Genomic DNA, 111891 nt, shown 5'->3' with positions numbered 1-111891 from the left:
AATGTTCTCCAGCAGGTTTAGGGGATGACTACCAAAAAAGTAATGTTATAATCTTATTGTAACCAAGGTTGGTTACAACAAGATTTTCCTTTTATAGGTATTATCTATTAACAAACACAATGATAGAGACTGAGAGAAAGAGACTTACAAATCGAGAAGAAGAATTGGAGAAAATAGAGACTATCTTTATGAACATAATGACACCAAGAGAAATTTTGAGATCATTGCACACAATCAGTGTAGGTTTTGATTCTTGAATTTGTGAGGGGTAATGTAGTAAAAGAATATAGTAAACTTAGGCAGTGTTTGGTATGCATTCTTGGAGTTTATTCTATTTCGATTTTGCATTATTTGATGATAAAGGAAGTTGTTTTTATTCCCCAAGAATGCGAAAATCAAACTAGAATACATACCAAAGACAGCCTTTATTGTGCAAAAGTTTTATAAATACCAACATGTCAACATATCATCCAAGTTTTCCTTGTGACCCAATGTCAACTTTCCATTACTTATTGCACACCCACTCTTCCTAATAATTGTACACAAAAGTATGAAACTCACCAAATACATAATAATTGCATTGCATTATTGTTTGGCAAAAGTTTTCGTGCACAGTCGTATATGGTGCATGACTGTGCCTTCAACTGTCGGATGGGGATGATGAACCGTGCACTGTACATGATTATGTTCATCAAACGGTTGAAAGCACGACCATGCACATGCACGGCCGTGTATGAAAACTCTCTCCTTATTGTTTTATAGATTTTTTTTTTAAAAATAAGTGTATCAGTCTATCATTTAGTATATTACTTGCACCACTTGAGAGTTCATTGGCCCCATAGAGTACTCTTGTTCGATCACCAACATATGATAATGATGATGCAAATTTGCATATGAAGTAGTGCCTCCAAGTCACCACAAAATATCGCATAAATGATTAATTCCAAAAAATGAATGTAAATATATAATAAGTAACAATTAAAAAGGTTAAGCTTCAAAATTGGTTTATGATTAAGCTTCTCTTTGTTTGGATAAGAGGAACCTTGTGGCTTGCTACACTTTTGTCAAGTCATTCATTTGCACGGTCTTCACGTTCCTGCTCTTTATCATTGTCTTCATCCTTCACTGATGGTAGATGTTCTTCATTCCAAAATGGTTATATAGTGAATGTAAAATTTGAAAAAGACCAATACTAGATGCTTAAATATTTAAAAAATAGAATAAATATTTTTCCTCAGGCATTTTGTTAACACAAACACCAAGAAACAAAAAACAGATTGAAACAAGGATGGCATAGATATTTAACGTGGTTCATACACCAATTTAGTGTGCTACAACCATGGGTGAAGCTGAAGATAATTCATTATGTAATAGAAGAAAAAATATACTAGAGTTTTTTTGAGAACACCAAAAGTCGCAGCAACAACTCTCCTCAAAAAAATGTAACACAAAAGTGCCAAAATCACACTTCTCTATTGCTTACCCAACAAGATAGTAAAACAAGGTAATATTCCTCCTAGTTGGGTTGATCCATTAGGTTGGGTCATACTGTACTACAGCGAGCGAATCGGCCCAAGCCCTATGGTACCATCATAGACCTCACAAAATTTTTCCTTCAGGTTACCACCAAAATATGTATAAATGAGGCAAAGTTTAAAACAGGTACAAGAATTCAAGACACACATAATACATTTGTAGCAAAATGGTATGAAAATTGCATTCAAGAGGAGCTTCTATTATAGGAAGCAAGAGGGGAAAGTGTCATTTTTTTTCACATACTTTTACAAGAATCCCATTGCAAGAGCAGCCCCAATTAGAAACATTAAAAAAATTATCTGAATCTAGAGCACATAGCCCACAAGATGGTGTGGGTTTCAAGCCTTACATGAGAAATTTTGATATTTTTCCAAGTAATTCATTTAGGTTCTAGTTGTTTTGAAATAAAATTTTATCTGACGTAGTAAATTTATATTGTAAAATTTTACGCTGAAACAAACGGAGCCTTAACTTAAAAAGAGAGTGTTTTACTTGGACTTGTATCCATAGCTTCCCCTCTTTTATAACCCTTTTCGAACTAATGACAATTGTAGGAGAATAGGTTGGGATGATGAATAATTCTTACTCCATATGCTTCTCCCAACCGCTTGTTGTAGTCCCACAACTTCTCCCGGCAACTGCTCCTTCGAATCAAGTCGACAACCTAAAGTAGATAAACTATATCTTAGGTGACCATTGAAACCAAAAAATACAACAAATCAAAAGGGTTTCGTAAACCTTATATGCATTGATCATCGAGAGACTACTCCTCATGTTTTTCAAAAGTTTAGCAATTTTAACTTGCATCCCTTAAATCCATCATGACCTAACATATAAACCTGTAGTGTTTCTTGATGATAGTCAAGCCGAGGACTACAAAGTAACTCATACCGATGATAATTTACAAAAACTAACGATGATACAATTTATTAAATTTACAAGCCATCTTATATACCACAAGCATAGTAAAAAAGAAATATAAATCTCTAATGATAATATGTAAAAAAACAACATAAAAATAAAGGAAAATGACTGCTAACCGGTGTTGTGCTTGACCGTATACCTGTGCCCATTCACAACCCAATGTGAAAAGATCGACGTACCCCTTGGAAAGGTGAAAAAATTTAGGGGTGCGCTAGTCTTTTTGCCACCCTATCTTCTCTTCCCATGACCCACAGAGGTTTTTTAACGGATAAGTTGATGTGAAATTGTAGAATTTTTATCCTATCTAGTAACTGTACGGTATTATACTGTATCGTGCGGCGGCTGTAGAGGCAAACCTGCAACTGACTGACGACAACGCGAAAGTTGACTGTTTCCGTTCTGTCCAATAAACTAATGGCAACTGTGCTTTAATAATGTCATCGCTGTGGATTCTCTTCTAATTTGATTAGAAGTTACCGGGAGCTACAGAGCTACAGAAACTATGGAGCGAAGGAGACATCAAGGTCTACTGATCTCATTCTTCCTGGCCTTGGGTGTCGATATGAGATTTTGTAGATACAAAACTTCAGTCGATTGATCGATCGATGGCAGCATCTCTACAACCCCGGCTGCTCTCTGCGGATGATTCTATGTCCAGTGTGTCTGCAACCTGGTTCAGGAATCACAGTCTCTTCAATCTCGCTCTGAGGTAAAACATCTTTTTTTTTTTCGATCATAATTTATTGTATGAACACGGTCTTGTGAATTGACACAACTATTCAACGAAATCTTTGATTTTCATCTTAAAGAAAAAGTGGAAACCAAACTAATTTATTAAAAACTCGGTCCACTATCTGAATCTAGATGTTATAGTAGATTCAAAAGTACTGGTCTAATGTATTAGATGATCACTTGTATCCCGAAGCTGGACTTTTCCAAGTATTTAGCGAGATGTTTTTTTTGAAGTTCCCATTTTGCCCCAAATGCTAAAATTAAAGAGAAGAACTTTAGTTAGTTTTGTCACGTAGAAGCATCGTTAGTGAGGATTGATGGAAACACGCAACCCGTTGAGAGACTCCTCAGTCCACACGCTTCGCCTCTGTGTATAGGAAGAGACGAGAAGATGAAGAAGAAGATAGGTTTTGTCAATCTTTTATGGTCAGTTAAACAATCCCTTTTGTTTCTTCTTCTTCCTTTTACTGTCGTTTGCAACATAATATTGATAAAATTGTTTCAGAAAGTTAAAGAGTTTTGGGAGTTCACAAGTATCATCCACCTTTCTCTCCCATCCTTCACTTCTAATATTCATGAAATTAATTCAATTAAGTAACGGATAGACCCGGGGCTGCTTGAAAGAATAAGGAGGAGGAGAAGAAGAAAGGGTGGTAGTGGTGGAGGATGAGTTGCATTTTTCTTTTAGCTTTGACTAATTATTTTTAATATTTTGGCTATTTCTGTATTGGCACATCAGTACTAAGAAAAAAAAATAAAATTCATTTATCATCTTTTTTTGTGATTGTTGAGTGGTTTCGTTGCAACTAGAGATGATAACTATTAAAAGGTCTTATGTTGCTTTTCCCTGATTTGGCCTTCTTGGTCTTGCTAGTTATAGAAAAATATATGAAATGGTTTAGAGTTCTGCACGCGGTTTTTTTTTAACCTGTTGGATGTTTGCATGCACTTTACAATGGATGGTTCCTCCCTAGATGAATTAAAACCATATGATATTGACTTAATTGGGAGGTTTCTGATAATTCAATCTGTTCAATATTAAGGGAAATAAGGTGCCTAGTAGATCTAGGTTGTGACGATGCTTATTATTTTTTATATTAATAAAATTATAGAGGGTTTCTCAAGGTGCTGAGTTTTTTAAGTTAAAAAAAGATAAATTGCATTATCAGTGGCTCGGTGCAATGCTGGGAATGAAGGGTCTGAGTGGTTTCTTAATTAGGTGCCAAGAGGCAACCAATGCAGGGGTGGGTTACTGGGTGAGAGCATACTATTTCTGTTGGAAGGGAACCCACAGTTTATCCCTTTGTTCTCCACCCCTATCTAATGCCTAACAGAGAAAATGCAATAGATGATTTGATTCTAACGGCTGTCTGTCCTGGGGTTGGCTGACTATTCACACCTAAAAGTAGATGGTCACCCATTAAGACTCTAACTTTTACATAATAAACACAGATCAATAGAAGAGAAAAGGAAAACCCCAGAATATTCAGTCACGATAATTATTTGAACATTCATTTCAATGGAAATTGTTAGTTTTCTCATAATTTCCCTACTTATATGAATGTGACAGGCAAAGAAACTGAGACTGGTCTTGGATGCCTTGGATGAGATAGTGCATGTACTCAGAATATTTCTTCCAGTAGGTTACATTTTTTGTGTCAAGTAACTACCATTTCTTCTTTTGCACATCAAATGGAGCATGCTGACTCTGCTCCCAGTCTTTCAAGTAGAGGAGGTTCTGGTATGTAAATTTTGTTAACTTAAAGTTCTGTGCCTTTTGGTTAGTTTCATTTGTATTCTCTAATGATAATCATATTGGATGCAGTGATTAAAAAAATACAATTCAGATTCTCAGTTTTATGCTAGTAGACGGGGGGGGGGGGGACTTGAAAAGTTGAACTGTAATGCTGTTTTGAGTATTTGATATTTTCGACAAATAATTATCCTACTGGGTCAAAGAAAAAGTACAAATTGAAAACTAAAATTAATTTGATTTATTTTTAAGTTATTTCTTTAAAAATATCATAATAGAATTTAAATGTAAAGCACAAAAGAGAAATACTAGCTTACCTCAAAGAAAATATAGAAATAAATGAATAATCACTTATTTAAAAAAGTTTTTAGGAACTATTAGGTTCCAGAAAAAAAAATTTCTTTTCCAGACACAAACTGTCAAATTAATTTCATCACAAAAAATCTCAACTCAACTGTGTGCCTCATTTCCAAGACATGGAACAGGCTAAACTCTAAAGGAAATTTTGTTGTGCCATTTCCCTCTGTTTAGGGCTACAAGTGCTGTTGTTTCTCTAGCAGTCCTCTCACCACTTCATCCCAAAGCATTTTTGGTCACCTTCATTTTCAACCAAATCTGTGTTAAAAAAAAAAGGGAAGAAAGGTGGGTGGGAGGAGATGGGTGTTCCAGGAAACATAAATAAAGAATAAATTTATGGCACATGGAAAATATTAAAAATAACTAGTTTATTTACTTATTTAGTCCATTGGCAATGGCTGGAATGAAATGTACAAAGATGCATTGAGAACTTACGAGGATGAGGATAAAGGGGCACGTACAAACATGGGACAGATTGGTCTTAAACTTCAAATACTGAGTCCATGTGGAAATAAGAGTTCATAATCCAGGACCCTTAATAGTGGTCATAATCCGTGACCCTTAATAAGATTTATAATTTTAATTAATAAGTAAAAATTCAAGGGGAAAGGATGTTTTGGTGGGGAGGGATACTTTTACCATTTTTTTATGGGGAGGGGGGTATTGAGAGATTAGGTATATGGAGAAGAAGGCAATTGTTGCAACAATCAGGGGTGCAAACTGCAAACCAAAGACATTTGCTCAAGCTTGCAACAACCATGGTTTGCAGTCACATTTTTTAATTGGAACAGACATGGCAAGAAGATTTGAGAGATATTAGTAATGCGCTGTTATTTCATGAAGAATTGATCATGTGAGGGGATCCCTATTTAAAAACTGGGTTTAGACCCTGCCAGCATGCCCCACTAGTGATGGCGGTGCGGTTTCTCCAACATCAAACCTGGTTTCTATTGAGTATTGCTTAATCCTTGCTCAACAGCCCCAACCTGATTGATTAATTAGGGAAGGCTTATCAATTTTATAATTTTGAGTAGCCCTCCATGAATTATGATCCTTCATAAATTTATCCATATCTTTTAGGAAAGAGGGAGGAGAAAGATATCCACTATTATGTGTATTGTAAATTTAGGAATTTATCTAAAGAAATCTTTCTGAAGTTCAGAAATGATATTACCCAGAAGGAGCCACACTCTCAGTGGTTGAGATCAATAACATGTATTGTGACATATTATATCCTTTCTGTTGAAAACCCTAAACAGTGAGATGATTGTTTGGAGAATATCTGTGAAAACTTGGTCTTTTCATGACCTGTATGCTGATACCTTGGTCTTTGCAGATTTCCTCATTAGTCATGGTACAAGGTTTCAACAATAGTTCGCGAAACCAACGGAAATATTTCAGTTTCGTGGGCTGTCGAAACAAAATAGCCTGCGATGCTGAAGGATTGCAATGTTTCGACCGGAATTTCGGTCTTTTGTTTTGTTTTAACAAATTTCGGTTGAAACTATTCTAAGCCTTTAGTATAAATTCCAAACTTCGAGCGAAATGGATCAAAATTTCGACCCATTTCGCTCATCTCATCTGGTTTCGGCAGTGAAGGTTGAAAAACCCAATTTTGTGCTTTCTTGGCCAAATAACTGTTGTACAAGGTTGGAACAAGTACTTGGACAGTAGAGTAACACAGTGGAAGCGACGATTTGCTGCGTTGCCGGGAGATTTGAAATGGACAGCTTTTGTGATACTATAACATGGCCAGTTTTTTTATTTTTTGTGATACAGTCGGAGGGTAACTTGTTCCACAGCAGCAACAACATTCTAATGGTTTTGATCCCGACCAGAACTCGTTTTGGTACTAGGAGTCTAGGACTCTAGGATAGACATAGGGGTGACTTGTTGCTTGTATTGTTGACAGTGCTATATTTGATCCTCTGTAACAAACCATGTATGATCCATGATTTATGATATGGTTTATAATTTGACGTCTATTAATTTTTTTTTTTGGTAAAGAGATGTTTTACTGATTACTAGAATGTGTACAAGCAGTGGCATCATTTACACAGAGGTCATGAAGCCAATGAGTGGAATGCAGCCAATAAGTCTCACACACAAGAGACAAAGCCTTCCTAGCCAGGGCATCTGCTACTAGATTCATAGCCCGTGGTATAAACACAAAATCAATGGAGTCAAAGGAGGTTGTGATTCTCTGAATATCAGCAACTAAATCCGCAATATCAGTTGGTGGGAGTCTACTGTGGTTAAGAACATACCCCACCGCATCTTTGCTGTCCGTTTCAATTAGGACCCTTGAGAAGCCATCAGACCTTGCCATTGATAACGCTGTACGTATCGCAAGAACTTCCCCTTGAAGAACCGAGCTAAGGCGCATAGGGATCGAAACCGCTTTGAGAAGAGAACCCGTATGATCCCTAAGTGCCACTCCAACACCACCCGTTGAACAATCACTGGACAATGCTGCATCGCAGCTCATCTTCATGAATCCTACTGGTGGAGGCTTCCAAGTGGGGATGTAAGATTCCACTGATGAAGCCGAGCTTCCCATACTACCTGCAGCACCCGTAGTAGCAACAAATTCTAAAAACGCCTTCTCAGCAAGGCTAATAACATCACCTGGAGACCACCATTTCCCGGTGAAAGAGAGCTCATTTCGCGCTCTCCACAGGTACCAGCAAATAAAAGAGGCCCTCGACAAAGTCTCCTTTGCTCTCTTCTTGTCATCTCAAACCAAAGAATCCCAACTGCGCAGCCAGTCGACCAAATTTGGGGTTGGGTTCGATGGAGGAATATACTGCAAAGGAGAGCCGAACCAAACACTTCTTGCGAACGGGCAATCAAATAGAACGTGATCACTCGTCTCCAAAGATTTGCCGCATCGCACGCAAGCTGGATCAATCTGTACTTGACGAGAGATTAATCCCTCCCCTGTAGCTATGGCATTATTGCAAGTCCTCCACAAGAAGCTTTTTATCTTTGGAAGTGTCTGAATCGCCCAAATCCTGTTCCAAACTCTCTCTGGAATTTGGTCCCACATATGGGTTCTTGATGAGGATGCACTCGCTCTTCTGGTCTCATCCTCCTGCTTCACTAGAAGTCGATAGGCTGACTTTACTGAGAACTGCCCATTTGGTGAAGCACCCCAAAATTGCACATCCTCTCTTTCAAAGAGGCTAAGTTTTATTTCCAAAATCGCATTGACTTCTGCAGGCTGGAAAAAACTATGTAGGAGATTAGTATTCCACATGCGACTAACCGGGTCTATCAACTCCGAAACAAATTGTAAGGTGCACCCCTCGGGTTTGACAGATTGTATGCTAAACCCCGGCAGTGAGGGAATCCAACGATCCTCCCAAATCTTCGCTCTATTACCAACTCCAACCTTCCATACCAAGCCTTTTTCAAGGACATCTCTGCCAAGAAGTATACTCCTCCATCCCCAAGAGGGTTGATTGCCCAGCTTTGCCTTCATAAAGTCTGTATTTGGAAAGTAAATGGACTTTAAAAAACGTGCCCAGAAGGAGTTTGGTGAGGACCACATTCTCCACGCTGCCTTAGCAAGAAGGGCAAAATTTTGCAGCCTAGAGTCCTTGAAGCCAATTCCTCCTTGAGATTTTGGTCGACATAATCTCTGCCATGACATCCAATGGATCTTTCTCTGATCAGCCGTGTCACCCCAATAGAAATTTGATGAAGCCTTTCGAATCGACTCATGGAAGGATGTAGGTAATTTAAAGTGGGACCCTGCAAAGTTCGACATTGGAGCCACCGCTGCTTTCACAAGAACCTCCTTCCCTGCATGCGATAACAACTTTTCCTTCCACCCTTGTAGCTTGCTTAAAGTTTTTTTTTTAACCTCCTCAAATATTAATTTCTTGGAGACGCCAAAGTCTGTCGGCAAGCCCAAATAATTTGAAGGACCATCGCCATATTTAATCTTCAAAACTCTTGAAAACCATCTCTTGAACCTGTCATGGGTGTTGGGGCTGAAGGTGTGGCTTGATTTCTAACAATTGATGGATTGACCTGTAGCATTACAATATAGGTCCAAGGCCTCCTTAAGTGAGTTTATCTCCTGCAGATCAACTTTTGCAAACAATAAACAGTCATCTGCAAATAAGAGGTGGGTTATAGGGTCCCCTCTTTGTCTCACTCTAATCCCATGAAGATTACCTTCCAATTCTGCCTATCGAATAATAGAAGTGAGTGCTTGGGAACATAAAATGAAAATCGCAGGAGAGATTGGATCCCCCTGTCTTATTTCCCTAGTTGGAGAGATGCCCCCTTTAATACACCCATTGATAAGCAGATTATAAGATACTGAAGTAATGCATGCCATACCCTGATCAACCCACATGCTATTAAAACCCAGTTTGAGGAGCATACCTTCAATGAAATTCCATTCCAGCCTATCGTATGCCTTCCGCATATCCAATTTTAAGGCTAGGAATTTTCCTCTACCTTTCTTATTTTTCTTTATGTAATGGAATAATTCATGTGCCACCATAATATTGTCTGAGATCAAACGGCCTTTAATAAAAGCCAATGCATATTTAAGTTGTTTTACTTGAATTATATGTGTTCTAGTACTAAATATTGCTGTGTGGAATAAACTATATTAGAGAATGTATACAACGAACACTACTAACCTAGGGTCTGAATTCAATCTACCATTTTGGGTTTGATTTTTAAAATCTAAGGGTTCCACTATGTTTAGAGGACCTAAAATAGGGTGTCCTAGAAGTTTAAGGACCTAATTTTGCCACTTGGCCCTCGAAACCAACCATCGAAAGTTGCAGAAAAAATATACAGTTCGGTTGAAACATTTCGGTTTTGACCGACACCTGGTACTATGTCATTAATAAGACCTTGCCATAATTGGATAACTGATAATACTTCACTTTGGTGCAGAAATAGAAAGCAATTATCTGGAGACGGGTCTCTATATCACATCTTTTGCTGCTACAATTTCTGTTGCTGCACTTTTCGCAGTTGGGCTTTTATTCATTACATTGCTGATAGCATTAGCTTTCATGTTGCAATCCTGTCAAAGTAGGAGTTCTGGAGTTATTCAGCTTCTGGAAACAAGTAATGACTATGGTTATTGCAAGGTTTTTGCTCTACATGCAGAGCTTAATGCATTGGAAACTGATGAATTTCCGAAAGTTTGCAAGACACTTGCCATTCAATATGTCAAAGAAGGTCAATATCTAAGAGATTTGAAGTTGACCATGTCGGTGGCGGAGAGCTACTTGAGCAGTTTAGCACCACAAAATGATGGTTTGGATGTTGTATTGATCGATTTGGATGATATTTTTCTGTCAAATCCCTGTACTCGTCAACTGCACAACCGGTAATTTTCTAGTGAACTGGTGACTTGCTATTGTAGTACTGTTGGACTTCTCCCCCTACATTCCAAGATTATTGTTGTGCTTGTAATTAATAATAGCCAACTTCAGTTGGCTAAGTCAGAATATCTTAACATTTGGCTGCTCTTTAATTGCTGTACAATAGTTCAGATTCATTAAAGTAAGGCCTGCTGATGATTTCAACTCATGTTAATTTGAAGTTCAAAATATTTACTTTTCTTTCCTGCCTGTTTCTTGTTTGTATTCTGTATATCTTTGTATTCCTGTGCAATATTTCTTCTGCCGTCTGCATGATTCAAATCAGTGCCATCTGTGTAACTCTGTATTATGTCCTTGAGTACCTTTGTCCTGTTACAGTGTGATGATTGACCTGAGAATTGAGTGCTGCTAACCTTTTCATTATCTTCTTTGGTAAAGACTTGGTCAGCATGACATGAATGAATGGGCTGAAGAGGCGAAGCATCTAAAACGCATGCTTGTTCTGGGATTGTACAAGAAGCTTCAAGCTAGAGGCTGGTCCTTGATTCTTATCACCAGGAAGCCTGAGGAACAGAGGAATGCTGTCCAAGAGAACCTCGTTGATGCAGGATATGGGGGTTGGTCTTCCTTGATTATGAGGTAATGTCCTCATTCCTCGAGTCCTCTGGTAAATGAAAACTGGAGATGGATTATTTTTTGTATTGGACTTTGCCTAACAAACTCATTGCTAGTGTCCCTATGGTAAATGATAATAGGGTGAACTAGATCCAGAACCGATTGTCCTTGGTATCGTGTATGTTCAAATGGTTCATTGACCACATGAATTGGTCATTTACCATAGATACAATCAAATAACTTTTTGATTTACACTTGTAGTAGTTTGAGTCAGTGTCTTAGAGTTTCCTTCACATTTTCAAGTAACAATGGATGTTGAAAGCTCCATCTATGCCTCTGTGCATTGCATGTCTTGTTTGTTGTATCCTGGTAAGTTTTGAACCCCTTTGGCATGGTCTAATGGTATGTTCATGAGGGGGTATAGCCAACTAAGTTGGATTGATGCATTTAACATGTTATAAATGAGAATCTATCAGAGAAAAAAAAAACCAATTGAGTGGATCCCTTGAAACTTTTAATCGAACTTTCTCGAGCTTTTGGGGTAAGCGGTTGTAACATGATATCAGAGCCGGGAGGTCGGGTGTTCGATCCCTGGTAAATGTGAGGGGTTTGTGTTATGTGTTGTTGTGCTCTATGCTTTGTGTCTCTTGAAGCCACGTTATGGTATCACGTGCAGAGCCATATGTGTGTGTGTGTGTGGGTCTGCACGTGCAGGGGGGGTGTTGATGTGTGTTGATATACATTGTTGTAGCCCTTAGTTAACAGCTCGAGCTTTTGGGATAAGTTGTTGTAACAGCTTTATTTTGATCTATGACATCTATTTGCAAGATCCATTGGATGCTGTCTGAACCCCTTTTGTTTGACCTAAGAGTCTCCTTGTGTGGGGATATTTAGCTGACAGAGGTGATGCATTTAATGCACAGCCAATCAAGAGGGTGCGCTATTCACAGTAATTCAACTTTCTGTAGGCCCTTCAACTAGATTGATGATGGTTACAATAAAGACTGATCTATTTGTAGGGCCCACTGAGTGCAGGGTCAGCCTCCCTTCTACTCTAATAGTCTGTCTATTTTTTGTAGGCATTCATGATTGATTATTGTTGTAATTTAAAATGCATGAGTCTGTTAATGTATGCAAAAACATAAATTTAAGGGTAAATTACATATGCCTCCCCTGTACTTTGTCCTAATTACACATTCCTCCCCTTGATTTTCCCACCTTACATACGATTCCCCTATAGTTTTCAAAAAATTACTAATTCCTCCCCTGTCGTTAGCATCCGTCTGTTAAGTGCTGACATGGCATAATTAGATTTTTTATAATGCCCAAACTAACCCTTGGTCATTGTGAGATGACCCATTTACCCTTTTGATAAAAACCAAAATAAGAAGGAAAAATTTGCCCTTTCTCCTCTCCCAACTTCATCTTCAACCTCTGAACCTTGTAATCGCCGGCAACGATACCCCTACCAGTGCCTGAGTATTTATGCTCACAGTGACCATTGCTGTCATTCAGATTGTTTCTGGGTTCTAAAACAGATTCCTTCCCAAACCGGTTTCTTTTTCTTTCTTTTACAATTATTAGAAGCCCTTCTCCATTCTTGTATTATAGGATTCAGTTTCTAGTTTTAAGTTTCAGGGCAGCCAGCCCCCATTCTTGTATTTGTGGCTTGTTAACGCAGGAGAGAGAGAGAGAGAGAGAGAGAGGAGTTACTTCTTCTTCTGCTATCGAAACCCATTCCCACCTTCAGGCCTCAATTTCACCAACTTCTCTTCATTCCATACGGTTCTCTGCTACAAGGTATGCTCTCTTTGTGTGTGATTTCTGTACACCTTGAAAAAGCCTGGATTTATGAATTACCAGCAGTAAAGGAAACAAAAATTCCATTGAAAAGAGTGATAAAAAAAACTACCAATTATGTTGGTGGAAGTGAATCTTTGGTGCTATTTTGGATGAGAAGGGAATCAAACAGCGAAAATGCCTGTTAGAATTCAAGAAGGAAAGACATAAAAGCACTGCCGAAATAAGAAGCAGAAAGAAAATAATCAGATCTTTCATCTTATCTCATCTATTGACAGATAAAAATTCAAAAGCTGATAAACAAATAAAACAAAAAGAAAATTTAAATACAGAATCTCTGCAACTGCATTGAATTCCGTCTTCTCCTTCAATCTCTCTCTTTCTCTCTAGTCTCTCCTTCCCGAAATTGATTGCCCTCTGGTCAGGAGAAACCAAAGGGCTCCTTCTGCCTCTCTGTTTCTTCTTCTTTCTTATTTTTCTCTGGCAATTATGGAGAAGATGATTTAGATGAAAGACATAAATATAAAACGTGGGCAGAACCAGAGGTTCACAGGTGTTTTTTCTTATGTGCGCAGGACAGAGGTTGCAGCGCTGGTTCGGTTTCTAATGTTTTAGTCCTACCTGCAGCAACCTTCGGTGATCTTTTACCAATCGGTATCCCTTCTTTCTCCTCTAATCTCTTCTTATTTGTTTGTGGTGGAGGCGGCGGCGGCTGCAGTGGTGGCGGTGATGGAGGCAGCGGCAGCGGCAGTGGTGGCGGTGGTGGTGGTGCTGGCAATGGAGTAGGAAAGATATGAGTGTTTTAGGTTGAAGATGATGAGAAAGGTAGAATTGAAAATGCAGTTTTAATTTGTTATTCTGTGATTCCTACGTGATAGAACAAGAGATGCTCCAGCGTGTTCAAGCAGAGCACTGGAAGATTGAAATCAACACCTTCTGCTGTGCTTTTCACGCGGTAATGGAAGCTATGATGATGAACCCATCTGCTGTTCAGTCTTTGCAGTGCGTGAATTTAAAGTTTTAGGGAATAAGAGTCCGAGGAGGAGGAGGCGGCAGCGACAGTGGTGGCGGTGGAGAAGGAGGCAGCGGCTGTGGTGGTGGTGGTGGCGGCGGTGGAGGAGGAAAGAAATGAGTGTTTTAAGGTTGAAGATGATGAAAAGGGTGTCATTGTAATTCAACTTGTGTTGTTTTAGAACAAGGGTAATATTGTCTTTTCAAATCATTAACTTACAGCAAACTAACACCGTCAGCCATAAGGGATCAAAATGTAAGGTGGAAAAACCAAGGGGAGAAACGTGTAATTAGGGCAAAGTACAGGGGAGGCATATGTAATTTACCCTAAATTTAAAGATTCACTTGATTATTTGCTATTGTTTTGATACTGAGCTGAATAAAGCCCTAGCACTCATGGTTACTTCATTGCAGATTCTGTCATTGAGCATCGCACATTAGCTAAATCTACAATCTTTTCTTATGTGGTGTTCTGTTATTTTTATAAACTCTTGAATGTACTTAAAGGACAGTTTCTTTGCAGATCAGATGCTGAAATGCAAATGGCGAGCTGGGAATACTTATCCGGGAAAAGAGCACATCTGCAAAACCAGAGCTTTCGTATCACAAGCGTGATTAGCAGTCAGCTAGATGCTTTAACTGGACCGTGCATAGGAAAACGTAATTTCAAGCTTGCAAACCCTATTTATTACAGGTTAAAGGATCAGAATAACAGTATCCAACTGCTACGATAGAATATGTCCATATTTACATTGTCCATGTGCATTCCCCTGTAAATACTAAAGATTCTTTTTGGCTACTAAATAGAACCTTTTGAGAAGAATCCCAGTGAGTACCCCCCCCCCTATTCCATTTCAAACACTTCTGAATTCAGCCATTTTATGGCCAATAATGTTGCCTTTATGTTGGAAATGTACATATCCTTGAACATGAGAGCTAAGCAAAGAAGATTCATGGAAAATTTGATTGAAGTTTTATTGTTTTCATTTGGCACCTAGTCCTGAAGTTTTATTGTTTTCTTTTTCTTTCTCAAAAAGCGCTAGTGGAAATCTGGGAAGATAAACTTAAAAATGGACTTGCTTCGAAGGCTTATCTGAAATTCAAACCAAAACTAACAAGAATACAGCATGATCAATGAGAATGAACATTTCTTATAATTATTTCACAGGAATAGAACAATTCACAGCCAATTTTGGGATCCAGTTTTGATAGCAGACCCATTTAGATGGATAGTACTCTATGTTTGGCATCTAATTGAAAGGGCAGGATGCTTTGTTTTCATTGACTGGACACTACCAGACCAAACATCAAGGGACTGCTCCTATTGTAAACCTGTGCCCATGACTGGAGGTGTTGGTTTAAGCTTGGTACTTGTGCTTCTGCTGGAATTTACATGGTGATCCACCTTTTATTGATCCAGGAGTTTTGACACTGACGTGGCTTGAAACCTGAAGGTAGAAATTGGTTGTGTTTCCATGCCAAAGGCTAGCCGTTGGTTGTTCTAATGTTCTATTTTCAACAGGTTAATGAACCTTATTTTCATGGTAATAGTGGTTCTTTTGAAGAGGGTTCGTTTGCTCCGTTTCGAGTCTGGAAACACCCTCTCTGCGAAAGCAAGGATAAAACTGCGTATATTGTGACCTTGGGTATGCCCTTTTTTTAGTGACTCTTTTGGAGGACCCAACTCCTGCAACATGTGGATATCCAAACTGTAGTACGGCTACAGAAACAGAAGAGTTAATGCTCTCTCACATTTTATATCATTTTGAAACTCCTTTAATAATAGCTTGTTTTCAGTTTCATCCCTAATCCTTTTATTTTAAGAATCCTGTGGGTGATTCCTTATTTAGCTTGCAGATGACAAGAAAGATGGTCCATGTCATGGCCACAACCACAACTTAGCCTTATCCCAACTAAATGGGATCGGCTACATGGATACTTGCCCTTCAATAAATTTTATTCGAATTCATACTTGATACAAGGCCTATGCTATGCATGTCTTTCCTCACCATTTCTCTTAGGTTATTTTAGGATTTCTCTGGACTCTTTTAGTTATTTCAATCTGCATTAAATAGCATCGAGCTCCTCTCCAAGGAGTGCCCAATGGGTCATCCAACGGTTGGGTTGTGCTACATACATCCCGACGCATGCCAGTTAGTCGTCAAGATGTGTGCGGCATAGCCCAGCCATTGGATCCCCCCTAGGCACTGGGTTCCTTGGAGAGGAATTGGATCCAATTAAATCACTCCTTTATGCTGGAGCATCCTAAAGCCTCCGTTGAACATGACCATGCCATCTCAAGTAACTTTCTCATAGCTTATCATGTATTAGATCTACTCCCAAATCAATTCTAATATGATTGTTTCTCATTCCATCCTTCCTATTTTTGCCACATCCATTTCAACAGTCTCATTTCCGCTACACCTAGTTTATTTATATGAACCACTTTCTTACCTCAAGTACTTGCAAGGGCTATTTCTGGAAGCACGAACCCAAGATGGATTCCTGCTTCACCTTCACATAAGCTCAACAGTCAGCAGAGACATGTCCCAACCACTGCCATGCCATTATGAGTGCACAGAAGGGCATTTCTAGAAGCAAGAAGGACAAATGTCTCCCTTTGAACTATTGTAGTTGCGGTCCCTTCACCCTCACATGTAATCCTCCCTCAAGTAGAGATTTATACAGATCAAATTCAAATAAGAATATAACACTATATATCCGCATTCGATTAGCTTTCGGACGAAAGCAGATAGTTTTTGGAAATCAATTTTTTGAGTACAGATTCCTGTAAAATGAACATGAATACAGATTTTGACTATCTATTTACATTCCTGTGGAAATTGAGAGTAGCCATGAATTTTGAAAAACGGCGGTATGGCCTCATTGTTTGAGTTGAGTGGTACAAAATTGGAGAAGACGAGCAACAGAGAAGTTGAAGAGCTGAATCCACCACCCCACTATGGTTGATGTTGAAATACCATATCTAAAATTACATAAGTATCTTCATGAAGCTTTCTTTCCCATTTAATTTCTTTTTAATAATTTGTATCATAGCGTGAATTGATAATGGTATATAAATTTAAGCCAAATGTTCTCTATGAAGCAACGAAGGCTGCGTCTAGACACATGAGGGTGGGTGAAATGACCACCCTACCCCCCTAAATGGGCAGCCCATGTGTCTGGGCACAGTCTACGCTGCTGCATAGAAAACTTCCGCCCATTTATAGTATCCAGATCAGTTACATCCCAAAAGAAAAAAAGTTTATTCGCATATGCCGGTAAAAAATCCAACAAGACAAGATGATGGTTTCAGGCATAAGCTTGTCCAATACTCCTTAAGCTTACCATGTACAGAGTTTAGGCACACTTCACTAACTCTGTACTACATTCTACCACTAAATGCAAAACCTAAACCCTAAAACACATAACAATGCTAACCATTAGAAGGTTCCTTTGAATTCCAATACGAAATGAGCTGAGAAAACACTCTGGATTTTACTGAAATTAAATCATAGTCATAATTGTCCTCAGCAAAGTGAAGGTTTCTTCATATATCGCTCCTGGTAGGCTTATCCAACCTCTGAGTTACCTGCATCACAAGTTACTAAAATAAATGCAATTCCAGTTCCCCACTCTCACATATCTCTCCAAATCAAAAAGATTAAACTGAATTCAATGACTGCTTGCAATTTGATATCTTTGGATTACCCTGTCACCAGTAGCAGGGATCCAATCGTTGGTTGCTGGATTTCCCGTGCAAGAAGAGTGGCAAGCAGAGCAGTTAGTGTCTGGTGCTATCTTAAAGCAACTTCCATTGTTGTTCTCTGTTCCAATGAATCCCGTCCCAGTCTGCCAAATCAAACCATAAAAACGATAGAAATGTAACTCTCAAGTTCATGGTTCCGAGGAAGATGAGTAATTAGAGTACCGTGTGGTGTTGCTTGTCCACGCAGTTAAGGTCTTTGTAGTATTCCGTCTCTACGTATTCCTCTGTCGCATCTTTCCCCTTATAAACCAGTTTCTTTGATAAAAATACAGGCAAAAGAACCAAAATCAGATAAAAGGAATACAATCCAACAACATGAAAATTTAGGATTTATATAAAGGGATAGTAAAAGCAAAACCTCGGGATCGTTCTCGAGCTGTTGAAATTTGACGAATTCGGGAATGATTTCAGAGGAGCTACCAAGCGTGTCAGTGTATTGCGAAGAGTAATCGCTGCGCTGGGGTTTTGTATGGCGTTTGGGAGCTAAACCATCGAAGTAGCCCCTCGTTTCTTCCTCGATCCTCGTCTCTTCCTTCTCTGACAGATGAACATCGCTCCTATTCGGCCTCTTATCCGCCATTCTTCTGCTGCTTAAGACCGCCTAAGCCTTAGATCTTGATTTCGGACGATTGGAATGGAATGATCAACGATGAGATAGATTCAAAATTCAAGAATCGAAACCTGAAGTGTGTAATTTATTTAGAGAAAGACTGTGGTTGAGATATTTTCCGCAGTTGGAGCAGTTTTGGTGTTGGAAGGATTAACATCAACCGACAGCCCACGTCGTGTTGTGAGAAAAAAAAACTGAGAGGTCGATCTCAGAGTTTGAGAAGGGGACCCGGTGGATGAATACTGTGGAATGTGAATTGCATTTCACTGGAACTGTAAAAGTTTTGGTACGGGATGGAAAAGAAGTTGAACAGATCAAGTGCTTAGGTGGGCAATGACGGCGAAACCACGAAATCGGAAGCACTGCAAAAACAATTTGGATCCTCTATTGTCGAGCTGCTCGAAAAAGACCGTGCTGTCAAAACGATGAATGACTGTCTTATCTTTGCTTAGGTAAAGCATTCGAGCAGGGTAAGGGGGTCATTCTCTGTCTTGCTGTGTCTCAGCAGTACCATCCTATCGGACAGCTCAACAGTAAAAGATCTGGATACCTCCAAAAAGCCCCACTTGACTTGATCCCATCCTTCCTAAGTCCTTGTTTCGATTGATGGGTAATATTGTAATAATGCAACCTTTTCTGGACTCGATTGCATCCTTCCCGGCTAATTGTATTTGTCCCAATTATTAGCTTTGATCCACTTGCTGTCTCAAGGTGGTGGTCCTGACTATTTTGGGCCAGAGCAATCATAGCATTTGAATTATCAACTAACTTTTCGAAGGTGCAATTAGTTGTCACCAAATTCCAAGTTATTTTCTTGGAGAAAAGTTTATGTGAGGGAGGGAGTGTAAAAGTTTATGTGAAGGAGGGAGTGTATCGCCCACGCCTTGACACAGAGGAAACAAAATGATTGCCCACGTACACGTAGGGGCTACGCTCCCCATAGAGAATGTCCATGCTATTTTTGTTTGGGAAAAAATAATGCTGCCAAGGTACAGGTACGTATCGTATGTTAATGTTTTCTTGTGTATATCTCTCTCATTTCTCCCATGAATGATATATTTACCTTCTATTATGAGATGAGAGAAAAATTGAAAAGCACTAGCATACATTATATGTTATGCACTTAAACAAGGAACTCAATCTCTCTCTTTTTAATGTCCCTTGTTTTATTTCTAAAAGTAATTTAATATAGAGGTAAAAAGGTTTTGAAAAAATTTAAAGTTATTTAACATAATATTTATGTGAAAATGATATGATTTACCCATAGGCTTTGTTTGTCTCGGTGTAAAATTTTACCTGGAAAAAAGTATTTGAAAATTTTCGCTTCAAAAAATTTTAGAAGTAAAAATTTAAAAGTATTCCAATGCTTTTTTTTTATTTTTATGGAAATAAACTTTAGAAAAATTTTCACCATATAAAATTTTACATCAAAACAAACGGAGCCATATTGAAAAACAAAATATGTTATCTTAAAAGGTTTAAAAAAAAAAAAAAGAAGGTTATCTAATATGTACATGACCCATGTATGAAAACCAAGTCCTTTTTTTTGGGTTAATAAATCCTCATAATCCAATTTAAAAAAATAGAATGAGTTAGATGCAAATCCTATGGCCCCGTTTATTTAGAGGGGAAGGTGGGGTGGGATTGTCGGGAAGATGAGACCCACATGCTGGTGGGGTTTTGTTGGGAGTAGATTTGTTGAGGTAAATGGTACTTTTCCCATGAACAACAACCAAAGTCCTACTAATTTGGTGGGACTTTGAATAGGATACGAGTGGAATTTTGAAGTGTCATATATATATTTTTTTGGTAAATTGAAGTGTCATATTCAAAGCATTTAATGATGTTTCCTCAACTTTTGTAAGTTCACCATTTTAAGAGACCAAGATAACCAAACAAGATTGGGGTGAGATTTTGAAGTGTCACATCAGCATTTTCCCACCCCACCCCCACGTATGTCGTCTCTAAACAAAAGCGGCCTAATTGATTTATAACCTGGCTTTGGCTCTATTATATTCAGTGAAATTTGAAAATTGCTTAGCCTAAGGTCTTGTTTGATATAGGTAAAGATAGTGGTGGTGAAAGTTTGATTCAGTGAGCCCAAGCCCGCCCGAAGCCCACTCAAAGCTCGACAGAGCCTTTTCAGCCCATTGGGCGGGCCAGGGTTGAGATTCCTAAGCCTGAGTTACAGCCAAGGCCTTGGGTTGACCTCAGACCGCCCTAGCCCAACTCGGCCCTATATATGTATATTTTAGACATGTTTTATATATACAAATAAAAAATAATTATGTAAGTAGCGTGGGATGTCTAACTTTATTTATAAACATCACATTCTCTATTCTTTCTTTAGTTTTATAAAAAAAATTTTAAACTTTTTGCTTCAAAAACAAGAATACACTAATATTTAGTCTTACATTGAAGATTTAAAAAGGAGAATGAGAGTCTATAAATAAAAAGGAGAGATGGTTGAGATTTTTAAAGTTTGTTATCAAACCCAAGGAGATAACTTAGTTGGCAACGACCAACACTTCACAATTAAGAAGTCATGAGTTAAACCTCTCTTTAGAATTATCTATCAAAAAAAGTTGGTTTTTATATTATTAGACAAACAAAACAATCAAATGATAAAACAGAACCAAACCCAGCCCAAACTGAACCCCGCAAAGCCAGGCCTGGGCTAAATATCTCATCCCGACCTCAGGATGGGCCGATACTGGGCCAGGCTTAGGCTAAACCTTGGAGATCCGAGGCTGGGCCTGGGTTTTCAAAAACCCGGCCTATATATCATGGGCCTGCACAGCACAGTCTTCTCTTGTAGGTTGTAGCCGCAACAAAAGCTAGGGTAAAGGAAAGGCTGTTTCGAAATTCGGAAGAACCTCACCCTATCAGTCAGTCTGTAACCACTAACCAGTACCTTCTCTCTCTTGATTCGGCGATTCTTCTTACCAGTAGCCTAGTTCAGTGGCGCTTATCCATGGCGGGCAATCCTTCAAATGGTAATCTTTAAAAACTGAAACCCACAGTTTCTGTCAGAACTTTATATCTAAGCCGTTACCAGCTACATTAATTGGTTTCGGTACTCATACACTTGTCGCAGAGATTCTTCTGGAGCAGTTGAAGGATGGAAATGCAGATTTCGAACTCGTTTCTTCTCCTGTCACTCCGATTTCGAGTGCAAAATTGGTTACGTGTTCTTCAGCGTTCCTCGGAAGTGGCAGTCATCGGTTCTTTGCTAGAATAGGATCATCTCTGTAAGTTTTTCTTTGGTGGAATTTGAGTTATTCAAATGATTTTCATGGAGTGTGAATACAATGTAAGCATAAACATCTCCTTAGTTTTAATTGCATAATTTTGTCCGAAGTGGTGGAGCTTCTCCGGCATTGAGAAAGGTGGAGCGTTACTCGGTTCAGAAAGTTACTGGAGATGGACGTTGTATGTTTCGCGCACTGGTAACGTTTCTCAATTCTTTGTGAAACTAATATCGGTGGAAATATTAGCCAGATTGTTGAACTACATTAGATTTGTTTATTTCAAATTTTAACTGGAACTAGTAGTTACAGTGAGCATGCTTATATGTTTAAATTCAACGGGATCTGGTAGATCAAGCGAGCAAGCTTATAAGATTGAATTCTCACCGAAACCAGAACTGACTGAAGCAACATAATCAGAGATTTTTGACGAAATCGAGCTGAAAAAACCTGTTCTTATTCGGAAATAAGGAAGGAAAGATTTGAAAAGAACTAAATGCTGCATAATGATTCTGAAAATAATGGCACTTTGTGTATTTGTTTGGGGTTATTCATTGAGGAGCCGGGACTCTAGGAGCTTTATTTTCTTCACATTTATCATAGGGGGACCACACCATGTGTTTCTTAATCGCATTGATATAACTTCCACTTTCTCTCTTTGTTACAGTATGTCATTGATTGTTGATATAACAGACTGGCTTCAGTGTCAAAGTTGTTATAACTCAAAATGGAAAAATAGGAACTCAAGTTCGACATTAATAACGTCATGCAAAGATCACTGAATTATAAATAAATCATAACTGGAAAAATAACTTATAGCTTTGGTCTGAACAGGTTATTGATATTTCATCCCAGATTTATGCATTCATCTCACTGTTAATTTTAGCAGCAATACTGAGGAAATCACACAATGCTTTAACGCTTGCTCGTATGTGGTGTTTTCTTGAATGGTTTCCATTTTCAGTGGTCTTCCTTTGCTGCCAATAGATAGTCAGTTCAGATTAATGAAATCCAACTGGAACCGTTAGGTAAAAGGAATGGCTTTCAACAAGGGGATCGCTCTAAGCCCAAGGGAAGAAAGAGATAATGCAGGTAACTTGAAACTATTTGCATGTGTGTTCTTATGTTATGTGTCTATGGATGAATGAGAAAACTTATTTTTTTTAATGCATTATGTGTACATTATGTTGTGAATGGGCATCATTAAAGGTGGAGGGCCTGTGAGGACTTGCTTATTCCATTGCTCATATCTTAGATAATTTCTGAGATCTGGTTCTAGTATTTTGCTTTTCCCAGCACCTTTGGAAACTCCGCCTTTCCAATCACTATATAATAGTGGCATGATATTTTCATCCTTATACATGGCGAATTTTTTACCCACATTTGCATTTCAAGTTTTCAACTTTTATTTACTAGTAAATTTCCAATTATCAGCTGAACAAGATCTGTGGTATGTTAATAAATTTAAGGGAATTTTACTTGCTATTTATCCCTGTAAAAATAGGAAGGACTTACATCAATTTCAAGATTATCCTAGATATATCTTGGTTTAAAAATTTTAAGAACTCTAGGAATCAGGTGCATATGAAGGAATTGGATCCTTCTGTATTCAATGTGTTTCATTGGAATTATATTGGTAATAAACTTCCAATGGGAAAATTTATCATATTTTCAGAGCTAATGCAGATGAATTGCGGATGGCTGTAAAAGAAGTTATATGTGAGGATGATAAAGAACGGCGTCAATATGAAGAAGCACTGGTTGCAATTACAGTTGAGGAGTCTTTGAAGCGGTATGTGCCTCTATTTTGTAAAAAATATTTAGTCGTTAGTCTTTCTCTTTTAGCTCATTATTCATGGTGGAGATATAGTTTTTATTATCATTTATCCCCCAGCAAATAGTTTTAGTAAAATTTTAAATGGCTTGCTGTAGATACTGCCAACGCATTGAAAAATCTGATTTCTGGGGTGGCGAGTCAGAGTTACTGGTGAGTAATTCTAGGTCCCAATCATCTGACCCGGATTTTTCTGTCCTTGCGTTTTTGGATATTGTTTCCATTTTTTTAGAGTTCCACAATGTAATGATCACTGTGAGCTTCATTGGGCTATAGTAATCAGCTTATTGTGCTAAGAAACATCTGCGACCATAGTATTAAATCTTGTTTTGAAAGGCCATTACGACCAGACCGAAATTTCGCCAAAATATGGTATTTTTTCTGAGTTTTGTTTGGCCATTTCTCAGTGTAAAATGCTGAAATGACCAAAATAACCGAAATTTCGACGAAACGGTGCATTTTTTAGACCGAAAATACCGAAATTTCCTAAATGAGATGACCAAAATTCCGAAATATTGCATTTTTTTTTCATTTTGCCATAGCATCTTGTTTTGGCCTGGAGATTTTGAACTATGTCTGCGACCTGTTCAAGTTTTCTGCATCGTGTCCCATTTCCAGCCCTATTTTTTCTGCATTACGAACTATAATTACTTTCAGAAGTGTCCTGATGCGATTATCTCTATGTTCAGCAACAATTGTGTTATTGTCTTGTTTTTATTGCCTTGAAGAATGGTGATGGCTATTGGGTTGTTTTAGTTATGATAGTTAAATGGTTGATGCATTTTTAAATAACATCATTCATCAACATTGATGACGCCAGCTTGCTCAGTTTCAGCTTCTCTTAGGTTCCATTTTGGGATAGACCTACATTAGACTTGGATATAATACTCTGATGAGATCTTCCCTTGAAAGTAGACAAGGAAAAGGGAATGGGACGATATACCAAACCTGTAAACCATCATCTAGAAGGGAAAGAAGAGGAGGAGGTGGAAGAAGAAGAAGAGAAAGAGAAGAGAATACGATGGAGAAGGGAGAGAGTGAGCTAGAACCACGATAGGATTCAGAATATCTCCTATCGTGGTCTAGCCCCACCAATTATACTATATCAAGTAATCTACTCTTAGTGGGAAACCTACTAAGAGTCTTAAGTCTAATTACTATAAAATTAAATAAAAAACTAAAAGCAATTAAAAACAAACTACAACTCAACATCACCCACAACTCAACGGCTGGGACACTCCCCATCAAGCTGTAGTATATACATCTCGCATACCCAGCTTGGAATAGCCACTAAGAAATGCAAGCCTAAACAACACCTTTGTGAACATATCGCCAAGTTGATCGCCTAAGTTGTCAAACGGAATAGAGACGGTCTATGCATAATAACATTACTCATAAAATGACAGGCGACCTCAATATGCTTAGTCCTCTCATGGAAAACCAGGTTACTGACAATATAAATTGCAGCTTGATTATCTCAATACATCTCCATAGGTTTAGTAACTGAGAATCCCAACTCCTAAATGAGAGATTTCAGCTGCCATATTTGCCATAGCTTTGTATTCAACCTTTGCACTTGACCGAGCCACTGTAATCTGTTTCTTCCTCCTCCGAGTGACAAAATTTTCACCAACACATGTACAATATCCAGTAGTAGACATATGATCACCATCAACACCAGACCAATCAGCATTATAGTTACCCATACTATCAGTATGACAATGACATCAATAAATAGGGCCTTTCCCAAGAGCACCTTTAAAATATTTCAAAATGTAACAAGCAACATCCCAGTGAGCCTGCTTGAGATTTTTCATGAACTGACTAATAGCACCCACAATAAATGAAATATCAAGTCGAGTAATAGTTAGGTAGATAAGTTTCCAACAAGTAGCCTGAACTGATGTTTATCCGCAAATTCTTTGTCATCACACGATCTAAGATTCAGATGAGGAGTATCCACAAGCTTAGAACCCAACATCCCTGTCTCAGATAGAGATCAAGCACATACTTCCTTTGAGATAGATTGACTCCCTTTGTACTACAAATGACTTCAATACCCAAAAAATATCTAAGAATTCCCAAATCTTTCATTTGAAAATATCGATGCAAATGCCCCTTGCATTCTCAATCCCAAAAATTCATTACCAAAAATAATGATATCATCCACATACACCAGCAGTGACCTTATTGAATTTGTCAAACCAAGCATTTGGGACTCTTTCAACCCATAAATAGTCTTGTGATTTGTGAAGACAACAAACGGCAAACCTTTGATGCATTATTCCCTTGAGCAACATACCAAGGGGTTGCTTCATGTACAACTCCTCCTCAAGATTACCATGAAGAAAGCATTTTTTATATCAAGTTGAAACAGTGGCTAGTCAAGATTAATAACCAAGGATATCAGAATACGAGCAGAGTTAAGATGAGCCGCTGGAGAGAAGGTCTCAAAATAGTCAATGGATATCCTTTGGCAACCAAGCGAGCTTTCAATAGCTCAACGGAACCATTTGGTAGATACTTGACAGTGTACAACCAATGACACTGCATGAGTTCCTTCCTTGGGGGTAAGTCAGTAAGAGACCATGTCTAACAATCTAACAAGCCATCCATTTCTACATCCATAGTGTTCTTCCAACCACGATGCAACAATGCTTCTTAGTAAATTATGAAGTAAAGGTGGAAGCTGAGAAACTGTAACAAATTTAGAAATATGATAAGCAATATTAATTTTTTGAGTACAAGTTCAAATACCTTAACGAAGAGCGACTAGCATGTTAGTGGAAGTAGGATCCCCAAGCAAAGGTTCTGATAAAGTAGAGGGCAGTATTGGAGAATCAACCGGAACTGTTGAAGTTAACTTGGAATGGTGCTTTTATACCTACAATTGGTTATCAGAACACGTAACAGGACCATAACACTGATAACCTTTGTGAGTGTGAGCATACCCTAGGAACACACACTTGGTAGTACACATATATAATTTGTCAAGACCAGGTCGAAGGTTGTGAAGAAACATGTACAACCAAACAACCATAGTGGTAAACCAAACAGAGAATGTGTAGTTGAGCATTCACTATTCGTGTGAATCAAGATAGGCTTGAGTACCCAAATTGGCATCCCACCCATGGGTTGATTGTGAAAGTGAAGCACTCAACATCCCATGGCAAAGGCAATCGGTGTCTTAGCAATATAGGATATTTTCTTTTCTGATGCAAATCAATAATCTTATAGTTTTTCCCTTTATCCTAGTGATGTCTTTGATACTAAACCTTGTTCTCGACCTTGGAAACAGGAGGTTTTAAGATTAGTAGATCAAAGACGGAGTATATGATGTGTAACTTTAATCACACTATGATTGATGATGACATGGTGAAAATATAGGAGAGAGAGATACCGCCAAGTGACTATTTCAGATATCTGGGGTCTATCATACACAAAGAAGGTGATAAAGATGATTTTTCACAAAGAATTAATGTGGGATGGATGAAGATGAGAGGTGCAACTGGAGTATTGTGTGACCGACACATCCCTTCAAAGCTTGAGGGAAAGTTCTACTGGACTGTTGTCCGACCTGCTATGATGTATGGGGCGGAATGTTGTGTGATTAAGAAATCCAATAGCGAAGTTATGTGTTGCAGAGATGAGGATGTTAAGATGGATGTGCGGCAAAACTAGGAAGGATAAAGTGAGGAAAGAACGTATTAGAGCTGATGTCGGAGTTGCCCCGATCAGCGACAAGCTCCGAGAATGTCGACTGAGGTGGTTTGGCCATGTGTAACGGAGGTCCTGGGGATGCCCCAGTATGGAGGAGTGATCTGGTTCCGATTGAAGGAGCTAAAAGAGCTTGGGGCAGGCCTAAAATGACCATAGGTGAGGTTATTAGCAATTTCGTGACTTTCACAAATGACAGACTAGTGGATGGCTGCAGGTGTAATTTTTGCCACATTTTTTGGTGTGGGTGTGATTTTCTGGAAGCATGAGGGATTTTTAGTGTAATTTACCCTTTTCTGAATGATTAGCCTCTAAATATTCTTAAACTACTATGTCCCGTGTAATATGCCATGATGCTCTTCTCCTGTAATTAAAATTCTGCGTTTTAACATTATACTAGAGATGAAAATTAAGTAGGAACTACCCTCCATATACCCTTTCTATTAGAGTAGACGTGCCCATACTGTAAAGCTAAAAGGATAGTGCATCATAAAGTCTGGAACAGATTCTGTGGCCCTGAGGCAGAATATGCGAGAAATGATCCTCAGATTAAAAGGTTGACCTAAAAATTGAACGGATAAACTAGTAACCACAATGGAATGAGTCTATCTCTCCCTGCTTGTGGGGTGCTTTTACCTGGTATGTGTTACTTTAACTTCACAATCACTAATTATGACATGGATTACTTAATTGATTCTTGGATGGCATGGAACTAAGGCATGAAATCACCTAGTTTTGAATATTACTTTGTATATTAATTAATGATTTATTTACATACTTTGCATGATGTCCTCAGGAAAATGTATATTTTACACAAATTTTATTTAGCACGAGCAGTGAGTTCAGAGTTTTAACTATCACAAATAATTGGCATATTGTAGTATTTGCAATTTCCAAATTATGCATGCATAGCTTCTTTGGTCCAAAATCTGTAATGATCGTTAATTCTGTCTGCAGGTGTTGTCGAGGTTGTGCTGTCAGCCAATTATTGTGTACATACCTGAGCATGAGGTCTCTCTCTCTCTCCCTTGAGAAAAAACTATTATAATTAATTGGTTTATGCCTGTATTTATTTTGGATTCTGTGGAAGAAATACTTCTACATACATATTCTTAGTTCATAGGATTAATAATTCATTCAATTTAGTACCATTTTGCTTATTCTGAGTTTCTAAATGAAGTTTTCCGTCACTGCTATTGCAATTAGTCGCACAAGTACAGAGTTCACAAACGTTGAGCGTACAAAGTTATGTTATTACTAATTGCACCTTGATATAGAACAACAAAGTTGTAGGAACCTTTATCAGATAGGCTGGGACAGTTATGCTGGTATTTGACTCAGAAGCCATGTTATATACATGGTCGAAATTTCGGCTGAAATGATCGTATTTTGCAAAATATCTCAGTTTTAAGAAGACTCCAAATGAAACAAGGATTGACTTTGCAGGCATACCAGATTTCGACTAAAATTTCAGTATTTCAACTCATTTCGGCAAATTTCGAGATTTTGGCCCCCTTTGGCCTGAAGGTTCCAGAACTACAAGAAAACCTCAATTTTTGTTTGGCAAAGTCCTTTGTTTTGCTACAGAATCAAGACTTGGTAGTCAACCGTGGAGCATCCACTCAAACATTTGGGTGGATTTGACGCATTCATTTAGCCAAACTTCCTCAAATTTCAAAATTTCCACATATAGGGTTGTTGTGATGGACTTTGAGAGATTCTTCGGACAGAGGATAACATGGCCGCCATATGTCATAGGTCCAAAGCTAACCTACCACATTGGGTGTTCTTTTTTCCAATCTTGTGCTTCAAACATATGTAAACATGCTTAAATAGGTAATCCCTATTAATTATCTATAATGACACATTTTTACATTGGTGTACTTAAATGATTATTTCCCTTTTTTAGTTCACTTGCTTTTATTGAATGATGTGCTTTCTAGTTCTAGACTATGTGTAGAATTGGTTATATAAGAGAAAGGGTACCAAAACATAGAATATACAGTACCAACCTAGGGTCCGAAGCCAAATTACTATATAATTTTTTAAATCCGAAATATTTTGACCCAGTCAAAATCGAAATCTCGAATTATGATTATACATTGTAATGTACCACAAAATATAGAAACCTGTATAATACTGGATACAGACAGGTTTTGTTGATTTCAGACACCAAAATGGAATGCTCAACATGACAACATACTGGCTAATCAACATATCAAGACATTCTTACAGTTTCAGGTGTTATAGGTGAAGAAATATGAAAAGATCACATAAGTTCACATGACTGTGATCTAGGTCTATTCTGTTCCCGACAATTGATACAAGAGAATGTTCTTTCTCATCCGAGATATAAACTTTTGATTGTAGAAAAATAACAGACACATTAGATAAGTATAGTTTTTGTATGTTTGTATGATTTTCTGTGAACATTAGACCTATATGTAGAAAAGTTTATGCTTTTTTAGTTTTCTGTTATGTTTTTGTCATACATACCCTAAATCATATTGGCATCCCAGGTTTGCTTACTAACCTTGAAATTGCCTGGATGTGACCTGAAGTTTATGGGTTTTGAACCCTTGAACTAGTGTATGGAAAAACTTTGGGGAGTTTTAAATCTCTACCTAGAAAAAGCACTTGTTATTCCCTATCATATTGGAGGTTGAAGCTGTCATTCATTTATCTTTCCTTGCATAACCTAGATGAGAAGGTTACTTCAATAATTTGCATTGTTAAAATTTTCCTTGTGGCAGCATGAATTCAAAGTTCAAACTTAACGATGCTTAAAATTTTTGATGCACTTCACATAGATTCAAGGCTGTACTTTGAATGATCTTCATGAAAGAGCAAAGTACATAACAAAATTTTTGCTCTAAAATGTAATCATTCATCAATCATATTCGACTGCTTAAGAAAATATTTTATATTGTCCTTCGTCTACTTTTGATATTCAGCTTTCTGTAACTTGCAGCACGCAATGGGGAGGGGCAATGGCTTTATTCCCATTGCAGAATATGGAGCTGAGTTCAGTAAGACATCAAAGAAAGGAAAAACAAGGAAGGCAGTGAGGCTTCTCTATAGTGGTAAGAACCATTATGATCTGCTTGCCTGATGGATTCTTGAATTAGCAACGATGTAGTTTGGAAGTGGTGGAAATTTCATTTCAAGATCTTATTGAGCTGAGCCATATATATTTTACTGCCAGAAGATCATTGAGAATGTCATGATTACAACAGTTGAGTCTTTACCAAAAAAAAAAATAAAAATTACAACAGTTGAGTTTGTTATATAGTTATCGATGGTGTGAAGTGTACTGTCATTTTTGGATCATTATGATGTTTTATATAATTTTAGTAATATTTATCTATTGATGGGATCTAATATGCAAGATGTCAGGTTATAATAATGAAGTATTTGAAAGTAAGATGATTATGGAAAAAGCTGGCCATGACGTAATGGTCATAGTCGAGGTCCAGCAGTGTTACCCTCATAACTTGGGCAGCCTTGTCCCCACTTCGTAGAGAGGCTGTTTCCCGACTCGAACCTGTGACTCCTAGGTCACAATGGAGCAACCTTACCCGTGCACCGCGGTCCGCCCTCTAAGATGTATAAAGCATAAGCACAAAAATTTAGCTTCCATGTGTTTGGTTGTTATGCATTTCTTTGTGAGCCCATTTGTTTTTCTTTATTGTCTACTATTTTACTTGAAAGGATTGTTTCTAATTTTTCAATGAAATTTCACTGAAACTGTTTTCTTCCGAGCGAAGAGCCAAAATTGTTTATCTCAAAAAGGCCGCATTGCCGCATTTCATCCACTCGACTTCCATCCATACACTTTTATAATTTTTTTTTGCCCCATCTAATTTCAATTCATTCACCATTCAGTGAGAATTCTATTTTTCACTTCACTTCTGTTACAGTGGGACCCACCTTGAATGTTACAAAACGATGATAGGATTTTTTAGATACATCAAAAGATAAAAGATAAGATATGAAAGGGGGAGGAGAGGAGTCCAAATAACAAAATTATGTTAGTGATTACAACCGAAGGAGGCTAAAGCATCAGCTATAAAATTGTCTTCTCGAGATATATATGCCAAAATATAACTAACTAAAAGTGATCAAGAAGATTAAAACAATCAGAAACTATATGAGAAATCCGCCAAAGAGGATTCAGAAAAGCCCGATAGAGATGAAATTTGACAAGATGGGTACGGTGCGGTCTTCTTCCACGGATCCCATTGTTTGTGCTTTTATGCAGTTTGTCTCAATGAAGTTTCCATGAAAATCTATTTACTTGGTGTCCACTGCCCAATGTTGTCAATCTTAAATTGAACACAATCCAAGGGAAAAAAAATCTAATCCGAAAGTAATGTTTCTTTTTATTTAATGGAAAAGAAAAACTTTAAAGAAAAGGTGCAAATATTGTTTATGCTCTCTATCTTGCTACCAGAGAGCTTAGAAGACTTAGCTCAAGTGGCAAAATTGTGGGTTAGTGTGTTAGACGTACATGTAATCTACAAATTTTCTTAAGGGGAAAAGATCCCTGCTGGGTCGTGTGGTGCCTGCGACCAAATACAGAGGGAGGCAAAATGATGGCCCCGCTCCCATGTGAAATACAAAAAAAATCACACTTGTTTATGCCCACGCTTATTCTCTTATTGGCCTCAATGCTAGTGTCTGTGCCATGCAACTTGGCAATGATCCCCCATCTTTTTCTTAATAATTATAGATTGAAAATATTTGAAATTTTTTTTGTTATTTTTTGGGATGGGGTGGGGAACCTAGACTAGATGAGGAACAACAGGTCTCAAATTCGAAACCTCCTAAGGGATAGGCTCTATTGCACTAACAACTATCTTTGAGTTGAAGAGTATGTGAATATTTGATAGTAAGGCAAAATTTGATCAAACTGTAACCACAATAACATTTGAGTAAAATCCGTTCAGATTTTTATATACTTTAAGGCCTTTTCTTGTTGCAACTTTGATTCCTGTTTAGTTGTTTTCTCATCAGCTTCAGCTATTGAACCTAGCAAGTCATAATCAGATTAGATATATTTTGTTATTTCCTAAAAAAATAGAGAAGATGCCCATCCTGCTCCCTTGGTTTTTGTAAGAAGCTACCATTAGTGATGATAAGTTTACGACCATCTGTTGGCAATTGCACTGGATCAGCTTGACATGGATGAGTGATGTCATCACTAATGGAGAAAGTGACATGATGTCCATTATAAAATTAGATGTTGGTTTTTTATTTTATTTTAAAGTCATTTAGAAAATAGGACAATTTTGTCATATGGACATTTAGGATTGAAGTTTTTTAGAAGACAGGGCAATTTAGTCATATGGACATTTATCTGACGTTTTTGGATCCCTAGGGTATCAAGGGTTACAATTGTAATTTTTGAAAATATAAGGGGAAAAATGCAAGTTAGGATTTCATCAGGGGAAGTCCGCAGAATTTATCCTTTTTTTTTTCCCCCTGCATCACTCTTTGGCCGTTGCTTCGTTTATGCGGAACGGACCATGTGGAAGTGGAAATAAATCCTCTCTCCAATGCTCTCCTCCGCCAACAGGAGCTTCAGACATCAAATACATCTCTTCTGTTTCGTGCTTGGGCTGATAATGATGTACATCCAAGAGGGATCTTCAATATCGACTCATCCTTGAAATTTTGGAGTCCACAGAGAACCCAAAAGGAGTAATCTCTTTCGAATTTCAGTTGTTTCCATTTTCTGGGTTAATTCTAACCCAAAAAAGGAAAAGAAATGATGGGAAACGAGAGATGAGGCAAGAGATTAAAAAATAAAAGGAAATTTACACATACCACCCATGAGATATGACGAAAGGATATTTTCACCCTTACTTTTGGAAAATTCTGCGTACTCCCTGAGGTTTGCAAACGGTAACAAATAAGCACATTCCGTCAGTTCAGGATTTAAAAATTAGACTTGAATCGATGGAATTGCCCTTCTAAAAAAAACCCCAAAAAATAAAAACAAAACAAAACCTGCAATTCATCTTCCCCAAAATCGATTGGGAAGATCAGTGGCAACCATCCCAAAACGTTCTGGCAGCGACTCAGCTTTACTGGGTTTGCTCGACTTGGGCTTCTTCAGTTCCGGTGTTTGTGGTTGTTGATGCTGCTATAGATTTCTTTGTTCTCCGATGAAGCTGGATTTGGGATTCCTCTTGGATCGTCTTCTAGATGGGTTCTTAGATGATTCTGTTTCACTTTCTCTGTCCTGCACAACCGACCAAGCATCGACGGCAAAAGAAAACTCAGGATCTACCAAACGAAAGCTTTTCTTCAGAAGAGGCCTTGGTAAAGCCAAAAAGGAAGACAGAAGAGAAACAATATATTGCACATACGCTAATCAGGATGCTAAAACTATAGGTTAACCTCGAAATTCACGACCAAGGGGAAAAAAAAAAAAATCCATTCTAAATTTCTAATAACCAACGGATGCACAAAATGGATTAACAGATCCACAAGAACCAGAAAACAATAACAAAAAGGTTCCTTCTACTGACTCGGATCTCACAATATCATTATCCAACACAGATAATGAAGGAAAGTTGAAGAAAACAGAAGCCAAAAGGAAACGATGGAAAAAAAAGCAGATATTTTTCACAAGCGGAGTCCACCAAAACCTTGAAAACTGAAGAAAGTAACATCTCGGAGCAGATCTTAGAGAAAAAGAGCATGCTTTTTTATCAAGGAAGTGAAAATGAAATAGAATCCAAGCTCAGAAGAAGCAAATCAGATAAACTAATTGCGCGCTAAGCTTCAAAAGCATATGAGACTATGAGAGAGATAGATCTGAAATCATACCTAGAACTGCTACAAAACTCATAAAGCTTTCCTCGGTTAGAAAAGATGATAAGAGCGACCTCAACATCGCAGAGAACTAAAAGATGAGAGAGCAAAAGATCTCACACAACAAACTCCAGGTTTCAGTCCCATAGAAGAAAGGGTTTTGAAACCTGCAACTCATCTTCCCCAATCGATTTGGGGAAGATGAGTTGCAGGTTTTTTTATTTTTTATTTGCAAGGATACGAAAATGAACTGGTTCTTCAATGCTTTCCCAAATTTCATAATGAATTCAATACACGTCCCAAGAATCATTACATATAATCCATTGTTGAATAACAGAGTATGAATTTAAAAGGGTCTATTAGCAATTAAAACGATCCATTAGTTGTGCTTTTGATGGCACATCTCACTCTGTCACAGATGGGCAAAATGTGTATTCTAATGCTTTTGATGGCAATTCCGACACATTAGTTGCTGTTCTTAACAGTATTGGACATGGTCAGATGCCCATTTCCAGGAGTGATGGTGAACAAATCAGAGTTTCGGGTTAGGGTTTGAGGGTCAAGCAGAGAGTGATGGTGAAGATGGTGATGATTCGGTTCAGGCAAAGAGGTTGAAGAGGAGTGATTGAGTGGCAAACGTTTTGGGATGGTTGCATCTCATCTTCCCCAATCGATTTTGGGGAAGATGAGTTGCAGGTTTTGCTTTGTTTTGTTTTTTTTTTTTTTTTGGGTTCTTCTTAGAAGGGCAATTCCGTCAGTTTAAGTCTAATTTTTAACAGTGTTAGTCATGAACTGACGGTATGAGCTTATTTGTTACGGTTTGCAAACCTTAGGGGGGTACGCAAAATTTTCCAAAACTGGAAGGTGAAAATATCCTTTTGTCAAACCTCAGGGGTGGTATGTGTAAATTTTTCAAAAATAAAAAATAAAATATGAAAAATAGATAAAACAATATGAAAGATAGTAAGAGGAAAGAGATATAACCCAACATGTCAGAAGAATCTCAGTTAAATGGGGCCTATGACATGGATCCTTGTTCTCCAATAAACTCTGTCCGAGATCATACTTGGCACAAGCCCTAGACTTTGCATGTCCTTCCTCACCACTTCTCCTATGGTCATTTTAGGTCTGTTTCTAGCTCTTTTAGCTCCTTCAATCGGAATCAAATCATTCCTCTTTACTGGGGCGTCCCTAGCCCTCCGTTGAATATGATCATACTACCTTAAACAACTCTCTTGGAGATTGTTGGATCCTCTACTGCCGAGCTGCCCAGCAGGACCGTGCTACCCAGACACGGTGCTGCGCACAATGTCCGCCTTACCCCCACTCGGGCAAGGCGTTTGGGCAGGGATAAGGCAGACATTGCGTGCAACACCATGTCTGGGCAGTACGGTCCTGTCGAGTAGCTCGGTAGTAGAGGATCCAGATCCAAATTGTCATTGATCGGGGCAACTCCCAAGTTCGATAAATGTTCATTTCATATTTTATCTTCCTTGTTATTCCACACATCCATCTTAACATCCTCATATCTGTTATACAAAACTTATCAATATGATATTTTCTTAATTGCCTAACATTATGCCATATACATCATGGTAGGTCGAACAACAGTCTTATAGAACTTTCCTTTAAGTTTTAAAAGAATATTCACAAAAAAAAAAAAATTTTAAAAAATATATCGATCACACAACACTCCTAACGCACCTCTCCCCTTTATCCATCCCACTTTAATTCTTTGTGAAACAGCATTCTCTATGTCAGCTTATTTATTTATGATAGACCTCAGATATCTAAAATATTCACTTTACGGTGTCTCTCTTTCCTCAATTCACACCATATCAGTATTAATTATAGTATGACTAAAATTACACATCAAATACTCCGTATTCGTTCTACTAATCTTAAAGCATCTTGTTTCCAATGTTGACCTCCAAAGCTCTAACTTAGAGTTAATCAATCATTTCTTTTGTCTCCTTCACCAAAACGATATCATCGACAAAAAGCATACAACATGAGACCTCATCTTGGATGTTCTTTGTTATATCATTCATGATAAGTGCAAAAAGATAAGAACTTAAGATTGAACCCTAATGTAATCCACTTGTAATAAAAATCATTAAAAGTTCTTACCGTTAGCAACTAACAGCCAGGGTTTAAGTGTTATTTTGGTTTGAAAACAGGGTTATGGTTGTAATTTTTGTAAACACTGGGAAATGTGTAATTTAAGATGAGGGCGCTGGACAGCATTTATTTCCACTTCCACATGGCTCGTTCCGAATAAACAAGTAACGCCAACAGTGATTCAGAAAAATTAAAAAATAAAAAGAGAAAAAAGAAATCGAACATTAAAACCCTCTCTCTCAGCCAGTCCGCCCAAAGAAAACCTGAAACAAGAGTATCGTCGTCTCACCGTGAAAGATATCAGATAAATTACATACACTATTCGCGCATATTTTGCAGTGTTTTTTAACTTATTTTCTGAAGCACAGGGCGCGATGGAAGGTCCGAGCAATGGCGGATTGTTGTACCATGAAGTGCAGGAGTCGAAGCTCTGCGCCGTACATTGCGTCAACACAGTGATGCAGGGTCCCTTCTTTTCGGAGTTCGATTTGGCTGCCCTCGCCTCTGATCTCGATCGCAAGGAGCGTCAGATGATGCTCGAAGGCGGTGCCGTCTCCGATGATTTCCTCCGTTTCGATTCTGAGGGGTCTCATAATGTCTCCATGGACGGCGACTTTAGCATCCAGGTTAGGTTTTCTCGCTATCCTCTATATCTCTCTTCTATAAGTGGAATTTTAAGGATTTTTTGTTTATTTTTATTGCCCCAATCCGTGCTACCCCCTGTTCTGAGGGTGGATTGGGGGAAGGAATGTTTGTGTGTCTTCTCTCTAGATGCTCTTCTGACATTATTGATTGCCATTGATTTTAATTATGGTGTTTGTTTTTTTATTATCGATTGATATTGAATTGTTTTGGGGGAACTTGCATAGTTATGGAATCGTGTTGGTCTTCGAACAGAAGAAAGGTTGAGAAATTTTAATTTTTTAGAATATAAACGACGATGATTTTAGTGAACCGTGCAGAGGAAATTTTGTTACGACGGTTGTGTTGGATATTGAGAATATCCAAATGGGTTTGGGTCTGGGGATTCATAATTTGTTTATTCTCCAAAAGACGTAGAAACTTTTATTTTTTTTGCCAGCCAAAGGAGGACTGTTTTCCATACATTGGGTGTTCACTCATCCATCTAGTAAAACCTCTTCAAACAAACACGTTTCTATTATCCATTTACAAACATATTATATGCACTGAAGGATTTCATATTTTTATAACATTCTGGCACTCTTGCTATTCATTATTTAAACAGTCGGACCAACCAAAATTAATGTTTTGGAAACGACAGAGATTATACTCACTTTAAAATATTAATGAAAATAAATGTTGCTGCTTTAAAGGGGTATTGGTAAAGATATTTACATTGCTTGAACCTGACTTTCGTGGATATTTGTGGTATTAGTTCACCTGACAGGTTATACCAGTTTATGCTTTCAGTAGAAAACTTTTAAATTCACAATGTAACATATCCTCATCTAATTGTTTTAGGTGTGTGATTAACATACCCAAGATTTAGAAGGGGAGATAGGGAATTTATGGGGCATTACTATTTTCAGATTCCTCCATAATACTGAAAGTTTGCTATTCATTAAACAACTCAACTCAACTCAGCTGTATCCCAACTAAATGGGGTCAGCTACATGGATCTTTTTCTTCAATCTGCTCTATTCCAAACAATACTTGTTACTAGTCCTAAGCTATCCATGTCTTTCTTCACCACTTCTCCTTGAGTCATTTTAGTCCTAGCCTGGGCTCTTTTAGTTCCTTTAATCTGAATCAAATCACTCATCTTTACTAGAACATTCAAAGGCATCTATTGCACATGTCCATGCCACCTCAAATGACTTTCGCACTACTTATCATGTATCGGAGCTACTCCTAAATTAGCTCTAACTTGATATTCATTAACATGGAAAAAAACTTAAAAAGGAGAAAAATTTATATGTGAATGGTTTAGAAAGAATGTCTCCAATGGTATCAAATTTTCAACCACCAGACTAGAATTTCCATAACTTCTGTAAGTAATAGTCTTAATTCTCATTTACATTAATGCCCGGAGGATTCTTACCTGGGTCAGGAAGATAACCATTGTAGCATCTACCCTTGCCCGTTCTGAATTATAATACTCCATTTTTGGAGCTGGAGCGTCTGTCATGTAAACGTATTGAATAGGTTAATGTTATCATCATCCAATGAATTGGCCCTTTGGATTCTGGGGTGTTTCTTGATTACGATTTTCCTGCTCAGTATTTTTAACTCTGTAGAAATTTTTATTGTGGTTCTGATGCACATAAGTCCTCTAGAGGGCTTATTTCCAAGAAAATAAGCCTTGGATTGGGTTATGTAGGTGTTGGACCTTTGATCCCGTGGGTTTACTTCGTAATTGACCAATTTAATGAGCCTAAAATATGGGTAGAAAGTAGGAAAACGGGATTTACTTCATTAGTTTAGCTAGAGTCATGTTTTGAGTCTGTTTTCTTTATTATTTCATTTTCCTAGTCAATTTAAGTTACCTTATTAGTTAAGGATTGGGTTAGGTCTTTCCTTCCAAGTGTTTGAGTTTGTTTTTGAATTTTCTATATAAGTTTATGAGGAGCTACAGCCTTGTACACGAAGTTGATTAATGAGACTGAGAAAAAAAAAAAAAAAACATAGCCTTGTGCTTTGCTCTGCGAGAGAGTATGGTGGGATGCCATTGGTGAGAGGCCGTGGGTGAGAGACCTGCGAGAGAGTGGGATACTTGATCCAATCCCATCCTTCTTTTCTATTTCTATTTTCTTCTCAATCAATTTCATTGTGTGATCTGCTACAATTTCTTCAGTTGTTGCCTAGTATTTTGAAGATCAAATCAGCATTAAACTTTGTTTAAGAAGATCCTGTTTGGGGCTAGGTCCTTTGTGAATTCAGCCTTACATTATTAGGCATCATAGCCATGGAAGGATGGCAGACAGAGACTTTCCACTGAAGTCAGATTTGACATCTCTACCAAACTCGAGAACGAGTTTTTTTCAAGATGGGGAGAACTGATGTAGATCAAAGTTCCATGTGTAGCCGCAGGAACAAGGCCCCAAAACCAGCCTAGTATTGTTGTGGGATTCAACTGCTGTGGGAGGCAGCCTGGTCTAATGATGTGGTAGGTTTTTGTTGGTTTGATGGAGCATCTCTACCAAACTCGTGGAGTTTTTTTTTTCAAGCTTGGGAGAATTGATGCAGATAAGTCATCTAAAGAAAATAAGCCTTGGGTTGGGTTATGTAGGTGTTGGGCTTTTGATCCCATGGTTTTACTTTGTAATTGGCCAATTTAATGAGCCTAAAATATTGGTAGAAAGTAGGAAAACGGGATTTACTTCATTAGTTTAGATAGAGTCATGTTTTGAGTTTATTTTTTTTATTATTTCGCTTTTCTAGTCAATTTAAGTTACCTTATTAGTTAAGGATTGAGTTAGGCCTTTCCTTCTAAGTGTTTGAGTCTATTTTTGAATCTTCTATATAAGCTATAAGCATAGTACAAAATCTCGTGAGATCTCACGAAATCTCGAGCAGGACCTCGGTTTTCCAAGGGGTCGAGACGAGATGTGTTACGAGTTATAAAAGTGCATTTTCTCTGTCAACTCGAGATCTCGGGTGGACCCAGATTTTGACCCATTTTATCCTTTCAAACTACCATAACTCGACAGAACGAGATATTTCGATCGAGTTCTACCGAGACCCTCATTTCTTCCCCTGTGAGCTGCTGCTGCCTCATTTTGCCTCCAGAATTCAACGTACAACCCGTCGGAGAGTTGATTCAGCTACAAAATTGAAGGATTTGCATAATATTTGTGATTCTTCATCTCAAATTTAAAGAATTTTTGAAAGGTAAACAATTTTTCCCCAAATCTATTTTTTTTTTTCAAAAAATTTGTTTAAACCTTGGTGGATTCATGTCAATTTAAGATATGTTGCGGAACTTTGGACGACCTATTACTTGATGGAGTCCGATTTTTTTTCCTGTTATTATTTTTTTAATTATATTTTTTGCAAAAAAAAATGATTATTTTTAAAAAGGAAATTGAAAAAAATAGGATAAATAGTGATTGTTTGGAAGTGATTTAGGAGTGCACCAGTTCCGAATATAGTGGCTATGGTCAATTTGGGCAGCCATCACTTGAGTTCGACAATCAAAGCACTGGGTCAGGTTTTGTGGACATATTCCCAATCCCAAACCAGCCACACTCATACATGCCTCAGTATGACAGTAGTAGTGGATCTCACACCTCATGGCAACCGGCTGGTCCGGCTCTTCTATGCCCTAAGATAGGGGACTTGGCATATGTTGGTGACAACACATATATGAGTGCTGTGGTCTGTGGCAAACTGTGTATAATACTACAACAACATGATGAGCTGAGAACAATATGTGGACTGACTCGTTCTGAACAAGTGAATGCATCACATTTTATGGGATGAGGGAGGGAAGATGTAATATGTGAAACATATTGATGTATTGTACACTTTAACATTTCTAATGCTTATTTAAGTTGTTTTACATTAATTGAATACTTTGATTGCTTTCTATTACTAAATTATATGTTGAGTAGGGTATTTTAATATGTCGTCGCTTACCAACCTAGGGTCTGAAGTGAAATGTCTATTTGTACTTTGTTTTTGCAAAATCTAATAGTGTCATTGTGTTTAAATGGCCTAAAATAGGTTGCGTACCAAGTTTCAGACCTAAACTAGGTCTAAAACTCACCGAAACCAGGTTTCGAGTTGAAAAAAAAATACACCAACTAGACCGAGATCTCTAGATATCTCGAGACAGCTCGGTTTTTCCCAGGGTTGAAACCTGGTTGAGTTCCGAGTTTTAGTACTACGGTTATAAGTAGCTACAGTCTTGTACACGGATTTGATTAATGAGATTGAGAAACAAAAACATATCCTTGTGCTTTGTCTGTGAGAGAGTATGGTGAGAGACCAAAATACGATGAGAGGCCGTGGGTGAGAGATCCGGGAGAGAGTGGGATAATCGATCCAATCCTATACTTCTTTTCTATTTTCTATTTCAATCAATTTCATTGTGTGATTTGCCACAAGTTCTTCAATTGTTGCCTAGTATTTTGAAGATTAGATCAACATTAAACTTTGTTCAAGAAGATCCTGGTGTTCTTCGTGATCCAGCCCATAGTTAGCAAAAACGGGAATGGCAAAAAATAACAAACGGATGGTCAAATAAAACGGAAATGGATGGTACGTGTTTCGGGTAGATTTCAAAAAAACGGCAGTATATTCTTGTAAACCGAGGGAATATTACTTAAATACTAAAATCTAATGTTCAAAACAACTAAAACCCAACATTAATGACATATATTTCACACCTATTATAAGTTCCAAAGTCCAAACTTCTAATATATATCATCTAATATCATCCAACATCAATTCCAGATTCAATCACCATAGCAAAAAAAACATGTCCAAACTCCAAACTCCAAACTCCAAACACCTTATATATTGTCCAAGATGTCAAAAGAACTAAGATTATAACACATTTGACAGCATATATGGGCCATATGGCAACCGATTGATAAATTTGCAAAAAACGAGGCATAAATTTACAAATATGCAATATAAGATAAATACTCAGCCATTCCATAGGAATTAGAGGAAATAAAATGACAGCATATATGGCAACAGATTCATAAATTTACAAATATAAAATATCAGATAAAATGCTCAACCATTCCATAGGAATTAGAAGAAATAAAATGACAAATCAAAGAAATTAGGAAATAAATACTCAACCATTCCATAGGGATGTCCAGAAAGATGTTCCCATCTCAAGAACCATAATAAAAATGGAAAATATGCAAACCATATGCAGAGTGGGGTTATTTTGGGGTGAATCAATGGCGAGTCACACGACAAACTCAACAAAAGGAATTAAGAAGAACCAGTGAACTGCCATGCTCCAATATATCCATATCTGGTTCTACTTTTTGAGTTCTAGAAAGAAAAATCTGTTTAGAACTCGAGTTCGGTGACAAGGAGTAAGGAGTTCTCATCCCAAAGAAGATAAAGAAGAGAAAAGATGCAATCAGAGAGCCTGAAGGTTTACCTGGGTCCTGGGGTACTATGGTCGTGTGTTCCGAGCGAGAGAGTTGGGAACATGGAACTGTCTTTGGTTCTCAGGTTCGATGACCTCGATGAAAACCCCAGCATATTTCTCTGATTGCAGCTCAAGTGCTCAACTCCGGTGTTGATTACAAAGGTATCCTATGCTCCTAGCTCCAAGTTCAGACTTTAGAGTTCAGAATCTTCATTATCTACTTTGGTTGCATCTTCGATTTGAGGATGGTTTGCAGGAAACGGCGCAGATTGGGGAGGCCGAAGGAAAAGAGAAGGGTTTTGTGTGAATCGTGAAATCAATTTTGTTTTTTTTTTTAAAAAGTTCCATCTTTACCCTTTAAAAAACAGATACGCGTTTAAAACTTGTTTAAAATGAAGAGGTTTGTCGTTTGTCCTTTTTTCCTGTATACTCGCAAGCAAACGACAAACGGCGTTTAAAACGGTAAAATACGGGAACGGCATGTTTAAAACGCATTTTTGCTAACAAAGATCTGGCCTTACATTAGGTTCCCCTGTCCCCACATTGAAAAGGTATTATGTAATTATTGTTCGTACCTTTCCTCACAAAAGAAAATCCAACATTTGTGTCTTTAATGTTTCACACCATGTATGACCTGCACTAGATCTCTTTTAATAACATAGTTGTTTCTAGTGCGGGTTCTTAACAACCGTAAATTTTCATCAACTGTTCTTAACAACAGTAAATTGCCATTAACTTCATACAGGTGTTTTGTTATGTTATTTAGGCACTCAAAATTTTTTTTTAGTGATTCTTTACCATATTGGATCAGTCGAACCAGCAGTCATGAGTGGTTTAGTTTGTCCTTTTAGTTGGTTAATAAGTGGGACTTACATGTGTGGATGTGTAAATGCCCGACCCAGGATTGCTATGTGTGCACATTCATGTGTATACTGCTGTCATCAGAATCAACTTTGATTGCATTACATGTGGATGAGCAACTTGATGTTTCTTTTTTATTAGCAGTACTCACATGTGGCTAAAGTGCCAAAGTATGCACTCATGATTTCTTCATGAGTGAGGTACATGATCCAATCTTGATTGCTGAACTCATGCACTCTCCGGTTCATAAACACCTGTTCTGGATCAGGTATTAACACTATAAAGGTAGGTACAGTGATGTAGATTCTGTGGTCTAGATGGATAGACATGATCACATGACCCACTTTGGAGGGCCAAATCAAGAACCGGTCCTAAACCAGTTTTTTGGTCTGGCAAGGCTGGTAGCTACATAAGATGTAATCTTTAGTTTATTTCATTATATTTTGGTGGGTAGTTTTTGTAGGATTTCTTTTAGTAATTTCTATATTTTTGAGTTATTTCCTAGTTTGTTAGTTTCTTATTTTAGTTGGGTTTCTATTTCTATAAAAGGAAGTTTTCTTTTTTATTGACAAATGTAATACTGTAGAGGATAGATTTGAATGAATGTTTTGGGTTTGAGTTTAACATTACGGGGTGAGTGTTGCGTGGTTGAACAGCATGTGGCCTGTGGCTATCTTTCCTATCTTCTTCCTTCCTCGCCGGTAGCTTTTCTGTTCTTTTTCTTTTCTGTCTATTCTTTTTCTTCCTCCTTTCTTCTTCTTTGCTTGTTCTTATTCCTTCCTTATTTCTTTTTCACCTTGAATTTCTGAAACTATTTACACCTACGCTGTTCTAGCGGTACTTTCGAATCATCGCAAGCTGGTTCGATTCTTCCGCCTGTCTTGGGTGTAGATTCACCTACCCTAGATGACATCAAACCCAGGGTTTCAGGATGCAGGAGAATCTTGGACCGGGCCGACCCAACTGGTGCACTGCCTTGGGACGACTCAAATCCAGTTGCGTATTCTAGTAGATATTTAGGATTTTATTATTTATTTTATTGGGATAATTATGTAAGGAGTTCTTTTAATTTGGGTAGGATTCATAGGATGACTTTTAGTAAGTTTTAAATTATATATATATTTTTTTGTTAAGAGTCCTAGAGTAGTTGTTTCCTTTTTTTAAAGTCTTTTATTTTTCTTATTTATATGGTTGTAACCAAGGTATTGGACAGATTATTGATGATTTGAAGCCTAAGGCTGTGCGCGTGTGCACTCCTTCCCCCCCCCTCTGCAATTCTTATTTCTTTCTAGCTTTTCCTTTCTCCTTTCTGGTCCCCCATTATCTGGTATCAGAGCCGAAGGATCCGTCGTTCTTCCCAATGAATTTCTCTCTTCCCTCTTTCTCTGTTCGACATCCAACACATTCCATCCTAGCGCTGTACATCACCACAGCAACCCATCTCCCCAACCCTCCCGATTCACAGTAGCCCCTTCCCTTTGCTTTCCCCTATGTGACCTAAAAAAAAACCCCCCTGCAATTCCCACTGACAAACCCCCAATCCCATCTCTTTCGATTCCCTTACCAAAACCCCCAACCCACCACCACCTTCTTGGTTCCGCGAGAACCGGAAAGAAAAATAAAAAAAGCAAACCCCATCCCTTTGATCCCCATCACAAGTCTCCTCTCTTCGATTCCCCAGTGCTAACCCTTCCCCACTGCTCTCCTTTGGTTTTTTTTTTTTTTTTTCTGCAACTTCGATCAACTGATCAACATCATCCCTCTCGCCTACAGTTCCGCCAGAGCCGAGAAAAAAAAAAGGTGAAGACGAGATAAATTGAGAGACAGAGAACCAGAAACAAGAGGAAAAAAAAATCGAGAAGAAAAGAAGAGAAAGAGAGACATCGAGCAACAAAGAGATAGAAATCATATCTAGGTCGCACTTGATCTCCATCTCCAGCCGCTGGTTCGTTGTTGAACTTGAACTTGGTCTCCGCCAGCTGGCTTCAACACTTCTTCCTTGCAAGGTTTCCTTCGCCAGCTTCCTTGCTGGTTTCGTATCCAAGTGGAAGTCGAACTTCCCAGCGTGGTTCGACTCGCATTCCTTGCTCCGAGGCTTCCACTACATTCTCCACAGAAGCACTCTGAGAATCCAAAACCCTGCTGGTTTTCCAAATTGACACGGTACCCATCCACCCTGCTAGCAATTCTTTCTTATTTTGTTTTCTGCATCTCCCCAAAATACCCTTGACTCCCTTTCTTATCCTTTCTTCTCCTTTAATTTAAATTTGTTCCAAGTTGGCCCATCGTCCATAAGTTTTATTACCCTTCATATCCCTTCTTTAGTTTGCAGTATAATAAATTACAAATCTGCCATTGTTATCTTTAGATCCACTATCCAAATGAGCCTTGAACAGTGGGCCAAAATACTTTAAGAAAATGACGAAACCATTAGAGCTCTTCAAGCAAACTATGAATGGTTGAAGGCTGAGTTAAAGCTCCAACAAACGAGCCATAAGAGCCCTTTAAGCAAACCATGAATTGTTGAAGGCTGAGTTAAATTTCCATGATCGGATTTCGACACAGACAGTTGAAGATCACAATGAAATCAGCTGTCCGATCGAAAAATTGAAATTCCATGATCAGATTTCAACCCAGGCAGTTGAAGATCACAATGAAATCAATAGTCCGATCGAAGAATTGAAATTCCATGATCAGATTTCAATCCAGTCATGCTGTTGGCCGATGGACATAAAGAAATCGTGACGGTTGATCGCATAGTTGATCCATTTGATTACGTGCTTTGCCATGGTTACTTCAATTAAGAATTTCGGCTCGTGGATTTCAAACAAGTTGGGCGTGGACTAATAGTTGACGTTGACTGTACGATTTTGATTCTCTCGTTCTACAAAACTCGTCTTTGGGAGAATTGATACAGGAGAATCTTGGACCGGGCTGACCCAACTGGTGCACTATCTTGGACCTACCCAAATCCAATTGCGTATCTTGATGGAAGATGAACCGGATCCAAATACGGTTTTATTCTGGTAGATATTTAGGATTTTATTATTTATTTTATCGGGACAATTATGTAAGGAGATCTTTTAATTTGGGTAGGATTCATAGGATGAGTTTTAGTAAGTTTTAAATTGTCTGTTTTTGTTAAAAGTCCTATAGTAGTTGTTTCCATTTTTTAAAGTCTTTTGTTTTTTTTATTTATATGGTTGTAACCAACGTATTGGACAGATTATTGAAGAATGAATTGAAGCCTAAGGCTGTGTGCGTGTGCACTCTTCCCCTCCCCCTCTTCTTCTTCTTCTTCTCACGGTTTCTTCTCTTCCCCCACCCCTTCAATTCCTGATTTCTTTCTAGCTTTTCCTTTCTCCTTTCTAGTCCCCCATTATTTCATCTCCTACAAGCTTTCCTCCTTAGAGATCCAATTCTAGAACCTTTGCGGACCCTTTTTTTCCACCTGGAGGACTTTCAGGGTTTCTTTATTCAATTGATGCTTCCGGTTTGGGGATTTTGAAGATTCGATTCAATGGTTTGGGGAATACAAGCATACTTCAAAGTCTTTTTGTGATTTAGAGTTGTGATTGAGTAGCTCGATCGACCATAAGGAGTTTCGTTACTGCTACTGCTGCCTACCGTGAACCCAAGGTTGAATAAGAATCGTGAGTTGTTATTTCTTCCTATTTGTTTGATTTCCTAACATAACCCTTCCCTTATTGTTAATTCTTATTTCATCCTTATTTTCACTAATTTATTTTCACTAATTTCATTCTTATCGTAGAGGCTATGAAGAGGTTCACGGAGGATATGGAGTTGGGGGAGAGGAATGAAGAGGGGATATCAGTGCTAGACTTTGCTATAGCGTTTGACCTGTGTATTGCAAATACCTTTTTTAAAAAGAGAGATGAACATTTAATTACCTACAAGAGTGGGCAACATGCAAATTAAATAGATTTCTTCTTAACCAGAAGGTCTGACAGGCTATTATGTAAGGATTGTAAGGTTATACCCGAAGAGAGCTTAACCATCCAACATAGACTGGTGGTCTTGGATATGTATCTTGGTACGAGGCAACGTAAGAAGGTGAAACAGGTTTGTCCTAAAATAAGATGGGGCCGGTTACAAGGAGCTCTCCTAGAGTCATTTACTGATGAAATGGCCCTACAAGGAAGGTGGGATTTTGAGGGAGATACCAACGAAATGTGGATTAATATGACGACTTGTATCAAGAAGGTTGCTAAGGAAGTCCTTGGGATCTCAAAAGGTATGCGTCTGGGCCCTAGAGAGACTTGGTGGTGGGATGACAAGGTCCAAGCAGCCATTAAGACTAAAAAAGATCATTTTAAGACATGGCAAAGGACTAACGACACAGAGGATAAAGTGAGCTATTATGCAACCAGAAATGAAGCTCGAAAGATTTTGGGGAAAGCAAGAACGAAGAAATATGATGAACTTTATGAAAAACTTAATACAAAGGAAGGGGAAAATGCGATCTATCGTATAGCTAAAATAAGAGAAAGGAAGAGCAGAGATTTGGACCATGTTAGATGCATTAAGAGCGAGGATGGTAGAGTACTAATAAGGGATGCGAACATTATGGAGAAATGGGGTGAGTATTTTTACAAGCTACTAAATGGAGCTACCTTGACTGATGGGGTGGATTCATAAGTGGAGAGGAATAGTCTTGAAGCCAACACACGTCATGGACAGTTACAACGAGTTGGTGAGGCTGAAGTTAAAGAGACCCTACGAAAGATAAAGGTAGGCAAAACACCAGGACCAGATGAGATCCCAATTGAAGTATGGAAGAGTTTAGGAGGACGGGGGGTATCTTGGTTAACCAAGCTGTTTAACAAGATTCTGAGTACAAAGAAAATGCCAGATGATTGGAGGAGAAGCACTGTAGTTCCGATCTATAAGAACAAAGGTGATATCTAGAACTGCAAGAACTATAGAGGCATTAAACTAATGAGTCATACCATGAAACTTTGGGAGAAAATCATTGAAGCCCACCTAAGAAGAGAAACTGATATATCAGAGAATCAATTTGGTTTTATGCCAGGGAGATCAACGATAGAAGCTATTTCCTGCTAAGGATGCTTATGGAAATCTTTAGAGCTTACAAAAGGAATCTCTATATGGTCTTTATTGACCTAGAAAAGGCCTATGATAGAATTCCTAGAGAGCTCATTTGGCATGTTCTAGAGAAGAGTAGCTCAAGCAAATATGTGGATATAATTAAGGACATGTATGAGGATGTGGTGATAAGTGTCAAAACTGCATAGCGACAAAGTAGTGAATTCCCAATTACAATTGGGTTACACCAAGGATCAACTCTAAGCCCCTATTTGTTTGCATTCATCATGGATGATTTAACCAGGCATATTCAAGATGAAGTCCCTTGGTGTATGCTATTCGCTGATGATATTGTTTTAATAGATGAGATAGTGGAAGGGATCAATACGAAGCGGGAGTTATGGAGAACAAACTTGGAGTTAGGAGGTTTTAAATTAAGTAGAACAATGACAGAGTATATGATGTGTAACTTCAGTCAAACCAGGAGAGGTGATGAAGTGGTCAAACTCGAGGAGCGAGAACTACCACAAAATGAATGCTTTAGATACCTAGGGTCAACTATTAACAAAGAGGGTGATATAGAGGATGATGTTTACCACAGAATTAAAGTAGGATGGATGAAGTGGAGAGGAGCATCAGGAGTTTTATGTGATAAACGCATGCCTATTAAGCTTAAAGGGAAATTCTATAGGATAGTAATAAGACCAACGATGACATATGGAGCGGAATATTGGGCAGTTAAGAAGAATAATATAGATAAGATGAGTGTAGCGGAGATGAGGATGTTGAGGAGGATGTGCGGCAAACCCCGGAGAGATAGAGTAAGGAATGTTTGTATTAGAACCGAATTGGGAATTACACCAATCCAGGACAAGCTTCGTGAGAGCCGCTTGAGGTGGTTTGGTCATGTCCAAAGGAGACCCATGGATGCACCAGTAAGGAAGAGTGACCAGATTCAATTTGAAGGAGTTAAAAGAGGTAGGGGTAGGCCTAAAATGACTATTCAAGAAGTGGTAAGAGAGGATATGCATATGGGAGGGCTTAATCCTAGTATGACCACGGATAGAGTTGTTTGGAGGACAAGGACCCGTGTAGCCAACCCCTCGTAGGGGGATGTTCCTGGGATGCTGCTTGAACTATTGCTTAAACTTCTTCCTTTAGTAATTTTATTTTATTTTATTTATTATTTTTTTAACTCCTTTTTTACCTTTTTACTTCCTCCTACTGCTCTTATTTCTATTACTGTCATGACCTCTTCGGACCCATGTAGCGGACCCCATTTAGTTAGGATAAGGTTATGGTTGTTGTTGTTGTTGTTGGTTAGCATTACCCTTATTCTTTAATTCTTACTCTCCATCATATCCTTCCTTCTTTGTGTACTAGATTTCTCCTTTAAGATTCTATTTAATTTACCAAATTGATACCACCCTCTTTGTAAACATCGAGTTATTTACTGTTTTTCCTCTTAACTTTGGACTCGAGTGTTCCCTTGTTTGGGTGGGCCCTCAAGCGACCCAATAAGGGTTTTTCCGACCCATGTTCGCATCATATAGGTGAGATATCTCTCCCGTTCATCTTGACACGGCAGCTCAGCTTGCACCAAAACTTTGTACACTTATGTCCCGCATCTGCCTCTGTTGATGTGTCAAGTTTCAGCCGAAAGAAATAAAGCTTTTAGTAAAGCGGGAGAGAAGCACCAATTTTGAAAACCGTCATTCCATTGTAGTTTCAATACATTGAGGGGCATAAGATTGAGTCAGTGAGATGGACCACAAAAATTGATCACAAAGCTTATCCATTCAACGGTCAGAATGGCCAAATTAGCCAGTCCCTTATTAGAAATTTATGGTCCATAGACAGAGGCAAGATACCCTGATGCAGTTAAGTCACCTAAAGGGCTTATTTTATTGTTGGTTGGGTTATGTATGTGTTGGGACTTTGATCCCATGGCTTTTCTTTGTAATGACCACTTTAATGGGCTTAAAATATGGGTAGAAAGTAGGAAAACGAGATTTACTTCATTAGTTTAGTTAGAGTCCTGTTTTGAGTCAGAAATTTAGAAATTTTAGTTGCAGCATACTTAAAACTCATTTCAATATCGAAATGATTAGAGTTAGAGATATGGTTATATAGTGTTAATTATGATTAAGGGAAGTCAGTGGAATTTGAGGTGGCTGAATATTATGGGGCCACATGCTTAGTCCTAGGAATGCCACCATTTGCATGGAGCATTAGTAGTGGTGACAAATTAAGAATCAGCCACCTAGCTTTTGTTGTGAGGTGTCATATGGAGGATTATTAAAGGGACTAATTATGGTTTGACCATATTAATGGGGTTAAGGGTATAATTAGTGATAGGTAGACATGGGTTATTTGAGTTTTATGAATGTGTTGATTTAGATATAGTTAGTGTTAATTAAGGATTACTAAGTTGTGTATATATTAAGTTGAGATTAAGAGATAGATCAACATCTAGTTCCAGCCTTAGGACGAAGAAGAAGAAGAAGAAATTCTGCTGGGCTTGTGAGGAATTGAGTGGCTGTGTGCAAATTGGTGGCTGGAATCATAGAGAAAATAACAGGGAATTGATGTTTGATTACCTATTGAGAGATGAATTTGAGAGATTATTGGGCTACTTGAGAAATTGAAGAGATGGAAATTGGAGTTTTATGAACCTGGAACTGGATTGCTAAGGTGATTGTATGGTAGATTTTATTTTGTATTAGATTTCTGTGGATGATCTAATTGAAGTACTTATACCACTTGATTGAAGAGAGAAGTCATTTGAAATTGGAAGTTGGGATTGAGTTGCTGTTATATTGAAGAATTAAGAAGAGATTGAAGTTTGAAAAAGGAGAGTACTGTATTCAGATTTCAAGGTGAGTTATGTTCTTTTTTTTACTTTAAATTGAAGATTGGATTATATGGTAATATGGTTTGCAATTAGTTATGGTCATTAGATGGGTAGATGGGTTTAAGAACCCTAATTGAGAAGTTTTTAGTAATGTAGTAGGGATAAAAATCCTAGGTGAAACCCTGCTGAAACAGGGGAGCAGAACCAGGTTCAGACCTGGCTGAAACCCAGGTGCCGGTTGTTTGGAGGCTACTGTGAGTGCCGGTTGCACAACTGTACATTCAGGTCGACTGGCAGACCCTGAAATGATTTATTTTAAGATTATAAAGACAAACAGTTTATTCTTATTTTAATTCTAAAGAAAATAACCATACAGAAGGACCAAGGCTAAGAAAAAACTAGTTTGGAATGCCTTTGGGCTGTTGACATTTACAAACTCTTTGCTGTCTAATTTTGTATCTGAGTGTAGCCAGAAAATTGTCCATTTTTCCCTCTCCTCTTTTAGGGGTAGTGTGATAGTGTCCATGTTTTGTTGCTATTGCATGTGAGCAGTTGACATTGTTAGAGTAGTGGCAGGCTATTATTCAGATGAATACAATAGATGGTAGGCCTTCTATCTATATTTTGGCTTACTTGTCTGTCTTCTCCATGCTGATCAGTATTCTATCACCCCCCCTCCCCCAATCCTTTCTTGTCTCTCGTTTTTAGCTCACTCCCCTGAACTTGATAAGGGTGTCTTTTGCTTCCAGGTTCTCCAGAAGGCTCTGGAAGTGTGGGACCTGCAAGTCATCCCTCTTGACTGCCCTGTAGCTGAGCCTGCCCAAATTGATCCAGAACTGGAAAATGCATTTATCTGTCACTTGCAGGATCATTGGTTTTGCATCAGGAAAGTAAATGGAGAGTGGTATAACTTTGACAGTCTCTATGCAGCTCCTGAACACCTCTCAAAGTTCTATCTTTCAGCCTATCTTGATTCTCTTAAAGGCTTTGGATGGAACATTTTCCTGGTGAGGGGGAACTTCCCAAAGGAGTGTCCCATCTCATCATCTGAAGCTTCTAATGGTTTTGGGCAGTGGCTTTCTCCTGAAGATGCCCAGAGGATCACTAAATCTTCTAATGTGACACAAGCTGCTCCCCATGGAACCAACTTGTCAGAGCAAACCTTGGATCCTGATCTGCCATTTAAGGAAGAGGAAGCACTCTCTGACATGGAAGATGAAGATTTGAAGGCTGCGATTGCTGCCAGCTTGATGGATTCCAATCTGACGAGTTCTGGGACAACCACTACTGGAGATGTAAATCAATAACAGCTAAGAATGTGCAGAAGGAATTTTTAAACTTAAAAAGAGTCCATTAGTCGAAAAATCTGGATTCAACCAAAATACATGTCTATTCAGATACAAAGAGTGTTAGCTTCTATCTCCATTTTAATGTTTAATTATGTGCTGAATGTATTAATTTACCAATTTATCCTTCGTGATACTTTATCAAAGTTAATGTTGTAAAGGGATCTTAAAGAGTTTTCTAATGTCTTGAACTGGGTGGTCTACCCTGTTTCTGGATTTAGAATTAGAAACATAGAACAGTTATGGTTAAGAGTATATTAACTATGGCAATGGGATCTTAAAGAGTTTTATAATTCACTTTTTTGGCATCTCAAGATCATTTTTCTTCCTTCATTGAGAATATTTTAACCATGGCAATGGTGATGAAGCTTCAAACTTGAAGAAAAGGAAGAGCGGGACCGCGGAAGATGATGGGAAAATTATCTGTTCCATTTCCTGCCCGCTCCATGCAAAGGGTAAAGGGACCTCTTGTCCTCCCAATCGGGTAACATCTGTTTTTGATCATTTCACTGTTCATACTTCTACGCTATTTTTTTTTGACTATTTTGTTAGCTCTCTCGTTCCAGTTATTTTCTCTGAATCTGAAGGTGTTGTCTTGTGAGTGTAGAGTGGGATTTGTGTTCAGTCCTTTTGTGCATCTGTTTAGCTGTTTTTATGTGTTCCTGTTTTGCTTACTTTTTACTCTATGTTTGTCTACTATCTATTTATTTTATGGGTAAGAGAATGCTAACCGGTCGTGTAGCCCCTGCAGCAGTGTGGGGGGTCAATGAAAGTGCGCACAGAGGCATTAGTTTGGGTTGAATTTTCGATGTCACTGGAGGTTGAACGGTCTTTAGCGTGCTCTTGTGTCTGGGTACGGGAACCACGCAACCGGTTGGTGTTCTTTTTCCCTTATCTTATTGTTACTATGAAAATTTTAGTTGGAATATCCGATAAGTTCATAGCCCCGTCTCTAGGAAAGCTCTTCATCTGCATTTTAAAAGCGCCTTAATCCGGATATTATATTCTTATTTGAAACCAAGTGTACTTCCCGGATCTCTCTACCTAAGTCTATGAAGGCCTGTAAATCTGTTGGCTTTACCTGGCTCTGGTTCCAAGGGTTTTGGAGGTGGTGTTTGGTGTCTTTTGGGATTTGCTGTTAATATAGATTCAATTTCTATTGGACCTAGGTTTATTGCTCTGTTTCTTACCAATCCATGCTCTCGTAAGAGCATAGCCCTATTTCTAGGGAAGCCCTTTGTTATCATTTTAGACCTGTAAATCTGTTGGCTTTGTCGCTGGCTCTGGCTTTGGCTCCAAGGGTTTTGGAGGTGGTGTTTGGTGTCTTTTGGGATATGTTAATGTGGATTCAGTTTCCATTGGATCTAGGTTTATTGCTCTATTTCTTATCGATCCAAACTCTGATAGTCCATGGGGCCTTATAGGGTTATATGGTCCTTGTGCTATGTCTAATCGTGTTGGGTTTTGGTCTGAGTTGTTTTCTTTCATGGAATCTTTATTCATCCCTTTTTTTTCTGATTGTGGATTTCAACCAGTCTGGAATATAAGTGAGAAGTAGTGAGGTGTAGGTCCTCAATCCCCTTGGTGTACTACTAATGAAGTTGTTTCTCTTATTAACCATATGGGTGGTGTTGATTTGCCTTCGGTGGGTACTATGTTACTTGGTCTAATAAGAAAAAACATCCTTATTTAGTTTGAGAGGTGTTAGATAGGGCTATGGTTAATTCTTTATGGTTAGATTATAGGCGTAATATTTGTGTGTGTTTTACCTTCCTTTGGTTTTGATCATAACTCGTTGTTGATTTAAAGCCTTCAGTTAAGTCTTATAATTTTATTTTTTTTTGGTTTTTCAAGCAGCTTGGTTCAAACACCTGCAGTTTTTGACCTACTGTAGGTCTGTAGTTCTAAATGGGTTTGTTTTAATGGTCTAAATATTGGTAGGAGGGGTTTATTTGTAAAGCTTAGTTTTCTGGAATCCTTAGATCTGTGACCTTTGGTTTTGACTCAAGAATTATAGCTTTATGCTTTGTCTAGGGTGTTGTATGTTAGTGAAGGTGAGGAACACTAGGGTTCTTGGTATCATTTTTATTTTTGCTTTTTGGTCTATTTAAAAAAAAAAAATCATTAATGAAAACTATATTTGATCAGAAAATGAAAGCCGTTTGGTAATCATTAAGAAAGACATATCAGAGTATGGCATGAGAAACCGTTTGGTAACTTAGGTGTATATTGTTTTTGGTAACAATTTTGAAGAATGGGTCCAAATTATGGGTAATTAACTTTATAGTAAAACTTTTATGAAAACATTGGGCCAGAACCCATATATAGTTTGAGCAGTAGGTGAGGGGATCCCCCCTTCACTCTTCTTCCATCCCAATTCCTTTGCAAAACCGTAAAACAGTACCTATTTCAGTTGTCTTTCTGCTTTTGTTTTTTTTTAGTTAGCGAGATGCAGGTCAGAATGACCCACAACTTGGTAAGAGCGCCAGCTTTGTGGGCTGGCTGTAAGTCTGTAATTGCAGCTAGAAAGATTGCTGACTGCCGTCTCCACGGAATCGAGATCTTTTATAGTATGTCACTTCTTGATGCTGAGATGGTGAGTTTCTAGGTGAAGAATCCCTTGGTTCATAAGCTCTTCTTGTCTCACTGTCTCATCTAGAGATAGAATTCCTGTGGTGGATGGATTGTGATGCCATGTTCATTGATATGGTGGCTTTTAAATTTCTGTGGGAACGATACAAAGATCTGACTTTGTGATGCACGGCTGGAATGAGATGTCGTGCGATCAAAAGAATTGGATTGGGCTAAACACCGGAAGTTTGCTTTAGAGGAATTATCAGTGGTCGCCCGGACAATGCTTGACGCGTAGGGTCCCATGGGGTTGAAAGGGAAAGATTAGAGACGAGGCTGGAAAGATCCTCACGAGGGAGCTCTAGGGCCGGCCTTTTTTGAGGCCGACAATCAGTCCGCCATGGTTTACCTCCTCATCACGCAGTGTGAGAAGTGGGGCAACAAGGTCTATCTCGAAAGTGCTTATTACTTGCATGGGTACTGGGGAATCCTGGTCGATAAATATGAGATGATGATGGAGAAGTACCACCCAGGGCCTGGGCCTCCGTTGATGGCCCCTGGTTACTCACTTTGTGGGTGTTTGAAGCACATGAATCGAGCGTTAAATTTTGGGGACAAGCAATTTCTGCAGATTTATGGGTTAGCTGGATAGTGAAGAGGACCAAAATGATACCACCGATCCTATTGAGGTCAAAGATGGTGGTGGGGTTGCACGAAGAAGAAGAAGAAGAAGAAGAAGAGGGGGAGGGGTTTGCCTTTCTAATATTAGAAGCTAAAGACTATATGACACATGCTCATTACAGTGTCTCACGTAATCCCCATGTTTTGAAAAAATTACAAATACACTCAGTTTGAGTAATTGTGTTAAACTTAAAATTTTTCTATCCAAAAAGAAAAAGTGTTAAATACTTAAAACTTCGAAAAAAAGAAAGAAAAAAAAAAATAAAAAAAACTATTTTAACCTTGTTATATCCTTCCATCGTTGAAGACCTGCAACACCATCGTTCTCCCCCTACCGGCAACCTGAGCAGACCATCCCATACATATGTTTGAAACCCCATCTACTTACAGTTGAAGACCTGCAACACCAACATTCTCCTCCTACCGGCCACCTGAGCAGCGAAGGTAAGAAGCTCCCTCTTCTCCTATGTTCTTTCCCTCATCTCTCTGTTACTGCAGAAAGTTGAAGGTGCACTTGAGAAAGGTTCTGATAACAAGCGGGAAAAGACAATTGATGACGGTTTCCGCTACAGCGTCAAGTTCTCAAGGAGAACCTTGAAAAGACAATTGATGCATGTTATCGTGCTCTTGTTCTTGATTCAGCAGAAAGGAAAAAAAGGTCCTTGATTTTGTTAGAGAGTAGAATGAAGTATATTGCATCTAATCTTTTTGCTATAGTTGGAAGTGTGCTGTTGCGATAAAACTCATGGGGACTGCTTGTGGTCTGTCAGCATTGTTAAAAGATGCTCTTCAATTTCAACTCCTCTCCAACCATCCATCAAACATGTTAGAGAGAAAAAGGGGGAGGGGAGGAAAAATACACCCACATTAATGTGGGTGTTATTGATTGAAGTACAATTTTGTCTATAGATTAATTTGTCTTGTAAAATGTAATCATCATCGGCATCAGCTCCATCGTGATTGATATCAATACAAATTGGTGATATTGATTAAAAACGGATTGTATTTTGAATTCTCACTCGATTGGATTGTATCGGTATCAGCAAAAGAGTGTTTTATTTTCACCTAGTTAAATTCAATATGATCGATTATGTTTCAATATCAATGGTGAGTGACCCTAAAACATTGATCCATTGATATTAATAAGGAGAAAGTTTTCCTTCACCGCACCATCTTAATTAGGATTCACAAACACCTATAGGGTTATAGTTTGTTCCCTAAAATACTCTCGTAATATTCTCCCGCATGCATTTAAAGTCTGATGGTGAATGGATTGTGGCTGAAGAAAAATTCGGTCCTATTAATAATATAATCGAGAGGAATTGTTTTCATAAGTAGAACTGTTTCAGCCCTCATTCGCATAGGAAGAACTCAAAATTCTATGTTGTTGGGTGCCTAGTAATTTATTTGAATCAAATTTTACAATATTATCAACAATCATCAATAGCACCAGTGGTCTAGTGGTAGAATAGTACCCTGCCACGGTACAGACCCGGGTTCGATTCCCGGCTGGTGCATTTTATTTTGCATTTTTCCTCCTTATTTGTATCAACAACTTTTTTTTTTCCTCTTGTCCTTCTGCTACACAGTTACAGTGCTACTCCTCGGTTTTGAACTTCTGATTACAAAAAAAAAAAAAAAAAAAGAAAAGGAAACAAGCGTCTGTTCTCTATGACTCTATCACCAAAATGCTATAGTAAGTGATGATTTGTAAATGTAAATGCAGAGAACGTACGGAATATGTTCTGATGAAAATTTCGCATCAATCGAAGAACTTATGGAATATCTGATGATAATTCGGATTGTAGAAAGAGAACGATTCATATGAAAGCTACATATTGTGTGTTTGAAGTGGTTCTTGCCTGTGGATTAACTCTATCGGCTGCAAAAATTTCTTCGAGAACAAGTTACTCAACAAGAAATTCGAGCAAAATCAGCGCCAACAACAAAGAAACCTGAACCCTTTCGAGCCAAACAATAATTCCACCCAAAACTCTATTGGAGCTTGAGAACTCAATCTCATACTTCTTGGTCAAGTTAGGATACAGAACCCCCCAATGCCGCTCTGATGTGGGTCCTTTCTTCCAATCCTCGTCGAACAACTCGTAAATGTAAGTCTCTGCAACTCCCTCCTTCCTCAAAGGCGTTCCAAGACCTGATTGCAGATGCCTCACCAATCCTGTATTGTACTTTTGGGCATAATCCTCTGTAGCGTCCCGTTCATCCTCTCCACCATGACTCGGCCATCCCGTCTCCGTTATGATCAGAGGTATCCGATCATGTCCCACAGTCGCCGTCGCACTAATGACCGAGTCGACCATCATATCGAAGAGATTCCGGTATCGAAAACCCGTCGTGTGGTCGTCACGGAAACTGAAGGGCTGTTCTTGAAACAACGCAAATCCAATTGGAATCTCTGGGTGCGAGCGATACAGCATGTACGGGTGGATGTTGATCAAGAGCGAAGAATTGGTGGAAGACAGGAATTCAAGCAGCGGCTTCACCAGAGAACCAGCGATGGGGTTCCGAAACTGCGCAGAAGAGGGAGGGAAAGCGGTGGTTACAATGTGGGTGAAGGAGAAGGTGGTGGAGACAGAGATCTTGTGTATGCCGAGCTGGTGGAGAGCTCCATAAACGTTTCCGATTGCAGGGAGAAGGGAATCAGAGATGTCAGTGGTGGAAGGTTCAAGAACGTCGTCGCCGACGGAGATGGAAGAGATGAGAGCGCGCGGGTAGAAGGGGACGACATGGTGGGAGAGCCACCTGAGGGCATTTGACTTGTTGGATGCCATTTCAGGGACGAAGGAGTTAGGTATGGAAAGTAGCAGAGAGATATCTGAATAGGTGAAAGCTCGGATTGTTTCGGGGTTTGGCTCCGGGATCCTCACGCAGGGGATCTTGAGTGATCGGAGGACAGAGGCGACGCGTTCTGGACGGGGAAGATGTGCTGCTGTATGAGTCGAGATGGTGAATCCAACTGCTGGATGTGAAGAAGCGCTGGAGAAGGGAAGACGAAACGTGAGGAAGAAGAAGAAGAAGAGGACATGGAGGTTCTCACAGGAGAGAGACATTTGGGAAATTCCTTTCTTCACTTCTGAGAGAGGGTTTTCTGTTATTGTTATACACTTATACTGTTGAGATGTTCAGAGCCTATGTGCGTAGTGCGCATCCGGCGTGCTTGAGGAACGAGTTGGGAGTTTTTTCTTTGGCTTGGCGGGAGAAATCTGTTGGTTTCGTTTCTTTGAAAAAGATTTGCACGAGTCATCACCGAGTTTCAATTTTCTATCAGCGGCCGAGTCAATTCCTTCCTTTCAGCTTTCAGGCCTTAACTCACCCTCTGAAAGCCGTCGGATGGGAATAACAGGTGGGGCCCAATGCATATTGCGTGGCCAATTTGGTTTTCGAAACATAGTCTGTGTCTGGGACCTACGTCAAAGACGAGGACACAAGGGATGTCCGAAGACCTTATTAAATGACTATATTACCCTCAACAAAGAAGTGAAACAATGGCGTGCTATGCATTATACAAAGCACCAAAGGAAGGACTTAACTGGGAATCGAAAAAGAAAAGTACATAACCGCCCACGTTCATCGACAAAGCAGTCTGGGTCACGGTCAGAGACTCTCTCTCTATCAAATTGTCATATTAACCCTTTTTTTTATAAATTCTTCTGAAAAATAATAAGAAAAGCAAAAGACGGAGAAGGAGAAGGGGATGATGGGCGGTCTCGGTCACGCTTTTAGGCTGGATTCTGAATTAGCCAACTCACCACCCACTCCAAGAGCTGACGAAAAAAGTTATTTCCATTGTTATTTGTTATTCTTATCGGATTTGCTTCTACGAAGCAATGAATTGAAAAACCTCTGGTTTCTCAAGAATCTGTGAGGATTCCCGTATCCCTTTCTCATGGATTCATCGGATCGATTGTTCAACAGACAGAGGACTGTGCATCAGATCCTCGGTGGAGGACTCGGTAACTCTCTCTCTTTCTACTGTCTTCTGCTAATTCGATTGATGATGAGTTTTGATGTTAATTCCAATGAGATTCTCGACTCGATCTATTGCTGTTCCACATATTTCTTTTTCTTTTCCAATTCCCCTTTTATATTTGTCTTCTGAATAAGTTCTGGTAATAGGATTTTGATTCATTTAATTAAATACAATTATGCTGAAGATACTTGTCTAGACTTTGGGTTTTATGGTTTTATGGTTTCTGGGGTTTAAGTGGTTTAGAGTTTATGCTGGTTTTTCATATATCAGTTGCAGATGTGATGCTGTGGAGACGAAAAGATGTTACTCTGGGGATACTTGTTGTAACTCTTGCTGCTTGGGTGGTGTTTGAGAGATCTGGTTATACTCTTCTCTCGCTTGTTTCTAGTGTGTTCCTACTCCTGATTTCTATTCTCTTTCTTTGGGCGAAATCTGCAGCAATTCTTAACAGGTGAGTACTAGTAGTAGTAGTAGTGATTTTGTTCCAAATAACTAGTTATGTAAGGGGGGATTTTTTCATTGGGAAAAGAAGATTAAGATGTAACCAGAAATGATTATTAAGTTTTCAAACATTATCAGTTTAATTCACTCATTCACCCCACCCCCTTGGCCTGTTGATTAATGATAGAAAATGCTTATTGTAAGATTCATCCATTGCTGCTAGATTGTTCAACGTGTATGTAGTGCAGTCTAAACACGTTTGTTTAACAGTAAGAGTACAAAATTGCTGCTTAAGACAGTCCATCTCTTGAGCTTATTTAAAACAGATAATTTGCACTTGCTATATTGACCTTTAATTTTTGCGAGCTCCAAATCAGTCGTGAAAATCTGGAATCTTCGTTTGAGACACAGTTTCTGGGGGAACATGAAAATCTAAATCTGGAACTACTATTGGTTAGTCATTTTTTAGCTTGTATGTTTTCTGGATAAGTTTTTTAACTACTATGTTCATCTAGGAATTAAAAAATTGATACATAGGATCAGTCAGCAGTGTTAGGAAATGTGACTGGCTTGTTAGGCTGAACTGGTTTGGTGGCAGCTCAAGCTAGCCCAACAATGGGACTTACAAACTGATTATCTTACCCAAACCAGCCATGTTCTTTTGACTTGGCTGATTCATTTAGCATTCTGTGAACTTGTTTGAAAACTTTGTATGGTGTATAATGACATAATCAGGTTGTCCTGACCGACCTTCTCATGGAACTGAATCACCCCAGGTTGACAGTTTTTTTTCAGTTCAGTCACGTCACACCTTACATTGTGAATGGTTTATTATGCAGACCACCGCCACCTTTACCAAATTTGCATATATCCGAACAAGTGGTAAATGAAGCAGCTGCTGTCATTTGTTCTCAAATGAACAATTTTCTCTCAACCTCTCGTGATATTTCCTTGGGAAAGGATTCAAAGATGTTTCTGAAAGTTGCTGCATTTCTCTGGCTGATCTCAGTTGTTGGCAGTTGGGCAGATTTTCTTACTTTGGGCTACACCAGTAAGTTTCCTTTCTCAATTCCATTTGAATGATTAAAATTTTCATGCTTTCACTAAATTATGGAAACTCTCTCAAATTCTGTCTACTTCTTGCTCTTGTAGATATAAAAGTTTTGAGAATGAAATTATAAGTGTAAGTGTGGGTGATCTCCTCTGTTTTCATGTAGAGAAATGATCACATGAATACTTTCTAATACAACCTTTGGATTGGTTGGGAAGGTGATTAGATCATAAGAACTGCAAAATTTGTTGGGCTTGGTAGATCTTGTGCACTTTGATTGGGCAAAGAATTTTGGCCTCAATTTTGTGATGACTGTGTCTTGATTTTAACTTCAACTTCTTCTTCTTCTTGTCTCTCTCTCTCTCACTACAGAGAATCAGTCATTGAACTCACTAATGTTCAAACATTTTAAAAACTATCAATGGAATATAAATAAACTATGACGTTTAAACTGTCTGGAAACTTTTTTTTTTTTTGTTTGGGGGGGGGGGGGGTGTTGGCAGTGGGTTGAACTGTCACTCCCTCTGATTTACACAAACTCTCAGCCAAGCATTGAACCAGCCATTAACATATTAATGTTTATGAATTTTTAATACTTTTATGAAATATAAACTGAACTGCCAAAGCTACCAGATGTATGAGAAATATGGTTTATTGCTTTTTAAAGAAAAGAGCCTAAATGTTTGATGTTCCTGGTTTCATTCTTCTGATTGGTACTTTTGCACTTGCTGGAATTGTAGGTCTTGCTATCATTCTCACAATTCCTGCATTATATGAGAGGTATGAAGATCAAATTGACAGATACATACTGATGGGGTACAGGGAATTGCGGAGACTGTTTGTAAAATTAGACAATGAGATCCTCAGCAAGATCAGACGAAGTATTTATGAGAAGAGGAAACTAAGTTGATCAACCTTTCCCTGAAAGTGAATGTGGTAGATGATAGATCAATGTGTTGCTTTTGAGTGTGTGCATGTGCCATTTTTTGGTGCCTTTCTCTTATTTCTTTCTATTTTTAGTTTTAGTTTCCATGCCATGGCTTGGAGGTTTTTGTGAAGACCATGGCAGGATTTAAACTCTGTTCTTAGTTTGTGAGGAGTGGGTTTTGAGGGACGTGTGGAAGATGGTGTTTGATTTTTGGGTCACTATACTCAATACAAGACCATTTAGAATGGTTTGATAAATAAAAGAATGTTAAAACGAAAGGAAAAAAGAAGAAATATATGAAATATTGTAGAGGCATGACTTTCGTTGTTCTTTGGTGAATTCTACTCTTATGCGCTAGCTTCATTTGCAATTACTGTTCTATTATGTATATCCAGTTTACTTTTAGGGGAAAGTTTTCCTTCGCCTACAGTAAAGGGCTCACCCATTGAAGGTCTGAAAAGCTTTTCACTGTTCCTTTAAAAATTAACACTCATCTAATCACAATGATGGCTATTAGCTTGTAAGTGAAGGAATTCCTCCTGACTTATGGAAAACTCGGACCTTACCTTTAAGCTAAGAAAAGAAGAAAATATCAGAGCATTCATGAGGAGTCGGGGATATTTTGGCAATGTTAGGTATGGTTATGCGAAGAAAGGGAAACTCCCAATCAAGGGAAATACTAGCACTATGGACCAACCTCTTGTATGAAACCCCACAAGTACTGCCATGTGGTTTTTTGTAAAAAAAATTCTATTTTTTAGGGAAAAAGAACTATGTGGAAGGAGTGTGTCGCTTGTATCCAGACATAGGGAGACGAGATGATCCGCCTTGTACCCATGAAAGGGGGAAATGTCACCCATGTTGATGCCTTAATGGGAAATTTTTTTTATTTTTATTTTTTGGAAGCATTTTTCCTTATTTTCCTACATCAAAACATTAGTTGAGTGTAATTAGTGAGATCTTAGGGGTGGGGGGGTTCAAGACACCATGGTTTTGTTTAAATTAAAGTGGGAGGTGGGTGGGGGTGCAATTTGGGCTCCAAAAAGCCTGAACCCACATGAATGCTGTCCAAAATTTTACGAGCTTGAACTAGGTATTCCAGACCATGTGCCGGGCTATGTAGCACCAGGCCAGGCTTTGGATTAAGGTATCAGACTAAGCCCAGCCCAACCTATATTAAAATTAAGGGAAAATGATTGTCAACGCCAATGTGCAGATTCATACGTACACCCTCTCACATCCAACCTATGAACCCCACACTCTCTTCTCATTAAAATCCGACTTGATGAATCTATTTCTCACTCCCTCATTGGTGGAAAACTACACTCTAACATTGTAGCAATTATTTTTCCTAAATTTATATTATATGTATAAAAATGGGAAGATCCCCACACTAGCATAATGGGGATGCTCTCACTTGTCCTCTTACATTCTAATCATGTGAATCCCACATTGACACTTGTCACTCTCTTCTTGATCAACTAAGCCTCTCTGTTGACGAAACCATTTCCTATACCATGATTGGTATGACATGGTAGATTCCCCCACACTGGGGATGAAAGAAAGTACGAAACCCTCTCCCAAAAGAAATAAGGCATTTGGAGTCTTGAACCCATGATATGAAATAAAACAAGTAAACCATAGATCATGAAGGAACGTAAGAGCATTGTTTAGTTTTAATACTTCAAAACTATAAACAGTTCTAGCCTTACTCAAATCCCAACCTGGACCAACCCGGCCTAAGCCCAGGCTAAAGTCAAAGGCCCAGTCCCCGCCCAGTTGCATCCCTAAAAGTCATCCTTAAAAGTACGATATAATCAATGGGTATTTTATTTTGGGAGAGGATTCTCTTAAGAGATATTAGTCAATTCTGTACACAAATAGGAAGTTTTGATCCAATTGTGGAGACCATTGAAAATGGTGTTTTCTTGTTCATGGATCCTTTATCATTGCTTTGAATAATTGGGTTTAGACATTAATTCGCCGATCCTTAATCAGTTCAAAATGACAACACCATACCTTTTGTGATTTCTTTCTACCCAAGAATCATAGGAAGAATTGATTCGCGCGTGTTACGTACCAACCAAAACTTACCAAACAAGCTGGAATGTAAGCATGTATTTATCAAGATCAATAACCAAAAGCTGCAAATACTGAAATAATTTTGTTTTTAACACCCAAAAAAAAAATTTGTCCTTACGATACTTGCACGGAGAATCCAAAAATACTAAAATAAGAAAAGAGAGAAAAAGATAAATAAAGGGGAAGATAGTAAATACGGGAGAGAAAATAAGGAAATTGGCTTTATTGACCAAGCCTTGCGTCCAATTTAGCAATTTCAAAAGTCCTCCATTCCTCGTTTGGGAAAAAGATCTCTACTTGGTGCTGTTTCCTATGCCTTTTAATAAGGGACCATGAAATGACACCTCTGCCTCTTGGGTAGATACCCAGGCGTGCTTCCCCATTGGCCCAAACACCTGTATAGAGACCATGCGACCAAGTAGAGATCTCTTGCCCTTAAATATTATACAAATCGGTTTGACTAACTACTTCAACGTATCTCATTAGATGAGAGAGTCCCACCATAAGCCACACTACTTCTAGTTACAATACTAATAACTATTCCTACAGACATAACTTCTATAACTGCCAAGTATATAGTCCTTAATACAAACTACTACTACTGCCACGTACACAAATGCCTTGCAATGTGGATGATAAGCGAGATGACAATGCAAGGATAGACCAGCCGTGCACATAACACATTAATACTTGCAACCCAAACAAGAGGCATTTACATGAAAACTGAAGTGTCTCTACAGAAGGAGATTTCCCCACTTCCCTGCGACAGTTAGGTAAGGTAAATGCAGAGTCCTTGGGTATAACCCCTCCTTCCCAAAAAAACTTCCAGGAAACAGGTAACCCTTGCAAGTAGTCTTAGTACTATATGGACATTTATCAATGCAATGACAATTGGACTGAAGTTCAAGAATTTAATGCTTCTATACCTGAGAAGGGGGCAAGAAGTCGCACAGAACAACAATCAATTGAAGCATATTTAAGACATTGTGGGCTGAACAGTTGACCCACTGTACTGCAACTATGAGACGTGTAAAATTTTCATGCGTTTCAGCTCACTTTCTGGTTGTAAACCAATGCGTGATATTACTGTGTTTCTCCAGCTTTCATTCCTCGAGTATCACTGAATTCACATGCTTGTACAGAGAAATTGACATCCTCCGATGGGATTCTATCATCGAACAACCTGCATCCATGCACTGGTGTGTTTTGAGTTCCATTAAAAGAAAAACTACTGAACATAACACAATATCGCTTTTATATGAATCCTTTTCCAGATGAGGATATTTGATAAACAAATCAGGGAAAACATCGAGCACATGCAGAGAGTAGAAATCACCATTCAGTGGACCCAACTAAAGAGAATTCCAATTCCAAAAATTGACCAAACTGGAAAGATAATGACACAACTACTTCTATAGGGTTCTGTTGGTACTGAACTATATTATTGCGTGACCGTCCATGTGATTGGTTTACCAGTTTGGTGGTCTGATCAGGTAAATTTTTGGTGTAGGTCATCTCTTAAAGTGGGAGCCCTCACAAGTTGAGTCCAGCCACTCTAACCCATGAATATTCAATGTTTTTCCAAAGATTTCCCCTATTTCAGTGATTCAAGTTCCCTATTCCAGGTAACTACACATGGCAGCAAGATACAGAATTCTTTTACCGTAGCAGAATCTTTTCTTTCAAGGGCTGGTACAAGAGTGCTCAAGTTTGGGTCATCCCTGTGTTTGTCCCAAATGGCTTCAAACTGCAGGCCCTTGCATCTTGGTAACACAGGGTACATCATAAAATAGAAAATAAAATGAATATCAAGAAACATTGCAATAAATTAACTCTAAAAATTCCATATGGATAAAATTTCTTGGAAAGCATGACTCTTTACTCACTGCTGAAGCAAGATCAATATCTGAAGAACATGTGTCCGGATAACTTCACGGCCCCTTCTCATTGCAGCGTTCTTGTATGTGATGGTAAGCTCATCAACCAATCTGAGGCAGAACAACATGAGAAGATTCAACAACCAGAACAAAAGAGATCCTGAACTGCAAGAGCAGCTAGAGTTTCGAGCAAGGAGACAAATTGGGTACTCCATGTCTAGACAATTTTCAGATTGTTCATCTCACCTTTCAACATATGGTGTGTTCCTGATCCATGTCAACTTCATAATTGTATAGACCCGCTGAAGAACCTATGAGATAATGGGAAAAGTTCGTCATTCCAAGTCTTTGATGCAAGTATTAGTGTATTACACAGCAATACAGCATATGTTTCAGAATAAACATGATATCAATGGCTCCACAAAATATCCCTAATATCATAAAAAAATACTGAATTGTGCACTCGATCCCGTCGCAATGCAATGCTATTTATCATGCTCATCTGACATACCCAAAGGATTCCTGAAAGTTCACAAAATTTTATTTGATTGATATTCTTATTTACTCTAATACAATTAAGAGACCAACTGACCTATGTCAACAGCTATAAACTGTACCTTTTGCTTCATAATCACCAAGCCAACTCATAACTTTTGCATGATTGCTCCACAAAAGTATTGAGGGAAAAGAAGACATGACCCCCCTTACATGTTCAAATGCATCATATGCCCTATATCTTACTACTGCATTGGAATACTTCCATGAATTTCTTACCCATGGGATCTTTGGAAGAGGTGAATATCATAGCTTCCATGTCACCAGGACTACAAGTTCTTCAGGTCAAAACCAGAAACAGTCCCAGAAATGAAGAAATTTTTTTTTTCAAATAACAAAAATAATAGGGGCAACGGCCAAAAACCTCAATCTTCTTTTGTTAACCAAATAGACTTAACCATCTGATGCAGATAAATCAGAGAAAATGGGCTTGTTTTAGTGGAAATAAGCCTTAGGTTGAGTTACATATATGTTGGTCCTCTGATCCAATGGGTTTTCTTTGTAATAGGTCACATTTTAATGAACCTAAAATATGGGTAGGAGGCAAGAATGCGGGATTTACTTTGTAATTGTTATTAAGTGTTAGTAGTTGACTGGATTAAGGACCATGAGTCTCGCCTTTTTTTAAGCCGCTTTCCTTTATTTTCTGTGGAGTTTAGGTGAGTTAAGATTAACCCCCATAGCAAGCTATTGGTTGGAGGAGTTTTAGAGTTAGTTTGAATCTATTTCGAGTCTTTTATATAAGGTTATAAGGGGCTTCAGCCCTTGACACAATTTGATAAATGGAATTTTGGCTTCAGCCTATTGGTTCTATGTGATTCAAAGCTTTCTGCTGTGGTGATTCTAGGAAGGCCTTGGTGGTGATTCCAAGGTAGTGTTTCAGTTGGGATGATTGAACACATGTCCTCTTCCTCATCTTATCTTATTTGCTAACCAAATACAGTCTTCTTTCAGTTTACTGTTTTCAGAATTTCCTATTTCCAGTTCTGGACTTAGTACTGTTTCAGATCTGAGAATTCCCATCAATTTCAAGTGTCCTTGATAACAAATTAACAATAATTCTTCAAAATTAATTCTGATTTGATATCTAAGATCAGTTTTCAGATTCATCTTAAGATTTCACATTTCTATTAATCATCCAGTTTATTCATCCATCGAATCTGTTTTGAACCATTAAAGAACCTGCTATCGAATTCTGGTTGTCTGTCAGAATTTCAGTTTCCTATTTTAGAAGGATTCTTCCATATTTGCAATCTGACCATTGGATTGCTCCCAAATTTTGATGGTTTGATCTCTATACCTAATATAGCAATCAATTGAATATTTGGCCAATCTGAAATGCTTTGACTAAGATAATTGAAATTCTCTCTACTGGTTTGGTTCCTACCTTCATGCGATTCTGGAAAAATCCTTAGTATGCTAAACCCTGTTCTGATGAGGTAAAGCTAGGCCGAAACGAACACACAACCTACAGAAACCAGAATCGCAGTGAACCTAAAATCTGAGAAACAGGGGAGAAACTTAATGTGATTAGAACTAGCAAGCTACAGATCCGATGGGGCTGTAATTAATATATATTAGAGGTCTAATGGCGTGAGGGTATGGCTAAAATATCAAAGCAAACTGACAGTTAGATTAGGAGATATGAACATGGACAGAAAATAGAAACTAAGAAAAACCAGGAAATAGCAAGTAGAACTTGAATAACTTTCAATCCATCAGTGCAATGGTCTTCAAGTTTGGGCGAATGGAGCAGTAGGGGAAGGAATAACATATCCAAAATCCAGACTAAGTTGATGGTTAGATGTTCTGAAATCACAGACCAAAGTCTCAGACTTAGATATCAAATAACCCTATTGCAGACATGAAACAACATGTAAAAATAATAGAAAATAAAAGGAACTTAGAAAGCAACAATAGAGGATTAGTCAAAACACAAAAGAGGTTTAGAAATCACCAAAGAGAAGGCCACAGTAGAGAGAATAGTTGCTGGAATACCTGCAGAACAGTAATGGGAGAAAGAGGAAAGAAAAGGAAAGAAGGAGAAAAGGGGCTATGACCATAGGCTTCAACACCTATGGCCTGCAGGAAAGGCTTCACCCAAGGTTAAAACTTTAAAGCATCGGGTATCATATCCGAAGGGTGATTTTAAGAGACGTATCGTATCGTATCAGAGATACGTATCGTACACTATAGATATGCACGGAAATGGTCAAGATGCACATGGAAATACACTTTTGGAGCAAAGAACAATATAAATAAGCAATATATAACATGTATCATGCATAACACTAAAACGGAGAACAACGTATAACCACACAAGTGCATTAAATTGAAATTGTTATAAAGGATGAGGTTTCTTATATGTAGTAGTAGTCTATTGCCATGAAGAGTTTGATGCATCAACTAACTTAATTTTACCTAAATCTATGGATTTATAGCAAAAATAGGACTAAAAATCATGATTTAAACACAAATATCAAGTTTTTTCAGAAAACCTACCTTTTTCTGTGAAATCTCCTTCAATCTCTGACCTCAACTTGTTGGATGATGCAAATGATGATGTTATAACACTCCTTGATTCGTTTTTTTAGTGTAAATTACAAGCCCCAACTCCAAAAGTGTGAAAAAACTTGCTTAAATGGAAAATTTCAGACTCTCGGTTGAGAGTTTCCCTTCTATTTTCCTCCAGAATGTGTGCTGTATCGAGTCTGTGACCCAAAAAGGCTTTTTTATGGTTTGTATCGATGGAATCGGTATGTATCGAGCCGTATCGGCCGATACATATTAAACCACCCACAGAACCCTTCACCAGACGTATCGATGGTTTCATATCGTACCGGCCCATATCGGACGATACATTTCGATACCATCCGAGACAGTTAATTATAAAAAGAGAGAGAGAGAGAGAGAGAGAGAGAGAGAGAGAGAGAGATGTATCGGTATCTATCGTATCGGTACCGACCGATACCAATACGTATTGGCCAATATTTAAAACCTGGCTTCACCACCAATCCCAAACCAAGGATTCACCACCTTGGGTTGCCACTTGCTTCACCACAAGGGCTGTGACTGATTCACCCCAGTACACACACTCACATAGACTGGTTCGTCAAAAACATCCAAATTGTGGGAGGCTGCTGTCCTCTCTTTATTTATAAGCTGTGATCATTACAACCAAATAAGAAAAACTCTAATATAGTGAGAGATCCTTTACTACTAAGAAACAAGGAAAATGTAGCAACTGCCTAAAATAGAAAGTCTTGAACGACTAAGAAACAAAGAGTTTAGAAACTCTCCACAAAATAACAACTAAGTAGCATACTCGCTTACTAACAAAGGAAGTACCAACGTTGATATAAACCACCACTAAACAAAATAGAAACTTGCTAATTTAGACTCCACAGAATATTCCAGTGGCAAACAAAGATCTTCCAACAGGACTATCCATCAAAGGTGGGCCCACATATGCTAAGGAAGTAGGCTGATTAACGTCAGTATCGTCTTGAAGATCTCAAATAAGCAACCAGACGCAGGCCTGTTTTGTCTCTTCTCTCAGGACTGAACTGCATCATGGTAACTAGGTGATTAGATCTCCATTACCATCACTAAGCATTGTAGCTGTCATAATATCCATTCTATCAGATTTCTATCGAGGTTATTGCATAAGAAAGTGACGACTGAAAACAACTACCCCTCTGTAAAAGTCCTAAAAGCACGATATTTGCCTACTGCAAAAGTAAAACCAGTCAACAAATGGTCATTACATTGAAGCAATTTTCTGGAGTGTACAACTCTACTAGTGCTTTTGTATTACCAGTCTAAAGCCAGCAAAAACAAGAATGGCTGGCAGCTGGCTTTAGCATGAACCCTGGAAATTGATAACAAATTATGTGAAAAATGTGCAGAGACATCCAGAGGACCAGATACCTGGGCCGGCAAATCAAGATGCCAATGGGAAGAAGGAAGTACGCATGCTCTCTCACAGAAACCATTGAGTGATGGTGAAAGGGAAGAAAGGCTGGCCATGTAGGAAGGGGAAGAGAAGGAAGAGATTCAGGAGGGTGCAGTGTGCTTATTCAGAAGGAGATGGAAATGGCTATATTATTCTGCATTTCGTAGGATTAGGATGGAAGAGAGAGAGTGCAAGGTGAGTTATTTAGTTATTTGGGAGGAGATGGGAAACTTTCTTAAATTGTTACATGTTGGGGTCTCTTCAGTCCCCAACTGTTTTGGGTGGGGGCATGTGGGAAATAGAAGAGATGGGTCATCGGTGAGCTATTTCAACCGTTTGGAGTTGTTTATTAACCCTTGCTGCCCCTCCCCGCCCCCCTCCCCCGGCGGGTTCTTTAGTTATAAGGGTAGGGAAATTGAAGAACATAAAAATGGGTTAAGCTTCACCCTGAAAAGTAGGAGGTAGCTTTGCTTTGATGTATTGAGTAGATAAGGTCTAGTTGATTTGAGTTAATTGTTAGGTGCAAGTAACATAACAACGACGGGGAAGCATTGCAGTCCCACAATTTTGGATCCATGAAACATCTGAAAAGAGGACTCTGAACAGAAACATTTTCCAGAAGTGAACTAGTGTACCATTATAGCACCAATATTCCGGAGCTAGCAACAGCCTTTTAAATCATAAGCATAAAGCATTTGAATAAAGATCCATGACCAAAAACAATTTCGTGAACAACTAGTGTAGCATAGAAATAGGAATCCATCCTTAATACCACTAGATTCCACATTATCTATATTTCAAAGGATATGCATCTCTCTTCGAATAAAATGTAATGAAACCTCACCAGTATAACAGTTTCATCATCATCAGCATGCATCCACTGAAAGAGAAGTGGAAAAATACGTCTGAAATGAGCTAATAAGACAAGCCCCATTCCATTAAGAACTGGCTCAATGAGTTCAAGCCATGCAATGCGGCGTTCTTTATTCCTTGGTTGCCGCTCCAAGTGACTTAACATCTCAGTAAGCATCCTTTCAAACCTGTAAAACAAGCAGTGTCCAGTGGTAAAACATAAAAACATGTCAGGCATGCATGAAAAGTTGAAAAAATATCACTTTCTAGCAAGGGTAGATGTGTAAACGTTAAAGGTAGTACTAATCGCCTCTCCTGGGAGGGGGGGGGGGAAGGGGAGGTGGAGGCAAAATGATTATTTAAACTAGCCCAATATGTGGGACTTACAAGTTACAACAACTACTCAACCCAATATGTGCTGTGGGACTTTACAGCTAAATCATAAGTGGGTCAGAAAGGCTGTGGATCCTCCAGACCCTTTTATTTAAACCCGTTATAGACCCTTACCCTGTATTGTACCACGTTTGAGGTGGAGGACCCATAAGAGTGGAGTACAGTACCTCCATTATTTTATTGGTTCTTATTTTAAAAGTTCAAAAAAAATAAATAAATAAATAAAAAGGAAGGAACCCTTTGTTCTGCATTGCTGCCCAATACCGCACAAACTCTTCCATTCCTCTCACCTCCTCACTCCATTACCCTCATTTCCCCAGTTTTTGTGGTTCTCTAACAATGAAACCAACAAGACAAATTGAAGGTAAAATTATGTGTAATCTAAGTAGGAACAACAAATATTTTGGAGTACTATGTGGTAAATTTCTAGTAATTCACTATCACATATGGATATGGCGATTAATGTGGTTTAGATATAGAACCATAGCTTCAGAAAACTGTCTCAGGAGGTTGATCTGTGAAGAGAATTAGGACTTTCACTGGTTCAGCTCCACTGAAAAATAGATCTTCTTGAAGGCCAACAAACCAATTGATCTTCGCAATTCAAAAGGGTCTGCCAATGATTAAGTCATTTGATAAATAGAATGAGGACAAAAAGCTGCACAAAGAGCTCCTCACCATGGACAGCTGAATTTCTTAGCTTAGCTATGAATTCCCAGCTCTATTGTTTACCAATGCTGCAGTAGGTAGGCAGCATATGCATCTGGGGCTCCAGCCTAATATATAATTTTTTCTTTTGGCACTTGCCACTGGACCATCTGTTGTTGTTGTTGCCCTCTCTCTTTTTTTCTGAAATTTGAATAAAATCAGAGATTACTGACAACAACAACAACTCAGCCTTATCCCAAACATAGTTGTCAAGGCGTCACCAATGCCTTGGCGTCCAGGCGCCTTGGTAGCCTAGGAGGTGCCTTGTTGGTGTCGCCTTGTTTTTCAGCCCCTTCAGCCACCTTGATTCGCCTAGGCGCCTTAACAACTATGATCCCAACTAAATGGGGTCGGCTACATGAATCCCTACAAAACAAAGTAAGGAAAACAAAGGTCCTTACAAAGTGTTAAGTAAGAGGAATGAAGAATAAAAATGAAAAAATGAGATAAGAAAAGTGATAAATGGAAAAATGAAAAATGAGAGTACGAGGAAAAAGGCAAGCCCAGGAAATCAGGAAAATCTCAGATACTTGGTGTCGACAACATGGATCCTTGGCCCCAATAGGCTCTATCTGAGGTCATACTTGGCACAAGACCCAAACTCTGCATGTCATTCTTCACAACCTCACCTATGGTCATTTTAGGCCTGCCCCTAGTGCTACTAGCTCCCTCAATCAGAATCAGGTCACTCCTCCTTACTAAAGCATTCCCAAGCCTCCGTTGCACATGGCCAAACCACCTCAGACGACATTCTCAGAGTTTGTCGCTGATCGGGGCAACTCCCACATCAGCTCTAATACTTTCCTTCCTCACTTTATCCTTCCTAGTTTTGCAGCACATCCATCTTAACATCCTCATCTCTGCAACACATAGCTTCGCTATATGGCACTTCTTAACCGCCCAACATTCTGCCCCATACATCATAGCAGGTCGGACTACAGTCATGTAAAACTTTCCTTTAAGCTTTAAAGGAATGTATCGGTCACACAGTACTCCGGTCACCCCTCTCCACTTCATCCATCCCACTTTAATTCTTTGTGAAAAATCATCATCTATATAACCTTCTTTGTGTATGATAAACCCCAGATATCTGAAACAATCAATTGGAGGTAACTCTCTGTCTCCTCAATTGTCACCATGTCATCATCCATCATAGTGTGGCTAAAGTTACACATCATATACTCCGTCTTTGATCTACTAATCTTAAAGCCACTTGCTTTCAAGGTCAATCTCCACATCTCTAACTTAGCGTTAATCCCTGCTTTTGTCTCATCCACCAAAGCGATATCATCGGCAAATAGCATACACCACGGTACCTCATCTTGGACAAGCACAAACAAATAAGGACTTAGGGTTGATCCTTGATGTAACCAAACCGTAATTGGGAATTCCTTGCCCTGGCCTCCCACGGATCTCACATTAGTCATCACATTCTCATACATATCTTTAATTACATCTATATATTTACTTGACACCCCTCTCTTCATAAGAACATGCCGGATTAAATCTCTAGGGACTTTGTCATAGGCTTTATCTAGGTCAATAAAGACCATATGGAGGTTCTTCTTGCTAGCTCTACATCTTTCCATGAGCCTTCTCAATAGGTAGATAGCTTTAGTCGTGGATCTACTTGGCATAAAACCAAATTAATTCTTGGAGATATGAGTCTCTCTTCTCAGATGGGTTCAATAACCTTCTCCCAAAGTTTCATAGTATGACTCATTAGTTTTATGCTTCTAATCCTGATCCTGATAGGTGCTTTTAGTTGTTTAATTTAATAAAGAGAAGGAATTTATGTTTTCTTTTAAAAATCAGATATTACTATTTAATTATTTTTTTTTTTTAAAAACTATAAACTATTTCTAATTGGAAACTAAAACCAGAATAACTCATATTTTCATGCCCATGGTCCATATGAAACCATGATTCACGTCACCTCAATAATGCAAAAGGTGGCTCTCCTTCCAATCTCTATGGATTATGCAGCAACAACAACAACTAAGCCATAGCCCAACTAAATGGATCTGTGGAAAGACAAAGTATAGATAATAAAAGTAAAAAGAAAGGAACAGAGCAACATCGACAACAATTCAGCAATATCCCACCTATATGGGGTTGGCTACATGGATCCTTGCCCTCCAATCAGCTGTATTTGAGGTCATACTTGAGACAAGACCTAAACTATGCATGTCTTTCCTCACCAGGTCTCCTATGGTCATTTTAGGCCTGCCCCTGGCTCTTTTAGTCCTTTCAATCTGAATTAGATCACTCTTCCATACTGCTGCATCTCAAGGCCTCCGTTGGACATGGCTATGCCACCTCAAACGACTCTCCTGTAGCTTATCATGAATCGGTGCCACTCCCAACTCAGTTCTAATACAATTATTCCTTGGTGCCACTCCCAACTCAGTTCTAATACAAGTATTCCTCACTCTTATCCTTCCTAGTTTTGCCACACATCCATCTCAACATCTTCATCTCTGCTACACTTAGTTTATCCATACGACTCTTCGTAACTGCCCAACATTCCCCACCATACATCATAGCTGGTGATAGTCCTACAAAATTTCCTTTCAGCTTTAAGGAATACGCTGATCACACAACACTCCAGACGCATCTCTCCACTTCATCCGTCCTATTTTAATCCTCTGGGCAACATCATCCTTTATATCGCCTTCTTTATTATGCAGGAGATATGAAGAAATTGGGCAAGAACCACCCAATGGTTGCCACCTGGGAACTCTCTAGCTGTTGAGAAACTGGATAACCCTAATTCCCTGAGTTGTCACATTATTTTGGATGAAGTTATAAAATCAACTAAATCTTTGGATGACACAAGGAAAAAATTTTGGAACTCATCAGGTTCTCAGTTGTTCTCAAGGATGCATCTATGGAACTTGGCTTCAGTCTGGTTCTCTTGAATAACATACAGAAGAAGGGACACCACCAGATCTCAAAAAACACTTAATTTCAATTGATTTATATAATACAACCATAAGTCACCAAATTTGAATCCCCACCAGCAATGATCTGGGATCAACATCTGAAAATTAAGGACCTGACCATGGAAATACAGCATCAGATTTCCTTCACAATCTATGCCAATCTAATATGTCATCATCTGATCAAACCTGTAACCCTAAAGTTTCCAACTAGTCTTAAAAGACCAATTATCAATGGGTTTTCTACTCCTCATCATCATCTTCCTCACAAGTCACAAGTTGTGGTCACCAGTCATTCTACTGTATATCTTTACCTTTTATTCATTTAAAATATATGCATCCATTATATATATATATCATATCTCTACCCCTAGAGCTCCCTGCGATGAGCTATTGAGCCAACTCAACTAATGCATCTTAAGTGACCCCAAACCAGTTGGATAAAACTAAAACCATGCAGAAGCACCTTAAGAAAAGTAGATAAATAAAAATAAAACCTACCATGAGCTACGAGGATTTCTTTGCAGGATACAAGTTACTAGAAGTACAGACATCTCAACCACATAGCGCCATAGCTCATCACTAGATGCAATATTCCGACAGCATATATCAAGGATCACATCTTCATACCAACCAAGCTCAGCAGAATTTACATTCTTTGCAAGATGTATAAAGCTGATCATACCCTGCGCCTGAAATGAAGAAAGGTAAGGGGTAGCGGCTGCCAAAATATTACCAGTAAACAATAAAAGATGATACTGCCTCACTAGTACACTGGTACAATTGTTCCATTATCCCAACAATATTTTGTCCCTGTGCTATGTCAGGAATATATGCTCAATATTAAAAGATTAATAATATCCGTCCAATACATGTATAAAGAAAGATCAATAACCATAATCTAAAAGCAGAATCATATCCCCAGGACCACAGTCACCCAACCACGTTGTAAAACCAAATAGAATCACCACTGAAGTTAGAGGATTTGGTTTTCAATAGACAGAAGTAATTGACTAAGAGGTCATCTGGTTAGATGTGTAAGGCTACGTTTGGTAAATGTCTGAACAGTGTTCAGAACTGTTTTTTCGTTCTTTAAGAACAAAAAAACGTGATTTTGTGTTTGGCTTGACGGTTCATTTTTTTGTTCTTTTAGAACGAACCGGAGGAATATTTGATGTAAAGAACAAAGAACGATCATCATGCGATTCACGAGCAAAACCCGTGAGCAAGCCTCGAAGACCAAAAAAAAAACCCAAGAGGCAGATCTGGGGAAGGAAGTTAAGAGGAGGAGGCGAACTTGCAGGTCGATCTCCTCTCTCTCTCTCTCGCTCTCTATCCCTCTCTCTCTCGCTTCCTCTCTCTGCTCTCTCTACCTCTCACTCTCCCTGTCTCGTTCTCTCTCTCTCTCTCTCTCACTCTCTCTGTTTCTCTCTCTCGGTCGTTTGTTGGGATGAAGATCTGACTATGGATTTTTCTCCTTTGTCTCAGGATTTGGAGCAACAACCCTAACAATTGAAGATAAACTGTTTCTATGTCAGAGCTGCAGCAGTGACGGGAATTGCTGCTCAGGTTGTGGACATCGTCTTCAGACAATAAATTGTTACTCAGGATGTCCCTCTGCCGCAGAGCTCTCAAAAATATGGGCTTCTATCCTCGATGCTTCATTCCCACAAGAAGATGTCATTGGACTCGACACTAGCTGGGAACCACAAGAGATGCTATCTATGGATGAGAATACCATGAAGAACTGTTGGGAACCTAGACAACAGGGGTTAATGGTTAACACAGAGCAGAATGAGCTGGAACCTAGTCTTCTGTCTGAATCTTGGATAGGTTCATCTTCAGAGTTTCCTTCTAACGAAAAGTTGGGACTGTGTGGAGGAGATAAACCACCATTACACCCTGAGAATTCAGACAAGGCAAAGGTAATTTGTTATATTTACTTTGCATTATTTGTTCTCAGCTTTTGAAATTATATAATCTGCTTAAAATGCTTTTTTTCAAATTCAGTTCCACTGGAAAGAGGAAAACCTTACAGACTTGTATCAAGGGCTCTGCTGAGTTTGGTTAGGAACTTAGGATCACAATATGAATCCTTTTCTTATAAATATGGGTCCTATTAGCCAGAAAAGGGAAAGAGAGAGAAAGGGAGAGAGTCTCATCTTACATTGTTGGTTTATTCATTCTCATTTTACTGGCCAAGCTTTCTACTTATTTTTGTAGGACTGTTCTTCACTGAAGGATCTTGAAATTCATGGTCTCAGTGACCTTTGTGATGGTTTCAGCATTGATGATGTTGGCTTAATTTTTGAGAACGAAAGTGACATATTTGGGTGCTCACAAAGTCATCCCAGTTATGTTTTTGATGACGTAGCAGTTGGTTGCTTATTTATTGATTGCCTGTTTGATGGTGAATCTTCTTCTCTGGTTTGGTTAATGCATTGGTTAATGCAAGGTTCCTCCCTTCCTTCATCCCCTCCATCTTCTCTTTTCCCAAGTGGGAAGCAAAAGAAAGAAATCCTTTCCTTGAGAATATTAATAAACACAATTTGTCAATTTCCTTAATTAAGTCAAGACCCTTCAATTAAAGACCAATTTATATGGTCCAATGAATACTAGGGAAGCCAAATGCTCTGCTTCACATGCAATTTGTAGGGTCCATATATCTTAAACTAAGCACTGGTTAAGACTGAGGGGAGGACAGGTATAGTTTTCTGGTTTCTTAGTAGTTTAACACAAAAGTAGCTAATGGGTTGACCTTAGAATAGCATGTTAGGGTCCATTTGTAATTGTTTCTACTACAGTTATTTCTGGGATTTGTTAATCCGGCAGTACAGTGATAAATAGTGACTTGAAGGGTGATGAATCTAGATGTTTTGATATTTGGAAATGTTTCTGGATAGTTTATGAAGTTTATATACTTACATTTTCTGTAAACTCTTCTAATGGATGAATAGGAGACAATTTATCACAAAGCTAAATTATATTAAAGCAATCTCAAGCTCTAGTCAAGTAAGATTGCAAGAGTGAGATTCTGATCTAGATTTTAAATGGGTTTTCTGATTTGTTTTTTAACCAAGTAAGGAATATATCATAGGTTGATATGGGCTATGATTTAAATCTATATCAGGAAAGACAATGCTGCTATAAGAGGGAAGGAGAGAATGAGAGAGATTGAGGGAGACTGATATTTCATGGTTAAGCTCTCGAAGCTTGAGCTCTGTTGTGTCTGATCTGATGTGTAGTCCTTATTGCAGGGGTTAGGTCATGTTCTCTTGTTCTTCTCATTCATGATTGTCTCTTATTTTGAGGAAGATTCACAAACAAAGATTAAAATGAGTATTCTAATGATCAATAATTTAAGGATGATGGATTGATGTGAATCTTTCTATCTTTCTTTACTATCTTCCAAGCAGCATGTGTGAGTACTAATTTTCAGTGAAGCTGAAGCATATATAGCACAGGGTTCAATGGTTAGCTAGGCTTATTATTAATTTAATTTCTCGCTCATTGCTCAGCCCCATTATTGAACTGTTGACTTGATAAAGTAGCAAACATCACTACCCCCCCCCCTTTCCCTTTCCCTTCCTTCCATTATTGAACTGTTGATTTGTAGCCCATCTTTACTCTCTCTTTCTTTCTCTCTCACTAGGGTCTAATACTTGGATTAATTTGCTTCTTCTGTAGTATGAACTGCTGTTGGGTTCTTTAGCTACTTATGTTTTGATTTAGGAGAGATAGGAGAAGGATTTGGAAGAAATCTGAGTTAGTAGATCAACTGTTAGGATAATTAAGTTTTCTGGGTTTTGACATTTAAGTTAGAGATACATTGAGCTACAGAGCATTGCTAGTATGGTAGGAAATTGCACAGAGGAACTGATTTTTTTGAAGCCCTTGTGAGAAATTTTCGATGTGGAACCAACCCATCTGAGAATTGCTTTGTAATGGTTAACATATTACATTGTAGGTACTTTTTTTATTTGGTAAGACCATTGTAGGTAATTAGTATGTCTTGATTGGTAAGACCATTGTGGAACCAATATTCTCTCTACTTCTTCTCCCTTTTATATGGTATAACCAAGGTTCGAGATCTCGCCGAGTTTCTCGGTTTTTCAAAATATCGAGTCGAGATCACATACGCATTCTAAAAGTGCATTTTCTCGGCGAGATCTCGGCGAGATATCGAGATCTCCGAGTTTCTCGGTTTGACATAGGAAAATGCCCATCTAGGTCCTTTACATGAGTGCCAGATCTCGAGATCTTGCTGGAAATTCTTGGTATACAGACACCTATCTATGCCAAGAACCAAGACAGACACTTATTTATGCCTAATATCATTTTGTATTTCATTTACTTAAGATATTATTCATAAATAAGAAAATACCCCCCCATTTGAATCCAATAAAAATAGTTAAAAAATCAAATTCCAAAAGGAAAAAAAGTCAACCCCCTAGTTCAAGAACAAAAACTGGATTTTCGGTGGTAGGTGCAATTTTCAACTTTCTAATGCTGGGGTTTTTCTCAAATCTAAAAATTCCATAAATCTTATTATGGTAAAACATTGCTAAAAACCAAAAGTGCGGTAAAATATTCATTTGTTTTGATGTCCAAAAAATTATTTCCATTCAGAGCGATTTTGACAGTATTCGCGCACACCGAATTAAGTTTGACCGGTACATAACTCTTTCAATATAAATCAGATTTTAGCAATCTTGGACTTGTTGGAAAGCTTTCAAAATTAAAAGAGTTATGTACCGGTCAAACTTAATTCGGTGTGCACGAATGCTGTCAAAATCTAGTTGCGTTAGAAAGTTTGAAAATTGCACCTACTGCCGAAAATCCAGTTTTTGTTCTTGAATTGGGGGGTTGACCTTTTTTTCTTTTGGAATTTGATTTTTTAACTATTTTTATTGGATTCAAATAGGGGGGTATTTGCTTATTTATGAATAATATCTTAAGTAAATGCAATATCATTTACTTAAATGATATTAGACATAAATAATTGTGTTTGTCCTGTGTCTGTCCTGGTTTCTAGCATAAGTAAGTGTCTGTCCTGCTTTCCTACTAACTGAAACTCCTATTTGGACTTTGTTTTTGCAAAATCTGATAGTGCCATTGTGTTTAAATGGCCTAAAATAGGCTAAATACCAAGTTTCAGACCCAAACTAGGTCTAAAACCCACCGAGATAAGGCTTTGAGTCGAGAAAAAAAAAAGTGCAACAACTCGGCGAGATCTCGACTCGACTCGGCTTTTCAAGGGTCCGAGTTGGCACCGAGACCCAAGTTTTCGAACCTTGCTTTTATTACAATATTACATACTATGCCCTACCCTGCCCTCTCCATTCTTGACATCTATTAGCAGTTCTCATTGTGAAGTGTGAATCACAGAGAGAGAGAGAGAGAGAGAATGTATGATGCATGGGTGTGTATCAGCAGTGAGGGATATGATGAAGAAGATCTGTTCTGAGTTGCGAACCAAGGGAGGAGGAATGATGTATTTCTGTTTTAGACCTTTGCTCATGGCATTCCTCATGTAGAGATTCATGCTACTTTAATTTTTTTTGTTATATTTCTGTTTTGGATCTCTACTTGATGGGTCTTTAGCTCAAATTGGTAGAGCACTTGGCACATGAGCATGTTCCAAGGGGATGGTGGTTCGAATCCACCAAGGCCCTTTTTATTCAGCTGTTCATAGCATAGTCAGTTATGACACTAATCCACACAAGAACCCAATTTTAATGGCATCTTTGAAATTTGAAATATTTTTGTACTTATTTTGGTTATGTTAATGAGATATTTTAATTTTATGCTAAGGTTGGTAAGAGAAAATGATTTTACAAGTATTTTTTTGGTATAATTGACAAGGAAATGGCATTATTGTAATTAATATCAAATAGGGAAGAACAGGTTTTACCAAACACTATTTTCGTTCTGAACGGCGTTCTTGAGACTGTTACCAAACAGTCTTTTCCGGTCTCAGAACGTAGTTCTAGACCAAGAACGCCAAATAACGTTTCTAGTCAAGAACGGGCGTTCTTTGTTCAGACATTTACCAAACGTAGCCTAAGTGAATTAAAATTAGAACAAAAGCAAAGATGGAAAGTTTTGCAATCATTACCAAAAAATAATTGTGCAACTCAACAACATACTAAATATGACTAAATTTTACTTCACTTTTTATCTAAAATTTTAGCCGACTCCATTAAGTTGGGATAAGGCTAAGTTTGTTGTTTTCATCCAAAATTTCACTGGAAAATTTTTCACTGACATTTAAAGTTTAGTTACCATATTTAATATGTTGTTTTACATTATTATTCTAGGTAATGACTACATAACTTTCTATTTTGTTTCTGTTCTATTTTACATCACTTTCACTTTAGTTCACATCTACCCACACAACCCCCTAAATGTTAGGCTCCAAGAAAAATCTACTACATAAAAGTTCAGCGAATTTGGGGTGCATCATACTAGTTGATCAATTGATTCAAAATCATCGAAAGGGGATCATTTTACACTATAAATATTGGAAAAGGCTAACAAACAAGGATTGATCATTCTGCACACTCATTTCCAGTATTCTTGACATAAATTTATGCTTTTGGTTGAGACAAGATGGGGAGCTGGAGATTGGGATTTGGAAGACCCAAATATGTGGTAAAAAAGAACTCCTGAAAATACTACTCAAAATTTCATGCAAGTTGAAGCAAGAAGTACATTGTAAAATCAACAAATTGCTTACGTACTTTCACTTCGGGGGACCAATGATCAAGGGTGGTCAACGCGCAAGGAATCACCAAAGAGCATAACTTCCCCAAATGAGGGTAATCAACCTGGAAGACAGATTGGAGCATAACATCATAAGATATCAATACAGTATTCAAGAATCTAAACTGTCACAAACCTGTGTAAGGAACCATCTAAACTGATGAGCAGCCACAATCGCATATGCAACCGGAGTCCTCGCAGAAGCAGCTGAAATCTCGTCACAGTCGTCTGTCGCATCAATAGAACTTTCCTTGATGGTACTCTTGAGCAAAGGTAACACTTGAGGCATCAGCTCCACCACCAATTTCCGTTCTTCTGGAACCAAAGCCAAATCCACTCCGAGCTCTTCCACCCTTCCGAACTTTTTCCCATCCATACCGGAGAATAAAGCCCTTGAGAGCTCTCCCACCACTGCCTCCCCTGCAGCTGAAAGATCTCTGGGAATCCATGACATTAAGTCCCCTGTTTCAATCTTGGCTGAAGCTAATGCCGCACAGCATAAACAGAAATCCCTAATTTCTCTCTGAATCTCTTCTTCTGAAGTTTCAGGAACCAATGACAAATTCTTGTCAGGTAGTAGAGATTCAAGAATGGATTTAACGGAGACATTCGTGCCTTCTGGGGGATTATACTGTGTGCTCGATAGAGATTTCTGGATAGGGTCTGCTAACCTATGAAGAAAGTGTGGATCAATTAAATATGACATACAGTCATACACAGGGAGAGGGAGATATATATATATATATATATATATATAGAGAGAGAGAGAGAGATACTTACTGCAGTATGAGATCATGAGGAACATGTGCGAAGTAGTGGACCATCCCGGTGCTTTGAAAGTGGTGATACCTGAAGCACTTCACAGTTCATAACTCACAAGTACACTTCTCGTTTAACAACTACAATAAACACCCGCCGCCAGTTACTAGAAACGAGAATTGCGCTAGCACTACTTCTTTATTAGGTTAAATTACAATTTACACCTAGACACCTTTTTTTTTTAAAAAAAATTTGGTACAATGGTACTTCTCATTTACCTCATAACCCCTTCCACTCACCCACCCCCCGCTTGAGACGATATGAAATCTAATATGGTACCTTTTTTTTTTATGTTACATGCCATGTAGGTTTTTTTTTAATAGACCTATGCCTACCTATCTAATATGCCACCAGACTTTAACTACAACAACAAGGAGTGAAGGGGGGAAGGGGGTGTTTCACCAACCACAACAACATAGCCTTATCCCAACTAAATGGGGTCCACATGGATCCTTGCTCTCCAGTCAGCTCTATTCGAAGTCATACACTCATACATGATACGAGGCATAAGACAAGCATGTCTTTCCTAACCACTTCTCCTATGGTTATGCCTCTGGCTCTTTTAGTTCCCTCAATCTGAATCAAATCACTCCTCCGTATTGGGGCCTCCCAAGGCCTCCATTGAACATGGTCATGCCATCTCAAACGACTCTCTTGAAGTTTTATCATGAATCGGAGCTAATCCGAACCCAGCTATAATATGGTTGTTCCTTACTTTATCCTCCCTAGTTTTGCCACAAATCCATCCCAACATCTTCATCTCCACTACACAGTTTATTTATATGACACTTCTTAACTACCCAACATTCCGCACCATACATCATAACCGGTCGTATGACAGTCCTATCGAATTCTCCTTTCAACTTTAAAGGAATACGTCAATCACACAATACTCCGGACACACCTCTCCACTTCATCCATCCTATTTTAATTCTCTGGGCAACATCATCCTCTACGCCACCTTCTTTATCTATAATTGAGCCCAGGTATCTAAAGTAGTCACTTTGTGGAATCTCCCTATCCTCAATACTCACCGCCTCATTATCCATCCTAGTGTGGCTAAAGTTACACACCATATTCCGTCTTAGTTCTACTTATCTTAAGATCTTTGATTCCAAGGTTGATATCCACAACTCCAACTTGACATTAATCCCTGCTTTGTCTCGTCCACCAAAACAATATCATCCGCAAAAAGCATACACCAAGGAACCTCATCTTATATGCCTCTGGTTAAGTCATCCATGATAAGCGTAAACAAATAAGGGCTTAAGGCTGATTCTTGATGTAACTTGATTGTAATTGAGAATTCACTACCTCAACCCCCCACACTTCTTACGCTAGTCACCACACCATCATACAATATCTTTATTTATGTCTAAATATTTACATGACACCCTTCTCTTCACTTGTATATTTCAGATTAACTCTCTAGGGACTCTGTCGTAGGCTTTTTCAAGGACAATAAACACCATATGGACTAGGGAGATCCCTCTTGCCCTCTCTATATATTTCCATGAGTCTCGTAAGTCAAAAAATAGCTTCCATCATAGATCTTCCTAGCATAAAACCAAATTAGTTCTCTGAAATAGTAGTTTCCTTTCTCAGGTGGGTTTTAATAACACTCTCCCATAACTTCATCGTATGACTCATTAATTTTATGCCTCTATAGTTATAGCAATTCTAAATATAACCTTTATTTTTGTAAATCGAAACCACAATGCTTCTTTGTCATTCATCTAGCATATTCTTTGTGGTCATAATTTTGTTAAACAGCTTGGTTGGCCAAGATAACCCACACATTCCTACACTCTTCCACAGTCCACACTTCTATAGGGACCCCGTCTAGACCAGGTGCCTTGCCTACTTTCATCTTCCTTAAAGATTCTTTTACTTCAGACACCATAATTTTGTGTATATATCAACGCCATGATGTGGTATCAAGATGAGTAATGCTAATGTCCGGTGCCCTATTACTTGAGAAATCTTCGTTAAGTAGACCGTAGCAGTACTTTTTCCACCTCTCCCTAATGTCCTCATCCCTTATTTGATTCAGGGCTTCTATCATTTGGTTGAAGAGGGGAGACTGGGTATTAGTAGGGATTGGACTAAGTATCAATGTGATCCCATTGCTTTAACTACTCTTTTTCCATCTTTAACTGATGATCATTTTATAATTCATTCTGATGGTGCCTCGAAATCTAACAGTTCTTGTGGTGGCAGGGGAGTTATTATTCGAGACCAAGAAAGATTTTTTGTTGCAGTTAAATGTAAATCTTGTAGGAACTTCTCTACTGCACCTATGGAAGTAGAGATATTAGGGCTGGTATCTTGCTTGATAGGAGCTTGCATCTTTGAAAGTTATGTTGTTTCTCTGGTTCTAAAGGTTTAGTCTCTTGCTTAAATGGCTTCTAGCCCTCCAGACTAGGTGTCTGCTCTGTCAGTTGATGATATCTTGTCTCTTTGAAGGAGTTTTGGTAGTGTTTCTTTCTTTTTTGTATCTCATTTGATGAATTGTGAGTCCCATGTATTAGCTAAGGGTGCTCTACTATTTTGAAGTTGTCTAGAGTTTGGGGGGGTTCAACCACCTAAGTTCATTATAAATCCTGCTTTTCTCTCCGGCAGGAAGTCATACTATGTTTCTTAAATAAACCATTTGGTGGAAGCGTTCTTTCCACCTTTTTTTGTCCAAAAAAAATTTAGAATATTTCCTAGATGTCCAATGGTCAAATTAGTCACGTCACTTTCCACATGGCTCATCCACCAAATTTCTCCATCTTTATGTCTTGATACTATTTTTCAATAATTTAGGAGCCTTTATATTACCACGTGGCTAGATTTGTTTCACTTGAAAGTTAGAAGATCGATAGTTGAGCTAGGTAAGCTTGTCTTCAAGGGGCCATGTAAAAGAGAACAAGACTGCAGTCACTACAAAATACCTAAATTGATATTCCAGTCCAATGTCCTTAAGAGTCTAGTTTAGGTCTGTCTTCCTCTCTATGAATCATGTACTCCATTAAACTGTTGCAGAGTATTATAGGTTGAAATGGCCTTTCCTTCAATAAATTAAGTACAGAAAACGGTTTACTTTTTAGAATGCCTACTGGTTACCATGACAACACAATAGGAAGAATGTGATTGAAACAGGTTTTTGGTAAGATTATTAATGAACAAGTTTAAGAGGAAGAACAAATTTTTCGGATGCCCAAATGTATTTCTAAGTAAGCATAGGCTGCTGTCATTAGAACACATTAGTTTAAATTGAAAGAGGGGAGGGGGAAGCAAAGAAATTATTATTTTTGCCAAAGGACCTGCAATCTCCCACACGGCACACCTGACCGAAGGCAGGTGCCATGGTCGGCAACAGAGCTCTTACCCGCAGCAGCGCAAGCTTCATACTTGAAGCACTCACCTGACCCCAACCCTCAATAGAGTTTCTTCCCACAAAACCCCACCTCATCCCAAACCCCCACGCACCTTCATCGAGCACCACCCACCCACAGTCTGCTCACACTGCCCCATCAACCTCCCCTCCAGTAACTACCAAACCTCTACCGACGCCCCTCCTCCCTCCCAACCCCCAGTAGCCGCACAACACTTTTTCAGACCCCACCTAGCAGCACCACCTTAATGTTTGCCGTTTCGGAAGAGGAGAAAGAAGAAGTACTGGTTCGACTTACCTCTGCTAATCCCAACACCGGCGACGTCCGCGACCAGCGTTGATAGTTTCTGCAAAATGCAAACATCCGTGAGGCCAAGAAGACATAGTAGAGCGAGAGAGAGAGAGATTTTCACATACCTCCAGACGCGAATGCGACTGCGAGTGGGAGAGTTTCAACTTTCAAGGGAAGGAGGAATGCTATACGGCCTACGGGTAGGAGGAGGGGAGAGATGTAAGAGTTTGAGAGGGGAGGGAAATTGTTATTATCATAAAGATTAGGATCCTATGTATAAATAATTTTATATATTTGCAAGGTACGAGATTATTGAATTTGAAGGGGACCCAGGCATGTACTCTTTGAGCTTCTCGAGCTTGCCATTGTACTGTACCCGTTCAGACGCCCTTGAATGATGATGACCCATTGTCCCTCTAGAGCAGATGTTAATACGCAGGACTTTCTGCTCATGGGGGCAGCAGCAATCTCTTGCGGAGAAACTGTGGGCGCTTTCCATGGAAGGCCGCCTCGACGAGGTCATTCGAATCCTTCGCCAAACCCCAGACTCAGCCCGCCAACTTTTGACCTCCGAAACATACCTCCCGCTCATCAGATGTTGCATTAAATTCAAAGCCTTTGCTCAGGGCAGAGAGATCCATAAACACATCGTTGATAGCGGCATCAGACCTGATGTAGTCATACTGAACAATCTGATGATGTTGTATTCGAAATGTGGGAATCTCGAGGTTACCCGCCAAGTGTTCGAGGGGATGGCCGAACGAAACCTCTTCTCTTGGACTGCAATGATTGGGGCATATTCCAACTCTGGTTATTCGCTCAAAGCCTTCAAGTCTTATGAGCAAATGATTTTGGCAGGATTTAGAGCAGATCACTTCCTTTATCCTCTGGTTTTGAAGTCCTGTTCAGGAATGAAGGCTTTAGGGAGAGGGCAACGGGTTCATGCGGATATCATAAGAAGTGGCTTTCAGTGGGATTTGGTCGTAATGAACTCTCTCGTAGACATGTATGCCAAATGTGGAAATGTTGGAGATGCCAAAAGAACTTTCGACGAAATGGCTGTCAGGGATATTTTTGCTTGGACTTCGATGATTGTTGGCTACACCCAGATGGGCCATGGTCTACAAGCATTGGAACTGTTCAAAGGAATGATGCTTTCGGGGGTTAAACCTTGTTCAGCCACTTTAGCGGGGATTTTGCCTATTTTTTCTGATCTGGGTTCACTAGAACTTTCGAAACAGATTCATGGATTGGTTATTATAAGTGGGTTTGAGTATGAAAAATTTGTTGGAACTTCTCTTATCGATATGTATGCAAATTGTGGTGGTCTGGGGTATGGCCGCCTCATATTTGATAGAGTAAAGGACAAGGATGTTGTTTGTTGGAACACCATGATCAAGGGTTATGCTCAGGTGGATCTCTTTGACGAGGTTCTTGAATTATTGAGATGGATGGATAAAGATGGGAAAATTCCAAATAAAACAACATGGGATTGCATTATTTCACATTTTCTCCAAAGAGGACAGCCTGTAGAAGTTCTTTTCAGTCTGGTCAACCAATTGGAGCAGAATGGTATGATGTTAAATGTAATGTCATTAACATTATTAGATCAACTGTGTGAACAAGTAGAAGATATCAAACAAGTAAACGAACTCCATGGGCACCTAAGCAGGGATGGGTATATCTTGGGGAGTATTGTGGCATCTTGCCTTATACGCATGTACTCGAAATGTGGAGATCTTGAAGCTGCTCAAGAAGTTTTTGATTGCATCAGGTCAAAGGAATTGGATTGTTGGAACTCTATTATTGCTTGCTTTGCTTACAATGGTTATGCCAATAAAGCATTGGAACTTTTCGATTCAATGCGTAAGAACTGCATGAAACCTAATGTCCACAGCTGGAATACTGTAATTGCTGGATTCATTGATGTTGGCGATTTTGAGACTGCTTTGGAGACCTTTACTTCTATGAAGTGGTCAAACCAGAAGCCTAACCCAACGAGTTTTGATATTATTCTTCCAGTAATTGGCAGTTCTTCTTGTTCAGTAATAGGGAAGCAATTACACTGCATGTTTCTTAGAAATGATTGTGAGATGAGCAGATTTGTCTGCACAGCATTCATTAACATGTATGGAAACTGTAGAAATGTAGATTATGCAATTAATCTGTTTGAGTCAATAGATGATAAGGATTTGGTGTCATGGAACGCAATCATATCAGCTCTTGCAAAGAATGGATATCTCAATGAGGCTTCAAGAACCTTCCATGAAATGAAAATGGCAGGGGTATCTGCCAACATAATCACTTGGACTGCATTGGTTTCAGGTTATGCACAGAATGGGGAAGTTGATGAAAGTTTTAAGCACTTCTGTGAGCTTCAGTTGGAAGGACTAAAACCCAATTCCATTACAATTGCTAGCATCCTTCCAGCATGTGCACAATCAGCTACTCTATCCCATGGAAAATCCATTCACTGTTACATCATAAGAAGTGGGCTTCACTATGACGATCTATTTATCGCAAATGCACTTATAGACATGTTTGTTAAATGTGGATGCATGGAGTATGCAGAACGAGTGTTCAGGATTCTGCATTGGAAAGATGTAGTCTCATGGAACACAATGATCCAGGGATTTTCAGTGCATGGAAAGGCAGAATCTGCTCTCACTTTGTTTAGCCAGATGTTAGCGGATAGAGTGGACCCTGATGGTGTCACTTTTGTTGGGGTTCTCTCTGCATGTAGTCATGCTGGGCTGGTTGAGGAGGGATGGAAACATTTTAACAGCATGAATGCCAGTTATGGAATTGTGCCAAGTGGGAAGCACTATGCTTGCATGGTTGATCTCCTTGGGCGTAAGGGCCACTTTGAGGATGTTAGAAATTTCATTCTTCAGATGCCGCTGCAACCCACTGCAAGCCTTTGGGGTGCTCTTCTTTCTGCCTGCAAGACCCATGGAAATGTGGAAATGGCTGAGTATGCAATGGACCATCTCATAGAGCTACAGCCTCAGAATCCAGGGAACTATGTGATATTATCAAATATTTATGCAAATGCTGGGAGATGGAATGATGTTGATCATGTGAGGAAATTGATGGTTGATCATGGAGTCAGGAAGCTGCCTGGTTGTAGTTGGATTGAGATTGGAAGCTCCATTCATGCCTTTACAGTTGAAAACACATGGAACGAAGATATGAATCAGGAAATAAACAAAATGCTGTTAGATTTGGCAGCTGTGATGATCGAAGAAAGGTTTGTCCCTCAAATAAACACAATCGGTTTTACATGAAATCGGAAATGGAGCACGGTTCAGTTTACTCCAGTGAGGAGATGCGAGCATAAAACTCAGCTTTTACATAAAGATGGCGTGAGTGTAAGGAACAATATTGAAACCCCAAGCTATTATGCTTATTATCCATGTTGAGAAACACATAATCTGTGATTAGATTGATAGAATGATTTTTTTAAGCAATAAATATTATATGCATTACTCCCCTTGGATTGAGATTGGTAGCCAATGGTCAGATCCATTTGGCACTTACCCTATCCCCTCTCACCCCTTCCTCTATCTAAATTTCGTAATTCCTGATGCATCGCTCGTGAAGATAAAGGAGCTCTCGGTTCCCTTCCCTACCCTTCCCTCTTTACTGACTCCTCTTCGTTTAACTTAAAGTCACCAAGTCCCTAGGTTACCTCCTCATCTTCAATTCTCTCAATTTTTCCGCATTTTGTCTCTAATTGGTGAAGTCTTCTTATATTCTCTCGACCCAAATTTTGCAAGCTGCATTACGTGAAACAGGCCACCCTTGACTTCCCATTCCGATGCTCATATGGTAGTACAGAGACTAGAAGTGGGTGTACGTGATCAAGCTTCAAGTTATAGTATTCTTTGATGCTTGAATTATCTAGGGTTCTTGTTCACGTGCAGTGACTGGAGGAGTATTTGTGTCCAAATTTTCTGTTTTCCTATTTTTTTCATTCTTGACTAATTTAGGATTTTAGTTTTGTTTCTGAACTTTGTTGTTATTTTGTGTAACTTCCCATCATTTGACCAGAACTTCCTTGCCTTCTCTGTTGTCTTTTCTCAAACCCATTGCTGAGAGCATATTTCCAACAATTAAAGTTTGATTGTCTAATCTTTGTCAAATGGCGTCTTTCATTCCTGGGAGCAGGATTTTAATGTCTTCAACTATGGATCAATAGGAGATCTCAAGGAATATGAAGGTCATTAAAGATAATCATCTCTTACCATGTGCTGACCAGAACGTAGCAGAACTGGTAAGCTTCATTCATGAAATTGAATTTTTCCCACTGGATACTCTGAATCAGCCAAGTAAATTTATTTCAGTTTGATGTGCTTCTTATGAATGTTCTGCTAACCCTCTCCCCCCCCCCCCCCTTTTCCTGTTTGTTTGTATCCTACTCAAATATTGAGAAAAATTAATCTCTGAGCTCAGTTTGTTCACTTTTTTGCTTGTCCCCCCCCCCTTTGTAAATTTAATAAGAACACTTATAAGTTATAACTGGTAAATATTCTTGCTTAATATGATTGGACCTTATTTAAAAATAGTGAACATTAAATATAATTTACCCTCCCCTGGCTGTTCTAGTGAAAGAATGTTCACATGTAAACTCTCATTGCCATATGATTCAAATGGTGGAGCAAACAATGCAATAAATTTATGTATTCTCTTTCTCCCCCCATCCCCCTCCCCCCCCCCCCCCAAAAAAAGGCCACCAATGGATCAAAAACCTGTCGTTTCTACAATATATTTCCCCTCTATTTTAATGAAAATTTATCGTACTATGTTACAGTCATAATGGTTTCGCATCCAACAATGGCTCCAACAAGAGAAGTGTAACGAAACAAGATCTGAAACTAGTACCTGCAAAGAGAGGAGAATTGCTGAACCACAATAGACTCAGACTTGTGTCTATCGTGGTCTCTACTAAGAGTCGATGTCTAATTACAAGACGAACAAGACTAAGAATTAAACTCTCAATAAACTACTAACTAAATTAAATAAGCCAACCTATATCACGATAGGGACAGTCCCCCTATCGTGACTAATTACTAACACCTAATGTGCGGTACATGTCTTAACATTCCCCCTCAAGCTGGAGTATATATCTCAAAAGGCTCCAGCTTGGAACAACAAAAATAGATATTAGCACTAGTCCTGAACATACATAGCAGTTGTAGATGCCAGCAAGCACAGAGAACTTCATTCTGATAACAATATCAACTCAAGCACACCAATCATTAGCAACAATAGTAAAAAAAAAAATTATTGTTGAATAAACCCAGCCAACAACGAACAAAATAAGCGGCAGAGGACACCAATAGTAATCCAAAATATCATAGCAACAACAAGCCAACAACAACATCATAAGCCCTTCTCAAGGAAGGCAGGTAGTAAGTAGTAATCTCCATAAAGAAGACAGATAAAATTACAGCATAGGTCACTACGAACTACTGGCAAAAGTGCAGTATAGGTTACTGTGAACCAAGTAACAACACAAGGTTGTTGGGAGCTAGACAACATAAGATTGTTGTGACCTAGACAGTATAAGGTTGTTGTGAACCAGACAATATAAGGTTGTTGTGAATCAGAAGAATGTTGTTGCTGAAAAACCACAAGTAACCATCTTCATAAGGTAAAATTGTTGCTAAGGACAAGAGCAAATGACACGAACAAGCAAATAATAACAATCTTCAGCTGATGAGTTGAGCAGATAATAATAATAATCTTTAATCTCTCCCGCACGTGTAGCATTACACGTGGACAAATAATGCAGAGGTTGCTATATAGAATATTACCACCATCATATGGATGCAATAACCAGCAGCACAGCCATCATCACTTAAGCCCCTAACATCAACAGCGGTAGTAAATAAAATCCTAGATAAGCCAGATTTAAACAACCATCACTCCATGCAAGAACCAATCTTCAAAAAATTGCAACTCCAAAATGATGTGATCTAGGGTTCCAAGACCCTAAATTGGGTGTTATGGGCCCACAAATGGCAATAGAAACTCAATTATAATAAAGGAATGGCAAAATGTAATTTACCAAATGTCCAAGGGAGTAATTAGTAGGTAACAAGTATTAGAAACATAAGGTATTAGAATTTATAGATTGGGGACAGACTTGGTAATAATACAAAAGAAGGATGAAGGCTGAATTAGGCATAAAGGGAGGGGTATTTATGGAAAGCATAAAGGAGTTGGGACTCAAAACTCAAAAGGGATCCTTATTTAAAGAATAGGGACAGACTTGGAACAAAAATAAAATAAGGGCAAACCAGAATTATAAGTAATAAGGAGGGGCAAAAGGGAAAATCAAATTTAACAAATTAAAGGGATTAACTTCCATCGTCTCCATCTTCATTTACCTCTTCTGTTTCATTTTCCCCCTTTGTATCGGTTATACAGTTACTAATCTACCAATTTAATTTAGTTTGGTGCATTTGAGAAGATTCAGGAGGATCAGACTGTGAATTCAATCTTGGCCAACAAAAACCCGCAAAGTTAAGGGAAGAGAGAAAGGGGGAGAGAGGAATTCAGATGCCCCATTTTCTTTCAATTTCAATTTCAATTCTGTTTTTCCCATTTAGGTAAAACCAGAAATCGTCAAGGCACAGATGAAAATTGTTCTGATCTCTGGCTATTGTTTTCCTGTTTTACTGTCTTTTGATCCGCTTAAATTTCAGTCATTTTCTTTCATTCTTCATCTGAAGGTTGAAACCTCAAAATAAACAGAAGCATGCTTTAATAGTATCTTATTTACTCTCAAAATCAGTGCATAGATGGATGATTGCAATTGATTATGACTGTGATTCAAGGAGTTTCTGGTTTTGTTGGTTAGAGAATTGTTGAATTTTATCTATAAATGGGCACTTGCAGAAATCCGAGGATTTAGACGCCCCAGACGGAGGAACTCTTTTCAGCTAGATGTTTAAGGGAATCGATATCTTGGGTGTTGAGACAAGTTCTGTAGGGTTTAAAAAGAAGGAATTGAGTTAAAAGGTTGCATACAGCATACAGTTTTTATCTCGTCGCTTGGTGCGATGCCAAGGTCTCGTTACCGCCAGCGCAGTGGCACGGGTTCAAGTCCTGGGAATCAGCCTCTCTGTGAAGGGGGGTAAGGCTGCCTACCATCTACCTCTCCCAGACCTTGCGAAATGCGGGAGCCTTGTGCACTGAGTACGACCCTTTACATGTTCTATTTCCTGTTCTCATCTCATTCTTTTGCATGAAACAAGCCGTTCTTGTTGACAAGTAGGACTTGAAACAGCAGTTTTAACGTTTAACCGATAAAGCAGATGGAATTAATGCATGAAGAGGAAGGCCAATAGCCACAGCTCTTGGTCCTTCTACCTACTGTCCATGCTCTACAGAAACATACCCTTGTTGAATGTAATTCTTGGTGGAGTAGTCATGGAATCTTCCGAACTCAATGCTCATGGCTTCTCCAATCTTCATGTCAGAAAGGAGAATGGCAACCCTTGAGGGCTCCTTTTCTGCCTGATAACCTTCTCCATGTTTCCTCTATGAATAAACCGTCTGTATGCTCTTTATTGTCTATGAGATAACTCCATGGGTGTTTTCTGGGTATGAAATTTTAAGTTTGCTTCCCTAAAATGTCTACCATGGAATCTTCCTCTCACCATATGCCCCCTCACCCTCCTCAAAAGATCTTTTGGAAGTTGAGATAAGGAAGCTTTATTTTTTATTGGAGACTCCATTTCATTCCTAAATTCCCTTTAAATCTCTTAGTTTTCTTCTGTACTCATTTTCATATGCAAGCCTACCAATGAATGATTTTCTTTCTAGCCCGATGATGATATATCTTTTGATCCAACCATAGATGTTGGTTTGATGTTTCAAATCTTAGAGATGAATGTTGGAGTACAGCAAGACTAGGAAGGCTCCTAAGAAATTCAAAGGTGCATTATCATTTCATACTCTGAAAAATTCTCCCTCATGTCCCCCAATTCTGATTTATAATCTCTTTCTTCTAAATGCTCCTATTCTAGCACGAATACCCTTTTTTCAATGATAGATGTAATTAAAATGATAATTAATATATGCAAATTGTTTGGCCAGCATTTTGTTCTCCACATATGCTTTCCATCAGTCTACTTTGAACATATTTTGCTTTCCATTGGTCTCCTTTTCTAATTGCAAGCATCAGGTTCATGATGAGCTCCAATTTGAATACAAAGCTACATTCTGCTTCCATAGACATTAGATCTACATTCTTCGTGAGTTCCAATTTGGATTCCAATCTAAATCTGTCCCTAATCAATTTCTTATATTTCCTCAACCTCGTTCCACTTCTATAGATTCCAGTCTAATGGTTTCTCTATACCTATGCTTCTCTCTCTCTTCCTCCCTTGCCTTCTAAAATCTCTCTTCCCTTACTCCCTAAAATCTCTAATATTCTTCTCATAGTACTATAGTAGTAATATTTCTCTTTTTCCTTACTCTCTTTATCTATTCTCCCACCCAAACAAATTCCTCTCTCTCACGCACACACACAAAGATCTTACCTTCCCTCGCACGCATGCACACATCCATTGCCTCTCATTCCCACTTCTATCTGCATATGTAGATTTTTGCACATCTATTTTTTACCCCTTTTGTTTTTGGCTTCATATGTTGCCTACTTTAAATATGAAAAATGTAACTCTTTCTCACTAGAGTAAAACACTTTGTAGAGATTCCCATCACTTTTCTTCTAAAATTTCTCTTTCCCGACTGCAACATCTTAAAGCCAGGGAGCTGCTTTCTATACTAAATTCTACACAATTTCTCACTTTTTGAGTTACTTATATATATATATATATACACATTTCTTTAAAAATCCCAACTTTTTTTTAGCTATTTCAGATCTCCTAATAGTCTTCAATACTCATTAATATCTTTAGATAGCTATGGGATTAAGGTGAAATATCCTTCATTACCTTCCTGAAAACAATCTTCGTGACAATGGTAGTTTGGTTATTTCTATCTCTTATTCTTTTGTGGTTTTATTTGTTCAAACCTGCATAGAGATCTTCACATGTTGTTTCCAAATGCTGACATTTCTATGTTTTGGTTCTCATTTTATAAGGTTGACCCTCAACTGAGAAGGATTGGTGATATTAAGGCTTCTTCTCCTTATGTTTGTATTTTTCATGTTATGCTATTTCTTTTGCAATCTGGACATTATGTATCAGTTGGCTTATCGAGCCATAAAACACATGCAATATTCAAGAATATTTAAATAACTCATTAGAGTGCAGAGTAAGAAGACCAATATAGTTTTTGCTATTGCAGCATAATGGGAGTGGGCATAGTGCGATCCTTTATGTGATAGATTAGACTTTGATATTCACTTGCATCTTATATAGTTCATATTGTATGGTACATATGCAATTTGTCAAATTCTTTTAAATATTTATAAACTACATACCATTATTCAAAATTTCGTTGGGTGTTCAAGTAGAACCCATTTTCTACTCCCAAATAGGGTAGGAGGCCTATTTTTCTTTGGTGACCGTTTTCAATATTGTTTCTTTAAATCATGTTTCTTTATTTCTTCGCTACACCTTTTTATTCTGTGTATGGAAGTCCTTTATTCAAATCTTACATCAGCCCTTGCTTCCAAGAGCATTCATGGTGTGAAAATTTCTTGAGTTAGTGCTCCCATTTCCCACATCGCATTTGCGGGGAGGAACAAGTTAATCCAAGCTACTACTTGGGCCATGGCAGAGCATTATATGGCCTGTTTTAAGCTTCCTCATTCTGTTCTCAGTAAATTGGATCTTCTCAAGAGGCAGTTTTTATGGTTTAATAGTGAGAGATCACTTGTTCCCACTGTCGATTGGTCTACCATATGCAAGTTGAAAAAATCTGGAGGACTTAATCTCAAGCTTGCTATCTTATGAATCAAGTTCTCTTAGCTAAAAAGGCTTGGGAGTTGTTAATCCCTTCTCAATCATTTTGGGGTCGACTGATGAAAAGCAAGTGCTTTCCCAACTGTTATTTACTCCATTCCTCATACCCGTCCACAACTTCATGGGGATGGAAATTCAAATTTAGGTGCAAGTCACTTCTTCTTAAAGGCCTCTTTTTTCAAGTAGGGCATGGTAGATTGAAATATTGAATAATCCGCGGACAGATCCTCGGATTCCCATATAACAGCCATCATCAGACCCTTTTCCTCTTCTGCTGAATGCTCCATTATTAGCAGCAGACCTTGTTGATCTCCCTCTCGAATGTGGAAAGCAGATGTTATTCACCTTTCGTGGCCTGAGCATGAAGCCTTTGCGATATTATTCATCACTTCTTTTGTTTGGGGCCGCTGCTAATGGACCCTTTCCTGTTGTTTCGGCATATCGTCTATCCATGAATCCAGATGTTCCTTAGTTAATCCAATTTGGCAAAAGTTATGGCATATTCGTGCGCGGGGGGGGGGGGTGTTAATCCTCCCTATGGTGCCTTGCAGTTCGGGCCTAAGAGCTTGACACATGGAAGATGCAACATCCAACATCAAACAATGCCGAGCTTGAGAAGAAAGAAAAAAAAATGGACCAATTGAGCTCACATCATTGGATGAAGCATCTTCCACGTGTCGAGCTCTCAAGCCTGAACTGCAAGGCACCATAAGATGGAATTGGTGAGGACTTCAACCCCATCTTCAAACATCGGTAAATCATAAACCTTTTAGTTTCCAGATTTCTAGACAAAACTTTGTAATATCACTTCTAAGTTCTAAACCAACTCCCAACGCCAACCCCACACCCCCCCCCCCCCGGGGAAAAAAAAAAGAATTAGTTGAAATTGCATTCCTTCACAAGATGATATTTAATGCGGGTTTAATTAAATAATCAAGTCTCTCAAAATTGTAATTGGGCAGGCATGAACCTATAACAAAAGAATTTATACTCATCAAATGGTTGAACCAATTACTCAGTTCTCCCTGCCTACTGTTTCATGCCTATAGTTTTTAAAATTAGACCAAACCAAGAGTCACACCCAAAAAAGCCAAAATGCCTCTTGTTTTCTTCTTACGGTTTTTTCCCAGTTTAGCCCAAATTTATCCTCAAAACCAGAAAACATCAGAAGAACCGGAATTGAGGTCTTCCTCACGATTCAAACTCTATCCAACTATGGTCATTTCTACTCCACAATGACAACAAAGAATTTTCACCAACCTTCAAATGCATCAGTGTAAAGCCCATCCTATTTACCTAAAGAGAGTAAACCCTACCAAGGATGATTAGAACTAGAATCACATAGATTGTTCATGGTTACGTTTGGAAACCACATGAACAGTAATGAATATAGAGTTTTTAAGGGGCTTTGAGCGTATGTGTCAAAAATGGAAAAAGAGTTGCACATCTAAAAATCCAGTTAGGACTGTATCCTTTCAAGATTTTGGTAGACACAACTTCTGTTTTGCATGTTTTAACCACGCAAAATCTGTACAAAACCAATACCAACTGAAACTACTTCATTTTGAGTGACTGGGGAACAAGGCATCAAATCATATAGGTAGTGGGGGGAAAATGGCACGGAAAGCTTTGAAAATGTTAGAACACAGCCTCAAATTACAGCTTGTTCTTCAGTATTCCCACAGAAGGGGAAAAACGAAATGAGATTGTGCTTGCAACTAATTGAGTTTGTAAACATTCTAAACTTTATCCATGAAAAAATAATTTTGAGCACACACTAGCAAGGGCGACATTATTTTACTCCAGACAAATCACCCATGAATGGTTTATCATATTGTCTTCTAGCCCATCAATCTACTTCCCTTCTAAAGAATTTCTTAGCCTGTCAAGGAGATTAAACAGAAAATGAGCAAAGATGGATAAAAAATAAACAGGCAGAAAATTTGAACAATGCCATGATTTATTCTAAGCAAGAGAAGAAATAACAAAAAGAGATGCCTCTGCCAAATTAAGGAAAGGTTGACTTTTTACAGGTGGGCACAACAAAGCAGTGGTGCACCTGCCAATTTAGAAAAACCTTACACCTAGTGTATGGTCAGGTAACTCTTACCCTGTAATGAAATTTGTTACTTTCCTATATTATAGATAGCGTAAAATTGCAACTAAGAGAGAGAGAGAGAGAGATAAAATGCAAAAATCAAGTTTCAGAATTTGTACCTGCTCCAATGTCAGAAACATGATCACATTCCAAGATCCTAGGCGACCAAAATTTGGGATGAAACCCTTGTAAAAAGCCAAAGGCCCCTGAAACATAATATGACATCAGTCGTTTCCTTTCTTGCTTAAATACAGCTAATGACACTCAAACAATTAATAGCACATTTTCCCTCAACATTAAATTTAAAGCCAATCCCAATTAACTTGTATTGTCTAAGAATATTGTTGAATAACAATAAAATTAAACATGCATTTCTTTCCAGCAGATCCCAGCCCAGCACTATAATAGAGATGCAAACAAAAAAGTACCACTGGAGCTAACAGCAGTCAAGGATGTTATTCAAACCAAGATTAAAAATTTCTGATTTTGGTGGAATTTCAACCACTTCTGAAACTGAAATATTTTGGTAAATTTCGCATGTAAATTTTGATAGTCATTTCGTTGGTCAAGCGCAAAATATTTCACCGAAATCTCTAACCATGATTCAAACATGATTTCCTTAATCCACCTTTAACAGATGAAAGCATTTAACGTAGCCAAACCATAAGATAATAGGGAACAAGGTTAATTAATCAGAACCAATTTCAGAAATATTGTGGGGATTAATCAAAATCTATGTATATTTGAAATGACTTGAGCACCAATTTCAATGAAAAACATCAAAAGGTTCTTCTTTTCTCAGTATCAGCCCCTACTAAAGCCAAACTATTTTGGTGATTGCAAACAAAATTTATCAACATCCGATTGCATGGATTCTCAGATGAAAAGAGATATAGGGATGGTGGACCTCCCAGCTACCCAACACAAGCACACCATCTCCATTACCTGGTTTACTAGTACGGGGTACCAAGAGTTGATACTTTAAGAAAGGCCAACCTCCACAAACAAAATATGTGTACAGGTAGACAGTAACCAAAAACAGAAAAGAAAACAAAGTGCAATCCAGAGGTATGTAAATACTTGTGGATACATAATAAGGTACAAGAAAACGTACAAATCTGAAATTCGAGTATTTCATCCGTTAATTTCATTTCAGTACAAACAAACAAAAGGTCACAGAGCAATGCAATCCATTTGGCTTTGCTTTGACCCAAATTTTATATATTTACATGCTCATCAGTTGAACCAGAAGTACTACTAGAACCTATTTCAAGGGTCAAGTTGTTTCATGTGGGGTATTGGTCATTAAATATGGGATCAGAAAGATCCACCACAAACAGGTGGACCCAGCAGTCAACACTTTATACGAGACAATCTATGCACCACAAAAAACTAAAATTAGAAAAATATGATGTTTTTGTTTTTTCTGGGCGAAATGTAAAGAGTAATAACAACTATGAGATTTCTTACGATTAAATTCTTCGGTCATAAATTGGATAATGACATTTGCATTTGTTCAGTTGCTCATGCACTAAAACTCATTTTAGAGCATAACCATTTCAAATGGTAGTTTTTCTCGAAATATGCTTAAAGGAAGACAGGTAGGGAAAATGAACATACATCGTTTTTCAAAGTCCTAACGAAACAGTCAAGTGTACTTTTGTAGGTTGGATCTCCCATCATTCTTGACTTCACCTGCAATAAAACCAACAGAGTTAATGAGTATTGTTTTACAACTTCTTTCTTGATCAGAGAAGAAAGTAAACACACTATCTAACCACTTGACTACCACCAAATCATACGATTTAAAATAAGAATCAAATCTCAAGCCATATAGAGTTCATCACATCAAAGTGTATGTGGCCAGCCAGTTGGTAAGAAAAGAACTATAGAGCCTGTGATGAATTAATCCTGAGATCAAACTTCCAATATAAGATGATGCGCAAAATAAAAAAAGTCTTAATTTGCCAACAGGTATCTTGGCAATCAGTAGGACTAGCAAAACATTCATCTTTAATGGTGGTCAGGTACGTTAGTCCCATTGACAAGGCATTAGAGAATATGGAAGTTAACCTATGTGATTGGATACTTGAGTATCATAACTATAACAGGATTTCCTGTAACAAACGGTACACAGTTTGGGATATCATTATACTACCTACACCAACAGCTAGCGTGCTCTGCATCAGTTAGTGACTAGTTTAGAAGCTTGACAACCAAGACTATAGTCATAATTGGCATGAGTTGATGCCCCAGCTCCTCATCGGTCCAGTGATGATAAGCATAACTTACTCCCTTCTAGACTCTTCTAGAGATGAACTCCATGAGTTCTATGTGTTCAATGGGGAATATGGACGCATCAGGAATATGCAGAACGTTCAGGGAGAGCACAGTTCAATACTGCAGGTTTTGGTAGGGGGGGCCAGTAGGGAAGAAGGGAAAAATCTGAAAAGGGAAGATCAAAGTTGCAGGGGAGAGGGGAAATAGCATAAGAGAGAGGGGGGGAGAAGAAGATCGCACAATCCACTTTGGCCATGTAGACACTTACAAACACTTCACTATCCATTCTTCAAATCTCTGAGTTCTAATTGCACGGTTACATGTACTTAAATAAAAAAGAAACCTACTCTAATTTGGAAACTTAAATTAATTAGGAAACTAAATCCTAGTAGCTATCTCCTACTTAAGCTATCAAAATAAAATATAATAAAATAGAAATAAATAAAAATCCTAAAATATCCTACTAGCCAAAGACCCAAATTGGACCCGGTTCATCTCCATCTGGGTTCTCAAACGGGTTTGGGTCAGTCTAAGGTAGTGCACCTGCATCAATTCCCCCAGTGTTAAGAAAAACTGGTTTGTAAAATGAGAGAATCAGCACCACTCAATCGGTATCCAAAAACATCAGCTTTGATGGGGCAATGATAGACGGGTTTGGGTCGGTCTAAGGTAGTGCACCTGCATCAATTCCCCCGGTGTTAAGAAAAACCAGTTTGTAAAATGAGAGAATCAGCACCACTCGATCGATATCCAAAAACATTTGGAGCAGTGCAGGTGGGTACTTTGTGGTTTTCCAAATACCATTTCTGACCCTTGCATCTATTAAAAGTCGCATCATATCTGAATCATTTGGAGCAGCATGGGCCAGGCCACCAATACCCACCCCATTTCCATCCCTACTAGCTGGCCATCCCGCTAGATTCTGCAGCCATTGTAGTTCGCCTAGGTCTAGACCTCGGCGGACCTTGGAGGTTTTCTCACTTCTGGATCCATTTCCAACATGCAACAATTGTTCACTCTAGTTGTTTTTTGGTTTCATTACCAAGAAGATTCGTGTGGGAAGAGGAAGATGAGGGAGAGGTCCAGGAACAGGCTTCCTTCACAATGTTGTTTGGTTGAATATTGAACACCCCTCCCTTCAATTTTCCTTCCCCATTAGGTCCCCCCCCCCCTTTTTGTAGGATACACTCTGGGAGGACGGTTATTCCTTTCCCTAGGAAAACAAAAAAATTTTAAAAAGGGCATACCCAGTGCACAAGGCTCCCACCACTGCAGGTCTGGGGAGGATCATAATGTATGCAGCCTTACCCGCCACTTCACAGAGAGGCTGTTTCCGGACCCAAACCATGGGAAGAGCTTTCCCTTCCTAATCTTCCCAGGAAAGCAACCAAAAGCAAAACAAAAAAAGCCTATACAGGCTAAAGGAAAGTGAGAAGTTAACCATACAGGGGGTTTCTAAGGGAAAGTTTGCCCACTGAGATAATATATCCCAAATGATGCTGCAAGGACTCTTGGTTGGGCCAAGGCAGGGCTATATCCTATATCTGACCCAAAATTCTGGATTTATTCAAACCCACATCAAGTTGTACTATGCCAGCCCATTCTGCCATATCATCCAGCAGCATTTAAGTTGATTTACTTCCAGAATTAAAGCGAATTTATTTCCAGAATTAAAGTGGATTTACCTCCAGAATTAAATAGGAGATTGATCAGTTATTTAAGTAGATATTTTCTATCCTATTTCCTATTATATCGAGCAGTTATTTCAACACATTATGAGATATCGTTCAGCTCTATAGGGATCGTGATTAAGTGAGCCCCACAGCCAGCTAGCTAGTGTATGCAATTGAAGACTCAATGGCCAATACGTGGAGGACTATTACAGCAGTTTTAGATAGGTTTTTAATTAGGATATTATTCAGTTATTTGATGTAATTAGAGTTAGAGATAATTTAGAATTATTTCCTTTAATGTGGTAAAGACTAAAGAGGAGACATCTACTCAAATTTGGTGGACCCATGACAGCTTGCGTGGAGTACTTTGAATCTAAAAAGGTTGTTTCCTTGCATGGGGTTTTGAGGTTTATTATTTTAGTTATTTTTTAGATTAGGAATAGGAGATTTATTTTAATTGGATTTTTGTTTTGAGACATTTCTAGAAGAACCTAGGCTGTAATCAGTAGGAATTACAAATAAAGATAGGCTGAAAACCAGCCAAGTCAAGTTTGAAGGGGGGGGGGGGGGAAGCTTTGGTTTTTAAACCATGCTATGCTGTGAGATGCCTGTATCTGTGAGAGGGTGAGAGACCCGGGAAAGAGTGGGATACTCGATCCAATCCTATCCTTCTTCTCTATTTTCTATTTTCTTCTTTGTTTCTATATTTCAATCGATTTCAATGTGTAATCTGCTACAAGTTCATCATTTGTTGCCAGGTTTTGAAGACCAAATCAGCATTAAACTTGTTCAAGAAGATCCTGCCTGGGGCTAGGTCTTTCGTGATCCAGCTCTATATTACTATGGAGCGACCACATTAGGGTGACTCCGAGTCAACTTTACGTTTTATGGGTCTCTTTTATGCTTGGGCAGGTCAATCCTGGCCCTTGTTGTGTATACCTCCCCTCTTTCTCAAAAAAAAAATTGAACAGGGGGGGAAATGCTCTAACCATGGGAATGGAGGTGTTTTTCCAAGCCATACATTTAGGACAAGTACTGAAAGCTATTATCTTTGTTTAATCATAAATAAGGAGGAACAGATTGAGAGGATCAATCCTGGTCCTTGTTGTGTGTACTTCCCCTCTTTCCCTGTTAATGCGCACTCTAGATGATTAAAAAATGAAGAGAGGGAAAAATAATCTAACCATGGAAATGGAGCGGTTTGTCCAGGTCATACATTTAAGACACAAACTATTGAGAGCTATTATCTTTGACAATCATAAATAAGGAGAAACAGATTGAAAAGGCATTTGTTCATAGAATAAGAGTAGGTTGATGAAAAAAACTTTCAGCCACTTCAAAGTTGAAGGGAGATGAAGGGCAATAGAGCACATATTTATCATTGTTAAGCTGCACCTAAGTAGCTATGCAAATACACCAATCAACAAAATTTGTGCACCTGAAAAGCTATAAAAAGGGCAGAAATTGGAGTTCAATCATTTTAAGAAGTTTCAAGCACTGGCTAGACTTTAGAACTGGTTCAATTACCCATAAGATCAAAACCATCATCCACCTCCTTTCCCCCCCCCCCCCCAAAAAAAGAGGAGAAAATTTTTCAGTTATTGAAATTTCACGGTTTCACCAATGAAATAAGTATCAACAGGAAAAACCAACTGCTGACAGATGATGTAATGAGACCCTGCTTGTAGAAAAAGTTCATTAAAATATTTTTCAAATAATATAATTAGTCAAAGTCTAACTTTTTTTTTTGGTTGACAATTTTAACTGCTATTTATAAAAGTAATTAGGAATCGTAGACAAGGGGAGCTTTATTCGGATAGACAACATCAAAAGGTCTAACCCAAGTTAAGATAGATATTTTTGCCAAATGAATTCCAAGAAAAACAAATCACCCAACACAACTAAACTTTATAAACTATGGAGTAAGAAGAGGACCAAGATGACTTACCACATCAACTGGGGAGCCAATACAGACTGCAAAAAATCCTGCCCCCAAACCAGCTAGGAGGTGAGTAAAAATATTATCTGAGAATCCTGGGATTTTCAAAATTGACTGCATTGGGGAAACAAAGATCAGTAAGAGAAAGTAGATGTTAGAGAACAAGAAACAACCATCAATAAGACCCAAACTTTACCTGTTTCACTTGATCATAACTGGCTAGTTCAGCAGCATTTATGATAGCATTACGTGCTATGTTAGGCCCGAGCCCAGTCCACAACGCCCCCAGCCCTTCCTAAATGTCGGATCAAATTTAGTACAATTGAACAACTACATCATTAAAACAAGCACAGAGAGACTCATGCAAGAAACTGTTACCTGTCTGACTATTGTAGAATATGCATTCAATGCTCCAGAATAACGTCTTGGCACACCAGGTGGCAATTTTCCCTCAGCTTGAAGTCGAACCTTTACAAGATCAGTTGGATTGGCCACTATAATTGCTAGAGCACCTGGACATATCATAATATCTGATTAGCATAACAAAACATATATGGAAAGAGGAGAGATCATTTAATGTTGGGACAAAATGATAGACTAATGCAAGTTACACAATTAAGTGACACACCCATGAGAGATTTGTAAGTAGTAGAACAGTGTTCAGATGTGGTCACCACTCACCAGTTGTTAGTCCAGCGAGAATCTTTTTGGATAAAGGAACATCCCCAACAAAATCCTTACCAACATAAAAGGACTTAACCTGCGCAGCATGCAGTTAATGCATAAATATCATGCAATCACCAAGCAAACCTGGATATAATGTACATTAACTGGATAAAGGAAAATCAGAACTCACTGGTTCATACAACCCAATCCTTAAACCTCCGTAGAGACATTGACGATGTAGTCCTGGTACAATGCCTTTCCAGAGGGCTGAGAGACCTTCTTCCCTACCTATAGTTGTGACAGTACCTAACATGCCCCTGTATTTAGGAAGAGCCACACCATCCCCTGTAGCTTTCTTTTGGAGCTGAAGCCTAACTTTAGCAGTGTCCAACGGAATTGTGCAAAGCTGCATGAAACCCATGTTCTTTAGAGATACGTAAATGAACTAGATAAACGCTAGATTATAAGAAAATTTATTCAATCGATGACACCTAGTATGAGTGTGGCTGAAAATAAAACAATATGCATTAAGGCTAGCTTTTTTTATTTGTTGAAGCTAGCTATTTTGACAAAGTGCTCAAATCATATGGACTAAGTTGAATATCAAAAACCTGTCTCCAATCTCAGCCAAAATAGGACAAAAGATAGCTTGAGCAAAAGGGGGCTCAATTAATTTTCTTTTCAATGTTGTCCACGTTAAATCAATTGAATAACTGAAAAATCAGTACTGCATGGACATGAACACATGACTTAGAACCCGATGCATGCCACCATGAAGACTTCAAAGCAGGAAGAGGAAGTAGACAAAATTGTACCCCCATAGACAATGGGACAGAAGCATCTGCGGCATAGTTGTCATGGTGTCTAGGAGACCCAAAGCGTTGGAGAGGGTCCAAAATCAAGGAGCCCAAGACGCCTGGACACCTTGACAACTATGATTCAATATCTAATCTGCGGGACACACATATATACAAATATAGAAATACGAACACGACAAACTGCAGCTAATCATATTGCACAAGCTCTTCATTATAAGAATATGAACAAGGATATGTCCATATATTAAGACGCATGTATTAAACAAGTCAATTTTAATGAGTATGAGCGTATATGACTTAATATCATGACCTAGCTGTAAAGTTGTATCTATGCAATGTAGTTGACCAAACAAAATGTAATACGCAATGTGGCTAGAATGTACATGTCAAATATGTAAGTAGATGTGAAATAGGCACGCATAAATATGTTAGGCCAGCGTTTTGATCTCATCCAAGTCATATGTGTGTGCTATCTGAGAGGATGCAACACAGTTACTACCCTGCTTGTGAGCTTTACAGAAACAAACTGTTGATGGAAGACACATAAATTGCCTAAAAAATGTTCTTCATTTGCTCTCATATTATTAACTATAATGAGTTCATTCATGGAGTGCAATAATCAACCAGACCTAATTCATATTAAAGATGTCAAAAACTGTTTTGAAGAGCCTGACACAAAGCACACATGCACTTCAGAGGTCCTCATTACATGGGAAAGGGTCCATGCAATATTTGGGGGGGAAAGAAATCAAGAGCGGAAGGGGAAGAAGAACCAAATCAAGCACAGCTGGGTTTATCTAATGTCGAAACCAATTTTCAAAAGTTGTTTGTATATAGGCAATAAAAAGTAGCAGAATTTTGATTGCACATCCCATGCTAGCTTGAGAAAGTAGCATAAACAATAAAACCACAAATATGAGTACAAAGAAATCCACTCATAACTCGTCAAATCGGCCATCGATCCTAATTCTGGATGTTCAGAGCGACAGATTCTAGGGTTTTGGGGGTCGATTCTGATCCGATCCGGATCAGAATGGGGGGGCAATTCGACCCAGTTCCAAGTTTAAAATCCTTGATGCTGATACAACTAGTCACCAGTACGGATCCAAATTCAACAGCTCATCAATTAGGGGGAAAAATCACTAATAGGATAACTAGAACTTGCAGCAGCTTTCACCAGGTAGTTGTTCTTCAACTTGGCAGTCCAGCATTTTGTCATTATTTTAAGTTAACACTGAATGTGAAATAATTAATTTGCATCGGACGAACAGAGTAGAAATCAGCCTTATATCGCCACACAAAGTTGAAGCTATCTAATTAAAAGATCTAGAAACTAAAAAAGGTAGAAAATTTATGAAACATCATTTTCCAAATTTTTTTGGTGGATCAGATGATACAAGTTGGGAGTAATATTAAATAAGCTAAAACCGCAAAACCCTATTCCTCAAAAGTCATGGATCACGAAAAGGATGAGAGGGAAAAAAACATTTTGCCTAAAATGAAGTTCCGATAGACCCTAAAACATGACACAGACGGGTAAATATGCCGGCAAATCATCAATCTAAGAGACGTAAGTGAAGATCACCAATACCTCGGCAAAGCAGGCAGCTAAAGCACTACTAGCGAATGTTCCGGCAAACGAAATCTCAGACTTCGTCGTCCTGTGATCAGCCATTATTGATCGCAGACTGAAGACGGAAACCACTAGTCCAATGAGGTGAAGAAAGGCTGAGACCAGGGCGTTACTAATATATGAAAGCAAAGAAAAGTAGTAAATGATAACAAACAGCACAAAAAGGGAAGATATAGCCTTCGCCTTCGCTGACGAGAATCTCGGAAGAAGTGACAAAGAACGTTGCGGACTTGCCCAATTGGGACTCTGGGCTCTGCTACTCCGTGTCACCGTCATTTATTCGTATTCGTCATTGCCAGTTCCACTAGCATCGATATGACCATCTCCTTTTACCCAAAAAGAAGAAGAAAAAAAAAAAAAAAAAGATATGACAATCTCCTGAACAAAGATGCCACTGTAGATTTTACACTTGTTTGGATCGCTGGAAATTGAGAAGCGGGATTTTAGCAAAGGAAGAAAAAAGAAATCGAAAACTATCCATAGCCTATGATCATGCTATTGTGCATCTTATCATAATATCATGTATCATAGTTAATACTAAATTAGGATTAATTTATTCATTTCTTATTTTTTTCGTAGTTTTATCAAGAAAGAACGCTACCTGGTCGCATGCAGTGCGCGGCCCTTGTGCCCAGACATAGAGGCCTCGCAAATTGACTATTGCAACCCCATGGAAATGTGGAATTCCTAGGAATATGGCAGTCATTTTGCGCGCCCCTTGTTTGGTCGCAAGGGCAATGCGTCGCACGTTCCCAAGGAGCATTCTCTTTCCCTTTGTTTATTATGTATACAAGTAATTTGTTTATGGGAGAAAGAACCCTACCTGGTCTCTAGGGGAGCGATAGTCATTTCACACTACCTTTTGTCTAGGAGCAGGGGCCACACACTGGACACGATTAGGTAGCGTTCTCTTTCCCTTTGCTTATATATTTTCCTCATGTCTAATATTTAACTTCATACATAGTTCCTAATGGTATAATTGTCCAATACCATTTTTCTTTGATTTTTTTATTTTTTTTTTTTTGGTAAGGATTTTTCCTTGGATTTAAAAAAAATACTTCGATCACACAACATTCTGTACATACCCTTTCATGTATTCCACACTATTTTAAATTAAGAAAAAAATAGATTTTCTCACTTTGGAAGGGTGAAACTGAGAAAATTAATGCATCTCTTTTAAGGAAAAGAGGGAGAGAAATAGGCAAAACATACATGTCTAAACTTTAAATGCTTTTTTTTTTCCTATTGGTAAGTGTTATACCAAAAAACAACCCGCCAATAACTTGGGTCACACGTCTTTGAACGACTCCACCCCTATTCCTAAACTAACTCCAGTAACTAAGGAAACACAATCCCCTCTCAGACCATCAACTCACACACGTGTCAGGAGCGCAACTACTACCATATCGATAACCGCCACCTCTATATAAGAGAAGAAGACGGCCCCAATCAGGTAATTCATTTTTACACTCAAGCTTTGACTCTTTTTATAGTCTCTTTATTAACTATTCTACTGGACTGACTTAAGAATCGGAGAGTCCCCCCTCGGAGTCCGCTTTAAGCCTCTTCTGTGCCCTCTGCAGGTCCCCATGTCACTCGGTCAAATTCTGGCGGCAACCATAAGACAATTACTTTCCTACTACAAAGTACATACCCAACAAAAATGCATAAAAGAAAAAGAAAACATTCACTTTACATTTCTATTGTAGTTTTCTTTCCTTTTCCATATAACCAAATAGAGCCTTTATGCAAAAACGTTATTATGCTAAGCTCATGGAAAGGTGGTTTCTAAATATGCAATCTTCGTGGGAAGATGGAATCTTATCCATGATAAGTGGCTTCTTAATATGTAAACTTCGTGGGAAGATGGAATCTTATCCATGATATGATGCTCATGGGAAATCCAAATAGAATGTTGCTTTTAGTCTTGCATTCTCCTATGTATCCTTAGAGGCTTTAGACTCACAATTGTTGTGAAACAAATGGCCCCTTTTGTGGATGCGTTTTATTTGGATATTATTTTATTTTCCCTCCTCTTTCCGTACTCTCAATAAAATTTAAATTATTTTTTAATATTTATTATATTAAACTTAAGCATTTACTTTAAAAGTATACAGGTAGACTCTTCTGTACCTATTTCTTTCCAGTACATTCCCATAGAGATAAACAACGTGGCTGATTTTAGGACATTGTACCTAACGTGTAGGACAACCTGACCCATCTCCTCGACTCATTAGTTATATGATATTTATAAAAGGAGAATGTTCTCTTTGCCAGAACGTAGGCTAGACATAGTTAACTCTTCTCAGGTTCCCTGCCCGGTTAGGTTCGTAGGTTCCTCTCATAGGGGATCAGAAATGACGACCTCATCTCCTGCTCGAACACACTACCCGGGTGGGGTGAGGTCATTTGCGCCCTCCCTATGAGAGGAACCTATGAACCTGATCGAGCAGAAACCTGAGAGAAAAAAAATTCCACTTCAATAAATAGTTCATTTTTACCAAAAAATAAGAGAAGCTCCTTTATAATTAAATGGAATAATCAATTGTTTATTTCGAAGGTAAACGGCATGGTAAGCCAAAGCTTGTATTTCACGATTACATCATTCATTTCTAATTTATAGACTCCTACCTTATTTCAATAACTAATTCCTAAAAAATCTTCACTCCTAATTTATAGATTTCTACCTCTTTCAATAATTAATTCCTAAAGAATCTCCATATGTAAACCTAATTTTCTAGATTTTTTTTTTTTTTTTTTGTAGACACCTGACTTCCTAAATAGTGGCTAGTCACACTTAACTCTCTTAAAGACTTGATAACTACTTCCTAAGACTTAGTCTAGTACCTCTTGTAAAGAGTCCAACAATTATAGCAATACTTGCACGACTCCCTTCAAACCGTTACAAGAAAATAATTGAAAACAAAATAGCGAAAAAAGGGAAATTTATTAGAAACCCAAAGTTGTAGCTTTTAGTTGGCAAGTGAGCGTGCCTAAATCGACAAGTGTCTTGATTTTGACTCTCCTTATTCTCTTGAGGCCAACCCCACGACTTCTATGGTTCTCATGAGATTTGGTGTTAAACGGGTACGCATGCATGGGAGCATATGCACGTGCTTGGGGGACAAATCAAATCGAAGGTCTGCACAACCTATGCAGCAGTTCGACGTGAAAATGATAATACGTGGTAGCTCAGACATCCAACGATCCGAACTCAACAAAATACCAATGGACTATGACTTCTTCCTCACTGTCCTTTGAAGAGTTGGGTTGATACGATAACCCATGATACCATTCTCATCATTGGCACCAAATTGCCAAGTGGTAAACATGGTGGCCCATTGTGATGTGTTACACCATACTTTGTCTCAATAGCCAAAAGTTAGTCTCAAACGAAAGAAAGTAACGGAAATGCCTATAAAGTTCAATCAAATGTTACTGAAAATTAGGCCCATCTTGCGAGGTGCGCCACATTCACCTCGTATTCTTGTAATGATGTACATGTGATCCTCTCCAGACTCTACTCAATGCGGGAGCCTTATGCATTAGGTACGGTCTATTTTTTTATTCAAAATACACTATGTATAGATTGAAACTAAATAAGTTTCATAATCTAACTATTGAAATCATATTGATTTGTTTTGTTTTATTTGATTCCTATTCTTTTTTTATTTTTTGGTTTCATTCAATTCATAAACATTCTCTATATGTTATTCGGTTTTAAATGGAAATAATTTACTAATGTTGTGTTTGGTATGCATTCTAGGTTGATTTTGCATCCTCAGTGATAAAAACAACTATTTTTATCATCCGATAATGCGAAAGTGTCAAGAATGCATACCAAACATTGCCTAAAACAAATAAAAATCTCATGAAGATATAGTTTCACAATTTCATAATTAGTACCTTTCAACCAATTTTACACAAGTCAACAAATAAACCATAGTGTTTATCAAAAAAAAAAAATCCATGGCAAGTAATTTCATGCAACTTAACAAAGACTCATGATTGTAGGGTTTAGTATGACTTAGGTATGGTTTGGTTTTGTTTTATGTTTTTTTTGGGTGAAATGGTTCGATCTTGTAAGTTTTATATAAATTGCACTTTATTCGGTTCAGTTTGATTCAAAATTTATGGTTTTT

General features: G+C 38.5%; 9 protein-coding genes, 1 non-coding gene and 1 pseudogene across 11 annotated transcripts; 7 read left to right on the top strand and 4 right to left on the bottom strand.

The window, feature by feature from the left end:
* The first annotated feature begins 3052 nt into the window (after positions 1-3052).
* LOC122648686 (uncharacterized protein At2g39920) lies at positions 3053-15059 on the top strand. 2 transcript variants are annotated; one of them, XM_043841904.1, is made up of 6 exons: positions 3053-3169; positions 4763-4840; positions 4880-4933; positions 10226-10667; positions 11101-11301; positions 14612-15059. In XM_043841904.1, the coding sequence occupies exons 3-6, from the start codon at positions 4885-4887 to the stop codon at positions 14820-14822; spliced, it is 903 nt and encodes a 300-aa protein (XP_043697839.1). In that variant the 5' UTR covers positions 3053-3169; positions 4763-4840; positions 4880-4884; the 3' UTR covers positions 14823-15059. The 2 variants fall into 2 exon arrangements, with proteins under 2 accessions (XP_043697839.1, XP_043697840.1); XM_043841905.1 differs by lacking the exon at positions 3053-3169 and adding an exon at positions 3516-3618.
* A 2557-nt stretch (positions 15060-17616) lies between these two features.
* LOC122642313 lies at positions 17617-21489 on the bottom strand. The gene is made up of 6 exons (XM_043835755.1): positions 21485-21489; positions 21382-21390; positions 18216-18444; positions 18020-18112; positions 17800-17940; positions 17617-17680 (listed from the first exon to the last, which is right to left on the bottom strand). The coding sequence occupies exons 3-6, from the start codon at positions 18435-18437 to the stop codon at positions 17639-17641; spliced, it is 498 nt and encodes a 165-aa protein (XP_043691690.1). The 5' UTR covers positions 18438-18444; positions 21382-21390; positions 21485-21489; the 3' UTR covers positions 17617-17638.
* Positions 21377-30563, top strand: LOC122642302 (OVARIAN TUMOR DOMAIN-containing deubiquitinating enzyme 3). The gene is made up of 10 exons (XM_043835745.1): positions 21377-21463; positions 21565-21718; positions 21829-21916; positions 22744-22807; positions 23402-23507; positions 23648-23702; positions 28224-28277; positions 30238-30433; positions 30472-30492; positions 30532-30563. Exons 1-8 carry the CDS (start codon positions 21442-21444, stop codon positions 30376-30378), a joined length of 684 nt encoding a protein of 227 aa, XP_043691680.1. The 5' UTR covers positions 21377-21441; the 3' UTR covers positions 30379-30433; positions 30472-30492; positions 30532-30563.
* Positions 30564-36465: 5902 nt separating this feature from the next.
* On the top strand, positions 36466-52639 carry LOC122666091 (ataxin-3 homolog). The gene is made up of 2 exons (XM_043862202.1): positions 36466-36835; positions 51820-52639. Exons 1-2 carry the CDS (start codon positions 36584-36586, stop codon positions 52375-52377), a joined length of 810 nt encoding a protein of 269 aa, XP_043718137.1. The 5' UTR covers positions 36466-36583; the 3' UTR covers positions 52378-52639.
* A 2226-nt stretch (positions 52640-54865) lies between these two features.
* LOC122668161 lies at positions 54866-55639 on the top strand (annotated as a pseudogene).
* A 1475-nt stretch (positions 55640-57114) lies between these two features.
* Positions 57115-57185, top strand: TRNAG-GCC. The gene has a single exon. It is a non-coding gene; the product is annotated as a tRNA-Gly (tRNA).
* Positions 57186-57485: 300 nt separating this feature from the next.
* Positions 57486-58739, bottom strand: LOC122668081 (glucan endo-1,3-beta-glucosidase). Its single transcript, XM_043864674.1, has one exon. It carries the CDS (start codon positions 58737-58739, stop codon positions 57576-57578), a length of 1164 nt encoding a protein of 387 aa, XP_043720609.1. The 3' UTR covers positions 57486-57575.
* Positions 58740-59465: 726 nt separating this feature from the next.
* Positions 59466-62274, top strand: LOC122666100 (reticulon-like protein B12). Its single transcript, XM_043862211.1, has 4 exons — positions 59466-59642; positions 59930-60110; positions 60940-61151; positions 61892-62274. Exons 1-4 carry the CDS (start codon positions 59576-59578, stop codon positions 62059-62061), a joined length of 630 nt encoding a protein of 209 aa, XP_043718146.1. The 5' UTR covers positions 59466-59575; the 3' UTR covers positions 62062-62274.
* A 2763-nt stretch (positions 62275-65037) lies between these two features.
* On the bottom strand, positions 65038-83069 carry LOC122666082 (uncharacterized protein At2g39910). The gene is made up of 9 exons (XM_043862195.1): positions 82989-83069; positions 82345-82879; positions 82187-82273; positions 75945-76135; positions 71393-71588; positions 66285-66349; positions 66048-66149; positions 65825-65924; positions 65038-65344 (listed from the first exon to the last, which is right to left on the bottom strand). The coding sequence occupies exons 1-9, from the start codon at positions 83030-83032 to the stop codon at positions 65333-65335; spliced, it is 1332 nt and encodes a 443-aa protein (XP_043718130.1). The 5' UTR covers positions 83033-83069; the 3' UTR covers positions 65038-65332.
* A 3990-nt stretch (positions 83070-87059) lies between these two features.
* Positions 87060-91116, top strand: LOC122648717 (pentatricopeptide repeat-containing protein At2g13600-like). The gene is made up of 2 exons (XM_043841942.1): positions 87060-90547; positions 90869-91116. The coding sequence occupies exon 1, from the start codon at positions 87124-87126 to the stop codon at positions 89983-89985; it is 2862 nt and encodes a 953-aa protein (XP_043697877.1). The 5' UTR covers positions 87060-87123; the 3' UTR covers positions 89986-90547; positions 90869-91116.
* A 7154-nt stretch (positions 91117-98270) lies between these two features.
* On the bottom strand, positions 98271-108070 carry LOC122648805 (mitochondrial uncoupling protein 1). Its single transcript, XM_043842036.1, has 9 exons — positions 107708-108070; positions 105489-105704; positions 105314-105392; positions 105011-105144; positions 104829-104927; positions 104642-104746; positions 100361-100435; positions 98860-98946; positions 98271-98524 (listed from the first exon to the last, which is right to left on the bottom strand). Exons 1-9 carry the CDS (start codon positions 108023-108025, stop codon positions 98492-98494), a joined length of 1146 nt encoding a protein of 381 aa, XP_043697971.1. The 5' UTR covers positions 108026-108070; the 3' UTR covers positions 98271-98491.
* Positions 108071-111891: the final 3821 nt, after the last annotated feature.

This window comes from Telopea speciosissima, chromosome 1, assembly GCF_018873765.1.
Source record: "Telopea speciosissima isolate NSW1024214 ecotype Mountain lineage chromosome 1, Tspe_v1, whole genome shotgun sequence".
Classification (NCBI taxonomy): Eukaryota; Viridiplantae; Streptophyta; class Magnoliopsida; order Proteales; family Proteaceae; genus Telopea; species Telopea speciosissima.
The sequence above is the reverse complement of the archived record's forward strand: the minus strand, read 5'-3'. Positions and strand labels throughout refer to the sequence as shown.

What these genes read in the sequence shown, in the direction of transcription:
- LOC122648686 (XM_043841904.1), top strand. Translation starts at nt 4,885, where the DNA reads ATGGAGCATGCTGACTCTGCTCCCAGTCTTTCAAGTAGAGGAGGTTCT. An exon ending in TTCAAGTAGAGGAGGTTCTG is followed by an intron (nt 4,934 to 10,225) that starts GTATGTAAATTT and finishes ACTTTGGTGCAG; the next exon opens with AAATAGAAAGCAATTATCTG. An exon ending in ACTCGTCAACTGCACAACCG is followed by an intron (nt 10,668 to 11,100) that starts GTAATTTTCTAG and finishes TCTTTGGTAAAG; the next exon opens with ACTTGGTCAGCATGACATGA.
- LOC122642313 (XM_043835755.1), bottom strand. Translation starts at nt 18,437, where the DNA reads ATGGCGGATAAGAGGCCGAATAGGAGCGATGTTCATCTGTCAGAGAAG. An exon ending in AGCTCGAGAACGATCCCGAG is followed by an intron (nt 18,113 to 18,215) that starts GTTTTGCTTTTA and finishes TTTTTATCAAAG; the next exon opens with AAACTGGTTTATAAGGGGAA. An exon ending in TCCCTGCTACTGGTGACAGG is followed by an intron (nt 17,681 to 17,799) that starts GTAATCCAAAGA and finishes CTTGTGATGCAG; the next exon opens with GTAACTCAGAGGTTGGATAA.
- LOC122642302 (XM_043835745.1), top strand. Translation starts at nt 21,442, where the DNA reads ATGGCGGGCAATCCTTCAAATG. An exon ending in GCTAGAATAGGATCATCTCT is followed by an intron (nt 21,719 to 21,828) that starts GTAAGTTTTTCT and finishes TTTTGTCCGAAG; the next exon opens with TGGTGGAGCTTCTCCGGCAT. An exon ending in GGAAGAAAGAGATAATGCAG is followed by an intron (nt 22,808 to 23,401) that starts GTAACTTGAAAC and finishes GAGCTAATGCAG; the next exon opens with ATGAATTGCGGATGGCTGTA.
- LOC122666091 (XM_043862202.1), top strand. Translation starts at nt 36,584, where the DNA reads ATGGAAGGTCCGAGCAATGGCGGATTGTTGTACCATGAAGTGCAGGAG. An exon ending in ACGGCGACTTTAGCATCCAG is followed by an intron (nt 36,836 to 51,819) that starts GTTAGGTTTTCT and finishes TTTTGCTTCCAG; the next exon opens with GTTCTCCAGAAGGCTCTGGA.
- LOC122668081 (XM_043864674.1), bottom strand. Translation starts at nt 58,739, where the DNA reads ATGTCTCTCTCCTGTGAGAACCTCCATGTCCTCTTCTTCTTCTTCTTC.
- LOC122666100 (XM_043862211.1), top strand. Translation starts at nt 59,576, where the DNA reads ATGGATTCATCGGATCGATTGTTCAACAGACAGAGGACTGTGCATCAG. An exon ending in GATCCTCGGTGGAGGACTCG is followed by an intron (nt 59,643 to 59,929) that starts GTAACTCTCTCT and finishes TTCATATATCAG; the next exon opens with TTGCAGATGTGATGCTGTGG. An exon ending in TCTTACTTTGGGCTACACCA is followed by an intron (nt 61,152 to 61,891) that starts GTAAGTTTCCTT and finishes CTGGAATTGTAG; the next exon opens with GTCTTGCTATCATTCTCACA.
- LOC122666082 (XM_043862195.1), bottom strand. Translation starts at nt 83,032, where the DNA reads ATGGTCCACTACTTCGCACATGTTCCTCATGATCTCATACTGCA. An exon ending in CCTCATGATCTCATACTGCA is followed by an intron (nt 82,880 to 82,988) that starts GTAAGTATCTCT and finishes CTTTCTTCATAG; the next exon opens with GTTAGCAGACCCTATCCAGA. An exon ending in AGAAATCCTCGTAGCTCATG is followed by an intron (nt 71,589 to 75,944) that starts GTAGGTTTTATT and finishes CTTGTTTTACAG; the next exon opens with GTTTGAAAGGATGCTTACTG.
- LOC122648717 (XM_043841942.1), top strand. Translation starts at nt 87,124, where the DNA reads ATGTTAATACGCAGGACTTTCTGCTCATGGGGGCAGCAGCAATCTCTT.
- LOC122648805 (XM_043842036.1), bottom strand. Translation starts at nt 108,025, where the DNA reads ATGACGGTGACACGGAGTAGCAGAGCCCAGAGTCCCAATTGGGCAAGT. An exon ending in TAGCTGCCTGCTTTGCCGAG is followed by an intron (nt 105,705 to 107,707) that starts GTATTGGTGATC and finishes GGTTTCATGCAG; the next exon opens with CTTTGCACAATTCCGTTGGA. An exon ending in ATTCTACAATAGTCAGACAG is followed by an intron (nt 104,928 to 105,010) that starts GTAACAGTTTCT and finishes TCCGACATTTAG; the next exon opens with GAAGGGCTGGGGGCGTTGTG.